The sequence below is a fragment of the Hyperolius riggenbachi genome, chromosome 10 (assembly GCF_040937935.1).
Source record: "Hyperolius riggenbachi isolate aHypRig1 chromosome 10, aHypRig1.pri, whole genome shotgun sequence".
Lineage (NCBI taxonomy): Eukaryota > Metazoa > Chordata > Amphibia > Anura > Hyperoliidae > Hyperolius > Hyperolius riggenbachi.
Genome location: NC_090655.1, coordinates 195,287,216 through 195,431,394, shown reverse-complemented (window position 1 = coordinate 195,431,394; position 144,179 = coordinate 195,287,216). Strand labels below are relative to the sequence as shown.

Below are 144,179 nucleotides of genomic sequence, written 5' to 3'. Positions count from 1 at the left end.
GTGCCGCATGGATCACCCCGAGCTATAGGGCTCAGGGCTGGCTCACACACATCACTCCAGAAGGGGGGGGGGAGGACAGGCACAGACAGCCCACTCCAGGGTTCACACCACCTAGAGCAAGCCATCCACCACCTGCCTCCAAAGGACAGAAAATGCTAACCACAAGAAGATTTATGCGTGCTCAACACCAAGCTTAACCCTTACAAGTCTGGCTGTGCAAATCTGGCTAAATTGGCTTATCATGAGGCATTGCTCATGCAAAATTGCATTTGCTTTCGCATGCCAAACTTTGCAGGGTCAAAAACTAATACCGCGAAGCGGTTGCCCTGCGGGAATTAGTTCATGCTACATAGCACTATCCAGGAGCGCCACGGGGAGGCTTCCCAATGCCCCCATACAACCGGGGGGGCTGCGGGGCCCCAGGCTCTCTCACTGCCTAGGGACCACAGCGACACCCCGGAGGGGGAGGCTGGGTGGCGCAGACGACCCCCCCAAGCGTGGCCAGCACCGGGGAGGGCCATCCGCACCCACCTCCCAAAATTAAAAACAGGTACTTACCTTAACGTCCATTGCGTTCTGCTACTGCGCATTAACTTGGGGGCACTGCATGGGAAAGGAGTGACGCATGGGTCACCCCGAGCTATAGGGCTCAGGGCTGGCTCACACACATCACTCCAGAAGGGGGGGGGAGGACAGGCACAGACAGCCCACTCCAGGGCTCACACCACCTAGAGCAAGCAAGCCAGTAGCTGGAGGTACTACCCTAGGCGATCCAGTCTTACCTCTAAGCAATAAACGTTTATTACTCCCGTGCTCTATCACCTGGAGGGAGCAGGTTCACTCCACTCAGGCGTTTATAGACTCGGGTTCGGCTGTGAATGTCATGGCTTATGATTTTGCTGTCAAATTTGGTTTTCCTTTAACTCCTGTGGGACGTCAGGTACAGATTACCGCAGTGGATGACTCCCCATTACCAATTAAACAGTCCATCACCCAGACTCCTGTGTTGTTGTGTCAGTTAGGAGTCTTGCATAAGGAACAAATACAGTTTCTAGTACTCAAAATGTCCACCTCCACCGTCATTCTGGGTATGCCCTGGCTTAAAAAACATTCTCCTCAGATTGACTGGAGTTCCAGACAGTTGTTAAGCTGGTCTCCTTATTGTCATCATCATTGTCTGGAGAATGTTACCTTAGCCGCTACTGAAATTCAAGTGGAGGGGACTTCTGAGTTGTCCTCTGAAACCCCTGAGATGGATTCCTGGGTGGATTGGGTACCTAAGTTAAGCCCATTTCAACAGGACGTCCCTGAAGGGAAACCTGATGGGGTTCTATTTGTTCCATTGCAGTTCAGATTTAAAATTTTTCACGCATTCCATACCCATAAAAATGCTGGTCATCCAAGGATTGCTCGCACACAGGAGTTGCTGGGCCGTTGTGTCTGGTGGCCTTCGCTAGTGTCAGATTGTAAGGAATTTGTCAATAATTGATCCGTTTGTGCTAGGAGTAAGTCATTTAGACGGGCTCCTGTGGGTACCTTACAGTCAATTCCAGTGCCTGAGCAGCCCTGGATCTATGTGTCCATGGACTTTGTAGGCGAACTGCCTAGATCAGAAGGTAAAACAGTCATATGGGTGGTAGTCGATAGGTTCAGTAAGATGGCCCACTTTATTCCCTTGGACGGACTCCCCACTGCACAAGAGTTGGCAGGGCTCTTCATCCGTCACATTTTCAGACTGCATGAAATTCCGGAAAATGTGGTGTCAGATAGGGGAGTCCAGTTTGTATCCAGGTTTTGGAAGGCCTTCTGTCGTCATATGGGAATGAACCTATCGTTTTCCTCCAGCTACCACCCACAGACCGAAAGGGTCAACCAATCTTTAGAGCAGTTCCTTAGATGTTACGTGGCTGATGCTCAGATGAATTGGGTCAAATTCTTGCCTTTTGCAGAATTTGCCATAATAATTTGAAATGTGCCTCCTCGGGATTCTCCCCTTTTCAAGTAGTAACGGGGAGATCACTGAAGTTCTCTCCGCTGCCGGTGTTGTTATCACCTTTCTCGGCCTTGGAGGAATGGCAAGGGACATTAAAAGAGATCTGGGGAAAAGTCAAAGTGAATTTGAAAAAGGCTTTTTCTACTCGACACTTGGCCCTAAAGCAACCCTCTGCTAAATTGGGTCCCAAATTCATAGGGCCATACCCGGTGACCAAAAGGGTCAACAATGTTACCTATGTTGTCTCGCTCCCACCCAGCTTCAGGGGTGGTAGAACGTGTCATGTATCTCTCTTGAAACCTGCTGTGCATGTGGATTCCCCCTCCCCCCCGTGGTGATTGATGGAGTAGCAGAGTACGAGATAGAGCAGATCTTGGATTCTCGGGTGGTGCGTACCTCCATACAGTACCTAGTCCACTGGAGAGGGTATGGTGCAGAGGAGAGATCTTGGATACCACATTCTCGCATGCATGCAGAAGAACTCAGGGAGGAGTCTAATAGATTGCACCCTGATAGACCAGGTGGTTCATGTCCGGAGTCCACGTCTAGAGGGAGGGGGGGGGGGGGGGTACTGTAACATCTGAAACTATGGCGGCTGCAGATACGCAGGCTATACCCGCAGCCGCCTTTGTTCCCTGTTCACAGGCCTTATCCGTCCCGGCGGCGTCCAGCACGCCGGGAACGGCATTGTCTCTTGCTCATAGGGTCTCTGTATCGCACAGGCGCGCACGGAGACAGGACCTTTATGCTGGAAGGAGGCGCATCAGGTACATGCCGGTCAGCTGACGTCAGGAGTGACTCGCGCCGCTCGGACTGGCTGATTGCTAGGGGGCGTGGCGCTGGGCTCTCCTCTGCTTCTTAAGCCTTCACAGATCATTGGCAACTTGTCTGCTGTTGCGAATACACTCGTGTTAGCGCTCAGACCTAGTGAGGTTCCAGTTGATAGATTTATATGCAGTGTTTGCGATATACATCTATCTATAGTTAGTTATTATTACATTGTACTCTGATAACCTGTGTATGATTCTGGCTACTCTCTGACCTTGCTATTGCTAAAACGATTCTGTACCTCTGCCTTTCTGACTTAAGTTGCTGAACCGCTGCCTGATATTAACTACTCTCTCGCCTGCCAATTTTGTACTATCTCTACCTGCCTGTTATCAAACCTTGCCTGTCTGACTACTCTACTCACCAGTGGGCCCTTGCCACTGGTGAGGTGCTCTAGCTATTAGAACCTACCAGTCCCTCTGGTGAGGTTCAGACTTACTTGCATAGCTCCAGTGACTGATAGTACCTTGCCAGCTCCTCTGGCAAGGTCTAGTTAAACTATTCAGTCATTTGTGCTGTTAGTACCTTGCCAGATCCTCTGGCAAGGTCTAGTTAAACTATTTAGTCATTTGTGCCGTTAGTACCTTACCAGCTCCTCTGGCAAGGTCTAGTTAAACTATTCACTCATTTGTGCTGTTAGTACCTTACCAGCTCCTCTGGTAAGGTTTAGCCAATAATTCTTTCATTATTAGTACTTTGCCAGTTCCTCTGGTAAAGGTATTGTTATTTGTGTTGGTAGACCCTCCAGCTCCTCTGGAGAAGTCTATACTGTTGCACCAAACACCACACCTTACTCTCAGCTAGCTATACTAGTATTATTGGTGATACTGCAGATCACCACATAATCAGGTATAGCATCTGTATTATTGGTGATTCTGCAGATCACAAATAATCAGACGTCTGAGTTGCAGCACCCAATCGTTACAATATCACATCTACAAGATTCCCAATATCCACACTAGCATTTACCACCTCATAAAAGCTGAGCATATTAGTCAAACAAGATCTGTCCTTAGTAAGTCCATGCTGATGCTAAGAAATAAGATTGTTCTCTGCTATGAAGTATTTTATAGCATCGCTTGGCAAGACCTCAAATAGTTTGCACACAACTGATGCTAAGCTTACAGGTCTATAATTTTCCAGATCTGATTTTTTTTGCACTTCTTAAATATGGGAAAATGTGGGCTGTATGCAAGTCTATTGGGACTATCTCACTTGAAAGAGAGTCACAAAAGATAAGATAAAGGGGTATCTATAGCTGAATTTAATTCCCTTAGCACCCAAGGATGCATGCCATCCGGGCCAGATGCTTATCAGTTTTGATTTTATTTTGCCTTGCCTTCACTCTTATTTAATATTAAAATTGGAAGATTGGGACCCTTCCGCATCTGTAATTTGCAACAATGGAGATTCCTTTGTCATTTGCTAATTTTTTGTCTGCCGATATCTGATTCATTGTTCGTTCTGCACAATTTCTTTATACCGTGGGTTGTTAAAGGAAAATAAACTTACTCATGAGACATTCTTCAATAAGTGCCAAAAACGTAGAAATCTTTATTACTTGTACAAGGACTTTTCTCAGCCAGCAATATGGAGTCTGCATCTACACAGGCCCTGCACAGCAGTAGAAAAGTAGCTCCTCCTGTGTGCAGGGAACTTTTAAACTCTAATCAATATGATAAAATATTCCTCCTTTTGGGCAGTTCTTTCTGTTAAAAGTCCAATCAGCATGTTCAGTTCTCCTTTTGGGTGGGGTCGCTTGACTTTCCCTCTCTGTCCTTCATTAAAAGTAAAAGTCAACTGAAAGAGGAAGTCTTCTGAAATCAGTTCCTTGTTTCCTTCAAAGTCACCCCCACCTCCAGAAAGCTGGCTCAGACTGGTTCTCAAAGAGTCGTCTCTCTCGTGGCTAGTACACCATGACACAGAGGGGGGGTTGAGGGGTGTTCTGGAATTTCACTGTGAAGGATATAGGAAGGAGACTGTACACAGTAAAAGGCTCAAAAAACATATATAACATATATTCAGTGATATCGTGATAACTCCTTGGTTAATAATAATCCTATTACTTAAAGTGTCACTCTAACATACTGATCTGATTCTGTGCATGTGGTCCTTATAGCCACATGAAGATATAAAGGATATGAAGGATATACATAAAGATTAACAGATTAATTATAAATTTCCATAATTCTTTCCACATTTCCCTCCTGTTTATAATTAATACTGTGGGTCGTGGCTTGATTATATATGTGTATAAAAAAATATTTACATTCACATTTCTGTGCTTATGCTTACTTAAGCCTCAGGTATCTGCAAATGTGTCTCCACTACAGGAATTAGAGGTTCAAGCAAACACAGCCTTCTATTCCCCTTTGCTGCAAATGGGTATGCACTACAGCAAGTCAGGGCATAGAAGTCAAATGATCAAAAAACAAAAATCAGGCTCTGGCCGTGAGCTGGCTCACACGTCGGCCTGGCCATCCCCCTCCAGCATGCCATCATAATCTCCTCCCAGATCACCGTATGCTTCTTCATCATGCTGTGTTAAGGCTGCATACATAGTAGTACTCATATGCTTATCTATTAACCTTGCAAAAAATGTTCTCAGCAGGCTAGCAGGAACAGAACCATGAGAACAGTTAGGAATGCGATACCAAAACTCTGAAAAAATGAAATCCAGCTTCCAAACCAGTTCTGTAACCAGTCTGTTATTGGGTTTGAAACACCTGAGTTTCGTTTCAGCTCTTCAGATAGGTCTTTTAACTGCTGAAGAGCCACTGTCACTTTTCCATCAGGGGACGTATTATCTGGAATGTAGGTACAACATTGTTCCCCAAAAAATTCACATACACCCCCTTTCTCTGCCAACAGCATATCTAAGGCAATTCTATTCTGCAATGCTGTTAATGATGTTGCTTTCAGTTGTTCTGCCAAACCTTCGATAGCATCTCTAGTATAATTAACAAATCTTTGCTGATTGTAGTAAATGTAATTAATCTAATCCACATTTTTGTTAACTGTTGGCCATAGGAAAATTGACTCAAACCCTGCAGCAATTTGGTTCCTAGCCTTGAACTCATCTGGCACCCCTTTGGGGACCCCTATCGCATCAATATATACATATGGGTCCAAACTCCCTTTTGGTGCCTCCCTTTTACTCCGGTGTAGCTTTTTATCCACCAAAATTTTAAAGGAATCATAGGGCAATATAGTTACATGTTCTATCATCCAGACAGGGGCACACAACCCTTTCCATTCTGGTGGCAATGATGATTCTGCTTTGTTAGGTTCACAAGTCCACCAAGTATCTTCTAACTGCCATTTTGTTCCTAGGCTCAACCCTTTATCATTGGTTATCTCCACTATTTCTCCACAATACTTAATCATTGGATGGTTACTGGGGGGCAGATCTATTATAACACGTAAAATTGCTGGCTGTAGCAAATGCACGCCGTGGCGTGCCTGGTACCTTCATACAGACTCTCTCTGTGGTACAGTTCCGTGGTTGATTCGCACTTATCATACTTTGTATCATACATTCTAACTCAGACCCATTCGCCACTACTGATACCAGAACAATCTGCGGTCTAGCCGCTGCACACACAATACAGTCAGACACATTCATTCGGTTTGCAGTAAAAATTGCTAAAATAATCCAAAAATTAAAAATTCCACCGGTCACTAGAACTTTATTACTAGTCACGTTCATCTTGTTAATACTGTTCAATGAGGTCATGTCAGTAGTCTCTTTGTCTATCCTGTCATTGCTGTTCAATGGAGGTCGTTCAGTCATTGTCATTGTCATTCCAGGGCTCTTCTTCTTCTTCTTTTTTTCTCTTTAAAATGCTATGGCTTTAACCCAACTTCCCCTATGTAGCCTTTTTAGGTATCTGTTCCCCCTTTTTTTATCTCCTTTTCACCATGGTTCAAGATAAAGAACTACACCTGTGCCTTAGGAAGAATCTTCTAATATCTTCCCACAGCCTTTGAGATCGTGGTCGCACTGAGGCTCAAGCAAATGTTCCCATTGCCTCAGGATCTCAAATTTCCGCCCCTCTTTACCCCGTGGTGCTAACTATCAAGAACAGATTGGATCTGGCTACTATTTTAAAAGGAAATGACCGCTAAGCGTTCTTCTTGAGCAAGATGCAAACAACATTTCTCTTGTTTCAAAATCACCGAAGCTTCATGTGAGTGTTCGTAGCAAGCTGTGGCTCTGGATCTTTTAATTAATCTGGACTCGGAAGGCCCATGTGCGCCCTCTTGCAATGGCTCAAATGTTCCCATGTGGTTTTATTCTAATTTAGCCACTATCCCTCCTGTTGACACATGTAAGACTCATGTGTCATCACCACAAATTAATCGGACAGAATCAGGCAAAGGAAGGTTAGTAGGTCAGTAGTGTACAGAGCAACCTGTAGGTAAAGTCTTAGACTGCAAGTCAGCAGAGGGAGCTGTAGTTGTAGATGTCAGGACTGCCAAGTCGTTGCCACGGGAGATGAGGGGATTGGGATGTTGCACATAGGTGAATGGCTAGTATTGTGGGAGCCCGGAGAACATCCATGGTCTGTGGGACGGGTGGGCTCCTCAGTTGCTGACACCTAACCCTGCGGACGCCACCAAGCCGCAAACGTATGCATGATGGGAAAGCATACAGACTGTTAGTGAAAACAGTGGGGGACGGAATCCCATATAACAGGGTGGCGTAGGGTAAGTGATAAAACACACAGCTTGAGCAAAGACGCAGAAAGAAGCTTATCTATTCTACGATGTTCTTCAGCTCACTACTGTAAGACCAGCTTAGCTGTTGGTGTATTCCCTCCTGTTGACACAGAACTGATCCACAAAGATTTGTTAATTGCTCTGCGGAAAAGTCACCGCGCAAATGCAGAGGGGAAAAACATCCTCTGGTCAGTAAACAACAAGGAAAACAAAAGTACAGGGGGGGCAGGGTGGTGCAGCTTTTTGGACAATAAAGACGTAGATGCCCAAGCAAACTGGTTGTGCAGCATAGGCGGGGGGGGGGGGGGGTTGGATGGATGGATGGAGCTGGTGGGATTGGGCTAGTGGGAGTGGGGTGGGGCTGGTGGGGGTGGCTGGTGGCGGGCTCTTGGCAGAGAACTACAATCATGCATCCCTCTCTGCAGTCCGCCATTAGACAAGGCATTGTAGTCAAAATATTTGTATCAAAGTCATTTTACTGAACTTCTTCTAACATACCCACAATTTATAAAAGTTTAATCAGATGTCAATCAAAACAGCCAATCAATAGATGACAATGACCCACATACTACAGCAATACAGCAATCAATTGTTCCCAGAAACAAAAACAAAAATCATCATATTTACTCTTATAATTGAAAGTAATATTTGCGGGGTTTCCCTTTTTTTTTTTTTTTTTAGTATCCCGCATTCTGGGTTTCACAAAATATATATATATCCTTTCTTTCAAACAAACCTTTCATCTTGCTACATGCATTCTTTCAAATCACTCAGTTCCGCTTCAACACACACACACACACACTTAAAATTCACCATCTAGCTGGGATTAGTAGTCCATGAGGTCTCTTGCCCCCTCCTCAGAAATGTGGGCGTAACCCATACCTTCTCACAGATCCCAGGCAGAAACTCCACTCAAATTTCACAGAATTTAACATTACAAACACATTCCAAATGATCAACATTGACAGACAATTGCAGGCAGTAAAAATACTTTTAAATCTTCAATTTTCAGACAGAACATCAGACAAACAGAATATAAAACTTCTACAGACATTTGTATACTTGTAGAAAATACACAAACAACAAACAAACAAACAGACAAACAGCAGCTCATAACTTGTAAATCTCCTATAGCCCCCCTCCTTCCCTTCTGCTTGATACTCATACCTCCCAGGGAGCTCTGGTGATTTAGATTTCAGAGCTTAGAATTCCCAGCTTCACATTTTACACAATCCTTTTAATACCATAACATAACACTCCATCTTGATCAATCAATTCACTTACTCATTTGCCTTCAACTAGGGCACAAATTAGTACCCTTAACCGCACTTTGTCCTTGTGGATCTCGGGCCCTCTGGGGGCACTGTCGGACCAGGTGACCTTTCAAACCACATCCAAAACATCCTCCGCGTTCTCTGCGACCTTCGTAATCCTTATATCTGCGCCATCGTGGCCGAGGTGGATACCCACCGTCATTCACATAACAACCATTCTCATCATCACTGCAATCAAAAACATATGCGGCAGCTTTCTTCCCTTTCTTTCCCTTCTCTTTGATAACACGTTCAGCATGTCGGGCATATTCTAGGAAATCACTCGGTTCGCAGATTCTATGATCCACAACATATTGTGTGACACACTTGCATATCCCTTCAGTCAAAACCTCACGTATAGCAATCTTAAACCGTTCATAAGGGGAATCTTTTGTTTCAACAGCAGGGGGAGCTATACCTCTATATTTACTGAAAACCTTCATCACTGTATCTAGTAGCTCATCTATATCTAATCCATTTGTATCATGTTCCACCTCATGTGTCTGGGAGGCTCCATCTACCGTTCGTGGGAGGGGCTTAGTTTGATTTTGGGGAGGGTTCTGAGGAACCTGACATACAGTACATGGTACCTCCTCCAAATCTTTGTTCTCCGTACTTGGCCCCTCCTCATATATGCCTCTAGTAGCCATCTTTGAACTTCTGGTAAACAATATTATTTTTCTAAAATCACATTACCCTGAACATCACATTTAATTTGAAACAAATTTCTTTACAGCTGTCAAGATACAGATACCCTAAAAACCTATATTTATTCCCCCACAGGCTGCGACATTTTACCCAATTTTTTATTTTTACTTTTTCCTGCGTATAACACATTCGGCATTAGTGGCCACAACCTTGCTTGTACAGTACCTTGCCCCATTGATCTATATACAGCACTATGATGTAACAATTCCTGCTGTTTCAATCCCGTTCACTCACTTATTGTTGGATTTACAATGTCCCGCGGTCCCCTCCCGGAATATACTGCCTTCTATGCACAAAGATGTAACAATTCCTGCAATTACAGCGCAAAGATCTTACAATTCCTGCTGAGGCAGAGTGCCTGCACTAAGATGGAAACTTTCCTGCCAAGGCACCTCGAGGGCTGCAGCTGAGACCGGACAACACTCAACGTGACGAACCTCTGTGTGGGCTAATACTGACTGACAGAAACAACCTGTGATCTAGATCCACTCCGATATTACTGCCTGTTACGCGGCGGTGTTCTATTCCAAGAACTTACAATTCCGCTGAGGCACACGGTAGCTTAGGAAACTGACCACAGATTGTGTCATACAAAACAATCAAAACTTATACTCTAATTTTGCGCAGCCCTGTGTATGAGAAGTTACAGAAATAAAAGGTAGTACTTACAATTAAGAAGCTTTCAGGGCACCCGAGAACTTTGTTTTAGAAACCTAAGCAGGCGATTTCACCGACCTTGGCTGAAGAAGTCTCACAGTTCGAAATAAACCGTATGTCACAAGGACATGAGGCCTAGTTGCGTCTGGCCACCTTTTGGAAGGGAACACGTGCCCCGGTGGGCTTTCACCGGCTTGCTATCAGATTCGCCAGTCGCAAACGCGCTCCTAGGCCTCAACTCTCTGTGACTATAGGTTCCCGGTTCCGAAGGACCAGATGTTAACCATTTACCGCCATCCTAACGTATTAAAACGTCATGCTTACCGCTATTAACAGCAACATGACGTTTTAATACGTCGCGCATTCCCGCCGCTGCTACCGCCGTGTGTCCGCCGCTACCGCCGCCATTACCGTCGGGATCCCGTGCTGGGTGATTGGGGAAGAGGACCGAACAGTCCTCTACCCAATCGCAGTGCCTGGAGTGAATGGACGTGACCGCGAACAGCGGCTACGTCCATTCACATAAACAGGAAATGTAACAGTTTATTAAAGTGTAAAAAAAAAAAAAAAAAAAAAATGAACACGGCCTATGAGTGTTCACTAGCGCCATCTTGTGGCCAAAAAGTATATTACACCTACAAAATACATACATTTTCAAGTATATACACATCATTAATAAAATTACACTTCCAACCCTCCCCCCCAAAAAAAACACTTGTAAAAAAAAAATCAGCTTAAAAAAAATAAATAAATAGTTGCCTTAGGGACTCAGCTTTTTTTATTCTATATTTTATGGGGGAAAATTAATTTTAATTTATTACATAGGGGCTTGTAATTATGGCCAGAACAAACAGAAAAATAACCACTTATATTTCAAAATAATATACTGTCGCCATACATTGTGGTAGGGACATAATCTAAACGGTTTAATTATCGGGACCACTGGGAAAATAAAACGTGTTTGTTTTATCCACAGGAGAATGTTTAATTTTAAAACTATAAAGGCTGAACACTGAGAAATAATGATTTTTTTTCTTTTTTTTCTGTTTTTCTCATTAAAATGCATTTAGAATAAAAAAATTCTTAGCAAAATGTACTATCCACAGAAAGCCTAATTGGTGGCGAAAAAAACGAGGTATAGATCATTTTCTTGTGATAAGTAGTAATAAAGTTATTAGGGAATAAAAGGGAGGAGCGCTGACAACTGAAAATTGCTCTGGTCCGTTAGGATAAAAACCCTTGGGGGTGAACTGGTTAAAGGAAAATAAACTTACTCATGAGACATTCTTCAATAAGTGCCAAAAACGTAGAAATCTTTATTACTTGTACAAGGACTTTTCTCAGCCAGCAATATGGAGTCTGTATCTACACAGGCCCTGCACAGCAGTAGAAAAGTAGCTCCTCCTGTGTGCAGGGAACTTTTAAACTCTAATCAATATGATAAAATATTCCTCCTTTTGGGCAGTTCTTTCTGTTAAAAGTCCAATCAGCATGTTCAGTTCTCCTTTTGGGTGGGGTCGCTTGACTTTCCCTCTCTGTCCTTCATTAAAAGTAAAAGTCAACTGAAAGAGGAAGTCTTCTGAAATCAGTTCCTTGTTTCCTTCAAAGTCACCCCCACCTCCAGAAAGCTGGCTCAGACTGGTTCTCAAAGAGTCGTCTCTCTCGTGGCTAGTACACCATGACACAGAGGGGGGGTTGAGGGGTGTTCTGGAATTTCACTGTGACGGATATAGGAAGGAGACTGTACACAGTAAAAGGCTCAAAAAACATATATAACATATATTCAGTGATATCGTGATAACTCCTTGGTTAATAATAATCCTATTACTTAAAGTGTCACTCTAACATACTGATCTGATTCTGTGCATGTGGTCCTTATAGCCACATGAAGATATAAAGGATATGAAGGATATACATAAAGATTAACAGATTGATTATAAATTTCCATAATTCTTTCCACAGGGTACAAGGCTTTAAAAGGGAAAATATCCTTCTTTTCTTGTAAGCTTACAGATCTGCATTTTCCCGGTTCTGAAATGTTTGCCTCCTCAACAGCTTTACCCCAGTCATAGAGTACTGACCTGCTTGAAAGAGACTCGTACAAAACAAGATAAAGTGGCCTATCAGTAACTGTACTCAACTCCCTTAATTCTCGGGGGTGATTGCATTCTGGGCCAAGTTCCTAATCTTGATTTTATCCAAGCCTGCCACACCTTTCTGTGTTAAGGAGGACATCGATAATCTAGCTGCTCCTGTAGAGCCCAGGTGTCGAGAGGTTTAGGCAGAAAAACAAAAATGGGAGAGGAGGAGCGCTCCGTAGTATAACCCAACATTTTATTAAAACAGAAAGATCTAGTAAGTGGATTTTTTATTGCACATTCTGTTTTAATAAAACATTGCTACACTACGGAGCGCTCCTCCTCTCCCATTTCAACTTCCATCCCCCTTAGCTGTTCACACGCCCCCAACCTCCTGTAGAGCTACTATAACCTCACACGGTCCAGCTTTGCAGCACCACAACACATCTACAATCTTCTCTTCCAGGGTGGCCCAGCAGGATGACTGGAGAAGGAGGAAATGAGCAACCATGTATTCTTATGCTCACGGATCTCTGTGATCTACACCCATCTGTAAATGTGTGCTCTCTGAGCAATCCCTGGTTCAATATTGTGCTGGAGGCTGTCGCACATGAAGGAATTTATCTTCTTCACTGAAGGGAGGTACCAAAGGTGTTATCAGACAACCTGTCTCTTTGAAACGTACTGCTTATCAGTACGCTCTGTCACACAGGAGCTATATCAGCCCCCAGTGAGGAGGGCAAAGAAAATACTGCACCTATGTATATATTGACATTGGCATTCATCCACACACAATTGGTAACCACTTGGGATGATCAATAATATGCACATTTCAGAGTGTATGCAAACATATGCAGCTTGCAAATGGACCAATCAATTTAAACCTGGGTGGAACTTGATTGGTCCATTTTCAAGCTGCATATATTTGCATAAACTTGATCATCCTTAGTAACCACAGACATATATGCAGATTTTAACCTCCATGGCTGTGAGAATCTGCTCAGCTGCCTGTGCAGACAGGCAGCTTTTTGACCACTGTTCAGGTCTGCATTCTGCAGGTCTCTTTAAGAGAGACTTTTTGTCAGTATTGCAGCTTGCTGCTGAGGAATTTGCATACATTCGTTATGCAAATCCCCTACCTGCCTCCTGTGATGACTGGCAGTATAAAGGTTGGGATTACCCACAGTCCTTTGCTGGTCATTCCTTCAGGGTTTGTAGTAAACACTCCTAGAGAGTGTCAGCCATGCTACTTCTTGTTGAAGTTATCTTAGAGTATTCCTGGAAAACTGCACTAGGCAGGTTTCCTTAGTGCAGTTAGGATTGCTTATCTGTTTGTTTGTTCTGTTGCGATTGTCCTGTCCCAGCGGTGGTCGATAGGAAGTCGTCCTGTGTGTCTGGGTGCTAACCGGAACAGCGGTTGTTACTGGTAGCCCCTTCTGATCTGTCTCACTGGGATTGCACTAGCATCTTGCGCTAGCGCTGTGGATCCTTCTGTTCTGTCTCCTTGGATCGCGCTAGCCACTTTCCGCTAGTGCTGTGGATCCTTCTGATCTGTCTTCCCTGGATCGCACTCGCCTTGCGCTAGTGCTGTGGATCCTTCTGTTCTGTCTACCTGGATCGCACTCGCCTTGAGCTGGTGCTGTGGATCCTTCTGTTCTGTCTCCTTGGATCGCGCTAGCCACTTTCCGCTAGTGCTGTGGATCCTTCTGATCTGTCTTCCCTGGATCGCACTCGCCTTGCGCTAGTGCTGTGGATCCTTCTGTTCTGTCTACCTGGATCGCACTCGCCTTGAGCTGGTGCTGTGGATCCTTCTGATCTGTCTTCCTGGATCGCACTAACCGCTAGCGGTAGCGGCTGTGGATCTTTCTGATCTGTGTTTCTGCTTGGATCACACTTGCTCTGACGGAAGAGCGGTGGATCCTTTCTGCCTAGTTCCTGTTTCACGTTTGTCTGTCTTGTCTGATACGAACGCTTGCTGTAGGCTCAGTGAGGTAACCGTTAAGCAAGCGCTTGCGTTATCTGTTTCGTGTTTGTCTGCCCTTGGTTAGTTAGGCGTGCTTGTCTCTGTTGTGCGTAACACGCGGAGACCGCGCACGAACGCGTGCACTGTTGCGAATGAGTGCGGTGTTCGCGTTCAGCTAGCGTTTGTTATTTTCCTTGTCTTCCTCTTTGTATGATTTGCTGTGCCTTTGCTACCCTGGTGCTCTGTCCTGCTCAGTCTTGTGTCGCTATTGGCAATCGCCATTCTTGCGATTGCGTTTCCTACTTCGTTTCCGCCGTTGTGTGTTCGCCGTTGCTGGGTGGCGACTAGTTTGGTGGGCACACATTGGTTCTGTCCCTTTGCTCTGTTCCCTGTGGGCTATCCAGCCCTGCCTGATTGTACCTTGTCCTGGATCTGTACAATTCCCATTTGGCATCTGTGGCTGTGCAGCGGCTGTGTTCGCCTGCACTCCACAGCGCCATCTGCCGGTGGGAATTGCCCTCTGCGGGTGCATAGCACCTAGCCTGGGTGTCCTCAATTATACGCTTGTGGAGGAAATCCACCGCGTCAGCGCACGTCACGGAGACGATTCCACATTCGTTACAGAATGACCAGCCAAACCAAAATTCCCAGGGCAGAGGGAACCTTTGATTTGCTTCAGATGTCATTGCCTGAGACAAAAGCGCATGTGGATCCTATTATAGGTAGGATTGCACGCTATATTAAAGCAGTTAAAAAATCTGTACTCGTTCCTGATCCCCACCCATATGGAGATTATCTAGGTACCGGGTTGTTTGAACCACCATTCGCCTCATGGGAAATCGGGGCCTTGGTGGAAGAATTTGATTTTGATTGGAAAACCTTTTGCGATTTTTATATCGCAAAAAGCGCGGATGTCCTGAACGATTGTCTTGACTCTATGTACCTTTTGATTGATTCTGATGAATGTGACGAGTGTGTTGTGGATCTGGTGATGTTTGTATGGCAGAACATTTTGGATGAATTACACACACACCAATCAATTGATCCCAATAAAGAGGTAAAAGTTTCCCGTTCTGTTCCTGCTCCAGTTCCATCTGTAGACTGTGCGCACTATGATTGTTCATCCTTTGTTAAGTGTGCATGGGAGCCCCCGTTTGAGAAATGGGAGATCGAGCTCCTGGTCTATGAATTGGAAGGTGACTGAAGATCGTTTTGCAATAATTACCTTTCTAAAAATGAAGCAGTTTTGTATGCGTGCATTGAGTCTGCGTGCACTTTAATCAAGACTGGTGAATGTATCTCTGACTTTGTGACTCCGCTGTTTGACGTGTGGAGAATGATTTTGGATGAACTACATGCGCTTCAATCTGCTAATTGTTGTAAAAACACATTGTCAACGGACGATTGTTCCAATCCTCTGGATTTAAAGAAAGTGAGTTTTGAATGCATTTCCTTTCCCAAAGCAACTGAGTGTTTGAAGCCTGAGTGCAAGTCGATCAGAGCAGTTGCTTGTGTGGAAGTTGAACCAGTGCGGTCTGATGTCGCCACCGCACATATGGCTGCAAAAGGTCTGTGTGGTCCTTTGTCTAAGAAAGACAGATCTTTTCCCTCAGGTTCTCTGAGATCGTCCATGTATGAACCTGCTATGGGGAAAAATCCTAAGTTATGCAACTTTAAGAAAATTATTGATGTGTCTAATAAAGTTTCTTCTGTTGTTGTCGCCACTTCTTTTGCAAATGAATCTATGTCTTATTCTGTTCACACCTGTGAAGGCCTGTTGCCTAATGACAGTTGCCCCAGTGTTTCTGTCCTAGATGCCTTGCAGTCTGCTCCGCAGATCGCGGAGGTTTGCGCTATGGAAGCATCAGTTTCGCAACCTAAAGCGATCTTGGATCCGCAAATTTTGCGTTCTGTCTCCTCGGAATCGACATCGTTAGCCGAGTCTAAGAGTGAGACAGCACTTTGGTTTTACGAATCTGACTCTGAAGCATCTTTGCTGGGTCCAGAGAAGGTTTCTCTGAGCCTGCCCTGTACCATGAATAACAATATGATGTCCAATCACACTGACATTTGGGAACCCCTTTCTTGCTTTGAAGAAAGTTCTGACTCTCCACCCTGTACTCTGGATGAGTCAATATTGCCTTGTACAATATCTCCTGCCGTGTCCCTAGAGGCTCGTCTAGTTATTGCTGCTATTTTCACCTGTTTTTCTGCACTTTTGGAATTGCAAGCTAGTTTGACTGCTACGCAGAATTCTGGGTACAGTGAGAATGAAGTTAGGGAGTCAGTGTGTGTTCCAGTAAATATTCCTGTACATCCCGCTTTATGATGAAGTTCAGTCTCAGTTTATGGTGGAACCTTCCCTGGGACATCTGCCCGGTCCACAAAATAAAGTTCCAGTTTTGCCCTGTACCTTGGATAGTTCAGAATCTGTTAGGAATATGGTCATGCCACTTCCTGCCTGCTGGTGGCAGCATCGTGTTGAACTCTGAACTTCCTTTATTCCACCAGCAGATGGCTCTAGAGACTTTGCAGGACCTGAACTTTCCTTGTTCCACCACTGGGTGGCTCTATGCTGGCTGGAGACAGCTCTGCCACTGCAAGGGTTGCTCTCTATGGACTTTGCTTGTCAATCATGCTGCAGGTGTGTCCTCCTTATTTAAGAGCCCTGCAAGGAGCAACCTTTGCCAGAACTTTGTGCTCGCTAGCTGGAGTATCTGGACAACCCTGGTTCTCTGGTATACTGTATCCCTGTATCTGTTATCCTGTTTCTGAACCTAGATTCTGTCTGACCTCATTTACTGCCTGCTCCTTGTGTAACGTGATTGCTCGATTGTTGCCGACCTATGCTTTGTCCTGACTGTGATTTTGTGCCTGCCTTCTTGTACTGCGATTGGTGTATATATTGTATATCTTTGTCCGGTGTATCTGTGTGTGTATATATATATCCTGTATATATTTAGGTAGATAGATAGATAGATAGGGTTTGGGGTTTTTGCATCTTGCCTTGATTGTATGGTGTGTATGTATGTGGTGGTTGCGTTCTTGTATATAATTGCCACCATATTCTCTGACTGCTGTACATAGTGTTATGTGTGCTGCTGCATTGATATTGCATAATACTGTATGCACGATTGTAAATAAACCTTCCTGCATAGTTTACTCCTGTCTCAGTGTCTGTGTTGCTGCAAACTGCAATCAATCCCAGTTTCTCCGTTCAGGCTCATAACAGAATCCTTCTTAGAAAACCTGGACAATGATTTTCCTGAGGTCTTGTTTGATGTTCTGGAGGTCTCCGAGTTCCTCCCAAAGGGAGCAGAACTTGTAGGAGATGTCTCCTGCCCCCCAGGTCCTTCTGAGGTGTTGCCCACTTCAGTAGGCATTGCTGTTGTGCTGACTGCCTTTGCAGCTCTGGTGGAGCTTCACTCATATGTAGTCAATGATGATATTACAGTCACAGAAAATTCTGAATTTAAGTCAGAGTCTTCTTTTGAAAGACCAGTACCTGTGACCTCCACTCATGATGATTCTCTGCCCGGTACTGGTTTTGGTCTTGTCGTGCCGGACTCTGAGGTTGGCAGTTCCCCGACATGTCCTGAGGTTTCTCCTGTGCTGGTGTACCCCAGTGTGCTCTGTGACCCAGAAAGCCCAAGTGTGCCTCGGTTACCAGCGTACTCAGATGCTTCCTCGGTGGAGACATGTTCTGATTTAGCCTGCCTGCTTGCATGCCCAGAAGTGGTCCCTGAAAGTCCTGATCTTGATGGGTGTCCTGCTAATTCTGAATCTGGAACTGTCATAGGTTCCATGGGGGTGCTTGGTAGCTCTCCATGTGAGCCTGGTGAGCGTTCTGGCTTCTAGGAACCTCTGCGGAGCTTCAAGGCGTTCTGGGAGATTCCGAGAGAAGTTTTGCTTGGTACCCTGAATACGATCAACAGCGGCTTTTGTTTTGAAAGAGACACTTTGAACAGGTTTTGTGGCAGATTTGGTATTTTCGGACGCTCCTTGGAAGGTGGTGGGTATTGTCTGGAGGGTGTCGATGGCCTCTTCTCTGGGATCCACAGTCCTGATGGGTGTTACGCTGAGACTTGTAGTGCTGATGGGCATGTTTCGGTGGCTTCTGTTTCCGATGAGGTCGGTTTCGGGTGGACTGACTCTAGAATTGGACCTTGTCGGGCTTGCCCGACCTTCATGAGTCTTCTGTTAGAGTTGTTTGGAGATATCAGTTTTGAGGGTCGTCTGGAATTCGACCCTAGAAGGGGGGGGGTACTGTGAGAATCTGCTCAGCTGCCTGTGCAGACAGGCAGCTTTTTGACCACTGTTCAGGTCTGCATTCTGCAGGTCTCTTTAAGAGAGACTTTTTGTCAGTATTGCAGCTTGCTGCTGAGGAATTTGCATACATTCGTTATGCAAATCCCCTACCTGCCTCCTGTGATGACTGGCAGTATAAAGGTTGGGATTACCCACAGTCCTTTGCTGGTCATTCCTTCAGGGTTTGTAGTAAACACTCCTAGAGAGTGTCAGCCATGCTACTTCTTGTTGAAGTTATCTTAGAGTATTCCTGGAAAACTGCACTAGGCAGGTTTCCTTAGTGCAGTTAGGATTGCTTATCTGTTTGTTTGTTCTGTTGCGATTGTCCTGTCCCAGCGGTGGTCGATAGGAAGTCGTCCTGTGTGTCTGGGTGCTAACCGGAACAGTGGTTGTTACTGGTAGCCCCTTCTGATCTGTCTCACTGGGATCGCACTAGCATCTTGCGCTAGCGCTGTGGATCCTTCTGTTCTGTCTCCTTGGATCGCGCTAGCCACTTTCCGCTAGTGCTGTGGATCCTTCTGATCTGTCTTCCCTGGATCGCACTCGCCTTGTGCTAGTGCTGTGGATCCTTCTGTTCTGTCTACCTGGATCGCACTCGCCTTGAGCTGGTGCTGTGGATCCTTCTGTTCTGTCTCCTTGGATCGCGCTAGCCACTTTCCGCTAGTGCTGTGGATCCTTCTGATCTGTCTTCCCTGGATCGCACTCGCCTTGCGCTAGTGCTGTGGATCCTTCTGTTCTGTCTACCTGGATCGCACTCGCCTTGAGCTGGTGCTGTGGATCCTTCTGATCTGTCTTCCTGGATCGGACTAACCGCTAGCGGTAGCGGCTGTGGATCTTTCTGATCTGTGTTTCTGCTTGGATCACACTTGCTCTGACGGAAGAGCGGTGGATCCTTTCTGCCTAGTTCCTGTTTCACGTTTGTCTGTCTTGTCTGATACGAACACTTGCTGTAGGCTCAGTGAGGTAACCGTTAAGCAAGCGCTCGCGTTATCTGTTTCGTGTTTGTCTGTCCTTGGTTAGTTAGGCGTGCTTGTCTCTGTTGTGCGTAACACGCGGAGACCGCGCACGAACGCGTGCATTGTTGCGAATGAGTGCGGTGTTCGAGTTCAGCTAGCGTTTGTTATTTTCCTTGTCTTTCTCTTTGTATGATTTGCTGTGCCTTTGCTACCCTGGTGCTCTGTCCTGCTCAGTCTTGTGTCGCTATTGGCAATCGCCATTCTTGCGATTGCGTTTCCTACTTCGTTTCTGCCGTTGTGTGTTCGCCGTTGCTGGGTGACGACTAGTTTGGTGGGCACACATTGGTTCTGTCCCTTGTACCTTGTCCTGGATCTGTACAATTCCCAGTTGGCATCTGTGGCTGTGCAGCGGCTGTGTTCGCCTGCACTCCACAGCGCCCTCTGCCGGTGGGAATTGCCCTTTGCGGGTGCATAGCACCTAGCCTGGGTGTCCTCAATTATACGCTTGTGGAGGAAATCTGCCGCGTCAGCGCACGTCTGGTGCGCTGACCACGGAGACGATTCCACATTCGTTACACTGGCGTTATGATTATTTCTGGATTATAGTGTCTGAAAGCGGTGCAATTTTTTCACAAGTTTTTAGACCCTAAAAATCATACCGCTAGATAGATCAGCGGCAGCCCTGCACATTACACACTTCCCATGGATCCAGCTCGGGGTTATCTCTGAGCTGCGGATTTTCCGGCCCGAGCCTGACTCGGGATTACAGCTAAGGAAAAAACTTTTACAGCTATAATTTTAGAATAATGTTTTGAACAGGACCTTCATAAAGACTTCAGCATAAGTTACATACTGTATTTATGTTTTTTTTTTTGCAGTTAAAAACTTGCCTAAACATACCTACACTTACTGTACAAAATACATATACAGCTCATAAAAAAAATAAGAGACAAAGGCAAAAATAATCACTTTTTTTATATAGGTGTGTTTATTGAACTAAACAACTTTGCTATAGTATTCAGGAACTGTTGACAACATTTCTCTTACCGTAATTCCCAAATAAAAATATTATTCTTAAAACAAATCCGTAGTGAAAATAAACTTATGAGATAATGAATTGTAAATATAGTAGAGATAATAAATAGAACATAAGTAGCAAAGAAAAGAGAGTCATTTTTATTTTCAGTTATATAGCTTTATTTAGAACATTGCATCAGACTTTTCATAGTTTCAGTTTAGAATTCTACACTCTTTATTTTAAACTGTAAAACAAAGCAGAGCTAATGACCCTTTGAACTTTCCTGCAGTAAATCCTCAACACAAGTTGTCTTTCATTGTTTCTTGGCTGTTTAAACTCTTCTGAAAACAGGACCGAGTTTGACCAAATAAAAGGTACCCATACATCTAGTGCTGCGATACCCAATGCCATTCCTCAAGAGCCAAGATCCTCACACATTTTTGGCATAGCTCAAAAGGTGTGGATCATCAAGTATAACACATCTGCTATTTCTCTGCCCATCCTAAACACTGGCATGAATATGGCCCTTGAGGACTGTTAGCGGCCGACCGACCAATAGACATCTCTCGCAGATCGGAGAGAGATCTGTTGGCCACCATAAACAGCAGGCCCAATTCACAAACTATTTCAGCATGAAATCTTTCCGCAATCAGCCTTGTGACGCTGCCCCTGCCCACTTTCCCCCTAATATACATGTACCCCCCCTCAGCATTAATACTTTACCTGCCGCCGTACACCACTGTATCTGGACTCCACTTCCGCATTCGCACCGTACGTTGTTGCCAGCGTACTGCACAAGGGGATGACATCACACACGCTCCCGCATGCAATGGGCCGGCAACTACGTGGGGCATGAATCCGGAAGAGGAGTGCAGGCACAGCAGTTGCGGTGGACATCGGCAGGTAAAATATGAATGCAGGAGTATTAGGTGGAGGGAGAGACGTGTACATTAGGAGGGACAGTGGATGGGGGTTTCGTTCGCGCTCGACTTTGTGATTATTGCACGTTGTTGATGCCCCGCACCCAATTGAGCATGTCGGCCCAGTATGTCCGATCGATACAAGACCACTTTTAGCCCGAAATAGGTCGCATCGTCAATTGGAAGCTTTTAGTCCACTAACTCAGAGCGCTTTTGCATAGATAAGTCACCTGATGTCACCTATTGCTGGGCCGGCCTGTACAGACGCATCAGCTGCGCAGCTGACAATGCGTTTTGTTGCTATGTGGAGGGATGAAGGAAGCGGCACATGTGCAACACTATTCCGTGGGCAGGGAAACGGCCTCTTCAAAGTAGTTTGTCGCAGCACAGCCAAGTTGATCTGCCGAGCGGCCAGGTTGGGGGCCTCTGTATGCACGCCTATTGGCTGATGCAGTCATTATCGGACAACTTTTGTCAGGCATGTGTATGAGGCTTAACTCCTCCTGTACTGGAAAACAAGAGACTTTTCTTTGCTAAAAATGTTTCATTTATTTTCTGTATTTATTTATCTTTATTGTCACTACAGATTTGCTTTAACCTCCCTGGCGGTATGATTATTTCTGGGTTTTAGGGTCTTTGTAAAATGATTTAGACCCCAAAATCAGGAAAAAAATAATGCCGCCAGAGTCTCTGCAGCAGTCCCTGCTTTCGCTCACCTCCCTGGGCTCCAGTGCTGCAATATTACCTCCTTCCTCCGGGTGGCGCTGTAACTCTGTATTGAGATTGATCTCACCAGAGTGATTCAGAGCCTCGGAGGACAGGAAGGATAACAGCTACTGATGTTTGGATCCCCTGGGAGTTGAGTAAAAGCTCCCTCTGCGATCTATACTCAGCATTGCGCTCCAGGTGGCTAGCCTGAGCTACACTCAGGATTACCGCCAGGGAGATTAATGCATATTGGAAGTGAAAAGAATATAAAGGCTGAAATATTTATTTCCAAATAATGCAAATTGCCTGGCTGTCCTGCTGATCATCTGCCTCAAAAGGCTCATACACATGTCCAACAAAACCACCTGATCGTCATCTGATTTTGTTCTGTTTGAGGAGAATTACGCGAGCGACTAATAAAAGGCGGTTTGTCTGATCCAGCCAGTGGATCAACTTTCACGAGTTCGGCTAATATCGTGCAGTCAGCACATGTGTACAAAGTCATTTAAATGACTTGCTGGTTTTAAATGGGGCCATATTGTGGAGTCCATCATTTTGCTTGTGTGTACAGTATGCAAATGAGTTGGACATTCAGTTGGTTGGTGCACCAAAAATACAAGTTGTGTAAACAGCTTGTTGTCGTGTCAGTCATGTCATGGTGTTGGTTGTGCACTGTGTTGGATGTGTGTAGGAGCCTTATTTCCTAAACCATTGACCTTGAACAAGCATGCAGATCTGGTGATCTTGACTTCAAGTGAACCCGAGCCAAAGCTTGTGTCAAAAAGGAAATACTTACCTAAGAAGAGAAACGGGTCCTCCTCGTTCCTGCTCTTACTTACTAGGGCTCTCCAGAAGATCCGGGTCATGGTCCTCTAAGCGTTAGTGCAGCCGTGCATGAGCAGCTCCGGCTTACTACGCAGTACGGTCATGCTCGTGCTTGAAGAGGCGCGCTGCCCAGATCAGATTTCTGACGAGCACTTGTTTGAAATCTTTAGAGGTCCCGAGAATGGCAACAAGGGGACCAGAGGATGCCATGGAAAACCTCTACAGGTTCTATAGGCTTCCCTCTTCTTAAAGGGGCACTATGGCGAAAAATTGTAACATTTAAAATATGTGCAAGCATAAATTACTTTTCTCCTATGTTGCTGTCACTTACACTAGGTAGTAGAAATCTGACCGAAGTGACAGCAGTGTCCTGCTAAAATTATCAATCCTCTGAGCTGGGGAACGTAGGTCTCAATTCACTAAGGGTAGTCCAGTACAAAATATTAGGTCGAAACTACCACATTTAGTACTTTACACTTTTTTTTCCCCTTATTCACTAAGATTTTCTCACATGCAGTGGTACCTCAGTACTACCAAAAATGTAGCGTTGATTCACTAAGCCCTGCTCACTAATGTAGACGTTGCACCAGTTGTGGAGTAGGGCACTGCCTTTGGCATGGGAGACCAGGGCTCGAATCCTAGCTAGGGTCAGTACCTATTCAGTAAGGAGTTCAAGGCAAAACTCCCTAACCTGCAGGGTGGCTTCTTGAGCGCGCCCTTAGTAGCTGCAGCTCTTGAGCAATTTGAGTCCGACAGGAGACAAGCACTATACAAATGTTTGGAGTATTGGAGTACTAGTATTATTCTCCTACAAGTCCTTATCTGCAATGATCTGCTGATGGCCAGAGACACAGGTGAGTGTTCTATCCTGATACTGTTTGATCTTTCTGCTGCTTTTGATACAGTTGATCATAAAATCTTGCTTAACAAGAGTACTGTGGCATTAATGGTTCCTATTGTGCAGCACTCATGCACACACAACACAAGTCTCCATTTACACATAGCTATTCGGTTCTGGTATCCTTAAACGCATGCCTGAACTTAAAGGGATATTAACCACTTGCCGACTGCCTACTGCATATTGGCGGCGGCAAAGTGGCAGCCCCAGGACCACATAAGGCAGAATGGCGTCGGGTCCTGGGGCACTGTTTTGCCGGGGATCGCGCGCTGGGATGCGCGCGCATCCGCCCACCCACGACGTCAACTCGCCAGCCAATCGGAAGAGCCGGCGGGTTGTTAACCCGAAGATCCGCGCATAGGTAGCGTCAGGGGAGGACTGGGACCTTTTGGCCTGGGGGGACAACACAAACTAGAGGCCCATTTCACGGCATCCCCAGCCCAAAGCCATATCTGTGTGGAAATCTTCAAATTGTGATAACAGCCCCAGACACGCACGCACGCACGCACACACACACACACACACACAGTACCTGATGCCTAACCCCATTTCTCCGCACAATCTACCTGTCTGATGCCTAACCTTAAAGGAGTTATCAGGCTTTTTTTTTTAATGAAAATAAGTGCTACTTACCCAGGGCTCGTCCAGCCCCAAGCTCCCAGCATGTCCCTCGCCACAGCTCTGCAGTCAGCTGTTCGCTGCCGCTGCCTCCCAGCCCCCGGCGATGACGTCAGGCCGACTGCGCCTGTGTGAGTGGCGCCGTCAATCACCGCCACATGGACCAGAGCGTACTGTGCAGACGCAGAACTACTGTGCCTGCGCAGTACACTCCGGTCCATGTGGTGGTGATTGACAGTGCTGCTCGCACAGGCGCAGTACAGGCCGACATCCAGGTCGGACTGGTGCCATCGCCGGGGACTGGGAGGCAACGGCAGCGAATGGCTGACTGCAGAGCTGCGGCGAGGGACATGCTGGGAGCGTGGGGCTGGAGGAAGCCCTGGTTAAGTAGCACTTATTTCATTAAAAATGCCTGATAACTCCCTTAAACAACCCCCCCCCCACACACACACACACACACACACACACACACACAAACCTACCTACCTGGTGATGCCTAACCCCACTCCTGCCCACCCACCATACAAACTACTTGTCTGACACCTACCCCCCCCCCCCCACCCCCTCCAACTACCTGTTTGACAGTGTCTAACTGCCTGCCTCCCCCCTCCCCTGCCGCCAATCACACCACAAGAAGAAAAAACGTTCCCCCTCAGGCCAGGGTCAGAATGGGGATGATTATCACACACAAAAAAACTCAGAGGGCACTGGCCTGGGCAGAGAATTGAATTTAACAGCAGTAGCAGGCAGGCAGGCAGCAAAGTGTGAGTAACTCAGTGACAAGAAGGGAGAAGTACAGAAACAAAAATTTATAAAAACCACCTTCTCCTCTGGCGACCTGGACCCGACCTCCTCTATCCTCCTGTCTCCTCAGTCCTACACCTCCTCCTCCTCCACAGCAGCAAGCAGCTATAGGTGGCATCTCCGACTCCCAGCCCCCCGAGTGTCCGACTCCTCCAGCCAGGACAGCCAGCCACTCGTAGCCGCAGCTCCAGGCCCCCAGCCCCCCCCAGCACAGAAAGCTGAAGAGTGAGACAGCTCACTCCGATGACACCTCAGGCACAGCAGCACAGGGGAGGACTGTGTCCGACTCCTCCAGCCAGGCCAGCCAGCCACTCGTAGCCGCAGCTCCAGGCCCCCAGCCCCCCCAGCACAGAAAGCTGAAGAGTGAGACAGCTCACTCCGATGACACCTCAGGCACAGCAGCACAGGGGAGGACTGTGTCCGACTCCTCCAGCCAGCCACTCGTAGCCACAGTTCCAGGCCCCCAGCCCCCCCAGCACAGAAAGCTGAAGAGTGAGACAGCTCACTCCGATGACACCGCAGGCACAGCAGCACGTTGCGGGCGGCAATGGCTCCAGGCGGGGGGCGGAGTCAAGCAGGGTCAACCCACCAGGCCGGAGAGGACCTAAGCTATTTGTGTCCTTGTGCTGCTCACATCCACCGCAGGCGCAGCCACGCACAAGGGCACACCACGGCCGGCCGCCTCAGCCCCTTCTCTGATTGGATACTTCAACTTGCCGGGAAATATCGCGCGAGGTTTCTATACCCACTGCGAACCTGTCACCTGTGGTATGTCTGCGGCCGCTGCATATAGCAGTGACTGGCCCTAATTACTTAAGATTCGGGCGGCCCGGGGGGCAATTGCCCCCCGTCCCCCTGGGCCAGTCCTCCCCTGGGTAGCGTATAATACGCTTTGTAATGTTTACAAAGTGTATTATACAGGCTGCCTCCTGCCCTGGTGGTCCCAGTGTCCGAGGGACCAACAGGGCAGACTGCAGCCACCCTAGTCTGCACCGAAACACACTGATCTGCCCCCCCCTGCCCCCTGATCGCCCACAGCACCCCTCAGACCCCCCCCCCTCAGACCACTGTTTGCACCCAATCACCCCCCTAATCACCCATTAATCACTCCCTGTCACTACCATTTTTTTTAGTCCCTAAATTGCCCCCTGATCACCCCCCACCCCTCAGATTTTCCCCAGACCCCCCCCCCCTGTGTACTGTATGCATCTATCCTCCCTGATCACCCATCAATCACCCCCTGTCACTGCCACCCATCAATCAGCCTCTAACCTGCCCCTTGCGGGCAATCTGATCACCCACCCACACCATTAGATCGCCTGCAGACCCGACGTCAGATCACCTCCCAAGTGCACTGTTTACATCTGTTCTCTCCTCTAAACACCCACTAATTACCCATAAATCGCCCCCTGTCACTGCTACCCATCAGATTAGACCCCTATCTGCCCCTAGGGCACCCAATCACCCGCCCACACCCTCAGAACACCCTCAGACCCCAGCCCTGATCACCTCACCAGTGCATTGCTTGCACCTATTCCCCCCACTAATCACACCTTGAGACACCCATCAATCACCTCCTGTCACCCCCTAACACACCTACCCATCAAATCAGGCCCTAATTTGCCCCGTGTGGGCTCCTGATCACTCGGCCAAACCCTCAGATCCCCCTCAGACCCCCTTCCGATCACCTCCCCAGTGCATTGATTGCATCTATTTTCCCCTCTAACCACCCCCTGAGACACCCATCAATCACCTCCTGTCACCCCCCTAGCACTCCTATCCATCAGATCAGGCCCAATACAACCGGTCATGTAAGAGGCCACCCTGCTTATGACCGGTTCCACAAAATTCGCCCCCTCATAGACCACCTGCCATCAAAATTTGCAGATGCTTATACCCCTGAACAGTCATTTTGAGACATTTGGTTTCCAGACTACTCACGGTTTTGGGCCCGTAAAATGCCAGGGCAGTGTAGGAACTCCACAAGTGACCCCTTTTTAGAAAAAAGACACCCCAAGGTATTCTGTTAGGTGTATGAAGCGTTCATAGAAGATTTTATTTTTTGTCAAAAGTTAGCGGAAATTGATTTTTATTGTTTTTTTTCCACAAAGTGTCATTTTTCACTAACTTGTGACAAAAAATAAGATCTTCTATGAACTCACCATACACCTAACGGAATACCTTGGGTGTCTTCTTTCTAAAATGGGGTAACTTGTGGTGTTCCTATACTGCCCTGGCATTTTAGGGGCCCTAAACTGTGAGGAGTAGTCTAGAAAACAAATGCCTCAAAATGACCTGTGAATAGGACGTTGGGCCCCTTAGCGCACCTAGGCTGCAAAAAAGTGTCACACATGTCATATCGCCGTACTCAGGAGAAGTAGTGTAATGTGTTTTGGGGTGTATTTTTACACATACCCATGCTGGGTGGGAGAAATCTCTCTGTAAATGGACAATTGTGTGTAAAAAAAATCTAATATATGTCATTTACAGAGATATTTCTCCCACCCAGCATGGGTATATGTAAAAATGCACCACAAAACACATTATACTACTTCTCCTGCGTACGGCGATACCACATGTGTGGCACTTTTTTGCACCCTAACTGCGCTAAGGGGCCCAAAGTCCAATGAGTACCTTTAGGATTTCACAGGTCATTTTGCGACATTTGGGTTCAAGACTACTCCTCACGGTTTAGGGCCCCTAAAATGCCAGGGCAGTATAGGAACCCCACAAGTGACCCCATTTTAGAAAGTTGACACCCCAAGGTATTCTGTTAGGTGTATGACGAGTTCATAGAAGATTTTATTTTTTGTCACAAGTTAGCGGAAATTGATTTGTATTGTTTTTTTTTTTCACAAAGTGTCAATTTCCGCTAACTTGTGACAAAAAAAAATCTTCTATGAACTCACCATACTCCTAACAGAATACCTTGGGGTGTCTTCTTTCTAAAATGGGGTCGCTTGTGGGGTTCCTATACTGCCCTGGCATTTTAGGGGCCCTAAACCGTGAGGAGTAGTCTTGAAACCAAATGTCGCAAAATGACCTGTGAAATCCTAAAGGTACTCATTGGACTTTGGGCCCCTTAGCGCAGTTAGGGTGCAAAAAAGTGCCACACATGTGGTATCGCCGTACTCAGGAGAAGTAGTATAATGTGTTTTGGGGTGTATTTTTACACATACTCATGCTGAGTGGGAGAAATATCTCTGTAAATGGACAATTGTGTGTAAAAAAAAATCAAAAAATTGTCATTTACAGAGATATTTCTCCCACCCAGCATGTGTATGTGTAAAAATACACCCCAAAACACATTATACTACTTCTCCTGAGTACGGCAATACCACGTGTGGCACTTTTTTGCAGCCTAACTGCGCTAAGGGGCCCTAAGTCCGATGAGCACCTTTAGGATTTTACAGGGGTGCTTACAATTTAGCACCCCCCAAAATGCCAGGACAGTAAACACACCCCACAAATGACCCCATTTTGGAAAGTAGACACTTCAAGGTATTCAGAGAGGAGCATAGTGAGTCCGTGGCAGATTTCATTTTTTTTTTGTCGCAAGTTAGAAGAAATGGAAACTTTTTTTTGCTTTTTTTTGTCACAAAGTGTCATTTTCCGCTAACTTGTGACAAAAAATAAAATCTTCTATGAACTCACCATGCCTCTCAGTGAAAACTTTGGGATGTCTTCTTTCCAAAATGGGGTCATTTGGGGGGTAGTTATACTATCCTGGAATTTTAGCACCTCATGAAACATGACAGGTGCTCAGAAAAGTCGGAGATGCTTCAAAATGGGAAAATTCACTTTTTGCACCATAGTTTGTAAACGCTATAACTTTTACCCAAACCAATAAATATACACTGAATGTTTTTTTTTTTTTTTATCAAAGACATGTAGCAGAATAACTTTCGTGCTCAAATGTATAGGAAATTTTACTTTATTTGAAAAATGTCAGCACAGAAAGTAAAAAAAAGTAATTTTTTTGACAAAATTCATGTCTTTTTTGATGAATATAATAAAAAGTAAAAATCGCAGCAGCAATCAAAAGAAAGCTGTATTAGTGACAAGAAAAGTAGGTAAAATTCATTTAGATGGTAGGTTGTATGACCGAGCAATAAACCGTTAAAGCTGCAGTGGTCTGAATGGGAAAAAAGGCTCTGGTCCTTAAAGGGGAACTGAAGAGAGAGGTATATGGAGGCTGTCATGTTTATTTCCTTTTAGACAATACCAGTTGCCTGGCAGCCCTGCTGATCCTCTGCCTCTAATACTATTAGCCATAGCCCCTGAACAAGCATGCAGCAGATCAGGTGTTTCAGTGGTTCAGACTTATAAGTCTGATCTGACAAGACTAGCTGCATGCTTGTTTCTGGTTTTAATCAGATACTACTGCAGAGAAATAGACCAGCAGGGCTGCCAGGCAACTGGTATTGATTAAAAGGAAATAAACATGACAGCCTCCATATACCTCTCTCTTCAGTTCCCCTTTAAGGGGTTTTATGACTGCAGTCCTTAAAGGACTTACGAGGCCAACTGTGTAAAAAAAGGTAATTACTTGCCTCTCCGTTTCAGGCACGGCGGACGCCGTCCGCGCCCTCCGTGCCGCTCCGCCGGCCCGGGGGCATAATGAGCGGGGGGACCCGGCGGAGCGGCACGGAAGGCGCGGACGGTGTCCTCCGTGCCTGAAACGGGGAGGCAAGTAATTAACTTTTTTTACATAGTTGGCCTCGTAAGTCCTTTAAGTGGTTAAGGCTGACATTTATTTCCTTTTAAACAATGCAAGTTGCCTGGCTGTCTCTGCTGATTATCTACCTCTAATACTTTAAGCTATGGACACTGAACAAGCTTGCAGATCAGATGTTTCAGACGGTATTAGCCGCATGCTTGTTTCAGGCGTATGATTCAGAAATTATTACAGCGCAAGAGATCAGCAGGATTGTCATGCAACTGGTATAGTTTAACCATTTCCGAACCAGCAGTCTCTGCCCCCTTGAGGATCAGAGACTATTGGTACAGCGAAGCGGTGGAAAACTGCGCTTACCGACGAATCTTTATGCAGTCCCGCCGGTCACACCGCTCGCTCATTGCCGCAGGCAGCTTTCTCTGTCGTCCCTATAATGGCAGAGCGCTGTGTGCAGGTCAGGAGCAGTTTTCATTGGCTCCTGACCCTGTCAATCAATGTAAGCCAATAGGATTGGCTTACCCAGTAATGACAGGGCCAGGAGCCAATGAAAACGGCTCCTGACCATCAAACAGAGCTCTGCGGTCATATAGACAGCAGAGCGAGTAATCTGCTGCGCGATCAGCGAAACTGCGCACCGACGGGATTTTGAAATTTACGTCCTATCAGATCCCCACTGCCACAAGCAGGACGTAGATTTCAACTGCGTAGGTCCTGGAATGGTTAAAAGGATGCTCTCCCATTTTCATCCAAAAACATCACTAGGAAATTTGGGCGCAAGGTGAAGCCGGCACCCAAAATTACCCTCTTAGCGCTGCCATAGCTAAAAGTTGTAATTTACATTACAGCCTATGGCGACACCCTTTTTGCCTGCCTCTGCCCTCCTCTGGAACACCCTCCCTCAACACATCTGACACTATGGCAGCACCCGTTTTGCCTGCCTCTCCCCTCCTCTGTAACACCCAATCTCAACACATCCGCCACTCAACCACATTACCCTTTAAGCGCAACCTGGAAACTCATCTCTTCAGGCAAGCATACGCTCTTCTCTTTCAACTGACCACCATTTTACCATCTCATACACCTATTGTACACCTTCACCTATTGTACTATTCCTAAACCCTTTAGACTGTAAGGCCAATCGGCCAGGGTTCTCTTCCCCTTTTTGTCTCACAATTCCACCATTATGTAAAAATCTATAATAGATTTGTCCACTGCATCAGCTGTAATCTACAATTTTCTTCTACAGTTAACTGTATTATTTATATTGTATGGTTATACACTCATCTAAAGGATTATTAGGAACACCATACTAATACAGTGTTTGACCCCCTTTCGCCTTCAGAACTGCCTTAATTCTATGTGGCATTGATTCAACAAGGTGCTGAAAGCATTCTTTAGAAATGTTGGCCCATATTGATAGGATAGCATCTTGCAATTGATGGAGATTTGTGGGATGCACATCCAGGGCACGAAGCTCCCGTTCCATCACATTCCAAAGATGCTCTATTGGGTTGAGATCTGGTGACTGTGGGGGCCATTTTAGTACAGTGAACTCATTGGACTCAATTCACAAAACTTCTCATAAATTACGTATTTTTCTCCTGATTAATAAAAATATATTTTCTGTACATTTACAGGCAGAATAATCACTCAACGTAAGTTGTTCATATTTAACTTCATTTCAATATTACTTTTCATAACCTTAATTCTATTGGTTTTTTTTCTCCTTGGGAGCTTAAAACTGTAACATAGATAAGGTGAAAACAGCTTTGTGAATCATGCCCATTGTCATGTTCAAGAAACCAATTTGAAATGATTCGAGCTTTGTGACATGGTGCATTATCCTCCTGGAAGTACCATCAGAGGATGGGTACATGGTGGTCATGAAGGGATGGACATGGTCAGAACAGTGCTCAGGTAGCCTGTGGCATTTAAACAATGCTTAATTGGCACTAAGGGGCCTAAAGTGTGCCAAGAAACATACCCCAAACCGTTACACCACCAACACCACCAACACCAGCCTGCACAGTGGTAACCAGGCATGGAATTGCACTTGCCCATTATACCCACTTAAAACTAAAATAACTACACACCATTGCTGGATTAAGGCCGCGGCCATTTTTATTGGGGTTTCAAATGTATAACTTTGTTATCTTTATTAAATAATAACAATAACAATCTTTATTCAGAAATACAAAAACAAACTGAAGTTTTTTATAATAACTGCCAGTAATCTTTACTGGTCACTCCAAACGGACCACCCATATCTGGGTGCCATTTCCATGAACTTCACCTAACTGATTAGGCAAATGACCCCAATAAACAAATTACCAGCGACAGGGAGGGGGGGGGGCGGGACAGCTCCTCTTCAGGCGGGGATTTTGAATGACGCCATGCACCCGCTTCCTCCTTTTATAATCCGCACTTGACGCGAATTGGCTGCCTTCCTCTGCCAGCCGGCTCGTGCGCCCAATCAGTGCTAACAGCTGTGAAGCTTTCCCCAGATACTGGGGGAAAGCGTGCATCTGCGGGGAGAGAAGAGAGAAAACACCTGCAAGGTAATTAAACCCCCCCTTAGGCAGGGCACGGCAATTCCATGCAGTGCTTTGCTCATTCTCCGCTCTGTACATGGAATTGCACTTGCCCATTATACCCACTTAAAACTAAAATAACTACACACCATTGCTGGATTAAGGCCGCGGCCATTTTTATTGGGGTTTCAAATGTATAACTTTGTTATCTTTATTAAATAATAACAATCAACATTTTCTTTATTTAGAAATACAAAAACAAACTGAAGTTTTTTATAATAACTGCCAGTAATCTTTACTGGTCACTCCAAACGGACCACCCATACCTGGGTGCCATTTCCACATGCCGGCCTAGGACCTAGGCTGGCCCCCCCCACCACCACCGCTGCCTTTTCAATGGCTGAGTGTAGATTAGAATTCAAAATATCCAATCCAATGCTTGACAAATGAACCTTATCATTCCTAAACAGGCCAGGTTCCTTTCCCTCCAATTCAATATGACGGAATGAAAAACCACCAATCATAGGAAGGAATTTCGCTAGAGACCGATTTATTCTTTTCCTGATTTTGTTCATGAATTTGAGATCCGAATAGAGAGACCAAGATAGCCTCGGAATTATTTCTGAAAAAATTATTTTTGCATTTGGCAAAAATCTCGCCAAATCGAATAAATCCGATCTCATGCGATGCAAAAGATCTATAGTGTTGAATTTTGCAATATCATTTCCCCCTAAATGAATTAGAAGGATATCTGGAACCGACCAACCATGTAATTTATTATAAATAGCAGAACTGAGGTTCTCCCACTGAAGACCTCGGATACCCAGCCAAAAGACTTGAGCTTCATCCTTGCTCAGCAGTAAGTTCTCGGAATAAGGCCTGTTCTTGGCTCTCCTCTGGGCCCAGTAAGTAAAAGAATGGCAGACAATCCCAAATTATTGTTTTACCTGAAAAACATTAAATAGACAAATGAGGTCTAACATATAATCGGAATCTGCTAAGGCCGTCCCATCCCTATGCACCAAAAAGGACTTAGCCTGGCATCTAATGCTTGAAAATAAACCCACCAACCTTACTGGACAACAAAACTCCCCTTCCAACTCAGCAATTGCTAACCAAACTTCCTTTGCCCGCCTGATCGGTTTTTGAGCGCTGAATAAAAAGCTCAATTCTATTACTAATAATGCACACATGCTCTGCTTCAAGAGGGGAAAGCGATGATTTATTGGGAGCAACCACCTCCAATATTCTCAGCGCTCCAAAAAATGCTAAACTAAAAGCAGCTCTAAACAAGGCTGACTCATAACTATCAACACATAACAAGCTCAGAACCTCTACTATTTTCTTTAATAGATCAAACGACACTGGCCTTCTATCATCAAAATGCCTAGATCCTTTGGCAAAGCCTTTTAACAACTGCCTAACCAACGGGTAGGAATTATGACCAGGCACCTGAGACAATCGTCTAAAAAATGAGATCCCGGCCAAAAACTTTGCAACCTTATTTACCGAGAACCCCTGTTGCACACAATTAGAAATAAAAACCAAAAACACTTCACTTGAGTCACACAAGGGATGTACATTATACTCATCTGAAAATTTGCACCAAGCCGACCAGGCTTTGTTATACTCAATCCAGGTCCGGGGGGCAACCGACCTTTCCACTAAGCCTGAAATCAGGACCAAATGATCCTCCATAAGTGTTCTGGGCAGCTCTGTCCTTCCTCTTCTGCGACTGTCAGAACCCGGAATGTATCCCATTGCTGCCGAGATAAAGAATCAGCTATTAAGTTTATTCTCCCAGGTAGATATTTCGCTTTTATCCACACATTCAATTGTAAACAAAGGAGAACCAAATGCCTAAGCAGCTTGACAACCATACTAGATTTTGCTGACAAGCAATTAATCGCAAACATGACTCCCCTATTGTCCGTCTGCAATAGGATCCGCTTATTCTGAAAACTCTTTCCCCATAACGTTAAAGCCACAATGACTGGGAAAAGCTCTAATAATAGTATATTTTTTGTAACGCCGCCCTCAATCCAGGATTGAGGCCAACTCTCTGCGGACCACTGGCCTTGCCAAAAGGCCCCGTACCCGACGGAACATGCTGCATCCGTGAAAAACTCCATCTTGTCATCCAGCACAAATTCACTTTGCCACAAAGACCTACCATTAAAACCTAGCAAGAAGCTATGCCAAACCAACACATCCTCTTTAACTTCCCTATCTAATGTAATATGCCAACCCGGGGGCTTTAACCCTGCTATAACTGCTGCCAACCTTCTCAAAAAGACCCTGCCCATAGGCATCACTCTAGAAGCAAATGCCAAATGACCCAAAACAGACTGAATCTCTTTCACTGTCGATCTCCTTTTCACTAACAAGCCATTCAATAATGCTTTTAAAATCTCAATCTTTTTACTTGGCAATCTAAACTCCATTCTCACCGTGTCTACCGTAATTCCTAAGAATTCCAAAGTGGTACACGGACCCACAGTCTTTTTGTGCGCTAGAGGCACACCAAACTCCTCCATGGTCTCACAGAAAACTTGCAACAGTGCCTGGCAAGTCTGGGAATCCCTTGGTTCAATGAATAAAAAGTCGTCCAGGTAGTGCACTAAAGCACCCCCAGACGCCCTCTGACTCACTGACCATTCTAAGAATTTGGAAAAAGATTCAAAATAAAAACACGACAATGCACAACCCATTGGGAGACATTTGTCAAAGAAAAATTGGTTGTCAAAACAAAAACCCAAAGATTTAAACGCATCTGGGCAGATAGGCAGCAAACGGAATGCAGACTGAATGTCCGCCTTAGCTAAGAGAGTGTTACTCCCAAATTTCTAATTTCATCCAGTGTCTTGTCAAACGTCAGATACGACACCGATGCTAAAGACTTATCTATGCTGTCGTTTAAAGAACTATTATGTGGGAAGGACAAGTGGTGTATCAACCTAAACTCCTTCTCTGACTTTTTCGGTACTACTCCTAATGGTGAAATTCTGAAATCAACGAATGGAGGTGCCAAAAAGGGGCCCTCCACCCGACCTAAGCGTAGCTCTTTAGCAATTTTGTCAAAAGCAACCTGTGGATGCAGATTAACTGACTTTAAATTCGGGACAGTAACGCATCCCTGACCATGAAATATCGGCAGCTTAAAGCCTTTTTCAAAACCTTCAGTGATTAGCTGGCTGCTCGGCTTGTCTGGATATATTCTTAACCACGGAGCCATTTTTTGAAGCCTCACTGGTGTCCAGGCTTTTATGAAAAAGCTCCTTCATGCTATTTTGTGCCTGTAACCCGACCCTCTTAAAACAGCGGGACATCGGGTGCATGCCACCACAGAAGTTGCATTCATGTCTGTATCTGCAATTTTGAAGGAACTTGCATGTGCCCTCATTGTAGGCGAAACACAAGCCCTTCTTAAACGCCGAACCAGACTGTACTGCTGTCTGAGATTGCTTCTGTTTCTGCTGCGGGAGCATCAGACTCAGCCACAAGCCTAAATCTTTCGTTCCCCATGAAAGGGAAGACTGTACGGACATTCTCTGACGATATGCTACGTCATATTGGAACCAAGCCAAGCCCCCAAATTGTCTATAAGCCTCGCTAATCACATCCAGATACTGAAATAAGCTGGTACACAACTCCGGCTTTCTTTCGCCCAACACACTTGCATATATGCAAAACGCCTGCTGCCAGTTATTAAAATTACGCAAGACAGGACGGCGCCTGTCTTCCTCACCGTCCTTTTTATCTTTAACCTCCCTGGCGGTTTGTTAAAATCCGCCAGGGGGCAGCAAATACCTTTTTTTAAAAAAATTTTTTTTTTTCATGTAGCGAGACAATGTCTCGCTACATGATAGCCGCTGCTGAGCGGCATCCCCCCAGCCCCTCCGATCGCCGCCGGCGAACGGGGATCAAGAGATCCCGTTCAAAGAACGTGATCTCTTGGAGGGCTTCCCCCGCCGCCATGGCGACGGGGCGGGATGACGTCACCGACGTCATCGACGTCGTGACGTCAAAGGGGAATCCGATCCACCCCACAGCGCTGCCTGGCACTGATTGGCCAGGCAGCGCACGGGGTCTGGGGGGGCGGCTGCGGCGACGGGTATAGCGGCGGATCGGCGGGCAGCGGCGGCGATCGGAGGTTACACGCAGCTAGCAAAGTGCTAGCTGCGTGTAACAAAAAAAAAATTATGCAAATCGGCCCAGCGGGGCCTGAGCGGTGCCTCCCGGCGGCATAGCCCGAGCTCAGCTCGGGCTTACCGCCAGGGAGGTTAACAGTGAATTCTTTGTAGAACTGCAGCAGAGATAACAGATCAAAATACTCCCCACTCCAAATTTTTTCTTTCACTGAAGTACTTAAAGGACTTCCGAGGCCAATACTAAGAAAATTCCACTGTACCTTTTTTCTAGCCGAATCCACGGAGGACGCCCTGCGCGTCCTCCGCTCCGTTCTGCCGTCAGTGTTGGCCTATTCGTTCCCCCAGGGCAAGCCCCGACCCCACCGAACGGGTCGCATTGATGCCACCCCTAAGATGGCCGCCGCCTTGATCCGCGGCTGCGCAGTACGCTTTGCCGCGATTGCGACTGCGCAGCCTTTAGCCCGCCTCTCGCCGCGTATGGGTCCCGGCATCCTCCTGAAGCGTGCGGCGGGAGGCGGGCTAAAGGCTGCGCAGTCGCAATCGCGGCAAAGCGTACTGCGCAGCCGCGGATCAAGGCGGCGGCCATCTTAGGGGTGGCATCGATGCGACCCGTTCAGTGGGGTCGGGGCTTGCCCTGGGGGAACGAATAGGCCGACACTGACGGCAGAACGGAGCGGAGGACGCGCAGGGGCGTCCTCCGTGGATTCGGCTAGAAAAAAGGTACAGTGTAATTTTCTTCGTTTTGGCCTCGGAAGTCCTTTAAGTGAAAGCCAAGTGGAGATAAAACACACGGTAAAGCCTCCTTATAATGAGACTCTACAATACCCGGTTTTAAAACAGGTGCTACCATAGGCTGCTTACTTTGAGCAACATAATCAATATTAGCCCAGGCTGCAGCTGGAGCAGTTTGTACTGAAACACTAGCATTAACAGCCTGCACGCTAGCAGCCTCATTCACCACATTATCATTATTCACTGACACCTTCTGCTGCAGCTGCACAGATTTAACCAGGGAATCAATAACAGCAGACATTTCATTTAAACGAGAATTAATAGAATTCAAACTGCATTGCGCAGTCAACTCACCCGGGAGAACCGGTGCTCTAGAGTCCTCAGCCTCTTCACCAAGTGTGCCCCGACTAGGACCCGCTTGTGGCTCCAATGCGGCCGACGCTGCCTGTCCTCCTGATTGCGCAGGCTGAAAGCGTCCCTTTTTTACCATGGGCCGGCAACTGGCCGCCCTATTTTGCCTCACTGGAGGGGAAGAGCGCCTCTTAGACTTCTTAGGCCTCTTTCCGGGCCCGCCCCCGACTGGAGCAGCCACCCCCTCCACCTCGGAAAACTCTGCCAGAAGGAGTCCCTCATGCTAGTCTTTCCGAGAGACATGGCCTCCCAGCTCCTCCTCCAGCTGACCCGCCTCCTCGTCACGCGGCCCCGCCGCCATACGCAGTGCGTAGCGTCCGCCTCCTCTCGTCTCCGCCATGTTGCTTGACTCCCGGGAGGGACCCGCCACAGCCGCCTCTTCTTCCTCTACTCCGCACCTCATGAGGGCTGCTAGCCACTCCGCACCGTCCTCCGCCCCGGCTCTCCTCATTACGGCAGCTACAATATCATCCATCTTCTGACAGCTCCTCTTCAGACGGGGATTTTGAATGACGCCATCCACCCGCTTCCTCCTTTTATAATCCGCACTCGACGCGGATTGGCTGCCTTCCTCTGCCAGCCGGCTCGTGCGCCCAATCAGCGCTAACAGCTGTGAAGCTTTCCCCAGATACTGGGGGAAAGCGTGCATCTGCGGGGAGAGAAGAGAGAAAACACCTGCAAGGTAATTAAATCCAGTGGCGGACACAGGCAGCAGTGGGCCCCTGTGCAAAATATGAATTGTGGGCCCCCCTGACCTGCGGCGCGCAAAGCGCGCCGCGGCAAAAAATGGGTGCGACTATAAAAAATGGGCGTGGATAGAACCTGCGGCGCGTAGCGCCGCGGCAAAAAATGGGCGTGGCAATGACCGGATAAGGGCGGAGCTAACTGTAATTTAAAGTGATCCCGGGGTGAGAGTGATATGGAGGCTGCCATATTTATTTCCTTTTAAACAATACTAGTTGCCTGGCGGCCCTGCTGATCTATTTGGCTGCAGTAATAAACTGAATTACACCAGCAACAAGCATGCAGCTTAATCTTCTCAGTTCTGACAATATTGTCAGAAACCCCTGACCTGCTGCATGCTTGTTCAGGGTCTATGGTTGAAAGAATAAGAGGCAGAGGACCAGAACGGCAACCAGGCAACTGGTATTGCTTAAAAGGAGAGAAATATGGCAGCCTCAATATTATTCTCACCTCAGGTTCCCTTGAAAAGTGCAACGCAAAGACCAAGTTTTGGTGACCCTTTCCCCAGAAAATTCACATAATTGTGCAGGTTTTCTCAAGAAAATACACATAATGTGAGCAGATTTGCCCAGAAAATACATTCAATCATGTCGGCAGATTTGCCCAGAAAATACGTGCAATGATGTCGGCAGATATGCCCAGAAAATACGTGCAATGATGTCGGCAGATATGCCCAGAAAATACGTGCAATGATGTCGGCAGATATGCCCAGAAAATACGTGCAATGATGTCGGCAGATATGCCCAGAAAATACGTGCAATGATGTCGGCAGATATGCCCAGAAAATACGTGCAATCATGTCGGCAGATATGCCCAGAAAATACGTGCAATGATGTCGGCAGATATGCCCAGAAAATACGTGCAATCATGTCGGCAGATATGCCCAGAAAATACGTGCAATCATGTCGGCAGATATGCCCAGAAAATACCTGCAATCATGTCGGCAGATATGCCCAGAAAATACCTGCAATCATGTCGGCAGATATGCCCAGAAAATACGTGCAATCATGTCGGCAGATTTGCCCAGAAAACACATGCAATCATGTAGCAAATTTGCCCAGAACATACATGCAATCATGTGGCAGACCTGCCCAGAACATACACGCAATCATGTGGCAGACCTGCCCAGAACATACACGCAATCATGTGGCAGACCTGCCCAGAACATACACCTGCTAAAATAAATAATAAAAAAAAAACATTTACTCACCTGCAGCAGCAGACCTCCTGTCCCAGCCTCCATCCGGCGCGCAGCTCCCATGGGTGGTTGGGTGGATAGGTAGCCTGGTGGGTAGGTAGGCAGCCGGGTGGGTAGGTAGGTAGCCCTTAGCCGGGTGGGTAAGTAGCCTGGTGGGTGGCTGGGTAGCCGGGTGGGTAGCCTGGTGGGTGGCTGGGTAGGCGGGTGGGTAGGTAGCCTGGTGGGTGGGTAGGTGGGTGGTTAGGTAGCTGGGTGGGTGGGTAGGTAGCCTGGTGGGTAGGTAGGTAGCCGGGTGGGTGTGTAGGTAGCCGGGTGGGTGGTTAGGTATCCGGGTGGGTAGGTAGCCGGGTGGGTGGGTAGGTAGCCGGGTGGTTAGGCAGCCGGGTGGGTAGGTAGGTATCCGGGTGGGTAGGTAGCCGGGTGGGTGGTTAGGTAGCCGGGTGGGTAGGTAGCCGGGTGGGTAGGTAGCCAGGTAGATAGCCGGCAGGGTGGTTAGGTAGCCGGGTGGGTAGCTAGGTAGCCGGGTGGGTAGGTAGCCGGGTGGGTAGGTAGCCAGGTAGATAGCCGGCAGGGTGGTTAGGTAGCCGGGTGGGTAGCTAGGTAGCCGGGTGGGTGGGTAGGTAGCCTGGTTAGGTAGCCGGGTAGGTAGCCGAGTGGATGGTTAGGTAGCGGGGTAGGTAGCCGGGTGGGTGGGTAAGGTAGCCGGGTGGGTGTGTAGGTAGCCAGGTGGGTGGGTAGGTAGCCAGGTAGGTAGGTAGCCGGCAGGGTGGTTAGGTAGCCGGGTGGGTAGCTAGGTAGCCGGGTGGGTAGGTAGCCGGGTGGGTAGGTAGCCAGGTAGATAGCCGGCAGGGTGGTTAGGTAGCCGGGTGGGTAGCTAGGTAGCCGGGTGGGTAGGTAGCCAGGTGGGTAGGTAGCCAGGTAGATAGCCGGCAGGGTGGTTAGGTAGCCGGGTGGGTAGGTAGCCAGGTAGGTAGCCGGCAGGGTGGTTAGGTAGCCGGGTGGGTGGGTAGGTAGCCGGGTGGGTAGGTAGCCAGGTAGATAGCCGGCAGGGTGGTTAGGTAGCCGGGTGGGTAGGTAGCCAGGTAGATAGCCGGCAGGGTGGTTAGGTAGCCGGGTGGGTAGCTAGGTAGCCGGGTGGGTGGGTAGGTAGCCTGGTTAGGTAGCCGGGTAGGTAGCCGGGTGGATGGTTAGGTAGCGGGGTAGGTAGCCGGGTGGGTGGGTAAGGTAGCCGGGTGGGTAGCTATCCGGGTGGGGGGCCCGACTCCTATCCTCCCTCACTCACCTCGGGGCCCCCCTCCCGGTATGCGCGGCGGCCGGCGGGAGTGCAGAAAATACAGGAAGTCTCCGGCCGGGGCTGCAGCAGACGCTAGAGGCAGCTGCTGCTTAGTTTCCGATATGTCTCCAAGTTGGAGACCAAGCGGCAGCTGCCGCCCCGGCCGGAGACTTCTTGTATTTTCCGGTCTCCCGCCGCATGAGGGGGGGGGGGGGGGCGAGGTGAGGGGGGAGGACAGGAGTTGGGCCCCCCAGGTTAAAAAAATAATACATAAAAAAAAAAAAATTTAAATAAAAAAAAACCTGCAATACTTAATGGGCCCCTGAAGCAGCGGAACTTCAGGGGCCCTCGTGCGGCGGCACGGCCTGCACGGCCGTATGTCCGCCACTGATTAAATCCCCCCTTAGGCAGGGCACGGCAATTCCATGCTTTGCTCATTCTCCGCTCTGTACATGATGGATCCATGTTCTCATTCTGTTTACGCCAAATTCTGACTCTATCGAGACTTATCAGACCAGGCAACATTTTTCCAGTCTTCAACTGTCCCATTTTGGTGAGCTCATGCAAACTGTAGCCTCTTTTTCCTATTTGTAGTGGAGATGAGTGGAACCCGGTGGGGTCTTCTGCTGTTGTAGGCCTTCCACCTCAAGGTTGTGCGTGTTGTGGCTTCACAAATGCTTTTCTGCATACCTCTGTTGTAACAAGTGGTTATTTTAGTCAACATTGCTCTTCTATCAGCTTGAATCAGTCGGCCCATTCTCCTCTGACCTCTATCATCCACAAGGCATTTTCGCCCACAGGACTGCCACATACTGGATGTTTTTCCCTTTTCACACCATTCTTTGTAAACCCTAGAAATGGTTGTGCGTGAAAATCCCAGTAACTGAGCAGATTGTGAAATATTTAGACTGGCCCATCTGGCACCAACAACCATTCCACGCTCAAAATTGCTTAAATCACCTTTCTTTCCCATTCTGACATTCAGTTTGGAGTTCAGGAGATTGTCTTGACCAGGACCACACCCCTAAATGCCACACCCCTAAATTGATTTGTCCACTGCATCAGATTTATCTTACAAATCTCTTTAACATCAATGCCCTAACTAAAACGCAGCATCCCCGCGGCTGAAGACTAACTAAATTACCCCAAACTCCCCAGCAAAAATCCACAACTTTCTTGGACGTGGATTTTGCTGCCCAGGGAGGCAGAGCTTTGAGCTGCAGCTCTGCCTCCATGTGCGTCAATCCGTGCGCATCTCCGCCTCTCCCCTGCCCCTCTCAGTGAAAGAAGAATGAGAGGGGCAGGGAGAGGCTGCGATCCGCGCTGATGGACGCATGTAGAGGCAGAGCTACAGCAGAGCTACAGCCCAAAGCTCTGCCTCTTCACGGAGGGATTTATAGTTAGTGTGCAGCCGCAGGGATGAAGCGTTTTAGTTAGGGCATTGATATTAAAGAGGATTTTAAAATAAAAACCTGAATTTTAAGAGACTTCAGTCTCTCTTTAAAGGGACTCCGAGCTCTGAAAAAAAAGGAATGTTGTACTCACCAGGGGCTTTTTCCAACCCAGTGCTGGTCGGGAGGTCCCACGCCGGCATCCTGGCTCCTCTCCTTCTCCCCGCTCCGGAATGGCTGGCAGGCCGCAGCCCGGGCGACACTCTCCCGAGTGTCGGGCTGCTTCTTCCGCATATGACGCGGATTACGTCACACGCCGGCCGCCTCGCGTCATCACGGCGGCCGGCGTGAAAGTACTGCGCATGCGCGCTTTGTTCGCGCATGCGCAGTACTTTCACGCCGGCCGCCGTGATGACGCGAGGCGGCCGGCGTGTGACGTAATCCGCGTCATATGCGGAAGAAGCAGCCCGACACTCGGGAGAGTGTCGCCCAGGCTGCAGCCTGCCAGCCATTCCGGAGCGGGGAGAAGGAGAGGAGCCAGGATGCCGGCGTGGGACCTCCCGACCAGCACTGGGCTGGAAAAAGCCCCTGGTGAGTACAACATTCCTTTTTTTTCAGAGCTCGGAGTCCCTTTAAGACATACTTCTAGCCCTTTTTTCCATTACACATTGCAAGAGGAGAGTTGATTACAGCAGTGTTTTTTTAATACATTTCCTCATTAATTAACCTCTTCTGGACGCCCATAGTTGAAACTTATGCCCTGTTTGTGGCCGTTTATTCTTGCTCGAATGTAGATTTCAACTTATGTGTTTGTGCGCTCCCACCATTTGTGCAGATATTGCAACGCTCCGGCCCGCTTGCTTTGCTGTCATGCTGACAGCAGAGGTCTGTATCTCAGTCAGGAGCCAATATCAATCACAGCTCATTTTTTTTTAATTTTTTATTCTTTAGAAAAAAATAAGTCTCTGGTTCTAAAGAGATGCCGTGTCCACAAGTGGTTAAGATTTCATTCAGACCTCATAAAGCAGAATGAGGTGTGCTTGTGTAGGAACTGAACATACACTGGCATAGAGTGGTTGTCATTCTCAGAGAGATGCTTATTTTAAAATAAAAACATTTAGTCTTCCCCACCACACATACATCATCTGACAAAAGTGTGTACAACTCTTACATTTTTTGTGAATATGTATACCCTTTCATGGGACAACATTGAAGATTGATGGCTCAGACCAGTAATTGTGGTACAGAGGAAGAATTCTGCAAGTCCACAAATGCCAAGCTAAACAGGTGGCTTTTCAGTCTGGTTTTGAATAACTCCAGTCATTACATCATACAATAATCTGGCAGCAGCATTCTGTACTACAGTAATTGCAAATGGTACAGATTCTTGTTTGGAAGACCTGTATAGAGGGCATTGCAGTAGTCCAGCCGTAATGTGATGAAGATGCTAACTAGGGTTGGAAGATCATCTGGGGGATGAGAGGTTTAATTTTTGCAATTTTCCTCAGATGAAAGTAGGGGTTTTGACTACAGCCGAGATGTGGTTTCTGAAGCTCAATTCCCCATCGATTAGCACACCAAGGCTACACACTAGGTCAGAGCTATTTATTTCTGAATTCCCAATCCTGTTTGGTGTCGAGTTAGAATAGAGCTGTTTTGATGCCACACTCTGGCCTTGGACAACAAGGACCTCAGTTTTGTCAGCATTAAGTTTCAACCAGTTGTCATTCATCTACCCCTGTAGCTCAAGAATTTATTTTTGGAGTAGGGTCTAATCCACCAGATTTGAAGGACAAGTATAGCTGCATGTCATCGGTATAGTAGTGGTACATCAGGTCATGTTGTTGGATAATTGTACAAGTGTTATAGAAAAAATAGATTGATCTCCCTAGTGGCACTACACTTGAAAATCAACTAGACTGCGTGCAACATGCACTGTGTATAGTTGTATCAGTCAGTTGTGGGCCTTAAACTCAGACATTCAATCTGCAATTTTCACCAAAAACAAGTTTAGACCAGGCCTCACCTGCCAGTATCAAAAAAGCTTTATTGTGAACAAACAACCATATTGTGTAAGAAATCACTATGAATAAAAAACATTAAAACACTAATGGAGCTTCAGAGGAAATACAGCATGCCCCCATTCTCATACTCACTCCATACATACATGCATGCCATTCAACAGGATCACTTTGCACGTGCTTGTGGTAACCTATCAGAGCTCTGATTATAAGTGCAGCTGCCAGTTGGCCACTATTGGAATCTTCAGACTTGATTACTCAGCAACAACAATAGGTATTGGATTGTATCCTCAGTCCTAGGCCATTTGCATATTGTTTATGCTTCAATTGCTGACAAGAAAACCAGTCCAGCCTTGGTTGTGAACCAATTCAACTTTCACACATACCATATAGCATGTCATGGCAGATTTAATTGAGTCCTTGACATTGGTTTGATTAGTAGTAGCTTAAGCATAGCATAGCATAGCATAGCATTAGGCAGGCAAAGCAAAGCATAGAGTCCGCAGCAGTCACAAACCTTAACAGGAGAGTCGCCATGTCCCTGTGTTCATAACTCCCCTGTAGGTGTGCGGTAACTCTACTTGAAGGCTACTCACAAACATTGCAGTCCTCGTTGGCAGCGGCTGCAGTCGCCGATCTACCCGCATAAACGCCAGTGCAACAGCGGGGATCAGGCTTGGAGTGGTGTATGGTTGTAGCGATGGGCGAGGCCAGCCTCGTGTAGCTCCTCCCACCGGTGAGAGGAGCTACACAAGGCCGGCCTCGCCACAACCATACACCGCTCCAAGCCTGATCCCCGCTGTTGCACTGGCGTTTATGAGGGTAGCTGCAGCCTGAAAGGATCCTCCAGTGCCCTTTGAAAAAGGTATTCCGAAACAGCGCTGTCAGGGACTCTGGAACTATCTGCCTAAGGTTAATTTGGTCTTCACAAGCTGTATTTTTGGCTATGTTTAGTTGCTCATTTTGCACAAAACACTCGTGCTCTGGCAGAGTGTATGGACTTTTTCTGATCCAGCCAAATTTTTCTATGTGAACCTGTTAATGTTATTCACTGATTTTGTATTGTCCAATGTACATTTTTAGGCAATGATGTATGTTGACTGCCATCATGAGTTCTAGCTTTGTATTTTCTTGATGCCATTTGTGATATCTATTTTTTCACAGTATATATAATTGCTCATTTAAAAAGCTTGGTGTGCGGGTATTTTATTGAATTAGAGGTTTTGTAGGACTGAGGCCCGGTTTACTAGCCCAGCACCCACGTTGCTCAGTCTATGTTTGTTCCTTACTTTTTGTGCAGACAATGCACTAGGTGTGCATACCTTTCTAACTTATTGCCCCATGAAAAGGTAAAATATCATACAAAAAAAACCTGAGAGGTGTACTCTTTGGGAAACACTGTATATACCGCATGTTCACAAATACACTGTATATATTTCTTTTAATTAAAGGGGATCTGAACTTTTGCACAGAACAGAAGGAAAACAGAAAAATGCACCCTGTATGTATTTAGAGTTTAGCCTAATTCCCCTCATCTGTGTCTAATCGCAGGTGGTAATTTGATCTTAACCCTGTGTCAGGTAACTGCCACAGCAGATAAGCTAATGAAAGCACAGGATGTTAAAGGACAACTGAAGTGAGAGGTATATTTAATTTCCTTTTAAGCAATACCAGTTGCCTAGCTATCCTGCTGATCCTCTGCCTCTAATACTTTCAGCCATAGACCCTGAACAAGCATGCAGCAGATCAGGTGTCTCTGACATTATTGTCAGATCTGACACGATTAGCTGCAGGCTTGTTTCTGGTGTTATTCAGACACTACTGCGGCCAAATAGATCAGCTGGGCTGCCAGGCAACTGGTATGTATTGTTTAAAAGGAAATAAATATGGCAACCTCCATATTCTTCTCACTTCAGTTGTCCTTTAACAATATGTCTGCTTCCATGAAAGCAGGAAGTAGAAACACTGTAGATTTATTGTAGGATAAGCTGTAACAAATTTTTTTTCTTTAAAGGTTATTATGCTCTTGCTTATCTTTTAGAGCAAAGAGGAAGTTCTGAGTTCAAGTCCGCTATAAGCTCAGTCTAACATTTCATAGATACAGTGATGTGAAAAACTATTTGCCCCCTTCCTTATTTCTCAGGGCTCGTTTCCACTATCGCGAATCCGCATGCGTCCAACGCATGTGGATGGGCCTGTTTCCACTGTAGCGTTGTTGAGGTGCGTTTTTTTCAGCGGTAAAAAAACGCACAAAAGAGCCAACGAATTCGCCTGCGAGTGGAATGTATGCGAATCGCCGCTAATGTATTTAATAGGAAATTCGCATGCGGCTATGGTATGCGAATTTTCATGCGAATTCACATAGGTACCAATGTAACTTCAAACAGGCAGTGACATGGTTAAATTCGCATATACCCTCACCTATGTGAATTCGCATGCGAATTTGCGGCAAAAAACGCGCAAAAATTCGCATCCGCATGATATTTCATGCAATTTCAACAGCGGTGGAATCCAGGCGATTCTGCACCGCAATAGTGGAAACGAGCCCTCATTCTTTTGCATGTTTTGTCACACTTAAATGTTTCTGCTCATCAAAAACCGTTAACTATTAGTCAAAGATAACATAATTGAACACAAAATGCAGTTTTAAATGATGTTTTTTTATTATTTAGTGAGAAAAAAAACTCCAAATCTACATGGCCCTGAGTGAAAAAGTGATTGCCCCCCCTTGTTAAAAGATAACTTAACTGTGGTTTATCACACCTGAGTTCAATTTCTGTAGTCACCCCCAGGCCTGATTACTGCCACACCTGTTTCAATCAAGAAATCACTTAAATAGGAGCTGACACAGAGAAGTAGACCAAAAGCACCTCAAAAGCTAGACATCATGCCAAGATCCAAAGAAATTCAGGAACAAATGAGAACAAAAGTAATTGAGATCTATCAGTCTGGTAAAGGTTATAAAGCCATTTCTAAAGCTTCGGGACTCCAGCGAACCACAGTGAGAGCCATTATCCACAAATGGCAAAAACATGGAACAGTGATGAACCTTCCCAGGAGTGGCTGGCCGACCAAAATGACCCCAAGAGCGCAGAGAAAACTCATCCGAGAGGCCACAAAAGACCCCAGGACAACATCTAAAGAACTGCAGGCCTCACTTGCCTCAATTAAGGTCAGTGTTCACGACTCCACCATAAGAAAGAGACTGGGCAAAAACGGCCTGCATGGCAGATATCCAAGGCACAAACCACTTTTAAGCAAAAAGGACATTAAAGGGGAACTTCAGCCTAAACAAACATACTGCCATCAAGTTACATTAGTTATGTTAATTAGAATAGATAGGTAATATAATCTCTTACCCACCCTGTTTTAAAAGAACAGGCAAATGTTTGTGATTCATGGGCGCTGCCATCTTTGTCATGGGGGCAGCCATCTTTTTGGTTGAAAGGAGGTGACAAGGAGCAGGAGACACAGTTCCAACTGTCCTGTGTCCTGATTACCCCTCTCAGCTGCGCATGCTAGGCTTCAAATGTCAAATTCAAAATGTAAAAAAAAAAATTGCACCAAAACAGCAGAACGAGAACAACAACATCAGAAATCCCATCATGCTTTGCACAACATCAGGGGAAAAAAGCCCGGGCAGTTTTCTTCTGTGCAGCTAAAAATGAGGCTTGTATAAGAGAAACAAAGGTCTGATGCTGTGAAACTGTTAAAGAAACACCAAGGCTTTTCAGTGCTGCTGAGTCGATTTTTAGTCCGGAGGTTCACTTTAAGGCGCGTCTCAATTTTGCTAAAAAACATCTCAATGATTGCCAAGACTTTTGGGAAAATACCTTGTGGACCGACAAGACAAAAGTTGAACTTTTTGGAAGGTGCGTGTCCTGTTACATCTGGCGTAGAAGTAACACAGCATTTCAGCAAAAGAACATCATACCAACAGTAAAATATGGTGGTGGTAGTGTGATGGTCTGGGGTTGTTTTGCTGCTTCTGGACCTGGAAGGCTTGCTGTGATAGATGGAACCATGAATTCTACTGTCCACCAAAAAATCCTGAAGGAGAATGTCCGGCCATCTGTTCGTCAACTCAAGCTGAAGCGATCTTGGGTGCTGCAGCAGGACAATGACCCAAAACACACCAGCAAATCCACCTCTGAATGGCTGAAGAAAAACTAAATGAAGACTTTGGAGTGGCCTAGTCAAAGTCCTGACCTGAATACTATTGAGATGTTGTGGCATGACCTTAAAAAGGTGGATCATGCTAGAAAACCTTCAAATAGAGCTGAATTACAACAATTCTGCAAAGATGAGTGGGCCAAAATTCCTCCAGAGCGCTGTAAAAGACTCATTGCAAGTTATCGCAAACGCTTGATTGCAGTTATTGCTAATAAGGGTGGCCCAACCAGTTATTAGGTTCAGGGGGCAATTTCATTTTTACACAGGGCCATGTAGGTTTTGAGGTTTTTTTCTTACTAAATAATAAAAACAATAATTTAAAACTGCATTTTGTGTTCAATTAGGTTATCTTTGACTAATAGTTAACGGTTTTTGATGAGCAGAAACATTTAAAGGAGTTATCCGGGCATTGTAAAGAAAATAAAGGCTACTTACCGGGGGCTTCCTCCAGTCCCAAGCTCCCAGGACCTCCCTCGCCGCACCTCTGCGCGCAGCCGTTCGCCGGAGCTCCGTCCCGGTCGATGACGTCAGAACTGCGCCTGCGTGAGCGGTGCTGTCAATCATTGCCACGTGGGCCGGAGCGGACTGCGCAGGTGCAGTAGTTCTGCGACTGCGCAGTCCGCTCCGGCCCACGTGGCGATGATTGACAGCGCCATTCGCGCAGGCGCAGTACAGAGCGACCTGGAGGTCGCTCTGACGTCATCGCCCGGGACCGGGACGGAGCTCCGGCGAATGGTTGCGCGCAGAGGTGCGGCGAGGGAGGTCCTGGGAGCTTGGGGCTGGAGGAAGCCCCTGGTAAGTAGCCTTTATTTTCTTTATAATGCCCGGATAACTCCTTTAAGTGTTACAAGCATGCAAAAGAATAAGAAATCAGGAAGCGGGCAAATAGTTGTTCACATCACTCTATATATTGGAAGATAAGATTTAATGATTTCATAAGCAATTGCCTTTTTAAACATTTAAGTGTTGTTTTTTTTATGAAAATATTAATTTCATAATTGATCATGTAACATACAAAATTTATGATACTATATTTTATTCTACAGGAACTCCGCTTTCAGGAAATATATGGTTTAGAGAACCTTTAATAAACTTTCAAGTCTGGTACATGTGGTTTCTTAAAGTGGCCATACACTCGTTAGATTAGCAGCAGATAGATCATCAGATAGATTTTCTGATCTATCTGATGTGTTTAGGAACATTTTTTACTAGGAACAGATTTCAGAATGAAATCTATTGAAAATCGATCTGATGGCATTTTTTTGCCAACAGATTTCCATTAGGTCCAATGAAAATTGATAAGCAATCTCAACAGATCAACCTAGATATTCCAGCATGTCAGATTAATTGAAATCGATCGAAATCGGCCGCAAACCGATCAATCGATTTCGAACGGCCGCTAATTGGCTGAGTGTATGGATCCCTTTAGCGTAAACCAAAAAAGTTTTGAATCAGGATGTTACCATTTATTGGCCAACTTAGAAGAAAAGGAGTAAGCTTTCGGCTATAAAGCCTTCCTCAGACTTGATTCCTGTATAATGACATCATTTAGAACACAAAGCTGATATACCCTGGACATTAAGGCTGCTTACACACTAAGACGTTACAGGCGCACAGCCCACGTTGCGTTACATGTAACGCTGCACGTTCTCCGGAAAGTGCAGCATGCTACGGCGTTACAGCGGCTATAGCCGCGTTAGACTGTTTGCACATGCGCAGTGGGGGGCGGAGAGGAGGCGGGGAGAGCCAGCTACAGTAGCCGCGCACATGGCTACTTAATATTCACTGCAAGGACGGACGCTGATTGGCCGGCAGGACCACGTGATGCGGAGTGTCTCGCTCCGCATCACGTGGTCCCGCTGGCCAATCAGCGCCACTCTGGGAGACATTATAGGAATCGAGCCGCCTAACGCGGCTCACTCTACCGTCCTCACTTGCAGCACCATACGTTGTGTTAGGTGCACGTTATGCGACCTTAACGTAGCACCTAACGCAACGTCTTGGTGTGCAAGTAGCCTAAAAGGAGATACATTGTCCTGCAACCATAAATAAATGTCACTGGATGCCTTAATTACATCAGAAGGGTCTCCCATTTGTTTGCTTACCCCTTAGCGGTACTGTCTGGCATACCGCTCTGTGGCCCTAGGAGTCCCCCATAAATAAATAAATGTGCCAAATGGCTGTAAATCCTCTAGCTAGCACTAGGCTAGCTAGTAAGAGTGTCCGGCGCCCCTGGATCCTCCCGTTTATACATTACCCTGCCTGGATCCAGCGATTGCGCAGCCTCCCGGCACAGCTCCGGTCTCTCTATGGGATCGGGTTTGCGCATGACGTCATGACATCATCTGCGATCCTCCCCATAGTGAAGACCTGAGTTGTCCGGGGAGGCTGCGCCGATCGCTGGATAAAGGCTGGGTAATGTATAAACGGGGGAGTGGCGGGGATTGGGGGGTGCCAGAGACTTCTTCTAGCTAGCCTAGTGCTAGCTAGAGGGTTTATAGCCATTTAGCACTTTTATTTAAAAATCGTGCAAAAAGTAACAAAACCTCCTGAGCAGCATAACGCTCAGGAGGGTAAAGGAAAGGTCCGAGGGGAAAAACAAAAAATCTACTTACCTGGGGCTTGATTCAGCCGATATGTCCCTCGCCGCAGCTCCACTCCAAGCCGGTGTCCAGGGGTCCCCCTCCATTGCAGATACTGACCTTGCCATGTCATCATCTACTGCGCCTGCATGCTACTTGTGATCTCGTGGCCTGGAGCTACTGCGCCTGCACAGAACGCACCCAGCCATGGAAGCGCAGCCACGAGCGGCAACCCTTGCGCAGGCGTAGTAGATGCCGACATGGCGAGGTCAGCATCTGCAACGGAGGGGACCCCAGAGCTGCAGCAAGTGACAGATCAGCTGCCAGGGGCTGAAGGAAGCCCCAGGTAAGCAGATCTTTTCCTCAGATGTTTCCTTTAAACATCACATACCACAGACTGTGGTATGTGTGATGAGAACCATAAAACCAGAGTTTCAAAGTAACTTGTTCAGGGTACATATAAAGTTTGTTATAGGCTAAAAAGTATTGTGGAATTTAAAACCCATCTTACCAGCACTGATGGCTAACACGGTACAATACTCCACTGCTGTTAACCTGAAGTTAACAAAAAAAAAAAAAGTTAAGATACATACCCTCAAGTAGAGGCTTTCCCGGTCTTCCAAAGCCTCTTTTCCTGCGTTGGGACCACTTTTGCAATCGTTGACATTAAAATTGAAGAGTCCTTGTGGCTGCCCTCCCTTCCATGTACGAATGTGACCGTACTGAGCAGGCGCACAATAGGCCCACGCCTTTGCATTATCACGGAGCTACTTGTACACAGCTTATTCTCTATGCACGAGCAGTTCCATGTTAATGCACAGGGGCGGCCACCCGAGTGCCTGTGCTGTGTCTCGTATGCCTAGGGAGGCCTCGTTCACATCTGCTGCGCTGAAAAACGTGTGAAAGCGCGTGGTAAAAAACACATGCGCTTGTCTGCGCTTTATTGCGCGTTTCTGTGCGTTGCGCTTCTTTAAAGCACGTTTTGCTTATTGTAACAGTAGCAGTTGTCAACAAACCTTTGTTTTTCTATGTAAATGCATTTCTTTCTCCAATTAGGGGTAAAAAACGCATACGCTTCTATGCACTTGTACGCGCTTCTATGCGCTAAAAAAAGCGCATCCATTCACTTGCATTGATGTGCGCTTTACAGCTCAGCGCACAGAAATGCATGCAACCTTACGTTTTTGTAACACTGGTCAGCGCAGCGCATAGATGTGAACCAGATAAATTTAGTTACATGGGAAAATCAATACCTTGCTGAACGCACAGGGCAGTGCGCTGTGGAAAGCGCACAGAAACGTCCCTGATGTGAACGGGGCCGGAAACATGGCCTCGAAGAGAAAGAGGGTCGCGGCTAGCAGCAAAGGGGTCATAGATATTGGGGAAGCCTCTGGAGCATCCTGAGGCATCCCACCACTGACATAGGTATGAAACTTTTTTTTAAGCTTCAGGTTTACTTTAAAACTGGCTTTGGAGTCAGAGATGGCAGAAAGATGATAAAACTGTGATGCAAAAAGTAAAAACACAGAAATATTTGTCCCCAACATTGATTTTTATTATGAGTCAGTGATCATATAAATGGTCCTGCTGCTCAGCACGCCAGCAGTTTCCTCAGCTGTTAACAGCATTGGTAGCACACACTTAGCTCTGTAAAACTCATCTGCGCTGCTAATAAACAGAAGAGAAATCAAAAAGCAGTGATAAGGTGTGTCTAGACTGAAAATGTCTGAATATATGAATATGAATACTGGGTGTCTGCAGCAGGCCACCCACAGGACACGTCAATACATTTCCTACTGATATTAGGAGGTGCAGCATAGGAGGACTCACTGGTGCATTCAGTCTCATGATTCAATTTCTTCACTTCCTACCCAGCCCAACATTTTACCTTTCCCCAACCCTTCATGAAAACAGTTCACATCCATTGCCATACACTAGATGGCTCCCATCTCATTACTTCTTCAGCTTCCTAAGAAAAAAAAATGATATATAAATATATGTATGCTAAAACATTACAACCACCTCCCAAAAATTTGTGCCACCAAATAACTTCCGATGCAGTAAATCTCCTGAGTTATATGAGTTATCTCACACAAAAACATTGGCAGCAGATCCTGCAAGTTGTAAAATGGGTCCCCCGTGGATTAACTGATTTCTCTAGCACATTCCACAGATAAAACTCCTCCATGAATATATCCTGGAACAAATTGTGATTCAAATGATCTCATTCCCCTGCTCCATCATAGCTGTTGTGTCCAGTTAGGACACCCACATGCCTAAGCTTTCGATAGTGGATTATGCTGGGAATACACAATGAGGTTTTTGGGCAGATTTACTTTCCAATCGATTTTCCGATTGTTTTCCTGATCAATTTCCATTCACTTCTATGCGAAAATCAATCAGAAAAACGATCGAAATCAGATTGTACTAGTCGGAAAAGATCAAGCCATCTGCTGCAAAAACTAATTATGTATTCCCAGCATAAGAGTCAGCATGGGCACCCTGTATGTGTTATGGTTAAATAGAACCAGAAGTGGATCATCAGGGGCAGATGGGACACAGAGCCATGTTCTCCACCTAATGACATGGCTCTGGGTCCCCCAACCGCCGCTCTCTGCCCCGCTATAGTGACAAGATTTGAGAGGTAAACAGAGGGGAGAGGAATTCCCTGTTTAAAACGCCCGCCAGGGGCGTACCTACAGGGTTTCCTGAGCTCCCTCCCCCTGGCCACGCTTCCTGCTGCTCCCCCGCCTCCCTGCACGCTATGAGAGACAACAGTCTCTCAGTGCAGCGTCATGACCCAGGGGTCACGCAAGTGAAAGTGGGCCATTGCGGCCCGCAGGAGCGGCGGTTTTTGCAGCTAACTGATCCGCTCAGCACTGCGGAACAGGTAGCCTATTTTTTTTTTTACCCCACCTCGGGCTTTCTTAGAGCAGTAAAAAGCTTTTCAGAACTTTGTGTTTAAGTATCTCTTGTGTGGTTTTGGGCCAGATGGCATAGACTTCATTTCCTATGTGCATCAATGAGCATTTGGTGACCATAACCTTGCCACCACTTCACCAGTTTTCGTTTGACCAGGGGCTAACCAATTTATACAGGGGAACATTCCACAAGACCTAGCAATATGAAGATGCTCTGACTCCACCCTTTGCATAGCAATCACTAATTGGCTCTAGTCAAATTGCAGACATACCTACACCTGCCCATTACTCTCTCTTTAAACACATCACATTCAAGAACTGACTACTCACTTGCAATTTAGGAGACCCCACCACTTCTCAGGTGCCATTGTAACAAGATAGATTAGTCATGCCACCTGTTGATGGTTTAAATATTTGGGCTGATCAGGGTGTGTTTTCATGCATCTTTGTGTGTGCAAGAAAAAAAATATATACATCTAATATATAGATCTAGAGATGGTTAAAGAGATGCTGATAATTCTAGTTTGCATTTAAATTTAGTTCAAATTGTATGCAGCTTGGAATTGAGCTAATCAAAACGGGCAGGTAGTGCAAGTGATTGTCCCAATTCCAAGCTGCATAAGTATGCATTAAAGAGACCCTGAGCAGAGGTAAAAAAAAAAAAAAATGAAATATGTGCTTAAATGGGGCTTCCAACAGCCCCCTGTAGTGTGCAAGTTCCCTCTGTATCCTCAGGGTCTCCTCCGAGGTCCCGCTGACAGCTCTGTAAACCTGGCAACTTTGGCTGAAGTCGCGCATGTGTGGCCCCATCCAGGTGCCTATCGCCACAAGGGCTCTCCGCGTGCGCGGTTCAGTTTCGTGTAACGCGCATGTGCAGGACCTTTACATTGACGGGCGTGATGATGCGCCGGGTGCCTGGACAGCACATGCGTGACTTTGGCTGAAGTTGCGCACCTACCGGAGCTGCCAGCGGGACCCAGAGGGACCTCCTGGGCTACGGGGGCTGGAGAAAGCACATCATTTTAACATCTCACACATCTCCAACCATTGCTCCTTTTCAGATAGTTTGGTGATCAGAAATTACCCAACCAAGCACTCAGGATTTTTATGAGCTGTTGCATTGTCCTATCATTTGAACCTACTTTTATTAAAGAAGTCACATAAGACATATAAAAGAGTTTCAAAATATAGGTGGATATTCTGTCACCAGAATTCGTCGGCATACAATAGTCGGTTATCTTTATACATAGGACTGTGAAACAAAGGAGCAGGTACCAAAAAGGGATCTCTCTCCATTTTTTTTTAAACTTGGAGTAGAAATACAAGCAGTAGAACCTAATGGTTGCCAATATCTGCAAAAATGTTTTGCTCCACCATTCTCTCAGACACAATGGTTCGGATTCAAAATTATTTTGAATAAAGCCTTCCTGTCTTCTCTTTATAATCTTTATAACACCTAGTAAGTAAAAAAAAGATACTACAAAGCTAAAGAAAAACAAACTTTAGCTAATTAAGGACAGCTTATTGTGAATATTTTTTCCTTAATGGATGCTAAAAAAAATAGACATAAAGGCCCTGATTCAATTAACTTTTCTCCAGAGATTTCTCCAAAGAGATTTTTTTTTTCCTTTTAGCTACAAAATAAATTTTCAGTAACTATCAAATGAAAAAGTATTAACAATAGGCAACAAAAACTCAAACTTCCATGTTCATAAAGGCGTATGATGGTAACAAGTACATTTGCCTTAGCACTGCGCAATCTTTTGTACTTTTTGCAATAAATATATGGCAAAACACCATTCTGGCCAAGTCCCATAGCTCCATTTACTGTTGAGATGACTGTATTCCTCCAATAATCACCCACATGTGAAGCAGTCATGAAAGAACTGGGAGGGAGAAGAAGCCAGATTCTCCTCGTCAACACAGACTATCAACCCCTTCCTCTATTGAGAGTAACTCTTTGTGGCCAGCATTGCAGCTACAGTCCAATCTCAGCCATAAGAATGCTGCTTAGCTGAAGAGTTGACCACAGGAATTAACCACCCTGGCGTTCTATTGAGATCGCCAGGGAGGCTGCGGGAGGGTTTTTTTTAAATTAAAAAAAAAACTATTTCATGCAGCCAACTGAAAGTTGGCTGCATGAAAGCCCACTAGAGGGCGCTCCTGGAGCATAATTCCGATCGCCTCCGGCGATCAGAATTAACAAGGAAGGCTGCAATGAGCAGCCTTCCTTGTTTGGCTTTCCTCGTCGCCATGGCGACGAGCGGAGTGACGTCATGGACGTCAGCCGCCTCCGATCCAGCCCTTAGCGCTGGCCGGAACTATTTGTTCCGGCTGCGCAGGGCTCGGGCGGCTGGGGGGACCCTCTTTCGCCGCTGCGCGCGGCGGATCGCCGCAGAGCGGCGGCGATCGGGCAGCACACGCGGCTGACAAAGTGCCGGCTGCGTGTGCTGCTTTTTATTTGATTCAAATTGGCCCAGCAGGGCTTGAGCGGCACCCTCTGGCGGTAATGGACGAGCTGAGCTCGTCCATACCGCTAAGGTGGTTAATCTTTATGCAGCAGCTTTCTAACACCAACTCGGTTTCCATCTGCATACTTGAAAGGAAATTCTGGGTTACATAATTGACTTGCCAAATTGGCCTCAATTCTGGTAGGGTTATCAAACAAATTACTTCATGCAAGGTAATTTACCTCATGAGGTAATGACATTTAGCAATTCCGGTAGGTTTTAGTCATGTTTTACCTCATGGGGTAAATTATGAGGTAATTTGCATTTATTTTACCTAAAATGGCTATTCTCATGGAAAGTATTGAGCATGTTAGCACATAATTTAACTATCAGTTTAAGACCTGCTTGTACCTGGAGGTAAAATCAATTTGTATGCATTGTGCAGTTTTTAGTGGAGTTCCTATTGCAGATTTAGTGTCGTTCCTATTCGGGCTGTGTAATAGAAAAGAATAGTAGAAATAAAACTCAAAATATTTACTGGATTTTCATGTTATAAAGGGATGCCTATACATATACTTTTCATAGGTTGCTACATAATCAAATACACCTTCCCCCCCCCCCCCCCCCCAAAAAAAAAAAAAACATTCCAAAGACTATCCTAACTTATGGAAGACAATTAAAGACTACTACTATTTATTTACTCTATGCTTAACGCTGAAATACCTCATGTTTTACCTCACTTTATGCAGATACCTCATGTTTTACCCCATGTTCGGAAATAGAGAAAAATCTTTCAGAATTGCTTAAAAAAAAAAAAAACCTCATGGAGGTATTTTACCTACAAAAAAATATTTACCTTGCATAGCTACCAGAATTGAGGCCAATGTCTCTGAAATAGCTGCATTGAACAAAAAGTCTGTAGAATCCCTTTATAGTAAATTCCAAGGGACCAGGAAAAGTAGTATACTATACTATACTATACAGTATATTTGAAAATGTCCTACTCAAGGACATAAAGTATACTATAATACTGTATCTTAATTCAGTCAATAACTGGGAGTTTCTTTTCAATGTTTCAGAAAGCGAGCAGTGTCTAAGCTAGATCAAACTGCACAGTGCTCAATATGCAGGGATTTGCATGTAATAATCATACAACAGATTGCACAGGAACCATAGATTTCACCAGTTAATGCAGGTACAGTTTTTATTGCATACCCGTCCACATTTCTGTGCAGCCTGGATGATACTGTAGTGTTGCAGACATGCACAAACAAGCCACAGATAATAGGCAATGCCCTCAGTAATGAGGCAGAAGCTTACATAGGAAGCATAAGTCTCACCAGCTGGTGCTTTTGAGGTAATGCACACAGGCCCAGAGTAGTATGTAGATAGCGAGCAGGCTACAAGTGGCTGCCAGCTCGGCCATGGCTCATGGGTCTCCAACTATGATGCATACCCCCGCCCAATTTCCACTATAGCCAGATACTGAATACTGCAGGGGCCAAAACAAAGGTTTACTATAACAGAAGTTCTAGGTTATCCGAGTTTACTATACCAGGCTTTACTCCCATATACATATAATGGTGCCTCGTGCCATACCCAGAGTTTTACTAGATCGGAGTTTACTATAAAGAGATTATACGGTAGTGTTAATAATAGTCCCCTATTTAGCTAAACTAGCAATTAAATATCTGGGAGGGTGAACTATAGCTGTACTTTCTTTTTGCTTTTTGGGAGCTGATAAAGGATTTTATTGATAAGGTGTGAGACAACTCATGACAAATGATAACAATCATGGACAAGGAGAGAAAACTTGTGAGAAAATTTTGAAGAATAAAGACCAATATTCTCCTCAAAACATTCAAGGCAACTCGCTACTCCTTAGCATAACATTGGTCTTTAATCACAAAGCAAACAGAGAAAGGGCCCTGGCCCATTTTTTCACATATGAATGTGCATTGATCTACAGCAGTTACAAATACTATGTCAAACTACACACTGAATTAATACACTTACACGAACACCTGTCATGTGACTAAATCCATTCAAAGGATTTATTTTAAAGTGCATCTGTTTTTTTTCGTGGTACAAGAAACGCTGTAAAACCTATAAGGGAGGGTAGACACCTGCAATAGCTCCTAATGCTGAAGGTTTTAGTGCCTTAAAGAAGTGTAAAGCTGGGTACATGCATAAAAGATTTTATGTTGAAAATGTGTCCGCTCAGGAATTCCTGTGCATACTTGCGATGAACGGTCCTGTGGGTAGGGGAGAGAGAACCAGCATGTCTCCTGGTTTGGGGAATCCAATAGTTGTCAACAGAGTCTGATGTGACCAATGGCAGAAGACACAGCTGCAGAGGATTGGAGATGCCAGTACCAAAATGAGATCACAACCATTTTGGGTGGGAAATCTTTAATATGCATATGATGCATTCAGTGTTCAAAGTGCACAGTGAAGAGGCTGCAGCACTAACCAAAGGGATTCTAAAATACCTGCTAATTTTGGCTGCAATTATGTTACTATAACGCAAGTAACATTAAACAGAGTGGGGCTTTCATGCTGTTAATGTTATCCACATGACACTGCCACGCTAGTAGTCTACTGAAGTGTAGAACATAAAGTAGCTCTTTAGTTTTATCTCAACTAAACGAAACTTGTACTGAGAGAAATACAAGTACACAGCACCTTTTATTAAATCTTACTTCCCTGGCTGATCTTTTTGCGTCAGTAGTTTCTCAGTTAAATCCAGAGCAATTATGACATCAAAATGAGGTTGCAACACCTGATCTCCATACTTCATCTGAGCCAGTCTCCAGTTACAGGCAGAGGATCAGCATGGGACAAGGAAACAAGCATTTTAAAAGGTCAGCAACGGCAGCCACTACTCAGTGCAGATTTCATTTAACGCCCACATACATCCAATTATTGAGAAGACAAATTCTTAAAGCAATCATGGTGATTAGTGTAAATTGTGCTTTCCCAACTGAAAAACAATTGTGCAACTCTAAAAACAACAACTGGGAGGGAGAAGACACTCCAAATAATAGGTGGTGGTGGATGAATGGTAAATCTATATTATGTGACTGAAAAGAGCAAAACATATAAATAATAAAAAAAAGGCTTACCTCAAAGAAAGGGGCAAAGCCAATTTCAAACAAAAGGTTTATTATTCATCAGACACTATCAATGATAACGCGTTTTGCGGAACACAGACCGCTTCCTCAGATCAAATACAAAGCAGTGTCTTTATAATATTCTCTGGGGTGCCTTCTCCCTCCCAGTTGTTATGTCACAGCCCCCCCAGCTGCTTTGGGGGGTTAGTCTAGTGTTCAATTTCTGAACTATTGCTTTTTTCTGGAGCACGACCCACATATCTGATGACTAAAGAACCCGGGTGAGGACAGGATTTTCTCACCTGCCTTCATACTGTGGTTGCTAGTCGTGCAACCCACACGTGAGTATTCTTTTGCTCTTTAAGACTACGTGATCAGCACTTGACATACTACACCATAAGGGGCTCCTGGTGTCAGTTTTTTCCTGTCTCCCTAGGAAGTCTGTTGAATCCCTTAGAATAACACACACCCTCAACTCTGCAAATATATCCATACAGGCTTATTAGGATCTCACCTACCTCTAGATCCCATTATCAAATAGAGGTAATCTACCTGCTCAACGCCTACCCTACTTCCTGGGATTACAAATTCCACCTCTTCATGCAGGCAGTTTCTGCCATAATGTTGGGACTTTGGTGTGTAGTCTGTGGTATGTAATGTTGTTCTTGCTTTGTGTGTCACATGTTCACACTTGACTGTCCCATCCACCAGATGAAACCAGAGAGAAGATGTAAAGCTGTAGTTCACTGGGACATACATTTATCCATGAAAAGGGTATTCTGCCCTCTTCATATTCATTTATCAACCAGATTGCAAATAGAACTTGTCTTGTTCAGTTTTGGGTGTAGCCGAGCTTAAAGGGAATCTGAAACCAAAAATAAGGTGCCCAGTTACTTACCTGGGGCTTCTTCCAGCCCCTGAAGTCTTCCTGGTACATCACTGTCCTTCTCTGCTCCCCCAGTGTCACTCTCCCTACCCTGCATGCACGGTCTCATGCTGCATGCTTCCTCCACAGTGCTCCTGTGGCCAGGAGCATTCTGCACGTGTGCAGTACGTTAAAATTGCTACTGCGCATGCGCAGAACACTTTCGGCCATGGAAGCACGATCGATGAGGTACGTAGCTAGCACTGTGCATGCCTGGTGGCTGGTGACTCATTGAGTTGCCTGGCTTGCGGAGAGGGATACTGGGACAACCAAGCAGTGCAAAATGCCGGCAAGGAACCAGGAAGACTTCAGGGGGCTGTAAGAAGCTCCAAGTAAGTAACTGGGCACCTTACTTTTGGATTCTATTGATAGGTGAACAGAGGCGCCAGAAGGATAAAAGTACATAAAAATTTTTAAAAATTGCTGGGAGGAAGTGGTGGACTCGCCTCCGTTAAAGCAGACACCAAGGACTGTAAATATATAGATATACACATATGTACTTTTATCCTTCTGGCGCCTCGGTTCACCTACCAATATATTTGAGTCCACCCCAGGTGGAGGGGTGACCTACCCCCTTTCTTCCTATCTACAGAGAGCGACTTCTTAATCCCAAGTGAGGACAGGTCTAATCTCCTCACCTGCCTAATGAGTGGTTACCTAGGTGGTAACCCGTGTTTGTGAGTATTACCATCTCACTGTTTCATTTATCCAATCAATTTTGACATACTACACCATATTGGGCTCTCGATTTCTCTTCAACTTTACTTTTGGATTAACATTCCCTTATAATGCTGTTGCCTGAAAATCAAAAAACTTAAGTCGCAGCACCTGCCTAATCTTTATTTGCAGCATTCAGTTTGCTGCAAAGTGACATGTATACCTTAAACAACTGAACATCTCTAGTGCTTGTTAAAAGGAAAAAAAAAAAACTAAAATAAAAAAAAAAAACCCTTAAATAAGAAACTCCACCTTAAAAAGTGTAGGCAGGGATCAAACACACACTGTTGAAATCTTGCACTGCCCTGTGACATGATGAACTCTTTTTTTTGTAGTTAAAATACAACTTAAGTGAGAAGAATATGGAGGCTGCCATATTTATTTCCTTTTAAACCATACCAGTTGCCTGGCAGCCCTGCTAATCTATTTGGCTGCAGTAGTGTCTGAAAAACACCAGAAACAAGCATGCAGCAAATCTTATTAGATCTGACAATGTCAGAAACACCTGATTTGCTGCATGCTTGTTCAGGGTCTATGGTTAAAAGTATTAGAAGCAGAGAGGGCTACCAGGCAACTGGTATTGTTTAAAAAGAAATACATATGGTAGCCTCCATATCCCTCTAGTTACAGCTGTATTTTATGCAACTGTAGCAAACAGCCTCAGTAATGTTTTAAAATAAACCTCTGGAATACCAACCCACTGAAAAAAAAAAGGGAAGCAGGCAGTACAGCATATTTCTGTCTGCAGCACCACCTAGTGTATTTTTCACAGAAGCTTACTAAGGCTTGCAACAACAGCAGCTTCCTGAAAATACGCCAACTTTGGGGTCTTACAGGACTTACAGGACCAACGAAATGGCCAGCAAGAGTGCCTCCCTTTGGTTTGCTGGCACCAGAGGCAAATATACGTGTAAGGATAATCTTGTGTAGAGGAAAAAAATTAAATTATTAAAATATGGTACAGATTTGCAAAATAATTTGAAGGAGATAAAAAAAATAAAACATGAGCAGCACCTGCAGAGAAACGGAAAAATAAAACTATAACGCTGACTCCAAAGTAAAAATTTCAAGACAATCAGGACCAAAGTGACCTTTTTTTTTCTTTTTGTTTTTTAAAAAGATGGAGCACTAAGCCCCTCCCACCCTACCCCACACAATGGAAATAAAAATACAATACATATTTATGGCAGCTTTTCAAACCCTCCAGCACTTAAGTGTTCAAATTACAGCACAAAAAATAAAAATAAAAAAATAAAAATGAACCTAGACCTCTTTAACTTAGTTCTGGCAGGGAGTGCATTGTGGCTTTTCTCCATCACCGTGTTTTAATCCAGATCATTATGTCTTTCTCTCCCTCCCCTCCTACGACTGCAGGATAGTAAAGACATTTTCTGGCAGCTAAGGGGTTAATAATATTTACTCTCCAATAATACAAGTAGCAGCTTTCTGTTGCCATTGTGTACTACACACCACTTCCAAGTTTCCTCTGCACCTCCAACCTCCCTGCCATGTGTGTATTTTCCCCACCCACCCCCTACACTAAATCATCGACAGCATCCCAGTGCCCCTGCAGAGGTTTCTAGGCTGCTGTCCGTGTCCGAAGGCAGCGTTGGGTCGGTGGACATTGACGAAGCGTCGGCTGATGAAGAGGAGGTTTGAGGCTGGGTGCCATCCGTCACTGCTGCACCTGTGCTATGAGAAAACAGAGGAAGGCCTTAGCTGCAGCATCAGTTCACTGAAATACGGAATCCTTCACTTCAAATTACATCTAATACGGTAAAGGAACAGTCATGACAGAAATATGGGAACAGCCACGGCCTGCTTTTGAACTAGTGGTTTTAAACCTGTACTTAAAGCCTGGGTGTCAAAGCCTTCGAGGGCCATACAAGTATTTAGGATGGACTGAGAAATGTGTTCTACTCGAATAACCACACCTATCCTGATTCGGCCCTTGAAGACTGGAGTTCAATATCCCTGCCTTAAAGAGACACTGAAGCGGAAAAAAAAATTATGATATTATGATTTGTATGTGTAGTACAGCTAAGAAATAAAACATTAAGATCAGATACAGCAGTCTAATTGTTTCCAGTACAGGAAGAGTTAAGAAACTCCAGTTGTTATCTCTATGCAAAAAAGCAATTAAGCTCTGACTTTCAAAGTCGTGGAGAGGGCTGTTATCTGACTTATTATCTCAAGTGTTTTTGAACTATTTACTTTTTCTCTGCCAGAGGAGAGGTCATTAGTTCACAGACTGCTCTGACAGAATAATTTCGAATGCAGAGTGTTGTGTAATCTGGACATATTATAGAATGATGCAATGTTAGAAAAAACACTATATACCTGAAAATAAAAATATGAGAATATTTTCTTTGCTGCTAAACTTCTAGTAATTATTCATAGTACACAACCAATTCACTATATCATATTTTTTTTTCCGCTTCAGTGTCTCTTTAAAGGGTACCTGATGTGAGATGTGGCATGATGAGATAAACATAAGACCCTATAGCAGCAATCCTACTTAGAAATGACCCATTCACTTTTAAAAGACACACTTTGGTGACACATAGCTGATAAAACAAAATTATTCTGGATTCCCACTTTTACTCTAGTTATCCTGGTTGGAGCATCAGAAATACTTGTTATATCTATGTATAGCAGGATATTAATTAGTATATTAGTTTCCTTTTTTTCCCCAGAGCATGCTGGGAGATCAACTGATTTTGCAACTGGACAGACAGAGGGGAGGGTAAAAATAACAATTGTCAGGTATACAATCAGCAGCAATAAAGAGAAGAAAAAAAAAAAAAGCCTTGTAAAAAAAGAAAACTACAGAAGTGTCTCTACATTTTAATTGCAAGGGTTAATAAACAAGTGTTTTTTTCTGAGCAGTTAAAGAGACACTGAAGTGGAAACAATTATGATATAATGATTTGTATGTGTAGTACAGATAAGAAACAAAACATTAGGAGTAGGAGCAGATACACAAGTCTAATATTGTTTCCAGTACAGTAAGTTAAGAAACTCCAGTTATCTATGCAAAAAAGCATTTGCGCTCCACCACTGAAAGTTGCAGAGAGCTCTGTCTTCTGAAGCTTGTTATCAACTGTAAGTCATTGTAATTTATTTTTCTCTCCATTAGAATGCTGAGTGCTGTGTAAAATGCAAATAGAGAATGATGCAATGTTATAAAAAAACACTATATAACTGAAAATAAAAACATGGTAATATCTTATTTGCTACTAATCTTCTAGTAATTATCCTTACTACACTCATTTCATTATATCATCATTTTTTCCCCCTTCAGTGTCTCTTTAAGACTGTAGCTCTCTTGAAAACTAATCAGAAGCCATAAAACTAATGTTAGCAGCAAAGTGATCTAAAGTTTAACAGGTGGCCATTTCGCTGTATGGGAGCTGAAAGAACAGCAAGAATGTAAGCGTCATGTCAACCATGGATCAGACTTCAGACAAACATTTTCAGATCTTAAACCCAAAATAAGAATATGGGGCTCCAGAGCTACAGATACAATTACTAATCTGATAAATGTATTTTCACTTTAGGCTTGCATTAACAAGTCACTGATCTTTAAAGAGAATCTGTATTGTTAAAATCGCACAAAAGTAAACATACCAGTGTGTTAGGGGACATCTATTACCCTCTGTCACAATTTCGCTGCTCCCCGCCGCATTAAAAGTAGTCAAAAACAGTTTTAAAAAGTTTGTTTATAAACAAACAAAATGGCCACCAAAACAGGAAGTAGATTGATGTACAATATGTCCTCACATAGAAAATACATCCATACACAAGCAGGCTGTATACAGCTTTCCTTTTGAATCTCAAAAGATAATTTGTGCGTTTACCTTCTGTCCCCTTCTTCTCTCATGCACTGAACATTACAGGCTTCCTGCAGACAGCTCTGCATGTGCCTGTGTTTGTAATTCCTCAGTATGTGTCAGCCTAACAGAGGAGGATTTTTATCCAGCTCTCTTCTATCACTGATAAGATAGCAGAGAAGCTGCTGGCTTATGTAAATAAAACACACACTGGAGTGTGCATAGATGAACAGACCAGCACGGAAGAGTTGGCAGCCTTCCAGACACAGGCCGACAAGTCTGACAAGGGAAAGATACATTGATTTATTACAGAGACCGTGATAGTACAAAGTGCTGCAGTGAGCCAGAACAGATTAGAATAGGTTTAGGAACTTGTAGGATGGTAGAAAAAAACGTTGTAATTTTTGTTACAGAGTCACTTTAAGTAGCATGCAGGTGTGTGGGATTCTAATTTTGCTACCCAGTTTTCACTGACTCAAAAACTAGAATCTAGCAAACAACACTAACAGCTCTCATATTTCTATCATGACAAGTTTGGTTTAAAAGTGAGTGTTAACCACCCTTCATTGGATTATCATCGCTGTGATAGATGGGAAAGTGTCTGGGGAATAATAATTAGTACAGGGTGTTTTCAGGTTACACACGTGTAATCATATTGCCAGGCTTCCTATCCACATAACTAATACTCAACTTGGAATTGGTCACCTTCATAAATGTGATAATTATACACAAATTCACAGCTAAGACAGCTTGGTTTAGAAAGCCTTTTAATGTATAAGCATTTTCAAGTCAAGCCTGAACAAAAAAAAACTGTTCTAAAAGTAGAACCTACAAAAGTTGTAAAGGAACACTCGTGCACACGTGCTCATCACAGGAACATCTGTCTCGAGGTAAATTGCACTATAAATGATTTTGTTTCCTATGTAGCCGTCACTTACAGTAGATAGTATTAATCTGGCATTTCCAATTGGACTATTACATTTCTTAATGTAAACCTGAGATGAATGGGAGGAAAGGATTTTTACCTACCTGGGACTTCCTTCAGCTCTCTGTAGTCTGTCTGCCCCCTCGATGACAGTCTGGCCCCCTCTGTTGCGCCCTGTGAAGTCCGCAATTCAGCTTAGTTGTGTGTCACTGCACATGTACTGTTCCTGGCCGCATGCCTCCTCCATCGGGCTCCTGTGACTGGAAGCATTCTGCACAAGCAGTTACAGTCTTAAAAGAGTCATCAGGGAAAATGAATAAAATAAGTGCTACTTACCGGGGGGCTTCCTCCAGCCCCAAGCTCCCAGCATGTCCCTCGCCGCAGCTCTGCCCGCAGCTCGCTCCTGGTCCCCGGCGATGACGTCAGGGTGACTTCCAGGTCGGCCTGTACTGCGCCTGCGCGAGCGGCGCTGTCAATCACCGCCACGTGGGCCAGAGCAGACTGACGTCATCGCCGGGGCCCGGGATGGAACTGCGGAGAACGGCTGCGGGGAGAGCTGCGGCGAGGGACATGCTGGGAGCTTGGGGCTGGAAGAAGCCCCCGGGTAAGTAGCACTTATTTTATTCATTTTCCCTGATAACGCCTTTAGTGAACTGCACAGGCGTAGAACGCTCCCAGCCAGGAGCGCGATCGGGTGGTGTGCACATCTGTGACCGCACAAGCTTAGTAGTCCACCACTGTTGCTGACTTTACGTTGCTGAAAATAGCACAACTGAGGGGACCAGGAGGGTAGACAGAAGGACTATAGGGGACTGGAAGAAGCCCCAGGTAAGTAAAATACTTTTATCCATTCATTTTAGGTGCCCTTTAATGGGAGATTTTCAAAGTTTCCTTTATGGTTTTCAAAAACACTTTCTGAAATTGACCTATACACAGAGGTCGGCCAGCCAGCTCAATGAGATGCAAATAATTTCAAGTTGATGCACCTTTATGCAAATTTTGTATGCAGATTTATGTAGCTTGAACATGAACCAATCAAATTCTGCCAAGATAAAATTTGATTGGTCAATTTTCAAGCTGCGTAAATCTGCATACAAAATTTACATAATCCTGCATCAACTCAAAATTATTTGCATCTCATTGACCATCCCTACTGCACATTATTCTGGCAGTTGGATAATGCCACTGCCATCTTGTTAGTGTTTTTTTTTAAAAAAAAGGAATTCCTGAAAATACTCTAGCCCAGGGGTCTCAAACTCAATTTACCTGGGGGCCGCAGGAGGCAAAGTCAGGATGAGGCTGGGCCGCAGGGATTTCACAATCAGCAGCTCCCGAACAACCCCTAAGCCCCCCCAACCCCCCCCCCCCCCCTCCCCCGTCCCTTGCATTGATTTTTATTTCAAAATCAAATTCACACTGAAGCAAACTATTTTGCCTGTTTTACCTTATAGTTCGCTTAAGTGCTCCCATTACAAGTAATCCGCCGTGTCCCCGCCGCAAAACGGGGGCTGCAGAGCCCCCAAATCGCCCAAGGGGCAATCCGCCGGCATTTCCTGGAAGGGGAAGAGCTTTCAGCTTCAGCTCTGCCCCTCCTGACGTCAGTCAGTCCTTCACAGAGAGGGGCGGGGAGAGACGGCGATTGACGTCAGGAGGGGCAGAGCTGAAGCTGAAAGCTCTGCCCCTTCCAGGAAATGCTGGTGGATTGCCCCCGGGCGATTTGGGGGCTCTGCAGCCCTTGTTTAGCGGCGGGGATGTGGCGGATTACTTGGGAGCACTGAAGCGAACTATATGGAAGCTTTTGCCGGCGAGGGCCACAAAATATTGTATCGAGGGCCGCAAATGGCCCGTGGGCCGCAAGTTTGAGACCCCTGCTCTAGCCTAAAACCTGACAAAGATGTCAGAATAGCAGTAGATAAGTGACATTGATGGAAAATAATTTAGTGCCTTTTTTCTTTGAAACAAAAGTACATCTTATCGATGTATTAAAATTTTGCAATTTATCGTGAAAGTAGTCCTTTAAAGTGAACCTGAACTGAGAAGGATATGGACTTTTCCTTTTGAAGTGTAACTGTCAGGCATAAATTCAATTCTTTATTTTTTTAATCTGGTAAACAAGTAATAATGGTACTAACCAGGTAATCCAAAAGTTAAAATCACTATTACTTTTCTTGTTGATAAATGACCATTCCCTAGTTTACCTAACTCTTATTTGGTACACAAAAAGGAAAATAGCAGGGCACGCTCAGTTGTCCTTTTTTGCTTCTCCACTTCCCCTCAGACTTAACTAATGCAGCCTGATTGGCTGAAGCCTCTTTCCCTCCCGTTTTTCCCTCCCAAACCTCTGTTCATCTCTGATTGGCCAATATTTCTCAAGCTGAGACAATGTGATTTCTATAGTGAAGGCAGGAAATGCATACACAACCAGGCAGAGGAGAGTAGAGTAAGGGAGGAAATGACATCGGGACTGGCTTGAAAATAGCCACACTTAAAATGAGAAATTCTAAGAAGGATTTCCTTTTTTTTACTGTTGAAAAATCATTAAAATCAAAACGTGGACAGTGCAATACATATGTTATGTAAGTAGAGCAAGTATTTATCTACTTATATAGGTTTTTTTTTTCCTGAGACGGGATGGCTGACAGCTCCTCTTTGAAATAATACCAGTTGCCTGACTCTCCTGCTGATCCTGTGTCTCTAATACTTTTAGCCACAGCCCCTGAACAAGAATGCATATCAAGTGCTCTGAAGTCAGACTGGATTAGCTGCATGCTTGTTTCAGGTGTGCGATTCAGCCACTACAGCAGCCAAACAGATTTATTTATTGAATTTATAAAGAGCCAACATATTACGCAGATCAGCAGGACTGCCAGGCAACTGGTATTGTTTAAAAGGAAACATCCATATCCTCTCAAGGTGTGATTTGGTTTTAAAAAAAAAAAATAAAAATCTGTGCTTGCCTGCTGGTTTAGAAAACGGGGAACAGAGGCGCCAGCAGGGTAAAAGGAGGAAGCGGTGGACTTACCTCCATAAAGCAGACACGAAAGACTGTCTGTATAATAGTAATCACATTTATTATATAGTACCCCAAAAGTGCAATGCGTTTCGCAGGCCACGCCCGCCTCATCAGGCAATAAACGTGGGGACAAACAGAATTTCAGCAGTAGTAGCGCCTCAGTGGCCTGAGGCGCTACTCCTGCTACTGCTGAAATTCTGTTTGTCCCCATGTTTATTGCCTGATGAGGCGGGCGTGGCCTGCGAAACGCATTGCACTTTTGGGGTACTATATAATAAATGTTATTACTATTACACAGACAGTCTTTCGTGTCTGCTTTATGGAGGTAAGTCCACCACTTCCTCCAATCAAATTTTAAAGGTTTTATCCACTTTTACCCTGCTGGCGCCTCTGTTCCCCGTTTGCTGTACCGTGTCCACCCCTGGTGGAGGGGTGATCTACCCCTTTTCTGATCTACAGAGAGCGACTTCTTAATCCTGAGTGAGGACAGGTCTAATCTCCTCACCTGCCTATACAGTGGTTGCCTTGGAGGTAACCCACGTTTGTGAGTATACTCTTCTCACTAATTATCTTTACTAATTTTATGCTGAACATACTACACTATATTGGGCTGTCATTTTCTCTAACCTTGCCTGCTGGTTTAGTTGACACATTTTGTAATTTTAAAAGCATCCTGCCTTATTGCTGTAATAAGCATCAATATGAAAGACAAAGACTTCCTCAATATTCCTTGCTTTAAACATTATTTAAAGTGTACATATGCATTTGCGCTTGTCTGTTTAATCCTGCAGGGTAGCTAGCGTCAAAGTACATTATTGAAGAAGGGATTATCACAGAAAGCACTTTTTCATTATAGTGTCAGTGCAGTATAAATGCTTTTAATGGCCATATGAGGGTTGACATAATGCAAGTATACTGCACTACTGACCATGACATTGAACATATTTATAGATAAGTACACTACCCCTTTAAAGTGCACCTGAGAGGAAGGAAGCAAAATGATTTTCACTTACCTGGGGCCTCTTTCAGCCCCCCATAATCTGTCAGCTCCCATGTTGTCTTTTCAGTCCCCTCTGTTGTGTCACTGTCAACCCCAGTAAGGTCTGCACCTTGGCTCAGTCAAGGACTACTGTACATGCGAGGTCCCGGCCGTATACCTCTCTGTGCTCCTGCGGGTGGGGGCGTTCTGCACATGCACAATTTGAAAGACTTGTAACTGTACCACGGTAATGCAATGGAAGAGGCACACAGCCTGGAAAAGCGCAAGCACAGAGGGCCCACAACCCAACTGGATCATGTACTTCACAGCAGCACAGCGGATCAGCCTGGGAGGACCATTGAGGCAGCTGACAAACTACAGGGGGCTGGAAAAATTAAAATTATTTTTGTTCCCATCTCAGGTTTAAAGAGGAACTGTAACGACAAAACGTCCCCTGGGGGGTACTCACCTTGGGTGGGGGAAGCCTCCGGATCCTAATGAGGCTTCCCACGCCGTCCTCCATCCCTCAGGGGTCTCGCTGCAGCCCTCCGTGCAGCGGTGACGTCAATATTTACCTTCCCGGCTCCTGCGCAGGCGCTCTGACGGCTGTTGGCTCCGAAGTAGGCGGAAATACCCAATCGCCGTCGGGTCTGCTCTACTGCGCAGACGCAAGTTTCCGGCGCCTGCGCAGTAGAGCGGACCCGACGGAGATCGGGTATTTCCGTCTATTTCCGAGCCGAAAGCAGCCACAGCGCCCTCGCTGGAGCCAGCAAAGGTAAATATTGAAGCTACAGTCGGGTCTGTCGCCGGCTGTTCGGAGGGCTGCAGCGAGACCCCCGTGGGACAGAGGACGGCGTGGGAAGCCTCATTAGGATCCGGAGGCTTCCCCCACCCGAGGTGAGTACCCCCCAGGGGAGGTTTTTAAAGTTACAGAGTCTCTTTAACTTACATCTAGTTTATAAGTACAGGCTTCAGCAGGAAACAGAAAAAAGTAATCACAATTTGTTTGTACATACAAAGATTGCCTATCAAACTAGCAAGCAGAGCTCCAAACATCAGCATTCTATTTGTAATATTTCACATTTTCCTAATAAGGACAACAATGTTATTTTTTATTGTGCTGAACCTAATAAAACAAATGAAGAGCAAAATAAACATTCATTTATTTTTAGTCAGAATGCTTAACTATATTTCAATTTTGGATATGGAAAAAAAGGTTAGAACCTCTTGTTTTGAGAGATTTGTCCCTCACTCCCTGCTCAGAGAGGGAGTTTAAGTAAATCTATTCATCCATGACATCCAATGAAAAGTACTTTGAAGTATGGAGAAAATGAAAACCCTTTATCAGTATTTTTTTCTTGTTTATTCCTCTCTCAATATCACCATGGGCTCACATTAGACCCATATCATCTTGGTGCACCAGGGGAATTTAGGGGGTCCTACCCAACAGGCATTCGAACAACAATAACATGGCAAGTGTTCTATCCTTTTCAAACCCTATCCAAAATAAATAATGCATTTAAGTCAGAGTTCTGCTTAAGCTCTTTGAAGTGAACCTGAAGTGAGAGGGATACGGAGGTTGACATTTTCCTTTAATTTTAAACAATACCAGTGGTCTGGCTGTCCTGCTGATCCTGTGCCTCTTGCAGTCATAGCCTGAACAAGTATGCAGATCAGATGTTTCTAACAAGGTTAGCTGCATGCTTGTTTCAGGTGTTTGATTCAGACCACACACTAAAGCCAGCAAGATCAGCAGGACACTAGACAACTCCTTGACCAATTTCAGCCAAACTTGGTATACAGATCCCTTACTACCTGCGATGTTTTGGGGAAAGCACACCTGGGCGGAACCACAACAGCCAATCAGATTTCGCTTATTTATGTCAATGGCAAAAAATTTAGAAGGCTGCCATTCTCACAGTAATAAAGCTGGAGTCCCCAAACTTGGCACAGTTGGTCACTTGGTGACTAAGGTTAAATTGACAAAAAGTGGGCGGAGCATAAAACAGCCAACCACATTTCAGCAATTCATTTTAGATTAGAAAATGTAAATTACAGCCATTCTTACACTGTTGATCACAGTGTTCTCAAACTTGGCACAGTTGGTCACAGGGTGACTGGGAACAATATTCAGGAAAGTGGGTGGATCCTACAAAAGCCAATCAAAAAATTCACCTATTAATTTTCAAGGGGAATATTTAGACTGCTGCCATTCCTACACTGCTACAGTTCCGGGTCTTCAGCTAGTACAAAATAAATATGGCAGCCTCTATATTCCTCTCACTTCAGGTTTCCTTTAGGATCGTTGTTTAAAGTGCACCTCTGGTGACCATTAAAAACTTCGTGATCCTAATGGGAACTAGTAACAATGGGGGGCAAATTGCAGTTGCTGCAAGTGTCACCTAAGCCCTGTATCAGCTGGGCTCCGGTGCGTGGCCTTGCCCCGTGGTAGAAAAGGCTCCTGTATCTCCAGTGGCTGGTACAGGGCTCCAGTGACACAGAAACTGCAATTTACTGCACCTTTATAACTCGTCAGCATTACAGGATGGAGTCTTTTTTAAAAAGTCACCAGAGGTGCGCTTCAAGATTTTACAACTTAGGTTGATAATGGGGCATTACCTAATAACAACCTTTATTGCACACAAACAATTTTCTTATATTCTGAATTGCCTACATGGTTGAAAGTACTGGAAATACCCTGTGTAGCATATTAAATGATAATCCTTAGTGATTGTGATCAGGATTAGGATCCTAACAAGATGCTCTGTCTTCCTTGGGTATACGAATCTTCCTACAGAGCTGTTTTGTCTTTAAAGTCCCCAGAACTGTGTAAAGGAAACCAACCTAAAGGGGCCGGCTGCCCGCGGATAACGCCATTTCGGGATCGTTCCTCCCAATCCAGAACTTCCTTGTATATGAGTTCTGCAAAATAAGACATCTGTTTAGTCCACTAAGAATCAATCTTTTCTACTTTTCTAGTTTTCATTACCTTTAGTTTCACAATGCGATGTAATTTTGTATTTACGACTGTTCAGTTGCACAGCTGACCTCTTGACAAGGACATATGATGGCTTACACTGGCACCATCACATTGTAGTGATCAACATTTAAGATTTAATTTGAAAAATAATATTACCACAGCCCAGTAATGATTTATTTCAGTTGCATGATTGTTGATTGTAGCACCAAGTCAGTTTGGCACAGGGTATCGGGAAACAACATACAAAGTTTTTAGGGTCATTTGAGACAACCCTTCCCCGATACAGCTACCCGACTTTCATCTAACTTCAAGACTGCTCCAACTTTAACCTAGGATACATATTTAAAGGACAACTATAGCAAGAGGGCTATGGAGGCTGCCATATGCCTTTACTTTAAGGCAATACCAGTTACCTAGCTGTCCTGCTGATCCTCTGCCTCAATTCCTTTTAGCCATAGACCCTGAACAAGCACACAGCAGATCAGGCATTTCTGACTATTTTTTGATCTAACAAGATTTCTTTCTGGTGTTATTCACTACTGCAGCCAAATAAATCAGCAGGACGACCAGGCAACTGGTATTATTTAAAAGGTAATAAATATGTCAGCTTATATAGCCCTTTTGCTACAGTTGTCCTTTAAGACTTGCCCTGCCTATAATCTATAAAGACCTGTATGGTGGGAGGCGCCGAAATGTAAGATGTATAAGAATATCTGAGGTGGTTAGCTGGGTCGTCCTATCTTAAGTGGAGACCACTCAGAATAAATAGAACAAAAACTTTATTAAGCATTAGGACAATGCGTTTCATGGCTGATAGCCGCTTCTTCAGGTCAACAGAGTGCCGGTACCCGCATCTGATGGGGCGCCTTAGATGCATCTAAGGAGCCCCTGGCTCCATCAAATGCTGGTACCAGCCCTCTATTGTAAGGCAGGGCTTCTCTGCCCCCACAGCACTCTGGGTAGGGACTGAACTCGCTGTGGCAATTTGCCTTAAGCTTCGCCAAAAAGACTGGGCACGGAAAGCGAATGCATCGACCTGATGAAGCGGCTATTAGCTGTGAAATGCGTTGTCCTAGTGCTTAATTAAGTTTGTATACAGCGTTGTCTCCATTAAAAAGTAGGCCAAACAATCTTTATTTATTTTTGCCACCAACGTCAATCTCAGATATTGTTATACATTCTACATCGGGTGCCTCCCACCAGAGTTTTTTCCAGTCAGCCACCTATTTGGGTTTTATTGTACATTTATTCTTATACAATAATTTTTGGGAGCAGCGACCAACGTGATCTTCACAACGCAGAGTGGGGACAGTTGTTCCCTACAGGCACAGAGAGTGGTTGCTTAACCAGCAACCCTGACTTGTGAGTACCTTTTTACACATTATTTCCTTTCAAAAACTCTGATGTACTACACCATATTGGGCTCCCGGTGCCCTTGTGCTTCCTTCCCTTCTCTCTTATATGATCCTCACATAACTAATCTGTAACCTTTTCCCTATCTGACCTGCACCCTGTAAATGATGCACAACCCTAAGCTATTCCAATTATTAAATCTATTTTAGTTACATACATCACCTAGCCTAACACTTATCTAGAGGGTGTGTGTGTGTGTGTGTGTGTGTGTGTGTGTGTGTGTGTGTGTGTGTGTGTGTGTGTGTGTGTGTGTGTGTGTGTGTGTGTGTGTGTGTGTGTGTGTGTGTGTACATATATACGTACATACATACAGACAGACAGACAGAGTCTTATAGTGAGATTAAAGCTTACAAACTTTGGCTGCATAAAGGTAAAGTGTAAACTGATTGGAGAATGAAAAAGGAAAAAGGAAAGAGAGGCCAACGTGAGCATGGGCTGACAGCATCTGGAAAAGCAAATGAACAGTGAGACCCATTTGTCCTGTATGGTGGTTGTTTATTGGCTTTAAGTGTCCATGCTTGTCTTTATTGGGGTTATTATAGTGGGTTGATCCTTACTTATGCCCTATGTTGAGTACAAATGCAAAAAAAATAAAAAAAATAATCAATTACAATTTTTGGTGTGCACATAGGATGAGAAATCACACTTTTTGTGCATCTATGCCTGAAGAGGAGACCACATACTTCTTCAAAGGCTGCTATAACAATCTACTCAAACAAAAAATTCTCTTCCCTACTTTTTCAGCTTCTACAAACACTCCACTGCTGCATCTGCTTCAGTCTCTGTAGTCAGTTATTATCGACCAATGGTGTTTGGGAACTGATCTCTTGTTAGAGCTAGTCCACACTAGGTCCGGAAACGTATCCGTAGCTGCGTTTTTCAGACCTGATGAAAAACTGAGTCCCGGATACTAATGCTAAAAATAGCAGCCGTCCTCACCCAAAAAAAACGAAAAAAAAATGGATCCGTCTGCGTTTGCAGGGACCCATTTTCAAAACCTGAACAGAAGGTCCGGAATTGCTGCCTTTTTACGGACCACGGATACACGGATGGGTAGTGAAAAGCAATGAAAAAAAGCATCTCCATCTCCACAGGCAAAATAGCACCAAAAACTGATGAGAAAAACGGATAGCCTGAACTTTATTATTGGCCCAAAAAATCCTCCCACTACCTTCCTAATGATAGAGACGTTTTCTGTCCGTTTTTTTGGGTAAAAAACTGAACGGAAACTGATGCACTTTTTATGAAAACTGATCAGTTTGCGGTCTGGTGGTACTTCCCCTGATCCCGGACTGCAGCATCTGTCCTGCAACCGTGCCTAGTGTGGACCTAGCCTTACTGTACAGCTCTGCAAAGTCTATTCACAAAGAAATAATTGCTACTACTTGATTAAATGAACATAAACAAAAAGTGTTTTAACTACTTCTAGTTTTGATCTTGTCCCACAACAGTCACATCCCTCTGAAGTACTCAAATGAAACCAGTCAACGTGAATCAGCCTAGAAAAAAATAATTGCAGCCTTCATCCATCAATGTTTAAGGGATGCGGGGCAGCGTCCATCGTGTATTCTGAGACTAATGCTCCCCCATCACATTTTCAATCTACTCCCAGCACAGAAAAGGAAACAAAGTTAGCGCAACAGAATATGGTAGGCATCACTGGTAACTTCCTTTGCTGCTTGACTGGCTGTGCTGACCGTATGCTTCTAATACCTACTGAATTATTAACCCAAAAACAGAACACAGATCAAGCAAGTGCACTCCTTGCAATTTTGTGTCTCAGACAAAAATAATATTGAAAGGGTAATGACGCACTCAAAGCAACGTAGCCAACAGTCCTTGGAGTGCCCCAAACTGGATTGAGTAGACGTAAAGTGAAAAAAGCTGGCACCTCTTTAGTAAATTGTAGCAGTTTATTGAAATAGAACAATGCCAATGTTTAGGGACCTCAAAGGGTTCCTTTATGAAGATAATGATCTGGTGGCCATCAATGGTTAGGCACCTGCTGCAGTTTCACCATTAACACTACTGGTGTAACAGGCCTCCAGAGATAGATTTACCCCATCCATTGGAAGTCCGCAAGAGCATGATCTTAAACTGCACGCTTTGATAAAAGGGACCCTGCGAGGTTACAAAACATTGGCATTGTTCTATTTCAAGAAACAGCTACTAATTACTAAAGGAGGTACCAGCCTTTTTCTATTGATTCACAAAAACAAATTGATCAGCGCAACAGCCAGGCTACTGACATTTAAATATGCAGTAGTAATGTTGCAGCATCCATTTTCCTCTTACATCAGCAGATTAATACAGATGCAGTTAAGTAGTCAGTACATGGTGTCCCAAAGACAGCCTAGTCAGAAGTATTAGGAAGACCAAACATGTAAATATCCAATTTAAACAAAAGTAATAACTGCAATAACACCAGCACAGTTACAAGGCATACCTTTCCATTCCTCTATCGTGTGTTCTCGCTCATCCAATTGCTTGTCTGGAATCTTTGGCGGAGGCTATATGAAGGAAGAGGAGTAAAGAAGATTCACCATGAAGTAAAACAAATAATAAACAGATACTGCGGCCTCCAATGGTGTTAATCAATATAGTTAGTCAGGGGATCGCAGCAATATACGGGCCACTCAACCCTTGGATACAAAACAGCAATAAAACCACTGCGCTTCCGCACCTCCACTTGCAGTCCAGTTATGTTTGGCAGTCAAGCGGCCTGCAGGGAGAGATGCTGTGTGTGGACTGACTTAGTCTTGGGGCAGGCAGCAGTGGCCGGCAGGCAGAGATGCCGTGTGGGGACTGACTTAGTCTTGGGGCAGGCAGTCACATGGCGTGCAGGCAGAGATGCTGTATGTGGAGACTGACTTTGGGCAGGCAGTAGCCCTCCGGGATCCATGCCTCATTCATTTTGATAAAGGTGAGGTGCTGAACACTTTTTTGACCTGACTGCTGGTGGTATAATACAATGTGGTTACACAGGTGCAGTGAAAAGATATGCACTGACTTCTGCTAGAATACAATTGTGCAGTCACACAGGTACAGGGAAAAGGTATGCACTGACTGGTGGTGGTATTGTATGATACAAAGTGCAGTCACACAGAGGCAGTGAAAGGTATGCACTGAATGTGCTGGGCCTGGCACAGTACAGCAATTAGCAAGGGCCAGCTGCGACAGACAGGGCTGTATATGGAGTGTCAGTGGGTCAGTGGCACACGCACACACAAAAAAAAACCCACATCAGAAGAACATTAGCTCTCAAAAGAGCTGTTTTCCCTATCTCTCCAATGTCTCTCCCTTCTCTCACTAATACAGCAGCACACTGAGTGAGAACATGGCCGATGCTGCTGCCTTTTATAAGGGGGGGGGGGGGGGGGCTCCAGGAGGGAGTGCAGCCTAATTGGCTGCCATGCGTCTGCTGACTGTGGTGTAGAGGGTCAAAGTTTAGCCCAATGATGTAGTATAGGGGGCAGGTCAAACTCGCTAAGTGTTCACGGTTCACCACGAACTCGAACCAGCTAAGTTTGCGCAAACAAGTTCTCAGGTGAACCGTTCGGGCCATCTCTAATGGTAACCAATTTTAGGAGCCTTGAGAACATTCACAGACTAAATCTCTGCGGCAGCTGCAGTCTTATCCATGGAGAATATAGCGGATCCTGTATGGACTAGGAGCCAGTGGAGCAGCACCCCGTAGGTAAGTAATGACGCTCGCCCCAATCTCTACTTCTCCAATGGCACAATCCATTACAAACCACCCACATGAAGAAGCTCATTTAAAAATGTTGGTGCTCAGTTTCTTTTAACGTACAGTCATAAATGGGGGTGTAGATCAATTGTAAAAAGAGACAGCCTCGTAAGGGTCATTCTGGCAGTGGTGGAATAAAAAAGCAAAGCAATTAAAAAAAGAAAAAGAAAAAAAAAGTGGATTCTGGGTTCATTTTTGTGCGATCAATATCTAAGGACAGATCTGCGTTATTACAAATCCATATTTATGATAGGCTCTATTTAAATATAAAATGTTTGATTGCACTACAATGTAAACCACTTAAAGGACAATCGAGGTGACATGTGACATGATAAGATAGACACGTTCATGTACAGTGCCAAGCACACAACAAATGACTAGGCTGTGCTACTTTTTTCTTGCTCTGCCTAAAAGAGTTAAACATCAGGTATGCAAGTGACAGTTTCTGTCCGAGTTAGGACTGGGTCAGACTATAGCATAAAGGCCCATACACACGTCGGATTTCCGCGGACGACGGGTCGTTTGAACGTCCTGTCGTTCGCCCGCTAAATCGGGCGTGTGTACAGACTGTCGTTCGCTTGATAAGGGTGAGTTTGAGCGATCCGCCGGGCGGATAAGTAATTACAGCCATAAAACACTTTCCTGTCAGTAAATTGCTTCTGAGAGCAGGAAAGAGATAAAAAGCGTTAACAATTCAAAGATTTAAGCTCTGGCATACTGCAATTAAGTTGTCACTGAGCAGAGAATGAAACCGTAAAAAAAAACAAAAAACCTTAAAAACTAGGATTTAAATATAAAATAAAAAAACTGAGATATCTAAAAAAAAAAAAAAGTCATTTTTAGGAGAAGAAGGATAGATACAATTGTTTATAATATCACTTTATTTTCACCTCGGATGTGTGAAACAGCTAAGGAGATTTAAAAAGTTACAGTATATTTACACAATCAAATATGTGATTAAATATGTGATTAAACTAGGAGAGGAAAATACTTACTGCTTCAGCTTCTAGTGCGTCGTACCAAACGTTGATGTAAGGGTGCTGCAAAGCCTCATCAACTGAGATTCTCTTGGAGGCATCAATAACCAGCATCTTGGATAGCAGATCTCTGGCTTGACTGGCTGCAAAAGGAGTACATTTGCTTGGTTTATGTCCTGTAACCACACAACCATCCCAAATGCTATCCATGGATTTTTTTATTGATTCCCCCCAATCATGCCTGGAGGAGAACTCCCAGCAGCAGCAGAACATCTTTGTGCACCAGACAGTGAAGTATACCCAGGTGACAACCTGCCGTCCAGTTGGACAGCAGTGTCACCTGATGCAGAATTGGATTGGAAGCCAACAAATGACTGCTTGCTGGCTTCTACAGTATGTGGATGGGTGGTGCCAGCCCTGTAATTCTAAATGTGGGCCACTGATATTTAAAGGTGCAGTGGGCCGCATCTATAAGTTATACATTTTGTGTTTGGGGGCCAGTGAAAAAGCGTTGGGGGGCCGCATAGTGCCCACGGGCCTTAGTCTGAGGACCACTGGTCTATAATCTAGACATGGAAAAAGTGTCAAGAGAAAGAAGGAACATTTTCTCACCTTTCAACTTGTTATGCTCAGAGTCTGCAGGAAAAAGCACGTCTGGAAAGAGTTTGTCGAAGCTGTATCCTGCATATTTGGGTCTGTTCTCCACATATGTCCTCACTGTTGGCTGCAGCTTCTTCATGAATTCTGGACAGGGGGTCCCCAGCTGCTCAATTACCTTGTTCCACTGGTCAATATCTGAGTCTGGAGCTCAGGAAAATGTATGCAGGAGTAATATACAAATACACATAACAGCATGCAGGTTGACAGTGTGTATACTGGAGTCCATCTTGATGAATAAAACCAACAGCTCACAATCCCTGCATCAAGTACTTGAAGTTATTTCATCTGAAAAGCTTGTTTCAGTTTTAAGTGGATACCAGTGGTCTGAACAAGGATTAAGAATTTTGTTACGGAGGGTATATTAAGCCCTTAGAAGAATCATATGAATTTTTGAGAGGTATCACTTTTAAGACCCCAAAAGTCTCATGACAATTATCAGTTAAACTGATGCTAAGTCAGGAGTGGAAAAATCATTATGGAAGAAGCCAGTCTGTCTATTCCAAAAACACAAAATTGTAATTATACTTATAACCAAGAAAGCATCATTGGTTTGGCACCGCACCAGCTTCATTATTAAAGAGAACCCGAGCCGGAAGAAAAATAGAAAATAAACAAACACACACACCTCCGAGTTCAATGATCTGCTCCTCACTGTGCTCCATTTGTCCATCAGGAAGATTTTTATCTCTCAAAAAAATGCTCTCACGCCGCTGCAGCCTCTCAGCTCTCTGCTTCTCATCAGAGAGCACAGAACGGCGGGGAAGGGGGTGTTCCTTAAGAGGGGGGGGGGGTGTTACGATGGAGCGCTTTTCTCCCCTTCCCCATTAAAGTACTAAAAAGCTAGGGAGAGAAAGGGGTGGGGCAGGGAGCAGTGCCAAGAGGACACAAAAGGCCTGTCATGGAACAGGGAACATGCCTCTGTATCCCATTTGTCTCCCTAAAATACACCTCGGGTACACTTTAAGGCTCATGGTCTACCTGGTTCCTGAGATTTGTCCACCCTGCATTAAGTGAGAAACAGCTGCATAGGTCTGTAAAACTTAAATTACTTTTATTATATTTATTCCAAGCTACTTTCAATAGTCTTGAGGTGTAAGTAAATATCAATCAATCAAAGGGTTGCTGCAGAGCACAGGTATCAAACTCCAGCCCTTGAGGGCCATATCCATACCAGTGTTTCGGATGGTCTAAGAAATGGAGAAATGTGTTCTGCTTATTGAACCACACCTTTCCTGATTCAGACCCATCACTTAATGTGAGCTGTGCCAAAAACGTGGGAGGACCTCGGCTTTTGAGGACTGGAGTTCAACATCCCTGCTGTAGAGAGTTGAGCCAGAAACTCAGGTAAAGAGTTGGAGTGGTCAATGAAATGCAATTAATTGGGAGTTGATGTAGAATTATGTAAATTCTTTATGTAAATTTATGAAATTTGAAAATGGACCAATCAAATTCCACCTTGGCATGATTAGTTTTCTCAATGTTCACACTACATACATTTATGTACTACATTTACATAATCTTGCATCAACTCAGAATTATTTGCATCTCATTGGATAACCCCGGTATAGCGATCTCACTTGTAGAGCGCCTTAGAGACAAAAGCACGGATGGCAATAGATATGTTCAGAACACGATCAAATTACCAATTCTAACAGAGTACAGCACTTTGTGGTGTCTATAAGTAACCTGGATTATACTAAGGCCCCATGTACATGACTATTTTAACGCTCAGCAATCACATTTGGGATATATTTGCACTTTGAGTCTCAGCTGTTCAGCCACCCATTGCTTGTTCAAAGCATTTTGGAACTAAATACAACAGAACAGTACAGGCAGCAATCGGAAAAATGCAACATATGCCAGTACAACTGTTAGTACATTAAGATAAATTGTTCAGTGAAAATATTCAAGGCCTTCATTTGAAATGCATTCAACATGCTTCCCAATTTTATTCAAACACACACAAAACAGTAAAGCAGCTCAAAAACTGAGTTTTACACACCTGAGGTGTGTCTGTTGCACTCTGTGTTGTAGCACCTACTTTCAACAAAATAGGTTAAGCCATACTCCCAACTACTTAGCAGCCTGTTTCCTTTCCAGAGGGAAACAGAGATTCTGGCATTGGAGTAAGGTAGGATTTGCAGCAGTGGTGCAATTTAAATAAAAACTGCAGGCGTCTGATTCAGGGAATCTGCAAATGTACAATACAGTATATTTGCCACAGACGGCCAGGATCTATTAGCCAACTATACATGGGAATTTATAATACCAATTGCATGGGCCTTACCTGTAGTGAGTGAGGGCATCTACTTTTCCTACACAGTGGTCAGCTGTGACTATATCTCTATGGCTGGGATCACTGAGCATAGGAAGGGAACACAGAGTACCACAAAGTGATTTGAAGGAAACCTTAAGTGTGATGGATATAGAGAATGACATATGTATTTCCTTTTAAACAATACCAGTTGCCTGGTGCCCTGATGATCTCATGTATCAGTGTCTGAATCACCCACCTGAAACAAGCATGCAACAAATCCAATTGAACGCGAGTCAAACATCTGATCTGCATGCTTGTTCGGGGTCTATGGCCAAAGGATTAGCAGGAAACCAGGCAATGTGCATTGTTTAAAAGGAAAAGAACATGGCAGACTCCATATCCCTTACATCAATTGTCCTTCAAAGAAGCTCCATAAGAGCATGGCCAAGCGTGGAACATTTTATTTTATTTTTTATAAGAGCATGGCCAAGCGTGGAACATATATTTTCATAAGAGCATGACCAAGCGTGGAACATATCATTTCATAAGAGCAAGGCCAAGCTTGGAACATATTTTCTTCAGAGCATGGCCAATCGTGGAGAATGTCTTTTCATAAGAGCATGGCCAAGCGTGGAACATAGATTTTTGTAAAAGCATGGCCAAGTGAGGAGCAGATCTTTTCATAAGAGCATGGCCAAAACATGGAACATATATTTGCATAAGAGCATGGCCAAACGTGGAACATATATTTGCATAAGAGCATGGCCAAACATGGAACTTATATTTGCATAAGAGCATGGCGAAGCGTGGAGCATGTCTTTTCATAAGAGCATGGCCAAGCTTGAAGCATGTCTTTTCATAAGAGCATGGCCAAGCTTGGAGCATGTCTTTTCATAAGAGCATGGCCAAGCTTGGAGCATGTCTTTTCATAAGAGCATGGCCAAGCTTGGAACATATTTTGTCATAAGAGCATGGCCAAGCGCGGAGCATATCTTTTCATAAGAGCATGGCCAAGCGCGGAGCATATCTTTTCATAAGAGCATGGCCAAGCGCGGAGCATATCTTTTCAAAAGCGCATGGCCAAGCGTGGAGCATATCTTTTCATAAGCGCATGGCCAAGCGTGGAGCATATCTTTTCATAAGAGCATGGCCAAGCATGGAGCATATATTTTCATAAGAGCATGGCCAAGCATGGAGCATATATTTTCATAAGAGCATGGCCAAGCATGGAGCATATATTTTCATAAGAGCATGGCCAAGCATGGAGCATATCTGGCCAAGCATGGAGCATGGCCAAGCGTGGAGCATATGTTTTCATAAGAGCATGGCCAAGCATGGAGCATATATTTTCATAAGAGCATGGCCAAGCATGGAGCATATATTTTCATAAGAGCATGGCCAAGCATGGAGCATATCTGGCCAAGCATGGAGCATATCTGGCCAAGCATGGAGCATATCTGGCCAAGCATGGAGCATATCTGGCCAAGCATGGAGCATATCTGGCCAAGCATGGAGCATATCTGGCCAAGCATGGAGCATATCTGGCCAAGCATGGAGCATATCTGGCCAAGCATGGAGCATATCTGGCCAAGCATGGAGCATATCTGGCCAAGCATGGAGCATATCTGGCCAAGCATGGAGCATATCTGGCCAAGCATATCTTTTCATAAGAGCATGGCCAAGCGTGGAGCATATCTTTTCATAAGAGCATGGCCAAGCGTGGAGCATATCTTTTCATAAGAGCATGGCTAAGTGTGGACCATATTTCTCTCAAACTGCAAATATCTTGTGCTATTTGAAAAGCGACTTAAATTTTGACGCAACTGTAAAAGCATGTAAAAGGGATAGAAATCACAGAAATGTAATTCTCTTGATAAAATGCAGCATGCTGTACCTCTGAACCACAACTTTAGCTTTTTTTTTTTTTTTGCATCATAAAGATAAGGCACCAAGACTTTACCACTAAAGTGGCCAAAGCTGCGCAAGCATTAGTACAGAACTTCAACATCATTTTGGGATACCTTATGTTGGAATGCTGAACAAAATATGGACACTATTGTCCCGCACTGTTCTTCAAGCTGCAAGGGGCCCCTTATCCCTCTTCCTTTCTCAGATACAAAATAACATAGCCGAGAAAGAGGTTTGTACAGCATTTAGTCTGAAACCCGACGCTGAAAAAGTTCCTCAATGGATCGTCACAGGTGACAATTTCTGAATGTGTGCATTAAAAAGTAGCGGTTGACTTAAAGGACAATTGAAGCGAGAGAGATATGGAGGCTGCCATATTTATTTTCTTTAACCACTTCTCTACCACGGGGTTTTTCACCTAAAAACCACAGCAATTTTCACATTTAAGGGAGGCAAGGGTTAATGGGCTTAATGGGGGTATAATTTATTTAAAAAAAACCTCACTGATGCTGATCAGTCACTAATGCTGTGTTAGTTATCTGAGATCCTCTCACGAGTGATCTCAGTAACTGTAACAGCATAGTGACTGATACAATGTTTACACACATTCTGCATGAATAAGCACTGTCATTGGCTTTGTGAACACATGTTCACATCAGCCAATCACAGACCAGCGGGTGCCCGATGCGTATGCACGTCCGCGTGCACGCGGACGCGATCGCGCACAGCAGGAAAATAAACAGGAGTTGCCTATCTACGCCCCTGTGACTCAGGTGAATTTTAAAGGGGCGTAGATAAGCGTGGCAGAGGTTGTTAAGTGGTTAAGCAATACCAGTTGTCTGGCTATCCTGCTGATCCTCTACCTCTAATACTCTTAGCTATAGCCCCTAAACAAGCATGCAGCAGATCAGGTGTCTCTGACATTATTGTCAGATCTGACAAGATTTAAATTTGGCAGCCTCCATATTCTTTTCACTTCAGTTCTTTAAATTACACCAATAAGGGTTTATAAGGGATTATAAGGAATTATCATTTGATAATCTGAGCCTTTTAAAACCACTTTTAATTAACACCTTAACAGGTTTAATGAAAAGGTTTTTGTTTTTATTTTTGCCTAGTGGCACATTTCCTATTTTACAGGTCAAGAAGGGCCTATTAGCCCCATTCTCTCATTTGTTTTTGCACTACCTGTTTCACTTCTTTCAAAACTGAAAGGATGAGAATATACACACACTAGAGTTTAATTCTTCAAAGCAATAGTGTACAGACGCAACAATAAAGCTAAGCAAAATGTTTGTGCAATATATCTTTAAAAGTTAAATCTGAGTTAGACTTTCTAATATGCTGTTATAGATTAGCCACATTAGATTGAGGTTTTTTTTTTAAGGGAATCTAAAGTGAGAGGAGTACAGAGGTTGCCAATTGCCATCTTTATTTTCTAATGCTCTGCCTCTAATACAATATGTCACTGGCCCAGAATGAGCCTGCAGATCAGATGCTTTGACTGTTGTCGGAGTCCACTGGCTACATACTTGCTGCAGGTGTGAGACTCAAAAGCAACAAAAGTCTAAAAGCTTAGCATGACAGCCAGACAACTAGCATTGTTTAAAAGGGAAGGAAGAGCCAGTGTCCATATTCCTCATACTTCAGGTTCCCTTTAAGGGCCGCGGCTTTTACGATTCACCCTGGCTCTATGCTGTGCACCGCTATAGTGTTCGGCTGCATGCTGCAGAAATTCCCTGTCCTTCTTGCCTACTGGGAAACGCTGCAGATTTGTGCCAAATTCGGCACTAGTGGAAATGGGCCCTAAGTGCTTGTAAGAGGCACTTCCTTTCATCATCTCCTGGGGGCCTCATCAGTGTGCCTCTGCAGTGAGCTCTCCAGGCTGCCTGTTCTTTCATTTCACACCAATGAAAATAAGGTAGAAAACAGCTGACTGCAGGGCTTTCTGAATACATTGAATATTACCCTATTAAGCTCGATGGCTAAGATTACTGCTTCCATACTAGCTGCTGTCTGGGAGGCACATATTGAATAGCTCAAAACATTTTTTTGCCATTGGAGAAAGTAGTCTGGAATTTGTTTGGGCAGCAATGAAATAAAAAAGGTACCGCCAACCAACCCAGCACTGAAGGCGATCGCAAATTTAAAAACTGCAAACCAAATAAGGAACTAGGCGGTTACAACATTCACTTGCAACTTATATTTTCTTATGCTATAAGCTGGTTCATGCGACACCTGAGTGAGGTATACCAATCAACATGCCTTTACAGAAGCAATACTACATCAACGTCCATTTACACATTGCTAAGTCAAAAGCAACTCTGCATTCTTCTAAGACAATTAATAAAACCTGCCCACTTCCCAATTACAGCAAAAAGTAGGTTTTAGCAAATCTGGGAAAAGGTGGCCACACACGTTACAATTAAAAGATTTAATATTCCTGGTTTTGATTAAAAAAATAGTTGTAGGGAAAAATTAAAGGTTTAAAAAAACTCCAGCAAGAAAATTCTACATTTTTTTCGCCCTTTTTCTCTCATTAGGAAAAAGTGTAACAAATGCGTGTGATACATTAGTCAGAAGTATTCTAATTTACAATCAAGCAGAAAAATTGATCGTAGTGGATCGTGTACTCGTTAAGTGATCTGCCTCTGACGCAGGAGACCAGGGTTCAAATCTTCAGTAAGCCAGCAACTATTCAGTAAGGAGACCTTGGGCAAGACTCCCTAACACTGCTATTGCCAACGGAGCGTGCCCTAGCGGCTGCAGCTCTGGCGCTTTGAGTTCACCAGGAAAAAAGGCGTGATATAAATGTTCTGTGCCCATGTCTTGTAATTCTCAAATAAAACAATTTGAAATATTGTAGGCTGTGTGGCGGTTAATTTGCATATATTCAGCAGTGTTGCTCTGGGAGACATCTCAAGCTCACTCCAACCTGAATTATCACAAATTCTTTCTGTTTTAGGAAAGTAAACTTTTGTTTTTCTTAACATCTTAGTAAGGGGGCTTTTAGGACCATTGTAGTCCCTTACACACTTCAATGAGTTCTGGGTCACCACGAGCTTGCTGGTTAGTCTGGCCCCCTTTAGGGAGGCATACATTATTCAATTTGTGATAGATCAGGCAGACTATCAATATTTTGATATCAATTTTATTTTTTTGTATCTGCCCTACCACCTTTAGCAGAAATCTGATCTAATATTCATGCCACTGCAAGCTTTGTATTGCACGATGCAGTACTAAATAAAAAAGAACTATACTCACACGCCACTGCCTCCCCAGGCCCCTTCACAGCCACACAATGCTCACCCAAACAATGAGCAGTCCTGACAACACCCAGCCAAAATTTTTACCAAAATACCAGTCAGAGATTCCCTAATATTCTCTTTTTGAAGAGGTTGAAATAAAGCATTGTGCAGTGCATGCATGGAAGTACAGCACAGTTATCTTCTTGACCATGATTTAGATGTTTTCATCTTTGGATCTCTTCAGTTGTGTATGAAAAAGTCAACATGGAAATTCAGACAAAAAAAATTCTGTTGACCTCTCAATTGGGAGATTTACTTCCACTTCCTATTGTACAAGCACAAAATGTATTGGCGCTTAGCATGATTTGCAATATTAAAATCATAATAGGATGAGGAAAATGACACTGCAGAAAATTTGCAACTCCTTATCCTAACATACTGCGCACAAAATACTATCTACCCCGATCAACTGGTGCCATCTTCATCACTCTGCCCTCAAATATCTGACATGTACTCTGCTTAAATATCTTTTTTCCTTCACGTTGGTAAAGTTTGCTGCTAACAGGTTTTAACTGCTGTCTGTGTCTCAGGTAATTACATTTTCCGCCAATTCCTGTACTAGAGACAATACAGGAAATTGGAGGACATCTCTCTAATGGAAGAAGAAATTCAACCTTTACCAAAGCATCAAACTTAGGCACATTACCAAAGCAAGTCTTTCCCCAGAGAGATTACTCCAAACTCCTGATGCAGTGACAACTGTAAGACTTTGAAATCCATTTCACTTTTGATCTTCAATTATCACATCTGGAAGTAAGAGAAAATCTCCAAAACCAAATCTCAAGCAACCCAACCAGCGGCCTTAAAGAGACTCCGTAACAAAAATTGCATCCTGTTCTTTATCATCCTACAAGTTCCAAAAGCTATTCTAATGTGTTCTGGCTTACTGCAGCACTTTGTACTGTCACAGTCTCTGTAATAAATCAATGTATCTTTCCCTTGTCAGACTTGTCAGCCTGTGTCTGGAAGGCTGCCAAGTTCTTCAGTGTTGTGGTTCTGCTATGCACTCCCCCCTCAGGGGGGAAAGAAACACACAAATGATCTCTTGAGATTCAAAAGGAAGGCTGTATACAGCCTGCTTGTGTATGGATGTATTTTCTATGTGTGGACATGCTGTACATCAACCTACTTCCTGTTTTGGTGGCCATTTTGTTTGTTTATAAACAAACTTTTTAAAACTGTTTTTAACCACTTTTAATGCGGCGGGGAGCGGCGAAATTGTGACAGAGGGGAATAGGAGATGTCCCCTAACGCACTGGTATGTTTACTTTTGTGCGATTTTAACAATACAGATTCTCTTTAAAGAAACTCTGAAGCCAAATAAAATCAATGCTTTTAACTTTGATTAATGTTAGGCACTATAGCTAGTGCTAAAACGCAGCATCTCCACAGCAAAACGAGGGGTTTATACCCCCAAATCCCCAGTGCAAAATCCAGGACTTTCTTGGTTGTGGATTTTGCTGCCCATGGAGGCAGAGCTTTGAGCTGCAGCTCTGCCTCCATTTGCATCAATATGCCCGCGGATCTCCGCCTCTCCCTGCCCCTCTCAGTGAAAGAAGATTGAGAGGGGCGGGGAGAACCGGTGATCCGCGAGCATATTGACGCTGCAGCTCAAAGCTCTGCCTCAATCAGGAAGCCCCCCCCCCCATTTTGCACAGGGGATTTGGGGGTGTATAAACCCCTCGTTTTGCTGCGGGATGCGGCATTTTAGCACTAGCTATAGTGCTTAATATTAAGTTAAAAGCATTGATTTTATTTGGCTTCAGAGTCTCTTTAACCCTTACCTAGGCTATAATAAAAACGTCATGGGTGGGGCAATACAAATCTTGTGGCAGCAATGGTGCATATTTTATCAGATCAGCTGTCTATATGAGACTAGAACTAAGCAGAGATCTGATTCAATATAGAGTATTGCAAGGTGGCAGACAATGATCAGTTAGCACATCTATTACTGCATACCTACTTTAAAGATGCCCTTAATGGCAATTTTTAGCGAGCACACATTTTTTGATAATATTCAGATTTAAAGCAAAGATTTAATCGATACACACCACTAAAGAACCCAACTTGCTATCATATCTAAACCAGTTATGATCTTATCTATTAAAAAATCCACAATGCAGAAAGACCATTTCTCTAAGGAAACTATCAAAAATATGATAGTTCTGGATCGATTGGGCTTATCACCTTCTCTGTTTTCATACAATATGATTGGAATAATCTGATAAAAAATATGATTGTTCACTAAAAATTGTACTGTTAATGAGCACCTTAAGTGTAATCTCACTTGTAATGGTCACTTGTAACGTGACAGTCATGTCTAGGAGAACTTTAGATATGTACTGTACAGATGTACTGCTTAATTCTGCACAACTGGACTCACACAGGCCACTGCTGGCATCCAAGCACATTGTTTATTGCCGGCATACAATGTGTCCTGCACTGAGATGAATGGCAGTGTTCATCTCAAAGAGTTTAATGACAATTGCCCAAGCAATGCGATCAACTGAATTTTCGGAGATGGTGCATGCAGCTTCTAGCTTTGGTTGCGTTCACGGCTCCATAGCCCTCGGCAGGGGTTCTCAAACTGGGTGCCGCGGCACCTTTCAGGGGTGCCTCGGCATACAGCCCCATCCTTTATGCAATACCATCAGGTAATGCAACCGCACATTGATATATAATTTGGCTGCATTACCTGCTAGTTAACCTTTAGTCCCTGCAACCCTGAAAGTGAACATGAAAGGAATCGCAGTGTCTAATAAGCATCACTAGCTACTTGGAGTGAGTCGTTGCCTGCTAAGGGTCATAATGGCATTTCTGTTTTTGCCGAGGGGTGCCTTGAAAACATTTCAAAGCCATCAAGGGTGCCCTCACCCAAAAAAGTTTGGTAACCACTGCCCTAAGGGCTTTAAAAGCGTCACAATGATAAATCAATGCAGACTGCTTTTGTATACAGTTGCAGAAAAGCGTTTGGCTGTGGCGAAGCGAGACGCCGGCATTCGGCCATGTGAACCACTTTATAGTTATTCCTGCTTACATCCATCCTACAGAATGAGACCTCCCTATCTGTAATCTTTAGACTGTGATTACTTCAGTAAGAGAAGAAGAAGATGCTAGTTTAATACACACTACAGTGACAGCTCTGAATGCTCTGATCCTATGCCTCTGCTTCCAGTCATTCTGAAGTAAACTAAGTCAGAGCGTTATAGCATATAAGGACTGCTTTTGTACTGTGGATGAAGTGGGAATGCACCCCTATCTGGGCATGGTATAGTCCTCCACAGAAACCTCCACAGTGAAAACAGGGCTCTGCTGTGATCAGTCACTTGTGGCATTTTCTACACGAAAGCTATAAAAAAGAAAAAAAAAAAAAAAAATGTATAAAAGAATTTGCATTGCTATTTGCTATGAGTTTATAGAACTAAATGTGAGTTATAAAAATTATAGTTTGTTTTGGTAGTGGATTTTAAATGTCTTAATATTGAACATATTACTTAAAAAAGGTACATTTTATAAAAGTAAATAAAACTCAACTGGAGTTTCTCTTAAACATTTGTTTGCTTACTTCCTCAGGGCTTCAAAGCTTTAATAAAGCTCACATATTGGCTAAGGCTTGCATTACATGACTAATTTATACATATTTGGGCAGGACCTTCGAGTTCTTAAAGCATACCCGAGACAAAAAAATAGTTACCTGGGGTTTCCTTCTGCCCCCTTTAGGCTGTGGGCCTCCCTCGCCATCCTCTGGGGATGCTCCAATCCTCGGGTGGCCAGCCCAGACTATACCCTCAGTCACCCCCAGTCACACCATACTGCGCATGCGTGGCCGCTGGTGTGCCTCCATTGCAATCCCATCGCCGGTTCTACTGATGGGAGTGCAGCCTGACCGTATATGTGCAGTACAGCCCAGGAGGATGGAGAGGGAGCCCATGGCCTAAAGGAAGCTCCAGGTGAGTCTAAATACTTTTAACATTTTTGTTTCAGGTTTCCTTAAAAGGACTTACCTGAGGGTTCTTCTAACCCCTAGACGTGTTCCGAGTCCCTCGCCGCAGGTCCAGGTGGTCCCCAGTGTCCTGCTGGCCACCCACAAAGCTTTCCAACCTATCGGGAGGTGCATACTGTGCCTGTACAGGCAACGGGTCGGCGAGCTCTGCGGGTGTCCAGCAGGACACCGGGGACCGGAGCTGCGGCGAGGGACTCAGAAGACTTCTAGGGGATGAAAGAAGCCCCAGGTTAGCAAAAATTGTGTTTCTTTTTCACCTTGTGAGTCCTTTAAAGCATTTTTATAATCCCTTACTCTTAGTAATTAAAAAAAATAACAAACAGGGATCTGATATGCATTTATTTCAGTTACAATAGATTTATATTATTTTATTAAATGTATGTTGGCTGAACGCCCTATTATAAAAGGGCAACAAAATATGATGGCGCTTCATAAAGAAACAAATAAATTTGGCTAAGAATTGAAATCAATAGAGTAAGAAGGTACTACATAACCTGCTGTCCATCCCTTACTGGTCAGTACACTGGTGCGTCCTCTTGCTTTTGGGAGGTGAGCGGTGGGTTGTAAGAGCCAATTGGAAGGATACGGTCTGTGCCGGGGAATAACACACCACCTTTGATCATCTCTCCCAAGATGCAACCCACTGACCAAATGTCAACTGAAAACAGAACGCAAGGCAATTAACACAAAATGGCCTTATAGCCAGAACCAGATATATACAAGCCTAGGGTGTAAGGATTCCTGTTCTACAACCAACACAAAGGAAATACAAATCTTACTTATTTACAAGTGACAAGCTGTATGAAAGCACTCATGAAAGCACTCCTGCCACTATGTGCATAAAAATGTATAACTTTTGTTTTCAAACATCTTGTTGTGATTAATTGTAAAGGGAATCTTAACCACTTCCCAACTGAGGGGTTTTACCCCTTCAGCATCCGAGCAATTTTCTCCTTTCAGCGCTCCTTACATTCATTCGCCTATAACTTTATCATTACTTATCGCAATGAAATGAACTATATCTTGTTTTTTTCGCCACCAATTAGGCTTTCTTTAGGTGGGACATTATGCCAAGAATAATTTTATTCTAAATGTGTTTTAATGGAAAAATAGGAAAACATATGGGAAAAAAAACATTATTTTTCAGTTTTCGGCCATTATAGTTTTTAAATAATGCATGCTACTGTAATTAAAACCCATGAAATGTATTTGCCCTTTTGTCCCGGTTATAAAACCATTTAAATTATGTCCCTATCACAATGTTTGGCGCCAATATTTTATTTGGAAATAAAGGTGCATTTTTTTCAGTTTTGCGTCCATCCCTAATTACAAGCCCATAGTTTATAAAGTAACAGTGTTGTACCCTCCTGATATAAATATTTAAAAAGTTCAGTCCCTAAGGTAACTATTTATGTATTTTTTTTAATTGTAAATTTTTTATTTTTTTTTTAATTACAAAAAAAAAAAAAATGGGGAGTGTGGGAGGTAATGAGTTAATTTTTTGTGTATAAGTAATGTATGTGTGTGTGAAAAATAGTTTAGGGTGTAGTTTACTATTTGGCCACAAGATGGCAACAGTTTAATGCGACCTCCAAGCTTCCTTCCGGAAGCTTGGAGGAAGTACAAAGAGGCTGGTATTTTTTTTTTTTTTTTTTTTTTTACAATGATCGAGCTGCTTAGCGAAAGCAGCAGATCATTGCGGGGGCAGAGATCAACGAACGGGAATGTATTTTCCCGTTCATTGATCTCCGGGCGAGCGGGCAGCGGCGTGCACGATCGCGGGAGTGCGAGCGGGAGAGCGGACATCGGCGGTAGCGGCGGGGGGTGCGTATATCTACGCTCCGGGCGGGGAAGTGAAGTCCAAAGGAGCGTAGATATACTGTACGGCGGCGGGGAACCAGTTAAAGCATAATTGCAGTAGACAAAAAAGCAGGAGGTTTCTCCCCTCCTGTAGCCCACCGTTGCATTGCTAAGTCCTTCTAAACCTATTCATAAGGTTTCTAGTGGCTGTGCCACTGTTATGTATTAGCACATACGGACTTGGCAAGCACTAGTAAGATCTGCTCATGCCAAATAGAACTAAGCAACTGCGCATGGACAAAAATATGCCCAGTCTGGATGCTGTCCGATAGAAATTTAGAGGCCCTAATTAAGGTAGGGACAGACATAAGTAATTGTAAGACACATTTTAAAACATCTGGCCATACATATATAGCTGCTAAACCAAGTAAAAATAAATAAAATTAAGAAAAAAATTGATATTTTTTTTTATTATAAAAATTGAGTGGATGAACATGCCTGTAAGCTTTGTCAAAAAAGCAGAGGACCTTTTCTGTTCTGAAGTGCGTTTCCTGCAGGAATGGAATTTGAATTTTTTTCCTGCATAATTCTTCAATGATCCTGCCTCTTATATATATCTAGAGTTTACCCCCTTAACATTTTAGAATGCTGGTCTTAAAGATATACATTTTAAAAAATGTCAAAAATTGCTGACGGTAGAAGAGTGCAGAAGAAAACAAAATGTAACAAAAAGAAACTCTTACTGAAATCAACCTTGTTTATTTTTGAAAACAAGGTTTCCTTCTCAGAACCTCTTCATGGGGTTCTGGTATCACTATACAGCACTGTACTGAAGAAATCATGAGCAACACAAACAAATCATCTTAAAGAGGAATAACTTTTTTTTATCCCTTGAACGAGTAAAGGAGATAAAATGGCGCAATATGAAAAAAATGTGGTCACCCTTGTTGCAGATATTCTTTGGTACATGCCAGAGTGAAATTACTCATTGTATTGTAGGAGGATTATTACACACTCTAAATTGCCATAATTGCCTCCTCTGGTAATAAGCCTATCGCCTCCCTAACCTTTTTACCAATAAGCGAAACTGTCTTTTTCTTCCTACTTTCCAGATAAAACAACCTTAGGGCTGCAAAAGGGCATTAAAAAGTGTTAGATAAGAACATACTCTGCAATATCCCCGTTCCTAAACAATTACAACTGCTCCCCAGGTGTCCCTCCTGCTAATGCTATGCTCACCAGGGCCTATGCAGAGTATAAGCACAGCAAAGAGCCCTGACACTCATTGCTTCTACTGGTGCGCTCCTTCCTCTGTGTTACCCATCATCTCCTGATGCCTGTAGTGGCACCGCATCACTATGGACCCCAGGAGATGACAGCAGTACAGAGAAAGGAGCACGCTGGCTGGAGCAGTGAATATCAGAGTGCTTTGTTGTGCTAATACTCTGCAAAGGGCACTGGGGAGAGCAGCATTAGCAGTGGGGAGGTGTCACAAACTGTACTTACTTGCTGTCCTATGCCCCCTAACTTCCTGTCCTATGCATTTTCTACATGGATAATCATAGCCATAATGGGATGTTATGGGGGCATGCATGGCAAATCTGTAAATGCCAAAATGGTTGTTTGTGCTAATATTCTATTTTTGCTGGAAAGGAAATGACCTGTATAATAAACCAGAATACAAAACTGATATCTATTATTTTGGTAACACTATTTACTAGTAAGGGATCTTCTATATAAATACCAAATGGCACCTAATGAAATTAGATTTTTGGTTATCCTTCGGTTCGGCTGTAATAAGAGGACACATATTAACTTACCAAATTGTAAAACACATAAGATGTTTGTTGCTCTTAATGTTCCACATTACCCTTGTAGAGAGGAAGCCTGTGACAGTCATACATATTGCTGTCTGTAGACTACATCATAATGGTTACATGCAGCAAAATTATTCACTTGCTCTCCTGGTTGTTAACCGTTTTACTCAAAGCGCGCAAGGATACAGTCCCTTCCTGGGAAGAGGATCTTGTGACATATCATTTCTCCCATAATGCACCCCACGGACCACAAGTCCACTATCAGTGTAACACCGCAAGTTGGGGGGGAAAGGGGGCAAATAAAGATGGTGGAAGGAGGAAACAAAAGCAGAAGCAAGAAAGAAAGATGTGTCAGTGAATACAAGGGAACAGCCAAGTGCAGGCAGAATCTGGAAAAGGTGAGAGGTCAGCATGTAAAGAGTCAAAAAGAGCCCAGGGCAGTGCAGAGTGGTTAGGTGATGATTAAAGTGCACCTGTCTTTCAGTACCAAACATGAAGCTCTGACATAGGGGGAAGGAGTATTACACCGGATTCTTTTAACACTGGAATTTGTAATGACATCTAAAAGATGCAAGTTTAAACAAAATTCCTGCAAGACTCGTATTTCCAATACCTTTCATTTGACACTCTTATTAGATGAAATAAGGATTCAAAGTGCTGCAGTACTTTTGTTTCATGTAGACATTCACATTTTAATTCCTTTTTGACTGTCCTGTCCTGGCAGACTACTGTAATTTAATTAGGCCATTGTACCAGAATCTTTCTCCTAGATTATTTCTTGTAAATACACTCCCAGAGGCCTCATGTCCTGACACCCCTTTGCCATCTCTCTTCATTAAAGTCTTTTTTTTACCCAATTGCACAAAACACAAAAGGGCCTGATTCATTTCACTCTTTTCTATGGTTTCTCCTAGGTGATATTTTCACATTGTAAATAAAATGCCTTTTAAGCCACCAGCAAGCAAGAAAATACTCAGAATAATTTTGACATATTTTCGCCTACTTTTTGGTACTTTTTCAATTGCAAAGTGCTGAAGTTATTTTAAACAGAAGATGAAAAATGACCTCCTAGGACAGGGGTAGGGAACCTATGGCTCGGGAGCCAGATGTGGCTCTCTTGATGGCTAAATCTGGCTCACATACAAATCCATAGGGGTTGATTCACTAAGCTACACTGTTCAAGCAGCACAAGTAACATTTTTAAAATAGGCACGCTACTGCTGTAGCATGCACTACTAACTCACCCGCGTTGCCCCAAAATGAACAACGGGTGCTCCAACTGTCCCACTATGGACCCTGTCAGATCCAGTGACTTGTAGGAAGAGATCCACACACATTGATTGGCCCAAGAGGCTGCCTGCCTGTCACTTGACAGGCAGCCTATTGGGCCAAAGTGTTGGAATCTCGTCCTACAAAGTGAATCAACCCCAGGTCAGCTAGCTAAATGCACAAGCTGTTAGTCCGTATTTCTCCTCTCTGGCTTCCAGGGAAATTGCTGAAACCAGAGAGAAGCTGAAGACGTGTCTGACGCTGCCACTGCCTGGCAGATCAACTGTATACACATCACCATGGCAACAGGGACGTGAGCCCTACTGTCCCAGTTTGAAACATTGTATGGCTCTCACTGAATTACATTTTAAAATGTGGCGTTTATGGCTCTCTCAGCCAAAAAGGTTCCTGACCCCCTGTCCTAAGAGAAAAAGTGAATTGGATCGGGCCCAAAGTCTTTTAATGTTGGAAAACGTGTTTGAAACAAGCTATGCCTGATACCATTGCATCATTAGAAGGTCAGACTAGTAGAAAAAGGAAAATGTGAATAGTAATATTAAAAGGACTATTAACAGTGTAAAGTTGTACAGTGGAGAACAGAATACCAATTACACAGGCCATATGTGCTTTGAACTGCAGTACAACGTGCTTGTTCCCAGGTCTCTCTGGATTTAGCTATTAGGCAGGCCAACCAGGTGTGACCATGTGTTGCCAAAATTAGGAAGAACTGCAGATGCACACGTCGAGAATTTGTAGTCTGGCATTATAGTATAAAACACAAAAAAAAGCCTGCGACTTTGTAGTTCACAGGAAGATGGTGGCAAGCAACTGTATTACATCAACTCTTCTAACAGGAAACTAACCAGTTTGCAGCCTGTACATATAAGTGCACAGCAGCAGGCAAGCACAGTTACACAGTTCAGTTTCAAAAGGAACTAGTAATGTATGCTAACCAACATAACTGCTTTGAGAATGTACTTTAGTTTTGTTGGTCTATGTATCACTGTAAGCAACCTCAATCTAATGTCATCCCTAGTTATCCCTTGACAATGGATAACACCTAATGAACAGGCACTCTTCAAAAATACAAAGAAAAACAAATCCAGGGCATGACCAATTTTTAGTTTAGTCATTTTTAGCAATGTATGGCTTGCTCCAAAAGGACAGGTGCACTTTAACTTTTCTGCAGTGCCAGTGGATGTGCTACCAATATGGCTGGTAGCTAAAGGGTTAAAGCATATTTTGCTTACTAAATTAGAAAGCTGGCTAATCTTGAACCAGACACAAATTATTGGCACAGAAATGTGATGTGTCACTTGAATGTATAACCCCAGTCAGACAGCCTTGTACATGCAATATAAAGAGAATGTGTATTTCTTACAGAGCAATCTTTCTCAGATTTCTGGGAGAGGGAAAGGTGTGAAGGTATTCCAGTGAGGTAATACTGCTTTTCTTTGTTTCAGAATGAATGCGCTGATGTCCACCACATATTTTTATACTCTGTCAGTCCCATTTAAAAGTGGAGAGTCATATAAATGCAACTTTTACATAGGTCTGGAAGATATGCAATCAAACATGGGTGGGGTTGTACTGTACAACATCAGCACCAAAGAAAAGAATTTAAAAAACTCACCATACTAAATTTGTCTCAATTTGCTCTAAAAACACACAACACAGATGTGCATTAATAAAAAATAATAATAATTTAACTTACACAGTGCTCAACTGAAATGCAAACACAATCTTATAGCCACATGAATATAAATAACCATACATCTATGGATGAAAACTAAACCTCTGAACATGGAGTTAAAAAGAACCAGTCTTAAAATAAGTATTTATAGTAAACTAAATATTCATTTTCAAACTGTCTTAAAAGGGATGACTTACCTATATAAAATGTCTGTTGGCTAAAGAAACCTCACAGAATCATCTTTTTAAAAACAGACATTCAAATATTGTAACAAATTGTAAAGTTTAAAATACACGAAAATATATAAATAAAAAGTACATTTCTACCAGAGTAAAATGTGCTTTAACTTACTTTTCTCCTGTGTTACCGTTACCTATAAACTTAGGCCTAGTGCACACCAGAGCGGTTCGGCAGCGTTTTTCGATCCGATTGCGGATGTGGAAACGCTAGGGTAATGTATTTCGATGGGCTGGTGCACACCAGAGCGGGAGGCGTTTCGCAAAAACGCATACTCCCAGGCTGCTGCAGATTTTGGATTGCAGAGGCGTTTCTGCCTCCAAGTATAGGAAAACCGCAAACCGCTCTGAAAAACGGCAGTTCAGAGCGGTTTTGCAGGCGTTTTTGTTACAGAAGCTGTTCAGTAACAGCTTTACTGTAACAATACATGAAAACTACTACACCAAAAACGCTTCCCAAAACCGCAAAATGCTAGCTGAAACGCTACAGAAAAATAAGAAAAAGCGTTTCAAAATCTGCTAGCATTTTGCGGATCTGCTAGCGGTTTTTGGTGTGCACCGGGCCTTACAGTAGCTAGTAGAAATCTGACAGAACTGACAAGTTTTGGACTATCCCATCTCCTCATGGGGGATTCTCAGGGTTTTCTGTATTTTCTCAGGGTTTTCTGTATTTTCAAAAGCACTTAGTGATCGGCAGTTGCTCAGTCCATCTACCAGAATAGTGTGCAAACAGGTAGGGGCTGCATCTTAATTAGATCCTTTCCAGGGAGTACTTCAGTAAAGAATAAATGAAACACTGAGTATCCCTAATGAAAAGATGGACCAGTCAAAAACCTGTCAGATTTCTCTTAACTGCTGTCGAAAATTATTTTATAGCTCATTTTACTCTGGAGGAAACATTCTTATTTGTATGCGTTTACATGTATTTTAAAGTGTACAATTTTTCACGATAGTGATCCTTTCGTAAAACCTCTAGTATTATGCAATCCTGATATTTGTCTTACATATCATCAGAGATGATCAGTGAGTTAGTAAGTTTTTCAACTTGCAACAAATTTTTGATTATATGCAGACCTCTATAGGACCAAACCAAAACATTGGCAACTGCATTTTATTGGTCCATTGTCAAGCTGCATTAATTTGGAAAATGTTACAATCCACCAGTCATTTCTACATATTAGCAACTGATAATAAGCTCAGGCAGCAGAAAAAGAAGCTCTCCGACTGATTGCTGAGCCTGATATTTTTACTCGTATAGGGGCGAAAAAGCTATGGATTTAAAGTCCATTATCTGTGACACATTCCATCCCTCACTAGTACTGCTGCTGAACTAGAGGTACATCTTCATACACAAATAGTCTTCCTGGTTGTGTTCAGACTGGAGACTCCCTAGCATGGTCTTTGTCCTTGCGTGAGAGACTTAAAGGCCAAGCCATATAGGTTCAGGAATCACACACACAAGTCTTGCAAACCTGTGGCTTTGAGAATTGCTTATGAAAGGACCTCATTTACTAACACATCTCTGGAGATCTCCATGCATCTCAAGTGATTCAGTAATCAAAATCCAATGAAGATTTGTAGGACAACTTATGATATCACCAGTGGAGATGCTTAGAGATCTCCAGTGAAGAGTTGGTAAACAAGGTTCAAAGCACCCTAGACTGGCTGGGTATGAGCAATCTACCAATTTATGTTGTCAGGTGAGTGGGTGTTTGTGAAGATTAAGATTGGAAAACATGGCAGTTTCAGACAAGTTTAATTTACGTAAATATAACCCAATGGTACCGAAAACTGCTATGTGCCAGGAGACTATGAGCTAAAACAATATTTTATATGCAGAAATATAAAAATAACATGTATGGCTTTTCTAAGTTAACACCTAAAATGATCAAACAAACTGTTAAGGCTGATGAGCTCTAACATAGTGTATATGGAAACAACAGTGGTGGTGTTGGAGACACTGACCGTTTTCTTTGTAACCCATTCCTAGGATAACTTCTGGAGCTCTGTAGTATCGGGTGACAACATATGGGGTCATCATAAAACTTGTCCCTGCAGTCCGTGCCAGACCAAAGTCCAAAATCTTAAGGGTGCAATCAGATTTCACCACAATGTTGCTTGGCTTTAAATCCTGTGAGACACAAGCAATAAGTATAATAAAGGATACTTAACTCCCTTAGAATGTGTTATTGTGTATGTTGATATACAAAATGTTGCCAAGAAAAGTCTTTGGTGAATTGTTGGCGTGACATTTATTTTCATTTTTAGTTTAAAGAGGAGCTGTTCAATCCTCAGCCAAGCAATTTAACATTTTGCCTTGAAACAACTGGAGAACTTTGCAGCCAAATGCTACATCTTGATTCAAAGTGTTCAAATACACTGCGCCAGCCACATGGAGATCATGATAATTCAATAGACAGCAGCTTTTGGTGGGTGCGCACATAGGCAATGTTCCAGATTGTAAAAGCAGTATATCAAAATACCAATGAGCTCTCCACAGACATCAGAATCTAGAAAGAAGACACAAGGCTTCCATAGCATAATACTGTAACTTCAGATAGTCTGCAGCAGATACTGCATAAAATCAAAGATCATGCACAAAGATCGCCGCTTGAACACCGGACGAGAATACTCGTCCAGTTTTCCTTTAGCGGCGCCTATCTGGACGAGAATTCTTGTCCAAATAAGCTTAAATGGTTAAGTGAGCAAGAAAGATCTCCCTACACTACGATTCCTGGTAAAAAGGAAACCATGCTACTAATGTTACTACAAGTCTTGCTAGACAAACAAATGTTTTTTTTCTTATGGGTAAAATGTTATGAATTTTACAATGGCTGGAATATTATTCAGTGCATGGGTATAGTGTGAATAGTTTGAGGATTTAATATGTAAAACTTGTTGAAGATGGAGGGTTAGTTTAGTGGCAGAATTATAGATACACATTAAATATATTGGTATAAAAAAACTTTTCAAATCTTCCAGTTAGCGTTTTGCACACAAACAGAGGGGTTTGGTTGAGAACATGTAAAAAATACAAGGTCATAAATTGTGGTCAGAAGAAAATGGTTGACAGTTGATCCAAGTTTTGTGACGGCTTATTGGCTGGAGTTAGAAAATAGGACAATTTAACAGCAAGATGACATGATTGAATGCAGACTAATTGCATGCTGACTAGGTAATACATTTAAAGTTACTTTAAGCAGACTTTGTTAAAGTGACCCTTAAGCCAGAAAAAAAAGAAAAAAAAAGAAAAAAAAAAAGAGTTTTACTCACCTGGGGCTTCTACCAGCCCCCTGCAGCAGTCCTGTGCCCTCGCAGCCACTCACTAATCCTCTGGTTCCCCAGCTGCCAGCTAGTTTCGTTTTTCCTGACAGGCCCATCAGGACTGCCCATGCGTAGCTTTTTCTGCATTCCCGACTAATTAGCGCTATTGCGGGGCGCGACGCGTACAAAAATACGCATTGTCGCATATCTATGCGTGCGTAATGTGGCAACGCGTATTTTTGTACGTGTTGCGGCACGCAATAGCGCTAATTACTGTCGGGAATGCGGAAAAAGCTACGCGTGGCCAGTCCTGACGGGCCTGTCGGCAAAAACGAAACTAGCTGGCAGCGGGGGACCAGAGGATTAGTGAGTGGCTGCGAGGGCACAGGACTGCTGCAGGGGGCTGGTAGAAGCCCCAGGTGAGTAAAACTCTTTTTTCCTGGCTTAAGTGTCCCTTTAAATAAACACTACTACTTTAACATCCATTTTAACACAACTGACCCGATGAATGATCCCTGCAGAATGTAGGTGTTTGATACCACACAGCATTTGGTAGAGTAAATAAGACATGCGCTCATGATCCAGCTCCATCTGTATTACTTGACACAAATTAGCATCCATAAGCTCCATCACGATGTACCTGGGAAAGGTTAGAAGAATGGATTTTAGTGCAGACAAAAAGATGGAACAGCGTGATATTAAGTACACCCTAACCATTTCCATAGGGATTAATCAAGTGCAACATCTAGCTGCTACTTACCCTCTTACCTGATCATTAGAAAGTGCCTAAACACACGTTCTTTGCTACGCAGGTGACCATGTGTTTTGTAAAAACGCATGGCACACAAGTTGCTATATATTGCAGCACTGCCAGTGTTTCAGACAAAAAGGAGTGTGTTCTTGGACAAGGTGCTGTGCATCTTGTAAGTATAGTCGGATCCAGTTATCGTAAATTCCAAGCGACCTGGCTAAGTAGTTTACTATAGCAAATGTTTACTACATCAGGATTCATCATACATTGATTATTCATCAGGGCTGTGGATTCGGTACAAAAATCATGAAAAACAAAAGTTTGCTTTCTTAAAACAGAAAATATTTGTGATAATTCAGGTTGGAGTGAGCTCAAGATGTCTCCCAGTGCATCACTGCTGAAATATGCAAATCAACCATTGTTGTCCTTGGAAGCTAAACACACCTCCGGAACAGTTGGAGTGCAATGATGTGTCAGATTGTTATTTGTACAGAGCTATAATAATCCAACATGCATACAGGCTGTTTCGGATTGGTTGATCCTCATCGGTGCATGGCATGTATTAAATGTGTCTCTGTGGAGTAGGACTTGAAACACCAAGAGGTACAGACTAACCAGCAAGCTCATGGTGAACCAGAACTCATTGGAGTGTGCAAGGGGCTACGATGGTCCAAAAAGCCCTCTTACTAAAATGCTATGGAAAACAACATTTTGCTTTAAGTACTTGAGGACCACAGTCTTTTCGCCCCTTAAGGACCAGAGCCTTTTTCTCCATTCAGACCACTGCAGCTTTCACGGTTTATTGCTCGCTCATACAACCTACCACCTAAATGAATTTTACCTCCTTTTCTTGTCACTAATACAGCTTTCTTTTGGTGCTATTTGAATTGCTGCTGCGAGTTTTACTTTTTATTATATTCATCAAAAAAGACATGAATTGTCAAAATAATGACTTTTTTAACTTTCTGTGCTGACATTTTTCAAATAAAGTAAAATTTCCTATACATTTGAGCGCGAAAGTTATTCTGCTACATGTCTTTGATAAAAAAAAAAAAACATTCAGTGTATATTTATTGGATTTGGTAAAAGTTATAGCGTTTACAAACTATGGTGCCAAAAGTGAATTTTCCCATTTTCAAGCATCTCTGACTTTTCTGCGCACCTGTCAGGTTTCATGAGGGGCTAAAATTCCAGGATAGTACAAATACCCCCCAAATGACCCCATTTTGGAAAGAAGACATCCCAAAGTATTCAGTGAGAGGCATGGTGAGTTCATAGAAGATTTTATTTTTTGTCACAAGTTAGCGGAAAATGACACTTTGTGACAAAAAATAAAAATAAAAAAAAAGTTTCCATTTCTTCTAACTTGCGACAAAAAAAAATGAAATCTGCCACGGACTCACTATGCTCCTCTCTGAATACCTTGAAGTGTCTACTTTCCAAAATGGGGTAATTTGTGGGGTGTGTTCACTGTCCTGGCATTTTGGGGGGTGCCTAATTGTAAGCACCCCTGTAAAGCCTAAAGATGCTCATTGGACTTTGGGCCCCTTAGCGCAGTTAGGCTACAAAAAAGTGCCACACATGTGGTATTGCCGTACTCAGGAGAAGTAGTATACTGTGTTTTGGGGTGTATTTTTACACATACCCATGCTGGGTGGGAGAAATATCTCCGTAAATGACAATTTTTTAATTTTTTTTTACACACAATTGTCTATTTATAGAGATATTTCTCCCACTCAGCATGGGTATGTGGAAAAATACACCCCAAAACATATTATACTACTTCTCCTGAGTACGGCGATACCACATGTGTGGCACTTTTTTGCACCCTAACTGCGCTAAGGGGCCCAAAGTCCAATGAGTACCTTTAGGATTTCACAGGTAATTTTGAGAAATTTGGTTTCAAGACTACTCCTCACGGTTTAGGGCCCCTAAAATGCCAGGACAGTATAGGAACCCCACAAATTACCCTATTTTAGAAAGAAGACACCCCAAGGTATTCCGTTAGGTGTATGGTGAGTTCATAGAAGATTTTTTTTTTTTTGTCACAAGTTAGCGGAAATTGATTTTAATTGTTTTTTTTCACAAAGTGTCATTTTCCGCTAACTTGTGACAAAAAATAAAATTTTCTATGAACTCACCGTACTAACGGAATACCTTGGGGTGTCTTCTTTCTAAAATGGGGTCATTTGTGGGGTTCCTATACTGCCCTGGCATTTTAGGGGCCCTAAACCGTGAGGAGTAGTCTTGAAACCAAATGTCGCAAAATGACCTGTGAAATCCTAAAGGTACTCATTGGACTTTGGGCCCCTTAGCGTACTTAGGGTGTAAAAAAGTGCCACACATGTGGTATCGCCGTACTCAGAAGAAGTAGTATAATGTGTTTTGGGGTGTATTTTTACACATACAGATGCTGGGTGGGAGAAATATCTCTGTAAATGACAATTATTTGATTTTTTTTTACACACAATTGTCCATTTACACAGAGAGATTTCTCCCACCCAGCATGGGTATGTATAAAAATACACCCTAAAACACATTATACAACTTCTTCTGAGTACGGCGATACCACGTGTGACACTTTTTTGCAGCCTAGGTGCGCCAAGGGGCCCAACGTCCTATTCACAGGTCATTTTGAGGCATTTGTTTTCTAGACTACTCCTCACGGTTTAGGGCCCCTAAAATGCCAGGGCAGTATAGGAAACCCCACAAGTGACCCCATTTTAGAAAGAAGACACCCCAAGGTATTCTGTTAGGAGTATGGTGAGTTCATAGAAGATTTTTTTTTTGTCACAAGTTGGCGGAAAATGACACTTTGTGAAAAAAAAAAACCAATACATATCAATTTCCGCTAACTTGTGACAAAAAATAAAATCTTCTATGAACTCATCATACACCTAACAGAATACCTTGGGGTGTCTTCTTTCTAAAATGGGGTCACTTGTGGGGTTCCTATACTGCCCTGGCATTTTACGGGCCCAAAACTGTGAGTAGTCTGGAAACCAAATTTCTCAAAATGACTGTTCAGGGGTATAAGCATCTGCAAATTTTGATGACAGGTGGTCTATGAGGGGGCAAATTTTGTGGAACCGGTCATAAGCAGGGTGGCCTCTTAGATGACAGGATGTATTGGGCCTGATCTGATGGATAGGAGTGCTTGGGGGGTGACAGGAGGTGATTGATGGGTGTCTCAGGGGGCGGTTAGAGGGGAAAATAGATGCAATCAATGCACTGGAGAGGTGATTGGAAGGGGGTCTGAGGGGGATCTGAGGGTTTGGCCGAGTGATCAGGAGCCCACACGGGGCAAATTAGGGCCTGATCTGATGGGTAGGTGTGCTAGGGGGTGACAGAAGGTGATTGATGGGTGTCTCAAGGTGTGATTAGAGGGGGGAAATAGATGCAAGCAATGCACTGGCGAGGTGATCAGGGCTGGGGTCTGAGGGCGTTCTGAGGTGTGGGCGGGTGATTGGGTGCCCTAGGGGCAGATTAGGGTCTAATCTGATGGGTAACAGTGACAGGTGGTGATAGGGGGTGATTGATGGGTAATTAGTGGGTGTTTAGAGGAGAGAAGAGATGTAAACACTGCACTTGGGAGGTGATCTGATGTCGGACCTGCGGGCGATCTATTGGTGTGGGTGGGTGATCAGAGGGCAATCTGAGCGTGCGGGCGATTAGGTGCCCGCAAGGGGCAGATTAGGGACTAATCTGATGGGTAACAGTGACAGGTGGTGATAGGGGGTGATTGATGGGTAATTAGTGGGTGTTTAGAGGAGAGAAGAGATGTAAACACTGCACTTGGGAGGTGATCTGATGCCGGATCTGCGGGCGATCTATTGGTGTGGGTGGGTGATCAGATTGCCCGCAAGGGGCAGGTTAGGGGCTGATTGATGGGTGGCAGTGACAGGGGGTGATTGACGGGTGATTGACAGGTGATCAGGGGGGATAGATGCATACAGTACACAGGGGGGGGGGTCTGGGGACAATCTGAGGGGTGGGGGGGTGATCAGGAGGGAGTAGGGGGCAGATTAGGGACTAAAAAAAAAAAAAAGCGTTGACAGATAGTGACAGGGAGTGATTGATGGGTGATTAGGGGGGTGACTGGGTGCAAACAGTGGTCTGGGGGGTGGGCAGGGGGGGGGGGGTCTGAGGGGTGATGTGGGCGATCACGGGGCAGAGGGGGGGGGGGGGAAATCAGTGTGCTTGGGTGCAGACTAGGGTGGCTGCAGCCTGCCCTGGTGGTCCCTCGGACACTGGGACCACCAGGGCAGGAGGCAGCCAGTACAATAGGCTTTGTATACATTACAAAGCCCATTATACCTTGTTTCAGCGGCGATCCGGGTGCTAGTAACCCGCCGGCGCTTCCGAACGGCTGGCGGGTTACAGCGAACGGTGGGCGGAGCCAGTCCCCGGCGGCTGATCGCGTCACGAATGACGCGATCGACGCATAGCCACTCCCGCAGCCGCCCCCGCCGATGGGCGTATTGCGGTCGTTTGGGCCCGGACTTTGCCGCCGCACATCGGCTGGGGGCGGTCCTTAAGTGGTTAAAACAAAGTATTTGAGTTCTGGTTCACCATAAGCTTGCTCAGAAAAAAGACTGAGAAGTTACCAGGGCTGTGCAGTCGGTACAAAAATCTTCTAACTCCAAGTCCTCAGTTTATGAAACCACGACTCCGACTCAGGGTACCCAAAATGACTCAGACTAAACTCCTCGACTCCAACTCCTTAGTCTAATACTTAAAAAGACACTTAAGCTAGGAAAAAAAAATGAGTTTTACTCACCTGGGGCTTCTACCAGCCTCCTGCAGCAGTCCTGTGCCCTCGCAGCCACTCACTAATCCTCTGGTCACCCGCTGCCAGCTAGTTTCGTTTTTGCCGACAGGCCCGTCAGGACTGGCCACGCGTAGCTTTTTCCGCATTCCCAACTGTAATTAGCGCTATTGCGGGCCGCAATGCGTACAAAAATACACGTTGCCGCATTACAAACGCATAGATATGCGGCAACGCGTATTTTTGTACGCGTTGCGGCCCGCAATAGCGCTAATTACAGTCGGGAATGCGGAAAAAGCTACGTGTGGCCAGTCCTGACGGGCCTGTCGGCAAAAACGAAACTAGCTGGCAGCGGGTGACCAGAGGATTAGTGAGTGGCTGCGAGGGCACAGGACTGCTGCAGGGGGCTGGTAGAAGCCCCAGGTGAGTAAAACTCATTTTTTTTCTGGCTTAAAGAGACACTGAAGCGAGAAAAAAAAATATGATATAATGAATTGGTTGTGTACTATGAATAGTTACTAGAAGATTAGCAGCAAAGAAAATATTCTCATACTTTTATTTTCAGGTATATAGTGTTTTTTCTAACATTGCATCATTCTATAATATGTGCAGATTACACAACACTCAGCATTCAAAATGAGTCTTTCAGAGCAGTCTGTGAAGTAATGAGCTCTCCTCTAGCAGAGGAAAAGTAAATAGTCCAGGAACAGTTGAGATAATAAAAGTCAGATAACAGCCCTCTCCACGACTAACTTAGTCGGAGAGCTTAATGGCTTGTTTGCATAGAGATAACAACTGGAGTTTCTCAACTCTTCCTGTACTGGAAACAATTACACTGATTTATCTGATTTTAATGTTTTATTTCTTAGCTGTGCTACACATACAAATCATAATATCATTTTTTTTTCGCTTCAGTGTCTCTTTAAGGTTCACTTTAACTGGGCTGTGGATTTTGTACAAAAAACATCCGACTCCTGACTCCTCAGTTTATGAAATCAACGACTCCAACTCCGGGTGTCCAAAATTGCCCCGACTCCTCAGCCCTGGAAAATACCTGATTACCATTTATATTGCGCTTTTCTCCTGGCGGACTCAAAGCACCAGAGCTGCAGCCACTAGGACGCGCTCTATAGGCAGTAGCAGCGTTAGGGAAATTTGTCCAAGGTCTTCTACTAAATAGGTGCTGGCTTGCTGAACAGCAGAGCCGAGATTCGAACCCAGGTCTCCTGTGTCAGAAGCAGAGCCCTAAACCATTACACTATCCAGTCAGCAAAGCAAGAGGAAACTCATAAAATATTTGAAAAAATAATGTACATCACAAAAAATGTAGTATTGACTCTTTACCTTTAGAAAACACCTGATTGATCTTCCAGCTGGGTTATTCCCCAAGCTGAGAAAAGGGATATTTTTCTGCGCGTTTCCTACTACTGTATTGCTATTTTGGGTGTGTTTGTGATTTCGGGAAGGGACCACAATTTTGCTCTGATTGCAATTTAAATGTGATTTCGGAGCTCAAGATGGACACTCTCCCAGGATAAATGTAAAGGAAAAAAGTGTTTAGCATGGTGCCAGGCTTTAGACAAGGTTAGATTAGGTTAGGTTTAGAAAAGGTGTTCCAGGGTACAGTACAATTATTGTGAGGGTGCCAAATATATTTGATAGATTCATTATATAGTTTAATCCCACTTTAGCATGTATAAATACATCAGAGGGCAATACAAAAGCTTGGCAGATAAGCGCTGTCCCTAGCCGTGTACAAAGGACAAGGGGGGCAAAGTAGAACTTGCACTTGGGACTAAAGCTCATTATAATATATCACTGAATGCCTCGGAAGATGCTGGAGCTATCCATGAATCAATAATAACAACATTAGTTTTAGATAAAAGGGTTTAAATAAAATCACAGCCTTTAAGTATCATTACTTACAAGTCTTGGAATTCTTCCAGGGACTTCTGAGGTGTAAAGACGTTCAAAAGTCCAATAATCTAAAAGAGAAAACAGGTTAAAACTGCTGTTTAAGGACACAGTTCAGGTTGTAAATATAGTATTTTCACAAATGCAAAAAATGCATCTACACCATTTGTTTTTCAGAAATCAAGAGCTCTGCGGTTTATCATACAGAATGACATTAGGGTACATCTTATTCATTACGCTTTTCAATCTCAACTTTTTATCCCCTAATTAGGTTTGTATATAAAGAAAAAATTCAGGCAAAATATCAGTTTCATTGGTGAATATTTTCTGGTAGCTCAACTGCATTGAAGTTTTTTTAGGCATAAACTCCTATAGGTTTCACATACAAAATGTGTAATGGGTCATTCTACTCTTTACACCTATTATTATTGTTATTTAGTATTTATAAAGCACCGGCATCTTACGCAGCGCTGTACAGAGTATATATTGTTTTGTCACTTAAAGAGACTCTGAAGTCTCATAAAAATCATGTTTTTATATTAAAAATCTCTTTAACATGATGGCCGTTACTAAAACGCTGCATCCCTGCAGCTGAACTCTAACTAAATCCCCCCAAACTCCCCGGGGCACATTGCGGGGAGCGCTTCCGTGAGAGGCAGAGCTTTTGGCTGGATCAACGCCTCCGCCCTCCTCAGTCTTCTTTCTCTGGGAGGGGCGGGGAAGAAGCGGAGATACGCGCAGATTGACGTGCATGGAGGCAGTGCTGCAGCTGAAAGCTCTGCCTCCTGGGGCAGCAAAATCCATGACCAAGAAAGTTGTGCATTTTGCAGGGGGAGTTAGGGGGGGGATTTAGTTGGAGATTAGCCGTAGGGATGCAGCGTTTTAGTTAGGGCAATCATGTTAAAGAGATTTTTTATATAAAAACATGATTTTTATGAAACTTCAGAGAGTCTCTTTAACAGTCCCTCAGAGGGGCTCACAATCGAATCCCTACCATAGTTGTCAACATCATACAGCAGTTTAAAAGGACACGTTCCACTCAGAACTGGCCTCACCATGGTTGACCAAAGTAGATGAGTGCACGTGCCCAGCATCATAGCCAGAGGTTGTCTTTTGCAAATAGACGCAAGGTTGAAGGGGTGAGGGCGGCAGAGGGTCAGTCTGTTAGAGCTGACACCATATGCCACTCACTGAAACAAATTGGTCTGCATGGCTGTCATCCCAGAAACAAACAGCTTCTAAAGATGATACACAATAAAGCCCGCAAACAGTTTGCCGAGGACCAGCAGACTTAGGACACTGGAACCATGTCCTGTGGTCTGAAGAGACCAAGATAAGCTTATTTGGTTAAGATGCTGTCAAACGTGAATCAGCAACTAGATGTATAAAATATGGAAAAGGAAAGTTGATAATCCTGTATTCAGGTTAGTGCAAGATGTCAGGGACAGCACCTTTGAGTTTGGAAATAGATATATGACAGAGTCAGCCAGAGGGAGTTCTTGGAGTTGGCAGTCATTTTTTCTTGGATCCGTCCCAGCAAGAGGGGTCCGATTCATGGCATTTGAGGCCAGACATCACACATGCTGACTGTAGAAAGTATTTTACAGTCTGAAAATGTGGGTGTTTTGAGGCCAGTTCTATTTGACAAAGACAGAGCAGAGGAGCCTGCAAGAGGTGAGCGTCTCTGCAGCATACCTGAAGGATTAGATTATGGCTCCTCTGGTAGAAGGTGACTTTGCTGTAATCACTTCTTGGCCATTTTATGTTCAATCCAGTGATATCAGAGGCTACATCACTAAAGTTTAAGGGCTCGTTTCCACTAGTGCGGCGTGCGTCTCGTAAACGCACGCCGGCACTGAGCGGGTGGGCGGGATCGCAGGCGATTCCCATCAGCCGTGCCATGCACGGCTATGGGAATCGCAGCCTCCGCCGCGAATTCTGTGGGGGTTTCCGGCCGAATCGCTACTGCAAGCGATTCGGCCGGCGGCGCCGTTATCCTCTATGGCAGAGTTTCCCCGCGCGATTTGCCTGCGGGGAAACTCTGCGGATTCGCGGCCGTTTCCGCGAGAGTGGAAACGGGCCCTGACAAATCACCTATGGCCTGTTTCCACTAGGTGCATTTTTCAGCACACAAATTCGCACAGCAATGATTTTCTATGGGCCCGTTTACACCAAATGCGAAATACGCATCCAGGAACAAGAAAAAACAAACTGGCAACCAGGTCACTATTTTTCGGACGTCACATGCATAGAAATCCCGTGCAATGCAATTTTTGAACGTATTTTCGCATAAGCGAACAATAGCAACAATAGGACTTCTTTCTTAGTAAAAAAATCATTAAAAAAAAATAAATAAAAAAATAAAAATTGTGCACATGCCAACGTATGCTTTTCTGCATTCGGATGCAAATTTTGCATCTGATAAATGGCATGCAATTTGTATGCTTCTAGTGGAAACGTAGCCTAAAGGTTTTTTTTGGCAGCACAATAACTTCAGCAAGGAAGAGACAGATGGAAAATACCATAAAAAACAAAGATGATGTTGAGCTGGTTCAGCATGAATAGTTTTGTTACTGATCTGAAGAGATTCATGGATAAAAAAAAATTGAAGAATTTATCTCAGCATTGTCCATGACCCTGTTTAACTACTTGCTGACCGCGTCACGCTGATGGGCGTGGCAGTAGCCCCAGGACCGCCTAACGCCGATTGGCATAAGGTCCTGCGGGCCTGTTTTGCAGTAGAACGCACACACTGATGCGCGTGCATCCCTGCTTGGAAGGCGCATCCCTGATTGTATCTGCTCCGCCTTCAGTCTCCCAGCAGCGATCGCCGCTAGGAGCTCTCCCTGGGACAGAGGAGAGCGATCGGCTCACATAGGCTGAAGCCTATGACACCGCCGTGATTGGCTGGCTGGGGGGGAGGGAGGTTTTTAAAAAATAATACATAGTAAAATTTATTAACAAAATAATAGCATCAGTTGTGTGCTGAGTTGTGCAGCCCTGCAGAGAGGCCTTAAAGCTGCAGTGGCCAATTTAGCAAAAAGGAAGAGCTTTAACACTGCGGTCCTCAAGTGGTTAAACTAGTGGAGCTATCATGCACATTTCCTAACGGGGAGAAAGACCGAGAGCCAAATATAGTATCTATTTAGATTCTGTGAGTAGTAATATATTGCAGTATACTCACAAAAGTGGTCACCACAATATATAATCACTTAACGTGCAGATGGAGAGAACAGATCGCCTTGGGTTAAAACCAGGGCTGTGGAGTCGGTCCAAAAATCCACCGACTCCGACTCCTCAGTTTAGGATTCCACCGACTCAGACTCCTCTAACTTGCATATTACAATTTTGTTGATTAAAAGTATGTAACATGAAATTCGTCTCTTAGCTGCCAACGCTTAGGAATTTTACAAGACAACTGAAGTGAGAAGGATATGTAGACTACTATATTTATTCCCTTTAGACTATAACTAGTCCTTGGTAAGAGTACTTGTAAAAGGTACAAACCGGAACAAAGAACATCTATCAGGCCCTAGGCAATGTAAGTGTGGGTACATGTAAGAATGATGTGCAGGTACTCTGCAGGGGAAGGAGGAGATTGTAAACAGACAACACCTCTGTGTTCAATGTGCACAGCATTCTCAGTGGATTCCCTGCAGCTCTGTGGGGAGTGCATATGTAGAGTATAGTACTACTGTGTAACAAAGTAAACCTGAGACAGATGAAATTAAAGTTTTATACATACCTGGGGCTTCCTCCAGCCGCCTTCAGGATAATCAGTCCCTCGTTGTCCTCCTCCACCACCTGGATCTTCTGCTACGAGTCCAGGTACTTGAGCCAGTCGGGCGTAGTGCGCATGCACACACTCCGCCGCCAGGAGCATACTACACCTGTGCAGCACTATTGCGCAGGTGCAGAATGTTCCTGGCTGTGGGAGCGGCATGCGGCCGGACAGCGCTGACTGGCTGAATTACCAGGACTCATAGCAGAGGATCCGGGTGGTGGAGGACAGCGAGGGACTGATTAGCCTGAAGGGGGCTGGAGGAAGCCCCAGGTATGTATAAAACTTTACTTTTCATCCGTCTCAGTTACCCTTTAAATTTGTAGTCACCAAACCAAATTTTAACAACATATCAAATTATTTGATTTCATCAAAGGGAGTGCATACATTTGCATTAATCAGCATCAATGCAGAATTATTTCCATCTCGTTGACCATCTCTATTAGTGACACAGCTACACATCAGGCTTTATTCTTACAGCATAGATGTTATTTAGTATATATAAGAGATTGCTGTGTACACATCATATATACAGTCACAATCAGATATGAATATCTGACCTTAAAAATACGGGGACTGCTTTATTGAAGCAGCACAAGTAACTAATTTTGATTGGTTTATTTCATTTTTGTGGACTAAGCACAGCTATTACTGTATATATACATTATTTTTAATGATTATTATCTGAGAAATAGAACATTTTATCATATTTTCTATTTTAATTACAGTTACAAATTCATTAGGAGTCGGAGTCGGTGCATTTTTTCCCGACTCCAACTCCAGGCACCCAAAATTGCCCGACTCCACAGCCCTGGTTAAAACAGTCGTTCTCTGTGGGATAGGGGCTGGGGATACAACCCTCCATAGATGGACCTAATGATCAGAACAAGAAAAATACAGAGGCACCAAAAGATATAAAAAAAATTAAATAAAAATGCTTGAAGGGAACCCGAGGTAAAAGGGATATGGAGGCTGCCATATTTTATTTATCAGTTTTAATGTAGTTAGTTGCCCCTCAGAGGAGCTCACAACCTAATCCCTAATCCAGCGTTTCTCAAACTTGTCCTCTTGACTCCCCAACGGTGCATGTTCTTGCAAGGAACCTCACCTATACACAGGTGGGGCAATTAGTACCCTGGCTGGGATTCAAATCAGGGACCCCGTGCTGCAAGGCAAGCATGCTGTCCACTACACCATTAGTCTACGGGCGAGAGTATTGATATGCATTTTATCAATAGGAGTAACCGTCATTTTTCAGGGGTCACAACACTGGGCTGATGAAAAAAGCTAGGATACACTTTGTAATGGGTATCCAGTTATCCTTTTTGAATGTTTCTTAACCTCCTTAGCGTTATGCCCGACACTGTCGGGCATACCGTTCTGTGGCCCCAGGAGTCCCCCATTATAAAATTGTCGCAAATCACTGTAAACCCTTTAGTACTACTGTCCGGCACCCGCCGCTCCCCTGTGATCCACCCCGATCACCCAGTTTATACATTACCCCCCCTGGATCCAGCGATCGCACAGCCTCCCTGCACAGCTCCGGTCTCTCTATGGGGAGGATCGGGTTTGCGCATGACGTCATGAGCGAACCTCCCCATAGGGAAGACTGGAGCTGTCCGGGGAGGCTGCGCCGATCGCTGGATCCAGGCTGGGTAATGTATAAACGGGGGGGGATCGGAGGGTGCCAGAGAATTCTACTAGCTAGCCTAGTGCTAGCTATAAGCTTTTCAGTCATTTCGGACAGTAATTTTGTAATGAGGCAAAAAAGTAACCAAACCTCCTGAGCGGCGTAACGCTCAGGAGGTTAAAGCAAACCAGAGGCGAGGATAAGAAAAAATGTATACATACCTGGGGCTCCCTCCAGCCCCATGTGCACGGATCGCTCCCATGCCGCCGTCCGCAGCTCCGGTACCGGGTCCCGTAACTTTCCAATCGCGGCCAGTCTACACAAGAGGAAGTACACTATGTATTTCTCCGGCAGCCGTTGGAGAGATACATAGAGAGTGCACTTCTCTCAGGGGTTAAGAGGTAAGCTCCACCCTCAATGGCAAGCATCCATTTCTGAATGCAACGGCCACTACAACAAACCTCCAGATGTACTTTACAGATGCGCTACCGCTCCAGCAAGCATGAACAGAGCATTACTCCTATGAAAATGTCACTGGATGGCCACTAAATTACACTGTGCATTCCGCTCCCAAGAGAGGAAAATAATAGAGTCGACATTTAAGTATTCTTTACTTTTAATTGCGCCCTTTGAACACTGGCAAATGCTCCTCTTGCCATTAGTAGGACTTACATTTTTGTGGTTTACACATTTCATTAGAACGAGCTCCCGGTACGCCCTCTTAGCATGGGTTTGATTCTGGAAAGGCCGACTCAGCTTTTTGATAGCAACATGCCTCTCTAAAACGGCGTCATAAGCAGCGCTTGGGAAAGAAGACAAAAACAACAAGTTAGAGGATCTTAGACACAAATTACAAAGTCTCTTCAACACTAATTTCCATGTGTTGGGTATTGATGGTCCAAGTCAATGAAGACTTGTGCAATTTTTTTGTGCAAATACATGCAGCTTGCGGTATTTCTGTATCAACTTGCAATTATTTCCATCTCATGGAGCATCCCTGGTGCTGAGAATGCAGGTAAAATAAACTTTATTCAGAATTTTACAAATGATCACTGCTTGCCAAATGTTTTATTTCATACATCAAGGGTGTCAAACTCAATCAGGTAAAGGGCCAAAATCAAAAAACGCAGTGTAAAGGTTGGTACACACCATGCAATTTTCAGATCCAATTCGAGCGAGTGATCAGATTGATATTCAGATCTGACATTGATCGGGTAAAGAAGTTTGCTAGCATACATGTGTACGCAATTTTTTAAATAACAAAAAGGACATGACATGGAAGGATAGCCAGTATTTTGATCACTCATTTCCAGTATGTCCAATCTGCTTCTATATATCTATATCTGATGCACTCTCACCTCTGGGAGCGTTCTGCGCCTATGCAGTAGTACTGTGCAAGCACATACCACTCTCAGCCGTGGGAGCGCACCTGGTCGGGCATGCACGATGTACCAGGACTCGGACAGGCTTTCGGGCTGAATTGCAAGTGACAGGAGCCATCCGGGGAGACAGCGAGGAGCAAGCAGCCTTAAAGAGACACTTAAGCCAAAGGGAAAAAACTGTTATACTCACCTGGGGCTTTTACCAGCCCCCTGCAGCTGTCCCATGCCCTTGCACTCACCAATTGGAGACTCCTGCCCACCCGCCACCAGCTACTTTCACTTCGCTGACAGGCCCGACAACATGTAGCCTTCTACGCGTTCCCATCCACAATAGCGTCCTGCGCCGGGAGCTAATGTGGACAGGAGCGCGTAGAAGGAGACGCGTGGCCAGGCCTGCGCAGGCACAGTAAGCCTGTCGGCCGAAAGTGAAAGTAACTGGCGGCGGGGGACAGGAAGATCCGAGCGAGACTGCGTGGGCATGGGACAGCTGCAGGGGGCTGGTAGAAGCCTCAGGTGAGTAAAACTCATTTTTTTCCCCCTTAGGCTTAAGGATCCCTTTAACCACCCTGGCGTTCTGATTAAATCGCCAGGGTGGCTGCGGGAGGGTTTTTTTTAAATAAAAAAAAAACTATTTCATGCAGCCAACTGAAAGTTGGCTGCATGAAAGCCCACTAGAGGGCGCTCCGGAGGCGATCTTCCGATCGCCTCCGGCGCCCAGAATAAACAAGGAAGGCCGCAATGAGCGGCCTTCCTTGTTTTGCTTATATCGTCGCCATAGCGACGAGCGGAGTGACGTCATCGACGTCAGCCGACGTCCTGACGTCAGCCGCCTCCGATCCAGCCCTTAGCGCTGGCCGGAACTTTTTGTTCCAGCTACGCTGGGCTCAGGCGGCTGGGGGGACCCTCTTTCGCCGCTGCTCGCGGCGGATCGCCGCAGAGCGGCGGCGATCAGGCAGCACACGCGGCTGGCAAAGTGCCGGCTGCGTGTGCTGCTTTTTATTTGATGAAAATCGGCCCAGCAGGGCCTGAGCGGCGACCTCCGGCGGTGTTGGACGAGCTGAGCTCGTCCAGACCGCTCAGGTGGTTAAGTAAGCCCCAGGTAAGTATGATACCTGAAACGCTTGTATTCTCAGATACACTATAAGTAGTTGGCCAAATTGTGTAGTAAGATTTAAGTTTATAGAACAGTCTCAAACTGACAATGTGTCAATCAGAAATATGATTTTGAACTGAGTAGAAAAATATTTTCCTTGAATAAACTAAACAAAATAGTATTTTCTTCAACAACAACCTCAATGAATATAATAAATATAATAATATTGATGCACTCAAAAAGTAGGATAATCATTAAACAATTAAGGGTTTAAAAATGTTCACCTGATTGTTGAGCGATAAGGGAAGCTGTTTCATGTAACAAGTATGCTTGTTCACAACTTTCGGTAGTATGGAAGGGAAGGACAATTACGCCTTGCTTGTAAAGTGAACCAAAGATGGATGAATAAGGTAAAAATGTTAAGATACTTACCTACGAGACCATCATCACTTCACTCCCTTCATGCGCAAGTACGGCGGTGCCTGCATGGTAACAGAGCTGCTTGTGGGTGAGTGGCTTTGGCGTTCTGCACATGGCTGTACTCGCACAGGTACAGTACGGCCGCACTTGTACACTGTGGGGAGCATAGCCACTAGAATATATCTGATAAGCTCTATTCTCAAAGTGTCCACATGTGACATAGGTGGAGGCGAGGAGGACATAGGAAGCCTCTGGAATATCCAGATATTCCCCTCTACTTACATAAGTATCTAAAGGTGGCCACAGATCTAGTGATTTGGCAGCCGATCAACCACCTGATTCAATAATTATCGAATCAGACGAAACTTTGGTGCTGCCACAAACATGCCCGATCAATGATCTGACAAACCGCAGCCCGAAATTGGGGCCAGCGTGTCCTGTACAGTATCTGCCCAGACAACAGGGGGAGGGGGAGATGGGGGACAAATAAAACATTTGGGGGATGCGGCCGGAAGCAGCACCACCAGGAATAGGGCTGCGGTATATGGGCAGGCAACAGATCTCTCTCTGATCAGATCCAATCAGAGAGAGTTCTGTCTCCTGGGCGAATCTGCGCATACATCACTGTATGGGTACCCCAACTTTGTTTTTCATCCATCTTGGGTTCACTTTAAAACGTGCCGTGTATAAGCAGCAACTGTTAGCATGTATACAGCACAGGTCGGTGCTCTCCATTTCCTCCTTTCTTATATTGCCTATATTCATGAACAAATGAAGCGATCGAGGTCTACATAAATTGTCTAGAAAGCCTACATTGAGTTCAGAAGTTTCTTACCACAGGCATAAGTACAGCAGTGAGAAGAGCACAATGCACAATGCACAAAATGCCATGACCCCAAATAGGGTCAATAAGGAATAAAATAGGATTACTTTTTGAGGATTCTGTGCACAGTTCTTCACCTTCCTGAATAAGCACTTCACTAGAAGCAATTTACTAGATTGTTCAAGTATAAGGCCTAATCTCATTTTTTTTTTTTGGGGGGGGGGGGGGGGGGGGGCAGGGGGAGGTGTACACATAACATGACAACATGTATTGGATCTGACACTATGTTAATCAATGGGTTGGTGAACATCCAACACACTTTTTCACATTGTTTTATTCTATTAAATTATATGCCCGTTTTTCTAGTAATTTATTATTCTGCTGCTGAAAACACATATTGCTTCTTACAAAAGCGCATAGTCAGGAGAAAACCATATACTATACATGCAAATGCACTGGAAGTAAAAATGAAATTAAAATATGTTGGCTTCCTTGGATATTTGGCTAAAGAGTATCTGGCCTCCTTACCATACTATTCCTTGGGCTCCCGATCCGATAGGCTTCAGGTTCTGGTATCGCTTCAGAACGGTGAAAGTGGAATCTCCAATTTCGAAGACAGAGAAGTTGTTGTCGCGTTTGCTTCTGCTCATGGTTGCAGGAGCGTTCACCCCAACGGCTTCATCAAAACAACGATACCTTTAGCTAAAACCTGCCACAGACAAAGGCCGCTGGTAAAGGTTATGAAAATAACTGCACAGGAAACACTTGCATTAGATCAAATGACATTTCTGAAATAAAGAAAAACTTGCCTGTTTTAGGATTTGGTGGGTTTACTTAATTGGCATGCTTTTCTTTATACCTGTACAGTGTCTACAGTAGAATGCTACCATTCAAGGCAGTTTAAGGGGAACCTGAAGTGAGAGGAATACGGAGGCCGAAATCTTCATTCTGTAACAATGCCGGTTGCTGGAATTCCATGCTGATGCGGGCAGCATGGTGGCTTAGTGTTTAGCACGCCCGTCTTGCAGCACTGGGTACCCGATTCAAATCCCAGCCAGGGCACTATATGCATGGAATTGGTATGTTATCCCCGTGTCTGTGTGGATTTCCTCCCACATACCAAAAACAGAGAAGTGAATTGGCTTTCCCCTAAATTGTCCCTACACTACACAATTTATGCATAGACATGTGACTAAGGTATGGGCTAGACTGTGAGCTCCTCTGAGGGACAGTTAAGTCACAAGACAGTATACTGTGCTGTGGAAGATGTTGGAACTATAAAAATACATAATAATAATGATCTGTCTCTAATACTTCAAGTCATTGGCCCAGAATAAACATACAGATCAGACACTTCGACTATGGTCCAACTACACTGGCTGCGTGCTTGTTTCTCGTGCAAGACTCACAACTCAAGTCTAATACTGAGCAGGTCAGCCAGGCAACTGGCATGGTTTATAAGGGAATTAATACTGCAACCTCCATATTCCTCTCACTTCAGGTTCCCTTTTAATGCTGGGTGCAGGCAGGGAATTAGCATCTATACAAACACTTTCACACAGTTTTGTGAGCTTAAATCGTCCTGGAGACATGCTTGTACGCCAAAGCACTCATATCAAAGCAAACTTCCCCATAAGAATTAACCTTTTGGGGACCGCCCGTAGTAAATCCTACACCGCACTTGTGGCTATCTAAGCCTGATGTGGCTATCTAAGCCTGATGTGGCGTAGGATTTACGCCACCTGCCATATTTGCTCCCGACGCGATCATGCGCACCCAAGAGGGGAGATTAAACTGTCATATGACAGCTGACATCTCCCCTCAGTGATCAGGAGCCACAGCGATTGGCTCCTGATCACTATGATCACCGGCGGATCGTAGTGATCACTATTATAGCAGCGGCGGTAGGAGGGGAAGAAGAGGATCCACTCACTTTCCTGATGTTTCCCCAGCAATCGTTGCTCCCCTCCGCTCACTCTGACGTGTCAGGTCCAGGCTTGATGACATCATCAAGCCATGACCCGAAACTTAACGGCAGTGTGAGCGAGGATGCCAGCCAGAGTGGAGGGGGCTAGAGCTGCTCATCGCTGGAGCCTGGGAGGCGAGTAAAGGCTGCTGGCATTTCGGAAGACACCGAGCTACACAGGGGACACCATTCCCACCATGCTATACTGGGGATCTGGCTGCCTGACCCCCCCCCCCCCCCCCCCCGCATGTAAAATGGCCTGGTCCTTAAGGGGGTTTAGAAAGCCATTCCCCAAAGGGTTAATAGAAACTCTGAAGATTTGTTTCACAATCCAAACTATTTAGAGAGAAATATTAAGCATTTGTGCAATTACAGTTGCTTTAGACTCCTGTCACGGACGATTGCGGGGACGCAGGCGCGTCCTGGAACCGCCCGTGAAGAAAAGAACGATCGCACTCGATTCCTGCATCGATTGCGCCTCAGATCAATAGAACCAAGATCTGATGTGCAGTATCCCTCTGCTTAGGAACAGCTGGGAAATCTGTCTTAGCTGAAATGACAGCCTGGGGGGAAGGTGTTAATTAGCTTGGACATATTCCCTGTGGAAGGCACAATTTCCCTTTTGGCTCTGGGAACCAGGTGACACTTAGCTGATCTCATGGAGATGTTAATTAACCAAAGGATGCCTAGGTGCAGCCAAGCAGGCTACGAATCCACGGGAGGTCTGGACACTCTGTTCTCTGCTAAAGATCAAAGGAAAGTCAGCTGTTAGCAGCTAGAACACAACCTCAGTCTCATGGCATAATCCATAACTTCCCAGATCTGTCATATTTCTGGGGTTCCTGAGATGGCAGCTTCGCCAAACGTGGGGGAAGTGTAGCATGAGCCCCGGTGCTGGTTCTGAGGAAGTTTCAGAACCTTCGGAGGTAAGGACTGCCAGCTAGGCAGTTTCAAAGTGCCCTGATGATACCACAGGGGTCTCACCCCTCATGTCTGGTATCAGGGCGCTGGGTAAATCGAGACAGACCTGAAAATGTTAATAAATCTGCCCTGACCTGTACGGTTCTGTGAGATAGAGCCCATATATGGGTAGATATGATTTCTAGCCCCAGTACAAGGGGAGGGCTCATCTCATCTTTGAAGGGGGTGTATGGCTCCCCGCCCTCACTCCCTCCTACTGAAGCAGGGGCATAAGAATGACTGAGGACCCAAACTCAGTGTCCTCCACACTGAACCATCTTGCACTCATCAGATGCCAGCTTGAGGATATGCTGGCATCCACCTGGTCTGAACTCTGAACTCTGGACTTTGAAACCAAGAACTTTATGATTCTTCCCACAATAAGGACATCTTTCCAGGAACTAAGTATTTTTCTCCCTTCTTTTATTTTTCATACTGGCTATTACTGTTTTAATAATTGTTGATTTTCATAATTGTCTGTATATATTAATTATTTATATTGCGTGAATAAACGACTTTCCCCAAGTCATTCACTGTTTCGCTACCCTGCTTATCAGCACACACAGAAATGATCCCGGGTCTCTGAAGATACGCTACTGTTTGTTTGTTGTTGGCTAGGCAGAATATCGTGTGTTTAACCGTTTTATTCGCAGGATTAGTCAGTCAGTTAGTGGGCCCCACGGTCCCATAGTAACCGCGGTGGTGGCAGTTTACTCTGAACCAGTAGGTGACGTTGTAATTACCAGTGTCTCACAGGCTCCCTTCTGAGTTGTCTGCGGCTAATTCTTAACGGTTCCTGCGCATTGACTGCGACCAGAGTTCGCACGATCTGTGCGCTGGCACCGTTTAGAAGGCTAAGTGCGGTCAGCCACTGAGGGCTCCTGTGACAACTCCTTTTGATGATTCCACAGAAATGTGACGTTGTACAGTCCCTACACTTGGATCAAGTACAATCCTGCAGCATCCGAGAAAGAAGAACCCTCGGCTCAGTTGTGATAACGTGACATGCGTATATGTTCTGTGCTTGGTTTTAATGCAATGCCTTTTAAAGGGGGTTGCGTCTTAGTTTCCCAATGAGTATTAACCTCACTTCTAAACTGAGTTTAAACAGGGTATGATACTATCATAAGCCTAGTTAAAAATTAATCAAAGAATTACTAAGGCCTCATTTTCACTATACAATCCAGGTGTTTGTATGTCAACACATGGCACCTGCATTGCTCTCCATTTCTGTGCCAATTCCAATCAGTGACAGTGAATGTGTCAGCACTGCAATGGAGGACCAAAATGCACGCTGAAATGGATTATAACAACACTGCAGTGCACTCATAAGTAGGAATATCAGACAATCCATGCTACTCTGATGTAGTCATTTACCATAAACTAAAATGTACACAGCAACATGTATAGTGAAAATGAGCTTCAATACATCTTTATTTAGTTCTTGTACAAAAAAAAAAAAAAAAAAAAAAAAATGAATGTATCTACCAAAATATTTTATGAACACAGAACTTACTCAGGAGCTGCATTGACCACTGGCAACTAAATATTTATACATTCTCTTTACATTAACAGAGGTCATAATTGTACTGTACATAGTGGTATCATTGTGCATCTGTCACCAAGAATAGAACTCTTCTAAGGGTGTGCACACACACCCGACCAGCACACAACCAACCGCACGCCTTGACCAACAGAACGACCTGTGCGTCCACACATCTAAACGGCCAACTCATTTACATACTGCGCATGCAAGCAGAATGACAGTCTGCACAATACACTTGTACTTGTACACAACCCACTAACTGCACGATATCAGCCCAGCAGTCGTCCGAGTAGATCCGATGGTTGGATCAGTTGCTCGCCTAATTGTTTGTGCACGTACACATGCCTATCGTTCAACAGACTGAAGTCAGACCATAATCAGGCAGCAGGTTGGTCCGTATGTACGAGGCTTAAGGTGATCCTAAGCTGAAGCTCGGGATCCAAATCAGATAAATACAGTGGCTTGCAAAAGTATTCGGCCCCCTTGAAGTTTTCCACATTTTGTCAGATTACTGCCACAAACATGAATCAATTTTATTGGAATTCCACAAGACCGACCAATACAAAGTGGATCACATGTAAGAAGTGGAACGAAAATCATACATGATTCCAAACATTTTTTACAAACCGATAACTGCAAAGTGGGGTGTGCGTAATTATTCAGCCCCCTGTGGTCTGAGTGCAGTCAGTTTCCCATAGACATTGCCTGATGAGTGCTAATGACTAAATAGAGTGCACCTGTGTGTAATCTAATGTCAGTACAAACACAGCTGCTCTGTGACGACCTCAGAGGTTGTCTAAGAGAATATTGGGAACAACAACACCAGGAAGTCCAAAGAACACACAAGACAGGTCAGGGATCAAGTTATTGAGAAATTTAAAGCAGGCTTAGGCTACAAAAAGATTTCCAAAGCCTTGAACATCCCACGGAGCACTGTTCAAACGATCATTCAGAAATGGAAGGAGTATGGCACAACTGTAAACCTACCAAGACAAGGCCGTCCACCTAAACTCACAGGCCGAACAAGGAGAGCGCTGATCAGAAATGCAGTCAAGAGGCCCATGGTGACTCTGGACAAGCTGCAGAGATCTACAGCTCAGGTGGGGGAATCTGTCCATAGGACAACTATTAGTCATGCACTGTACAAAATTGGCCTTTATGGAAGAGTGGCAAGACGAAAGGCATTGTTAACAGAAAATCATAAGAAGTCCCGTTTGCAGTCTGCCACAAGCCATGTGGGGGACACAGCAAACATGTGGAAGAAGTTGCTCTGGCCAGATTGGGGGTCACACAGCTCTTCTTCCTGAAGCGTGGCCACGCAGCAGCCATGCAAGCCCCCATGTGCAGTACCACAGAGCCGCGGCTCAGGCTTACTGCGCAGGTGGGCTAAGTTGGTTATTGCGCAACCACGCTGGAGGAAGAAGAGCTGTGCGGCCTCAATAGGATTAGCGACAATGCATTATGGAGTGTGGTAGAGGAACTTAGGGCTAATTTCCACTAGGGGCCATTTGCTGCAAATTCAGACTGAGAAACGCAGCCTATTGAAATCAAGCCGGGGGGGGGGGGGGAAAAAAAATCACGTCACGCATGCGAACCCCTATAGCCATGGAGGGCACGGCTAAAATCATCGTAGTACTCTCTCACGTGAGAAAGGGCGTAACTGGTACATATTTTCCTAATTGATGTAGCTTGAAATATTTAATGAGGTAATATGAGAGTTAAATGAGAGCACGAATCAGATATTATCCCAGACAGCAGGCATTAGAAGTTGAGATCACATAAATTTAAAGACAACACCTTATTTGTCTGCATTTATATTTGGCAGCACAGTGGCATAGCTGTGGAGTTTGTATGTTTTCCAGTGCTTGCTTGGGTTTCCTCCCATTTGTTCTACATCTTAAACATAAACTAGTAAATGAAATGGCTCCACCAAATGAAACAATGATGATAGATGACTATGATGGGGATACTAGACTATGACATATTATATTGTTAGTTCTTCTGAAGGACATTTAATGGAATGACTACAGAGTCTAAAGTGCTGTGGACGATGTCAGCACTATATAAATATATAACAAACATTACATGTTTTGCAGGAAACTGGACATATTTACAAGTGGTGATTAAAGAGGAACTCCAGCCTAAACAAACATACTGTCATTAAGTTACATTAGTTATGTTAATTAAAATAGATAGGTAATATAAACACTTACCCACACTGTTTTAAAAAAATAGGCAAATGTTTGATTTCATGATGGCAGCCATATTTTTGGTTGAAAGGAGGTGACAGGGAGGATAAGACACAGTTCCAACTGTCCTGCGTCCTGATCACCTCTCCCAGTTGCTAGGCAGCGTGAACAACATAACTAACATAGGAAATCCCATCATGCTCTGCACAGCATCAGGGAAAAAAGCCTGGGCTTTTTTCTTTGATGGGTGGAGCTTAGATAAAAATGCAGCTAAAAATGATGCTTTGGTAAGAAAAACAAAGTTCTGATGCTGTGAAACTGTTAAAGAAACACCAAGCCCTTTCAGTTTTGCTGAGTAGATTTTTAGTCCGGAGGTTCACTTTAACTACCTCTTTGGATTTCCACAAAAAAATGCAGTTGATGAGCCTTGAGGATTGGTTTGGGAACTACGGAACTACAGTAAGGATAGCCATTAGCACAGAAGTGATACTAAAAGGTGAAGGAGTATTTGATTGCCAAAAGCAAAGAGTGCAGATGTAGAAGAAAAGTTGTCCGGGAAAATACACCAACAGACATCTGGCACAGGGAGGAGTTAGGGTTACAGTTGGGCCCTTGATTCCTAGTGACGAGAGATTTTAGAGAAGAAGAAAACGACTGACCACATCAAAGGCAGTGAAAAAGTTGAAAAGTGAGAGCAAGAAGAAACTAGCTTTGGATTTTGCTACCAGAAGGTAGCGACTTTATTAAGGACCATTTCCATGGAATGGTGAAAGAGATAATCAAATGGAAGTTGGTAAAAATAATAAGTAGTAGAAAGACAGTGAAAGGAACAAGAGTTCATAGCTGGCACCATCCATACAGGTTGTGTATACTAGGGATGAATAAGATTAGCTTTGTGAGAAGATAAACTGTTCTGGCGTATATGGGGGCACAGGCTGCAGATACAAGAGTTAACTTACCTATAGCGTCACCCCATTGCGCTGCACACTGCTTTCCATCTTCCCAACTCTTCTACATTCACAGCCAGAAGTCAGGAGGATGTAGGCCAGAGCGCAGCAGAGAGTTGTGGCAATATAGGTATGTTGACACTGTGCCGCAGCCTATGCCCTCATGCACGTCATATTGTGTCCTCAGATGCTTCCTCTTGTGCAGTCTGGTAGAGAAAGACAGTTTTGAATGGACGTGCCATTCCAGCAGGTTTAGAAGTGAAAGGGGAAAGCAAAGCAGGACAGTAATTAAAAAGGTCTGAGGAACAAGATTTTTGAATCAGAGGAATTATGACTGCATGTTTGTATAAGCAGCTGTATAACACTCCCAGAGTGGCTGGATAGTGTAATGTTTAAAGAGGAGCTGTTAGGTATAGGGTCTTAGAGAAAAAAAACACATATCAGTAACTAAAGATTGGCTGTACTTACATTACATATGCATTTCACTGTCCACATTTGGATTTCACAGAATTTTTATATAGTATTTGCAGAGAATGATGCTCCTGACAGCTCATGGCAGGTTCCATGTTTGTCTGTCTCCTATGAAGCCAAATGTGTCGTCATGTCCTGCCTGCTTCCTGATGATTCACTCACACAAAAGACCCGTAATGAATAACACTACTGTGCAGTGAATATTGATTAGCCATGTGGCTAGGAACAATAGCGGACTCCTGCAGTGTACTCTTCCTGGAGATTTTTCACTGCTACACTGTTGTAACATGAGCCTGTACCTTCTCACTAGCAGCCGAGGGGAGGACCCAAGCAGCCCCAGAATGCTTTGCAGTATGGTATGCGGCCTTTCGTCCTTTTGAGAGCTTTGCCGATAAGCACACATTAAAAGTAAGAGAGATTTTTAACTTCAGTATTGCCTTTTTGGCTTCCTTCTAAACTGTTTAACACAGGAGAATAGAGGTTTAAATTAGCTTTTGCAGCCTGACAGTTACTCTTTAAGTAAGGGCTCTGCCTCTGACAGACCTGGGTTCGAATCTTGGCTCTTCCTGATCAGTGAGCCAGCACCTATTCTGTGACCTATTCGGGCCACATGCATCTTCTTCTCATGGTTCAGAAAAGGTTTGTGGTTGAAGAGCTAAATAAATCTCACCTGAGAAAAAAAGTTTATAGTAAGACTGTTGCAAATATTTGTAAAATGTAAATGAACATGTGTCCCAGAGTAAAATGCACTATAAATTACTTTTTCTCTATATCGGTCACTTATAGTAGATATTAAAAAAAGTTACAGGTTTTGGACTAGTCCATCTAAGTGTTTTCTTTATATAAAAAAAAAAAAAAAAAAAAAAACCACTGCCCAAATTGTGTGTAAAGTGACTTAAGAGGCTGACTGGCATCTTCACATAAATCCTTTCCTGGAAATACATTTGTATATAATAGAAAGAATACTAAGAATCCCAATAAGGTGATGGACTAATCAGAAACTTGTCAGATCTTTCCTTTTTTTAACAGAACATTTTACCCTAGGATAGATGTATTTTATATATTAAAATTGTTTGTGCTCCTATAATAAAAACAGGTCTGTTTTCCAAATCTTAACTGTAGATTAAAAGAAGTTATTCCTTCCAGCATTTCAACAGACTTTCACTTCAAAGGGAACTTGAATTGAGAGAGAAGGAGGCAGACATATTTAATTTAAATAATATCAGGGGCCTGGCAACCTTGCTGATAACTGTCAGGCATAAAACCCAAAAGCAATTATCTATTTGTAGCTGTTAAATAAATAAAGATGATGCTAACCAGGCAGTTCAAAAGTTTAATATCAATCTTACTTTTTTTTTTTTTTGCATTCCCCATGCCCCCTGGATCTTATATTGTATGGCTGCTAGACAAGGAAAGTTGCAGTGCATGCTAATTCAAGCTGATTGGATGAAGCCTCTATCCTTCCCATTTTCCTCTCCCACATCTCTGTTCCTCTGTGATTGGCCGCCCTGTTCTCCTCCACTATGCCAGAGGTTGCAGGCTGCTAGGGCGCAGGGAGGGGAACCAGCACCTGTCTTCTGTCAATGTCCTCGACCCCCCTGCTGTAATGTGCCACAGTCCACCCCCTCTCCACACGCCCGCTGCAAACCAACCACCCCACTCAGCATCCCCTTTACTCCCCGCAGCATTACAGAGCGCAGCGGGGAGGAATAAAGGCAGTGCACACAGACTCACCTCATCATGGTCCAGGCGCTGGAGTTCCCATCTTTGTACTACCACCAGCAGTAGTGCAGAGAGTATAGACAGGAACTCCATCACCTGGAACCATGAGTAGGTGAGTCTGTGTACGCTGCCTTTATTCCTCCCTACTGCGCTCTGTAATGCTGCAGGAAGGAGAAGGGATGCCGAGGAGGGAAATGCGGGGTGTAAGGGATGAAATGAATTCAGGATCATCTTCAGCCTGTGGGATCTAGGATGGCCACTGCCAGGAACAGAATTCTCTTTATTTACTATATAAAATTCACTAAAATCAACACGTGGACAGTGCAATACATATGTCATGTAAGTAGGGCAAGCAATTATTTACACATATCTTTTTTTCCAAAGCATAGAATGGCTAACATTTTCTCTTTAAGTCATAGACCAAGCAAGCATAGCAAGCATGCAGATTAGATGTTTCTATCAGCTGATTAGATTAAGTTGTGCGATTCAGACACTACTGATGTAAAACCAATCAGCATGACTGCCAGGCAACTACTGTACTTTCCGCTGTATAAGACGCTCTGGAATATAAGATGCACCTAGTTTTAGAGGGCAAAAAACAGTGTGTGGGGTGGGGAGGGGGGGGGGGGGCAGGTGTCCCCCCCCTTCAGTCCTCTCTTCTGTGCCCAGGTGTGTCCCCCCCTTCTGTGCTCAGGTGTCCCCCCCCCTTCTGTCCTCTCTTCTGTGCCCAGGTGTCCCCCCCCCCTTCTGTCCTCTCTTCTGTGCCCAGGTGTCCCCCCCCCTTCTGTCCTCTCTTCTGTGCCCAGGTGCCCCCTTCTGTCCTCTCTACTGTGCCCAGGTGTCCCCTTCTGTGCCCAGGTGTCCCCTTCTGTCCTCTCTTCTTTACCCAGGTGTCCCCTTCTGTCCTCTTCTGTGCCCAGGTGTCCCCTTCTGTGCCCAGGTGTCCCCTTCTGTGCCCAGGTGTCCCCTTCTGTCCTCTCTTCTGTACCCAGGTGTCCCCTTCTGTGCCCAGGTGTCCCCTTCTGTGCCCAGGTGTCCCCTTCTGTCCTCTCTTCTGTACCCAGGTGTCCCCTTCTGTGCCCAGGTGTCCCCTTCTGTGCCCAGGTGTCCCCTTCTGTCCTCTCTTCTGTACCCAGGTGTCCCCTTCTGTGCCCAGGTGTCCCCTTCTGTCCTCTTCTGTGCCCAGGTGTCCCCTTCTGTGCCCAGGTGCCCCCTTCTGTCCTCTCTACTGTGCCCAGGTGTCCCCTTCTGTGCCCAGGTGTCCCCTTCTGTACGCTCTTCTTTACCCAGGTGTCCCCTTCTGTGCCCAGGTGTCCCCTTCTGTGCCCAGGTGTCCCCTTCTGTCCTCTCTTCTGTACCCAGGTGTCCCCTTCTGTGCCCAGGTGTCCCCTTCTGTCCTCTCTTCTGTGCCCAGGTGTCCCCTTCTGTGCCCAGGTGTCCCCTTCTGTGCCCAGGTGTCCCCTTCTGTCCTCTCTTCTGTGCCCAAGTGTCCCCTTCTGTGCCCAGGTGTCCCCTTCTGTCCTCTTCTATGCCCAGGTGTCCCCTTCTGTCCTCTCTTCTGTACCCAGGTGTCCCCTTCTGTGCCCAGGTGTCCCCTTCTGTCCTCTCTTCTGTGCCCAGGTGTCCCCTTCCGTCCTCCTTTGTGTCCACTCCCCCATTGTATATGTAGCAAGTGTAGCAGCAGCCTTACTTAATCTATGGCCCCCACGAAGACCACTGACCTCTCTTGCCCCACGTAGCTCCCCCTAGTAACAGCTTGTGCCAATGGTGCAATCAGCACAAGCTGTTCATTAGAGGGAACCACACGGAAGTGAAGAGGTCTGTGATCCCTGCAGGCGCCATGGATTAGGTAAGACAGCTGCTGATACACTTGCTACATATACTTGGTGGGAAATGCAGACACAGGGGGCAGAAGAAGGGACTATGCAGAGAATCTCCGACGTGACGGCGGGCCATCAGTTCGTCAGGGCCGGGCGTTCGTAAGGCAGAGATTACCTGTATTTACCGTATAAGACGCAGGGACTTTTTCACCCTATTTTTGGGGAGAAAACTTGTCTTATACCGCGGAAAATATGGCAGCTCTGTTTAAAAGGAAATTAATCTGGCAACTTCTATACACAGTTCGCTTCAGGTTCTTTTTAAGGACTTCCTTTACAGAGTCTAAATTTTAAATTCCATCTGTTGATTTGAGGTACCATCACACCCACAGTAATGTCCGTATCCTCGCTCACTGGGATGGATCAGAGTTTCACTACTAAACAGAGAAAAATGGTAAGGGCCTTTTTTCACTGAGCCATTGTGCGTCCTGTATGTACTATGATATTTTAAATTTACATTTTTTCACAAGGCAAAAATATCCCAGCAGGTTACATACACCACATTCCAAATTATATTTCCGTCTGATTTTCCTAAATAGTGGAGGCAAGTGGCAGTCAGCATCATCTTTTAGACATCAACCATTAGAGCAAATGTTAGTGGGGGGAAAAAAAAACAACTCTACATGATAATGGGATTTTTTCAAAAATAAAAACTTCAAATGCACTGTTCCAAATGATTACGCACAACAGTGTTTTAAAACGTTTTATAGGCTGTAAAGATCTGAAAATGGTAATTTGTTGAATTTGCAGCATTAGGAGGTCTTACTTACTATAATCAAAAGCTATTTCAATCAAACACATCTTAACAGGTCACGGTGTGTATTAACTTTGAACATGGATAGCAGCTTCAGAATTCTTGCATCCATTAAATGTGTGAGTTTGCTTGAATTTAATTGCAGGACATCAGAATAGTCTTTCAGAGCGTCTGTTTAGATGTAAACTGCCTCCCGCCCTCATATATATTTTGCTTATGGGCCCGTTCAGATCACAAATGCGGATGGCCATGCGTTCGGAACGCGTGCGGACCGCAACGCGTACAAACGCACGCCATCCGCATTTGTGTGCGTTGCGTGGCTGATCCCATCACTGAAAAGTAAATGGAACAGCCGCGCGTTTTGACAAAATCTGCGTCCTGCATGCGTTCCCGGACCGCACAGGTCCGGAACGCATGCAATGTGAACATCAGACAGTGCACTCTATGCACTGTCTGATGTCGTGCGTGTCGGCCTCCTGCACACGTTTCCAAAACGCGGCTGGAAACGCGTGCAGTGTGAACGGGCCCTAAGGATGCTCCAAAGGTTCTCATTAGGATAGAGGTCAGGGGAGGATGAGGGCCACACTGAGTTTCTCTTTTATTCTGGTAGCAGCTTATGATGTAGAGGTAATCCTTGCAGCATGACCTGGTGCATTGTCATGCATGAAGACGATTTTGTCACAGAAAACATCTTTAAGTACTATGCAAGAAAGTGGGCAGTCAGAAACTCCACATACTTTTCAGAAGTAATTTGTACACCTTCATGGACCCTAAAGGGGCTGACCAGCTCTCTCCCCATGGTTCCGATCTAAACCATGACTCTGCCACCTTCTTGCCGATGCCCCAGCCTTGCTGTGACATGGTGGCCATCCACCACTCCATCTTGACCATCCAGGGTTGCACAGCACTCATCAGTAATCAAGACTGTTTGAAAATGATTCTTTTTGTAGTTCTGGGCCCACTGCAGCCATTTCTGCTTGTGAGGATTGGTTAGGGAAGGCTAAATATAAAGTTTATACATAACTGCAATCCTCTGGAGGATCTTGCACCTTGATGTTCAAAGGACTCCATCATCAGCAGCTTCAAATATCCGTCTGCTGCTTTGTTGTAGCATTTTAGCAGCTGCTTTCTTAATCTGATGTATTTGTTTGGCAGAAGCCTTCCTCATTTTGCTGTTATCCACACAAATCTAGGGGGAGAGGCTCTAGAGCTGCGCAGCGGCACTCGCATCTATGCGGACTGCGCAGCCGCGGCCATTTTACAGGCGGCAAGAGAGCCGGACCCCGGGCTGTGGGGTCGGGAGCCGGCCCGGGGGGCTAATGAGCAGCGAGGACCCGGCAGAACTACACAGAGGGCACGGATGACATGCTCCGTGCATTCAAATTTGCTGCAGGTACTTAACTTTTTTGTAATCTCACCTCGTAAGTCCTTTAAATTTTCGTAAAAAAATGGTGGTCTGCCTAATAAAGTGAAACACCCTTTTTTTAGTATATTTCTTTAATTCGAGCTCACCAGTTATCAGAGGTATCCGAGATTGATTTCAGTGATCAAAAGAGCCCTAAGACACAATACTATCCATGTGTTTAATTGAAAAACAACATATTTCATTTTTATGGCACAAATACAATTTGCACAATAATTTTGAACACAGTGTAAAGGGTTATAAATAAAAGGAAAAAATAGCAAGTGTTGTTTATATCAAAAAATAGGGCCCTTTTCCACTTGCAATCGCTAGCGTTCACGCTGAACGCTAGCGATTGCTGAATCGCAATTACCGGCGATTCCCCGACGTTCGCCGCCGCGATTTTGCTATGCTATGCACTGCATAGCAAAAACGCGGCAAATATCGCTCCGCCGCGCGTTCGCGTTCCTGACAAAAACGAATCGCGGTAGTGGAAATGACCTACCGCGATTCCTATGTTAAAAAGCAAACCGTAGCGATTGTAAAATCGCTAGCGGTTTGCGTTTTTGCGATTCAGCCAGCGCAAACGCGCTGGTGGAAAAGGTTGGCAGAGTGTAGCTATTAACATAAAAAAAAAGCTGAAAAGCTTAAAAAAAAAAAAAAAAAAAAAGCTACAGTACTAGTTTAACCACTTTACCCCCGCGCGTACGTATTTCTCCGCCCCTTTTTCCATCCTTTAAAAACCAGGGACGGAGAAACACGTACTTTCCGCGTTCCCGACGCTGTCCGCGCTCCCGCTCGTAAACACGCCGCCCGCCGCTAGTAAAACCGCCGCCGCCCGCTCGCCCGGAGATCAATGAACGGGAAAATCCATTCCCGTTCGTTGATCTAAGCCCCACAATGACCCGCTGCTCTCCTATGGGCAGCGCGATCATTGTGAGAAGAAACTCACGTGTCCAGCCTCCTTATTCTTCCTCCAAGCTTCCGGAAGGAGGCTTGGAGGTCGCAATAAAGCAAAAAGTTACTGTGGCCAAATAGTAAACTACACCCTACACATTTTTCACATACAAATAAATGACTTTTACACACAAAATTAACTCATTACCTCCCACACTCCCCATTTTTTTTTTTTTTTGTAATTAAAAAAAAATTCAAAAATTTACAATTAAAAAAAATACATAATTAGTTACCTTAGGGACTGAACTTTTTAAATATTTAAGTCAAGAGGGTATAACACTGTTACTTTATAAACTATGGGCTTGTAATTAGGGATGGACGCAAAACTGAAAAAAATGCACCTTTATTTCCAAATGAAATATTGGCGCCAAACATTGTGATAGGGACATAATTTAAACGGTTTTATAACCGGGACAAAAGGGCACATAAATTTCATGGGTTTTAATTACAGTAGCATGCATTATTTAAAAACTATAATGGCCGAAAACTGAAAAATAATTTTTTTTTCCCCACATTTTTCCTATTTTCCCATTAAAACACATTTAGAAAAAAATAATTCTTGGCATAATGTCCCACCTAAAGAAAGCCTAATTGGTGGCGGAAAAAACAAGATATAGTTCATTTCATTGCGATAAGTAATGATAAAGTTATAGACGAATGAATGGAAGGAGCGCTGAAAGGTGAAAATTGCTCTGGTGGTCAGGGGGTAAAACCCCTCAGTGGTGAAGTGGTTAAGCTTACATAGGTTAGTGTTGAAAATAAACAGGGACAGTTAATGTAAGAAGGTTAGGTAAAGCAATAAATAGAATAATCAGTAAAATTAATAATATTCAATTATTGTAATTATTCAGCGTCCAATTGTCAAATATAGTCAGCATTGCCGATATACTACTACCGTAGCAGCTTCCACCAGTGTCTAAATTTCCCCTGCACCACATTTTTTGTACTGCAGAACACACACAAACTTTGTACAGGTTTAAGATTCTGTAATAAATTTCATTTGCTCCTAAATCTAAATTAGCATTGTTGAAAGTCAAACCCCAAAAAGCCAATAATTTCAACATTCTCAGGAACAAGAAAAAAAAAACCAGGTAAGATGAATACAGAAAAATAAATATATATCAATTTTGGCATACATATAGACAATAATAATTTATTTTAACATATGTCCCCTCTTAACATGTCAGCAGCTATGTGCAGCGAGGAGCTGGCTGCAGTGCACACCAGTGATTCAGGGCAAGCATGAAATGGATGACATATAGGATGACATATGTGTGCACAATAACACTGGAGGCCAGCAGGAAGCTGGGAGGTGAGCTGTGCAGACAGCAGTGTGTGATAGTGTTGTCCGGATCATGAACGATTCGGATCTTTGATCCGAATCTATTTTATGAGTCGATCATCCGAATCATCAAAATGAACGATTCGGATCGCAAAAGGGGCGGGGCCAGGAGCGACACGCCCCCTCTCAGCGGGCAGCGGGGTCCTGGAAGCAGAGCTGAGATGGATCGCTCTGTTGTATGGGAGGCAGCCTTGCAGGGACAGCAGGTAGATAAGAGAGAGGGGACATCGGTGCCACTGACAGATATGTGTAGAGCACACATACTGGCTGCAATGTGCTGCCCATTATAGGCTGGCTGTTCCGTAGTGCTGCACAGTGAACACATGGGAAGCTTTTGGCTCAGCACAGCTCAGTAACTTTGCAGGCACTGTGATTGAAAGGCAATATGATCCTCCTGCACTAAACAGCTGCACTTATCTTCTGGGAATGCTTTCTTTCACTGTGCGACCTTTTCTTTCAAAGTGTACAGATGAACATATAGGTGAAATATATGTAAAGCATGTGATTTCAGCATGTGGGTATTACGTGCAAACATTTCTGCTCTCTGCTCGTCCCTCCTCCCTTCTCTGTCCACTCCCTGCCCTCTGTCCATCTTCTCCCCTTCTCTGTGTGTCCACTCCCTCCCCTTCTCCTGTCCACAGACCTGTCCTGCTGTTCATTTCACCCCCGAATGCTTCCGGTAGTAAAATGATCCGAGATTCGGATCAAAGATCCGGATCTCTTCAATGATCCGATTCGAATCATCCGGATCATTGAAAAGATCCGAACTTCCCATGGTGTCAGTGCCCCCCTCATTGTGTATCTCCTCAGCGCCCCTCCCTCTCCTCTCACCTGCCTCCAGCTACAGGGCGGCTTCCCCGCGAGCTGCTGCTATAAATCCCGATCACTCGCGCCTCCCCACTTCCCCCGGCCTCGCTCTCCGGTTCATTCCGCTTACACCGGTACGGACTCGGTCCTGTAGGAGACTCTCGTGACGTAACCGGAAGTCGGCGCACACGCCCATAGCGCTTGCCTGCGTCTCGCCGCCGCGTCAGCGGTCACGTGCGGCGCCTGTCATCGTCATGGCGACCAGGGCCTACTAGGCCTGGGAAAACCTAACCTGGGACAGAGTAGAGTAGTATTCAGTTTTCACTGAAGAAAACGTCCCAAAAACGAGACTGATGAGATTAGGGCTGTTTCATACTGGGGTGTTTTTCTGCAGCGGTTCAGCGGTTTGCTGATTGTCAGTGATCAGCAAAGCCTATTATGTATCCCTGTGAGACCATTCGCACTGCGTTTGCGATTTGTGTGCGGTTCACACTTGGAGCACAAGGTTCACACTTGGAGCGCAGAATGCAAATTGCAATCGCCCTAGAGGGGCCTGGCTACAAATCGCAAACGCCTGAGCCCACCAACGCTAGAGTGACCAGATTTTTGTAGGCTCAACCTGGGACAGGGTGGCGCCCAAAAATGGGGGACTGCTGCGCTAACCAACGTGGTGCAAGCGGCGCGTGCAGCGCCGGAAAATGGGCGTGGCCATGACATTCTATGGGCGGAGCTAACCTAATGATGTAACAGCGAGGCATAAGAAAGCAGTGTTTACGCCGTGATGTGGTCAAACGAGGGTTCGCATCATGGGTGTGCAGAAACTGTGTGATGCTGTTTAATAGTATACCGTAACCCCAAAGCAGCAAACATAGCCAACTATGACCATTAAATAATAAATGCAGTAACAGTTACCCCGGACACCACAAAATAAACGCAATGGGCAACGTCAGCACAAAATAAACATATTGCAGGCAACATGTCAGCACAAAATAAACGCATTGCGGGCAATATATCAGCACAAAATGAACGCAATGGGGGCAAACATGTCAGCACAAAATAAACGCATTGCGGGCAACATTTCAGCACAAAATGAACACAATGGGGGCAAACATGTCAGCACAAAATATACGCATTGCGGGCAAACATGTCAGTACAAAATAAACGCATTGCGGGCAAACATGTCAGTACAAAATAAACGCATTGCGGGCAAACATGTCAGTACAAAATAAACGCACTGCGGGCAAACATGTCAGTACAAAATAAACGCATTGAAGGGCAACATGTCAGCACAAAAACGCAATGGGGGCAAACATGTCAGTACAAAAACGCAATGGGGGCAAACATGTCAGCACAAAATAAACGCATTGCGGGCAACATTTCAGCACAAAATGAACGCAATGGGGGCAAACATGTCAGCACAAATACGCAATGGGGGCAAACATGTCAGCACAAATTAAACGCAATAGGGGCAAACATGTCAGCACAAATTAAACGCAATGGGGGCAAACAGGTCAGCACAAATTAAACGCAATGGGGGCAAACATGTCAGCACAAATACGCAATGGGGGCAAACATGTCAGCACAAATACGCAATGGGGGCAAACATGTCAGCACAAATACGCAATGGGGGCAAACATGTCAGCACAAATACGCAAGGGGGGCAAACATGTCAGCACAAAAACGCAATGGGGGCAAACATGTCAGCACAAATACGCAAGGGGGGCACATTTCACCTGGAAAAAAAACAGCATGTACTCACCTGACATAAGACAGGTCCCCTCACGCAGCCGGCCTCTGGTGTGTGCAGCTCCTCCGGACGATCCTCCTTCAATCTCCCGCTCTCCTCTCACAGGCAGAGCAGGGCTACGGCAAGATGGCATCCGGAGGCGGAGCCCTGTACTGGAGACACAGTCTCTAGTATAGGGCTCCGTCTCCGGACGCCATCTTCCCGTAGCCCCGCTCTGCCTGTGCCTGCCGGAGGACAATGCAGGCTGCTGGAGCGGGGCTGCGGGGAATGAACTAGCACAGCGTCTATGAGACGCTGCGGCTAGTTCATGTACGGTGACCAGAGTCCCGAGGCCGGGACGTCCCGCTGCTGAAAGCGGGACGTTTCCCGGGACCTCATGCAGCCTGGGACAGCGCCCCCCGAAGGCGGGACGTGTCCCGGGTAAAGCGGGACGTATGGTCACCGTAACCAACGCACACAGTTGTGTCAGCTTTTCACCAACACATTAATGTTACAGATGCTGAAAACCGGACAGAAGTGGATACAACTGTGTTAGTGGGCATTTTTGTGAAACGATTCCTGGCTGTTTTTGTAAGTGTTTTTGTTTTACGATTTTCTGCGTGCAGACAAACAGGTAGTGAATTCTTTGACCTGGAACTGAATGTCTTTTAAAGGACATCCGAGGTGAACATAAACTGATGAGAAAAACAATTGTATCTATCCTCCTTCTCCTAAAAATGACCTTTTTTAAGATTTCCCAGTTTTATTTTATATTCAAATCTAGTTGTTTTTTTTACGTTTTTACTGTGTCATTGTCTCTGCTCAATGGCACCTTCACTGAAGTATGCTAGAGCTCAAATATATGAACTATTGACCCTTTTTAACTCTTTCATGCTTTCAGAAGCCATTTACTGACAGGGAAGTATTTGATGGCTGCAATTACTTTTCAGTGAGGGTTATGCTATAGTCTGACCTAGTCCAACCCAGACAGCTGTAATTACTTTTCAGTGAGGGTTATGCTATAGTCTGACCTAGTCCAACCCAAACTGTCACTTGCATACCTGATGTTTAACTCTTTCAGGCAGAGAAAGAAAAAAAGGAACACAGCCTAGTTTATTTGCGTGCTAGGCACTGTACATACACGTCTATCTCATCATGTTACATGTCACCTCGGTTGTCCTTTAAAGAAAATTTGCCTGAAAAACGTTCACAAAATCGCTGTTCTAAGCATCTAAGCGCTTTTAAAGCAATTTTGCGATTTTCTTATACCTAGCATTGAAGCACAAATGCTCAGAAAATGGTGCAGGACACACGTTTGCGATTGAAAAGAAAGCTCATCTCTTATGTGAGAACGCTCACATTAGATATCATTACACAAGCGCTTTTACAGCAATTTTAAAACCACTAGAGATTTTTTTTAAAAAGCTCAAAATGCTCATAGTGTGAACAAGCCCTTACATGATCACGAATGCCAGCATTCGCAAGAATCACCATCGCAGGCAAAATGCTGCATGCATCACATTATTATTATTATTGAATTGTATAATGCCAGTATCTTCCGTGGCGCCGTGCCAGCCAGTATCTTCCGTACAGCCTACAGCGTATAACAATACAAAATAAACAATACAACATTTACTACAAGACAATGGTGGATTACTGATGATGCAGGGAACACCTGTGTGTCACGGAACAGCCGTGAGAAACGTGGGCGAATTGGTAGGATCCACGCAGTCCAATTTCTGATCGCTTTTTGCAGTGTTCTCCCCAGGATCAATTAAGTGGGCGGGCCGCCCGGGTGAAATAAGGCCCCACCCGGCTGCTATTTTGCATATTAGAAAAGCCAGTGCTGTTCTGACTCCTCTGTAGCAGATTGCCCAGCAAGCTTAGCTCCTCCATGTACGAGATCTCGCGCTTCCCAGCGGGCTCGTACACTCATTGGCTCGGCATGGCAATAGGCGGGACAATCTGTTACACTGACTGCATAGTGCTCCTCCAGGAACGAGGCACATTGCAAGCAGTCTCTCTCTCTCTGCCTGCAGGATCGTGAAGGGACGCTGGAGCCTGTGTGGCTAAAGCAGAGCTGGACACTACAACTACAGCCCGTCTGGCTTGTAATCTTGGTATTTATTGCCTCCTTTCCTCCTCACGGCTGTGTCACTTGTCTATCTCCCTCCCCACCATACAATTGTTGTACAATTACGTGCCGTACTAACTTTCCCATCTCTGAATTACGGCACTTTCGTCTGACTGAAGAGAGGAGTGCAGGCAATCACTCACTTGCTCCCCCGGGTGTCAGACGCACGGGGTAGATCTCCACTAGCTGCAGAGAGCGGGATGTCTTGGCTGCCCAGAGAACAGAGCACACCGACAGCAGCGCTGAAGGGGGGAGGGGGGGGGGGAAGCAGTCTGATCTGATAGGCAGGGCCGGCGCTACCATTAAGGCAAAGGAGGCAGCTGCCCCAGGGCTCCAGAGCTTGTAGGGGCCCCCAGTGGCTACAAGAGGGAAACATTTTTTTTCAAATCGGCCTTATAGTTTTTAAGAAAATCGATTTTAAAGTTTCAAAGGAAAAAAAAATACACATTTAAAAACCTGCCGACTTTAATGGTTAATAGCAAATCCACCTTAAATACTAGAAACCCTAAATTTGCAGGATATGTTAAGGAGATCATTAGGAATAAGAGGAAAAAACAATTTTTCAAAAAGACCTTATAGTTTTTGAGAAAATCGATTTGAAAGTTTCGAAGGAAAAAAGTATACTTTTAAATGCGGTAAATGTCACTTTTAGTAGCAAACATAACGGTAGTGTCATTTTACATATATCAAACGAAAGCGCAATAAATTTCCTGACGGGGTTTCCAGGGGGTCTATACGCAGCCGCAGCGCTTTGGCCAGGGATCGCTATACAGCCGCAATATGGCTGTATGAAGATCCCTGGCATTTTTCCTATTTTCCCAATTTTTTTTTTATGTTTAGAGTGTGGGAATTTAAAAAAAAAAAAATTATGTGGGGTCCCCCCTCCTGAAACTTTTTAACCCCTTGTCCCCCATGCAGGCTGGGATAGCCAGAATGTGGAGCTCCGACCGATTGGGACTTCACACCCTGTTATACCAGCTGCAAAAAAGGTCCCCTAATGCCGATTTTTGTTCTGGGGTATATGTTGGGGGGGGGGGGGGGGGGGCAGGTTTATTTTGCCCTGGGGCCCCATTGATGCTTAAACCGGCCCTGCTGATAGGTACAGGCAAAATAAAGCTGTGACCTTAGGTCAGCTTGCACACATAAAGCTCTGTCCTGAGGTTTTTTCCCACCCCCCTCTTTGTTAACCCTTAGGATGCACTAATAAACCTCTGGAATCTGAAGGGACCAACATGTCCTTTCAGACCATGCTGAGCTTTGCATTTTCACAAAAAAACCCAGTTCATATCCATGTGTGAGTTTGCAGCTTGTCAGTTTAATCTGTAGGACATGCTGAGCCTTGTGGTTCCACAACGATGGGGTCCACAAATAATGAAAACCTAGAGGAACCAACCCCCAAAACATTGACGGAACAATAGTGGTTATTCGGCACCATTAATGATGCCCAATGTGTATAACTGTCTAGCTCTGGACATGTGTGAAAATATGATGTCTGTTTCACCTGCACTGTGAACCGGATTTGTGTACTGCAAATAAAGCCAATTTTTGTTTTGTTTTTTAAAAAGCAAACAAAAAGCACTGTAATAGCACATTGAAAACAACCGAAAAGTTTTTCCTGGTTTTGACAGGGTCATTTTAAGACAGATGGTGCATATCTAATACTGGGTACACACTATGAGATTTTCTGGCTGATTTACTGTCAGCTCCATTATTTCCAACATGATTGCTCTGCTTTCTGATCGATTTCCGAGCATTTTCCAATCAATTTCCTATTGAAGTGAACGGAAATTGATCGGAAAATGCTCGGAAATCGATCAGAAAGCAGATCGGACATGTTGGAAATAATCAATCTGACAGTAAATTGGCCAGAAAATCTCACCTAGCATCTCTGTACCTAGCATTACAGCAAGAGTCATATGGAGGCTCAGTGTTTTCCCCAGGCCTCCATCCGGCTAATTTTGGTAAGCACCCGGCTGATATCGGCTTGTTTCCTCCTATGCTGTAAGCAGAGCTTACACGGCCCTGCATTCCCCCTGTTGCGCCCCACCTGGCTACTTTTTCATGCCACCCAGCTGGAAAAAATTTCTGGGGAGAACACTGTTCTGGCTAAATTTGTGCAGCCATTACAGGAATCAGAACTGGGTTTTTTTCTTTTTTTTTTCTCTTTCCCTCCTTCCACCAAAAGGGCTCTAGCCTGCCGCAGAGTGTCCCCGGCTTCAAGCTGTGCTGATGGCCCATCCATCAGATAGAGTTGATAAGCACGATGACAGAAACAATCTAGTTGTGGAAAAATCAGACATTCTGGCTCACCTCCCAGCATGGGAGCTGACATGTAGCTTGCTGCCACAAGCTTCAAAAGAAACGTCACCTAGGAATGACCTGCTATAAATCCCAGAGGTATCTCATATTCCATAAACTGCTATATGTGTCATATTTTCTGTGTTGCCAGGCTGGCAGACCCTCCAAACTAACAGAGCATGCTTGGCCCTATCTGGCTCTGGTTCTGTAGAAGTTTCAGGACATTCTGAGGTAAAGACTGCCAGTTAGGCAGTTCGAAAGTGCCCTGCTGATACCACAGGGGTCCCACCCCTCATGTTTGGTATCAGGCTGCTGGGTAAATCGAGACAGATCTGAAAATGTTAGTAAATCTGCCCTGACCTGTACGGTTCTGTGAGATAGAGCCCATATATGGTTAGATATGATTTCTGGTCCCCAGGACAAGGGGAGGACTCATCTCATGTTCTAAGGGGGTGTGTGGCCCCGCCCTCACTCCCTCCTACTGGATCAGGGGCATAAGAATGGCAGAGGAGACAAACTCAGTGTCCTCCACCCTGAAACATCATCCTGATTTCATCTGTGCCAGCTTGAGGATATGCTGGCATCCACCTGGTCTGAACTCTGAACTTTGATTGAAACCAAGAACTTTACAAGTTTTCCCACAATAGGACATCTTTCCACAAATCCTAAGTATTTTCTCCCTTTTATTTCATACTGGCTATTACTGTTTTAATAATTGTTGATTTTAATAATTGTCTGTATATATTAATTATTTATATTGCCGTGAATAAACGACTTTATCCAAGTCATTCACTGTTCCGCTACCCTGCTTCGCAGCCGCACAAACTGAACCAGACTTCTGAAGAGACGCTACTATTGTATTGTTGCTAGCTAGACAGAATACAGCGTGTTTTAACCGTTTTTATTTGTAGATCTAGGTTCAGACAGTCAGCGGGCTCCTCTGTCCCATGGTAACAGAAGTGGTGGCAGTTATACCCTGAACTAGTGTGTAAAGTGTATTTCCGTAACCCACAGGCTCCCTTCTGGTCGGGCTGCTGCCCAAATTTCTGTCGGTTTCTGCGCAAAGATCGCGACCAAAGCTTGCATGGTCTGTGTGCTGAATCCGATTGGAAGGCAATTTGCGGTCTGACCACTAGGGCTCCTGTGACACTGTGTGATTTACGTTATTCACAGCGATTTGCTGATTGCCAGCCCTCACACTTGTACAGCAAATTGCACTGTGATTTTGCAGCACAAAGTTGCGATTTCCACTCACGAAAACAAGAAGACTATCCTGATCCCCCCCCTCAAAATTCTGCATGCAGCGTGTTTGCAATTTTGGCAAATCGCAGACACTGCAGTGAGAGTGTCCCATAGGGATACATTAGTCAGCGCTTTGCTTAAAAGCGAAGCTCCCCAGGAACACCCCAGTGTAAACTAGCCCTGTATCGGCTACCCGGCATCCTGCTTCATATGGTTTTCTGCAATCTGCTAGCAAGCATTTGGCAACTTCTGTCTGCACTTCTCGTCATTTGATTTTTGCATCACGTTTTGACCCCCGCAGGGAGATGCTGAAGTGCTGTGGTTTCCCGACCCTGCACACTACATGCAACGCCGTTATTACATGTTGCATCACGTTCGTCAGTCATGATATTGCATGTTGATACTGCCACACACCCTATCTACCACGTCGGCCCTAGATTTCCCAGCATGTCCGTTCATTATATTCAACCAATTTCATCCTGAAATCATTCAAATCCTCAATCGAATGTGCCTGTTGTGGAAGTGATTTTCATCAGATTCGATATTAATTACCGAATCGGATGGTCAATCAGCCACCAAATAATTAGATGTAGGGGTGCTCACCGCATTCCGCGGGAATTCCGTTTTCCGCGATTCCGGTCGGAAATTGGTGATTCTGTTCCATCGCATCGGAACGGAATTGCTATAGTGCTAAACGGAAATTTCGGAATTCCGTCGGAATGCACATTTTTTTAAGCCAATCAGAAGGAAGACCCTAGACTGAAGCTTATAAGTGATTTCTGCATGAAAATCGGACTTTCAGCACCAATTAGAGTCTTAAAGAAAACATGTACTGAAAATAAAAGTCAAAATAGGCATACACAAGTCATACTTACCTTCCATGTAGTCTACTCCTCAGTGTCTTTCTCCTGTCCTGCGTCCTATTTGTTCACTATGATCAAGGGAATTTTCCGTCCTCCATTTTGAAAATAGCCATTACCCATAACAGCTTTCTGGTCAGCACACAGTTAAACTGTAACATCGCCCACTTGAGCCATAGGGAAACATGGACATTACCTGGTACATCAGTTTTCCTCTCAGCTATAACTGACAGCAACTGATATATAACTGACAGCAACTGATATATTTCAGATCTGACAAAATATTGTCAGAACTGGAAGGGATTATTGTCAAAAGAAAATGGTGTGCTTCTGAGAGGAACTGATGGCAAGGTAACTATGTAATGTTCATTTGTAGTTACCTCATGTGTTTATTTTAAATATTTTTACTCAGTACAGGTTCTCTTTAATAATAACCAACCCATCCTACGTTAGCAACCAGCTCCGTAGCTACCTGTCATCAGCTATCCCACCCATTTTGTTTATAAGAGAGCTGTGCAGTCACGAAGCTTGTGGGTTTCTGTCTGGTGTTAGAGAGAGAAGAGAGACAGACCCATAGTAGTTGTTTTAACATAAAACAAAAGTCTTTTTAACCTCCCTGGCGGTAAGCCCAACCTCAGGTCGGGCTATGCCGCGCAGGAGAATTTCTCAGGGCCTGCTGGGCCGATTTGCAAAATTTTTTTAAGTACATGCAGCTAGCACTTTGCTAGCTGCGTGTACTTCCCGATCACCGCTGCTCCGCACCGATTCGCCACTATCCGCCGCACCGCCCCCCCAGACCTCTTGCGCAGCCTGGCCTATCAGTGCCAGGCAGCGCTGAGGGGTGGATCGGGACTCCCGATGACATCACGACGTCGATGACGATCGTCGCCATGGCGACGGGGGAAGCCAAACAGGAATTCCCGTTCGGTTTTAATTGACCACCAGGGAGGGTAAAGACTGTATATAAACCAAAAGTCTTTTTAAAGACTCTGGGAGGGCTGGAACC

At 44.5% G+C, this 144,179-nt stretch overlaps 1 protein-coding gene across 3 annotated transcripts; it reads right to left on the bottom strand.

The window, feature by feature from the left end:
- Positions 1 to 62,727: 62,727 nt before the first annotated feature.
- On the bottom strand, positions 62,728 to 135,102 carry MAPK8 (mitogen-activated protein kinase 8). 3 transcript variants are annotated; one of them, XM_068255543.1, is made up of 12 exons: positions 134,938 to 135,102; positions 118,502 to 118,682; positions 114,928 to 115,057; positions 108,857 to 108,915; positions 101,913 to 102,051; positions 100,113 to 100,278; positions 95,136 to 95,207; positions 79,809 to 79,991; positions 79,215 to 79,339; positions 76,918 to 76,981; positions 72,923 to 73,000; positions 62,728 to 63,015 (listed from the first exon to the last, which is right to left on the bottom strand). In XM_068255543.1, the coding sequence occupies exons 2-12, from the start codon at positions 118,621 to 118,623 to the stop codon at positions 62,873 to 62,875; spliced, it is 1,281 nt and encodes a 426-aa protein (XP_068111644.1). In that variant the 5' UTR covers positions 118,624 to 118,682; positions 134,938 to 135,102; the 3' UTR covers positions 62,728 to 62,872. The 3 variants fall into 3 exon arrangements, with proteins under 3 accessions (XP_068111644.1, XP_068111643.1, XP_068111645.1); XM_068255542.1 differs by lacking the exon at positions 95,136 to 95,207 and adding an exon at positions 91,919 to 91,990; XM_068255544.1 differs by lacking the exon at positions 95,136 to 95,207 and adding an exon at positions 91,919 to 91,990 and having other exon boundaries at positions 62,922 to 63,020.
- Positions 135,103 to 144,179: the final 9,077 nt, after the last annotated feature.

Bases quoted from the DNA above. Each gene is read 5' to 3' on its own strand.
- MAPK8 (XM_068255543.1), bottom strand. From the start codon at position 118,623: ATGAGCAGAAGCAAACGCGACAACAACTTCTCTGTCTTCGAAATTGGA. The intron at 115,058-118,501 runs GTAAGGAGGCCA...TTCTTTCCCAAG, and splicing joins GGAGCCCAAGGAATAGTATG to CGCTGCTTATGACGCCGTTT. The intron at 79,992-95,135 runs GTATCCTTGCGC...CTCCAGACTCAG, and splicing joins CCTCTTCCCAGGAAGGGACT to ATATTGACCAGTGGAACAAG.